The sequence below is a fragment of the Phoenix dactylifera genome, unplaced genomic scaffold, assembly GCF_009389715.1.
Source record: "Phoenix dactylifera cultivar Barhee BC4 unplaced genomic scaffold, palm_55x_up_171113_PBpolish2nd_filt_p 000605F, whole genome shotgun sequence".
NCBI classification, from domain to species: Eukaryota; Viridiplantae; Streptophyta; class Magnoliopsida; order Arecales; family Arecaceae; genus Phoenix; species Phoenix dactylifera.
Genome location: NW_024068001.1, coordinates 80,876 through 209,759, shown reverse-complemented (window position 1 = coordinate 209,759; position 128,884 = coordinate 80,876). Strand labels below are relative to the sequence as shown.

Genomic DNA, 128,884 nt, shown 5'->3' with positions numbered 1-128,884 from the left:
TACTGCACCTCGCGGGGTCTTACTATGCCCGGCGGCAAGCAGAATATAAGTCGTAGGACCGGCCGATCCTACGCCTAGGGCCGTGTCCCCCCCTAGGAAGGGACTGGGCTCCGCCCACCCAGAAGGCTACTATGTGCACAAAGGCCGATGTTCAACCCCCATCGACTATAGGTGTCCTGCAGATACTGCCAAGCCATGCATGAATGCCATAATGCACCATCCCAATACTCTACTAAAAAGGAGCATAATCAAGATTACCACTCACTCGACTCCGACCCAATCATAAACTAACATCAGGGTTGGGAGTGAGGGTCAAGGAAGTGCAATACAACTCAATATACCACTAAAAAGGCTCTACAAATCTTTGAAATAGAGGAAATGAAATCAATTTACAAAAGAAATCATTTCACAATTCGGAATCAATTTGATTACTCATCAACCCCTCGTAATTCCTCTCAATGTTCCCTCAAATGCATGTACAGAATAATCAAGCATAGAGAATCAAGATTATAGAGAAATCTACTACAATATCAATCAATATGCTCAAGTGGAATCAATTCACACTTGGCGACATTCATGAAAATGAATAAGGAATGTGCTCATGGTGCAAAGTACAAGCTCCCACTCACCTGTCAATCTGGCACAGCCCTGATACGCCTCTAGAATTTTACAGTAGGCAGCAGGGGACTTCTTCCTCTTGTTCCCTAGCTTCTTGCCTAACTGTGACATGCATTTACAATACATTTAGTTTTGTATCAAGGGCTATAATCTACGTGCCAATTATAATATAGGGAACTTTAATTGATTCAACTCCCTCGTTCCCTAAATCTTTTCTTTTCTTTCTCTTTTTCCTTTTCTATTAATTAACTCATCATTTATGTGTATTAGGGACTCCCTTGCATGAGTACAAGGTTTCTCTTAGCCTAATCTAGGCTTAATACCCTATTTTGGCATAAAATTTCTTATTTTCCCACTCGGATGAACAGTAACCCGGACCGACAGCCGGTTACTTCATCCCGGGTTTGATCCACTTTCAGGACTCCAAATTTGATGAAATTTTTACCTAACATTCTACACTCACAGAGGATTCCAAAGAGATAACATGCATCATCATCGGAGGCCGTTTGACCCCCTAAATAATTTGCCGAAGTTGGGACTTCGACACAGTTTTTCCGTAGTGCCGGAAAAATTTGTCAAAATCCGATTCTTCTTCTTTTAACCACCTCTACAACCCTTATCCGACCCCTCTAGACTATATCCACCCTTTGTATAGCCTAATGTCATCAAAAGACTAGATAGGGATGGATATTTACCTTTTTCTTTTTGGAAATCGAGGTCCTTGCGTAGAGGGGAAGGAGATCTACACTTTTCCCTTCAGCTGGAAGTGCAACCGGGATCTCCCTCCTCCTCGAATCCCCTTCCTCTTCTTCTTTCTTCCTTTCCTTCCCTCTTCTTCTTTTTTTTTTTTTTTCCTCTCTGTCGCCTGAGAACTCCTCTCCCTCTCTGTCTCAATTCCCTCTTCTCAGCCAACCCACCGCCAGACAAACCCCCATTTAAGTCAAATCAAACTTTGAAAATTCCCATTTTGCCCTTACCACTTCAACGGATCTACAGTTATGCCATTAACTTTTGATTCCTTCCAATTTTACCCCTTATATCAATTTTAAAGGACTATTCTATCCCTTTTTATATAAAAAAAAAAATTTTGGGGTTATTACATCCTCCCCTCCTTATATAAAATTCGTCCTCGAATTTAAAAGAGTAAATTACCTGATTACTCAAAGAGGTGAGGGTATTTGCTCTTCATACTTTGCTCCGACTCCCAAGTGCATTCTTCAACATTGTGCCGGTGCCATTGGACCTTTACCATACATATTTCCTTATTTCTCAGCTTCCTGATCTGAGTATCAAGAATAGCGACAGGAAGTTCTTCATAAGAAAGATCTTCTTCTACTATAACTTCCTGCACTGATAGCACATGAGATGGATCCGGCACATACTTCCGGAGCATAGATATGTGGAATACTGGATGCACATGGCTGAGGTTTGGAGGCAGTGCTAATCTGTAAGATACATTGCCAACTTTATCTAATATTTCAAAGGGGCCAATGTATCTGGGACTAAGCTTGCCCCTCTTTCCAAACCTCATTACCCCTTTCATAGGAGAGATCTTTAGGAACACGTGATCCCCCGTGCCAAACTGCACATCTCTCCTTCTGACATCTGAGTAGCTCTTCTGCCTACTGAACACTGTCCTCAACCTTTCCTGTATCATTGGCACTTTTTCTGATGTCTCTCTGATCAAATCTGGTCCTTCTAGGTGCTTCTCTCCAATCTCAGACCAGCACAAGGGAGATCTACATTTTCTCCCATAAAGTGCCTCATAAGGTGCCATACCAATAGTGGAGTGATAACTGTTATTATATGCAAACTCCACTAAAGGTAAGTATCTGTCCCAGCTACCTCTGAAATCCAGTACACACATTCTGAGCATATCCTCGAGGGTCTGAATGGTCCTCTCCGATTGCCCATCTGTTTGAGGGTGAAATGCTGTACTGAAATCAAGCTGAGTTCCTAATGCCTCATGGAGTTTCTGCCAAAATCTAGAGGTAAACTGTGAACCTCTATCTGATATAATAGAAACTGGCACTCCATGCAGAGATACTATTTTATTCACATATATTTCGGCATACTGAGCTACTGAATATGTGGTTTTCACCGGTAGAAAATGGGCTGATTTTGTCAATCTATCCACAATCACCCAGATGGAATCATATCCTTTTTGTGTTCTGGGCAGCCCGACCACAAAATCCATAGTTATCCTTTCCCATTTCCACTCGGGCAAAGGTAACTCTTGCAAAAGCCCTGTTGGCTTCTGATGTTCAAATTTCACTTGTTGACAAGTCAAACAAGAAGCCACATATTTGGCCACATCCCTTTTTAATCCGTTCCACCAATATATGCCTTTGATATCATGATACATTTTGGTGGAACCAGGATGAATGCTATAGGGAGTATTGTGTGCTTCATGCATAATCCTCTGTCTCAGATCTTCCACATTTGGCACACATAGCCTACTGCCACACCTCAACATTCCATCTACAATCTGAAACCTTTCTGACTGTCCTGATTGCACTTCTCCTTTCAGTTTCACAAGGATTGGATCTAAATCCTGTGAAACTTTGATTTCATCTATCAACCTCGGTTTCACCTAAAACTGTGCAATCAAAGGACGAACCTCCAATAACTCAAAAGATAGTCCCTGAGCAAATAAATCTGCCAGATCTCTGACTATCTCTCTCCTCTGGATGGAGATGTGAGATAAACTGCCCATTGACTTCCGGCTTAATGCATCTGCTACTACATTAGCCTTGCCCGGATGATACAGGATTTGGCAGTCATAATCCTTCAACAGCTCTATCCATCTCCTCTGTCTGAGATTCAAATCTCTTTGCTGCTGAATGTACTGGAGGCTTTTATGATCAGTATATATTTCACATTTCTCACCATATAAATAATGCCTCCATATCTTTAGTGCAAATATGACAGCAGCCATTTCCAAGTCATGAGTGGGATAGTTTACTTCATGCTTTCTTAGCTGTCTGGATGCATATGCAATCACCTTGCCATTCTGCATCAACACACATCCCAATCCCACTTTAGAAGCATCACAGTAGACTACAAATCCGCCTGTATCTGTGGGTAGAGTCAAAACTGGAGCTGATGTGAGGCAATCTTTCAGCTTCTGGAAGCTTTGTTCACAAGAATCTGTCCAAGTGAACTTAACCTGCTTCCGAGTCAGCTTTGTTAATGGGGTAGCTATTTTTGAAAAGTCCTTTACAAACTTCCTATAGTACCCAGCCAGACCCAGAAAGCTCCTGATTTCTGTTACATTTGTTGGTCTCGGCCAATCCATAACTGCCTCAATCTTCTTGGGATCCACCCTGATTCCTTCCTTACATATTATGTGTCCCAAGAATCCAACTTCTTGTAGCCAGAACTCACATTTAGTAAGTTTGGCATACAATTCATGTTCTTTCAAGGTTTGTAGTGCTATCCTCAAATGCTCTTCATGATCAGCCTGACTCTTAGAATATATGAGGATATCATCTATAAAGACTATCACAAATCTGTCAAGATAGGGTTTAAAGACCCTATTCATCAAATCCATGAATGCTGCTGGGGCATTTGTCAGCCCAAATGGAAGCACTAGAAACTCATAGTGCCCATATCTCGTTCTGAATGCAGTCTTCAATATATCTTCCTTTCTGATTTTTAACTGATGATACCCAGACTGCAGATCAATCTTCGAGAAGTACTCAGCCCCTTGTAATTGATCAAACAGGTCATCTATCCTGGGGAGTGGGTATCTATTTTTGATGGTCACTTTATTCAGCTGTCTATAATCTATACATAATCTCAGCGATCCATCCTTCTTCTTCACAAACAGAACTGGGGCACCCCATGGTGATGTACTGGGCCTAACAAACCCCTTGTCTAGCAGATCCTGCAACTGGACCTTCAACTCCCTCAGCTCTGTAGGTGCCATACGATAGGGAGCAATCGATATAGGGTTTGTACCAGGAAGAAGTTCAATACTGAACTCAATTTCTCTATCAAGTGGCAATCCTGGTAATTCTCCTGGAAATACATCAGGATACTCCCTAACAACTGGAATCTGCTGCAGATCCACAGACTCTACCTGGGTGTCCATCACATAAGCTAGATAGCTTTGACACCCCTTTCTCAGCAGCCTCTTTGCTTTTACTGCAGACACCAAATTCATTGGGATCTCACTCCTGTCCCCTTGATATGTAAATTTTCCCTTATCTAAAGGTCTGAAAATAACACTCTTTTCTTGGCAGTTAATGGTGGCACGATTGTCTGATAACCAATCCATGCCCAGTATGACATCAAAGTCTAACACTGCCAACTCAATCAAATCGACTGGGAGTGTCTTACCTTCTACCTCTACCACACAGGTAGGATACACATATCTCACTTCTATACTATCCCCTACAGGTGTGCTAATAACTAAGGGAATATGCATCAATATCTTATCCTTAGCTAACTTTTTAGCAAAATAAGGGGACACAAATGAATGGGTAGCTCCAGAATCAAATAACACTCTAGCTTTAATCTTATCAATGAGGAGCATACCTGTCACAGCTGCATTTGATGCCTATGCCTCCTGTGGATTTACCGTGAACACCCTTCCTTGCCCTCTGCCTGCTGGAGCTAATAGCTGAGATGGTCCAACACTCTGCTGTGACGTTGGTGTCTGACCTCTGCCTCTGCCTACAGGCCCCCTACTACTAGGCCTGTCCATCTGCACAGAAGGGTAGGATGTTAAAGGCACAAACTGCTGGGTGGCACCCTGCGGGCATTCTCTGACAAAATGACCCGGCTGTCCACATCTGTAGCACACTCCCTGACCCATTCTGCATCTGCCAGGGTGCTGCTTCCCACATATGCCACACATTGGCCATGATTGGAACTTAGATTCAGTTCTGGCCATAGTGACCGGAGGACGAGGTGCTAATGGTAAAGAAGCATCCTGTGACTGACCTCTTCTCCTCCACTTCCTCTTACGTGGGGCAGGTGGAGCTGAGCGTACAGACTGCTCTGTCGGGCCCTCCGGGAGACTTGCTCCTTCAGATCTACCTCGGCTGCTTTGCCCTTTCCCCTTACTCATTTTCCTCTGTTCTCTTTCAGCCCTTTCCTCTTTGTTTCTGATCTCCCACTGTTTTGCTTTATCAATCAGCCTAGACAAGGTGGGGACCTCTACTGCCAGTACTGCATTATAAAGCGGGAAAATCAGACCCCGCCTGAATCTTTCTATCCTGGCAGCTTCAGTGGGGATGATGTAAGAAGCATACTTCCCCAATCTAGTGAACTCACGAGCGTACTCAGATACGCTCATTCCGGGCATCTGCTTCAGCCTCTCAAACTGAAGAGCCCGATTCTGCCTCTCAGCCGGAGACAAAAACTCATCCATCACTGCTTGCCTGAACTCTTCCCAGGTTGGAGGATTCCTACTGTACAATCTGTCCTCCACTTGTCTCTGGTACCAGTCCCAAGCATCTTCCTTCATTGTAAGCCCTATAAGTTCTATAGCTCTTGCAACAGAACAGGGCAGTCTCCGTATCATCTTTTCAGTCTCCTCCAGAAATCTCTGAGGATCTTCACCTTCTTCCCCCTTAAACTCCGGGGTTCTGAGCCTAAGAAATTCCTGTACAGTAATCCCCTCATCATCTAGAGCCCGCCTGGCCAAACTTCTTGGCACAACTATAGGAGGTGGGATGGATACTACTGACGGGGCAGGAGATTTCCCCCGAGCAATCTGCTCCCTCAGAGCCTGATTCTCCGCCAGTAACTGTTCCATCAATGCATCTCTATTTCCTACCTCCCCTTGATCATCAACTCTCCGCCTGTCTGCAGGAGGAGATTTTTCTCTTTGGGGCTCGATATGTGTGGAACCCGCATCCAGTGCTATATCTGGCTCCATCCTCCTTCCAGGACGAGCAGATCCTCTCCTTGGAGGTATTCTTTATATGTCTCTAAAAGAGTTAAAAAGAGAGGGCAGTCGTTACACACTGAGTCATAATATATTTTACTGAATTGTAAATGACTCATAAATTAACATACAGAAAAACCTTTTGCTCCATAGTATAATCCTATACTTAATCCTGACTCACCCTATTGCTCTGACAGGACTCTTCTTAACCTTTGCTCTGATACCACCTCTGTCACGACCCCCGCCCCGTTCCCGGCGGGCCGCCGCGACGGTCCTAGGGTGCGGGTAGGCATAAGGCCACCAGCCACCGCGTAGAACCCTACTACCTATCAATCATCAATAAATCTTGAAAATTTTGGCATGATACATGCACAAAATGATCACCTTTCCTATGGTGACCTGTCAGGATTATCTCATTACATACAACAATGCTACCTGTCAGAGCAGCAATCACATAATCTGTCATATAATGAACCTGGACAATATATATCAATACATCATCTCAGGCATATAACTCATCTATATAAAAATCTGGTTCCCATTTCATCCATGGTCAAACCCATATCCACAACAGGATCTATAACTGTAACTATACACTAAATACAACAGAAGGTTTATAATACACCAAAAGGGGATAAACCTCTATCTACATTATACTATGCTACACTATGGAGCGGCACAGCTAGCAGGCAATCTCTAACCCTGCTCTTCTCTATACAATACCTGCCCTGCAATCAAAAACACAAAACTGGGGAGTGAGTATATAAATACTCAGTGAGTGGAGTAGAGAGTACTATGCACATGAGACAGAATATAATCATGGCTCGAGATGAAATCTCAAGATCAATAACAAGATGAACATGATCTCAACATAGAGAATATGGAGTAAATCATCAATATCACCACAATCAATATCAACTCATCTGAAGCATATATGGAATAATCAAGTAAACATATATGCTACTCATGAATATGCTCAACAGATCATAATGCTGGAACATACAAATCAGGTGTCAATATGCTGAAATCATCACTAGACAGCTATCGGGAGGTGGGTTTTACGCCCCAGGCGAACCAGCAACAACTCCCTACTGCCATATGCATATATCGAATATGACACCACACCAATATGTAAATCATCACTAGACAGCTGTCGGGAGGTGGGTTTTACGCCCCAGGCGAACCAGCAACAACTCCCCACTGTCACATGCATATGCAGGATAAGACACCATATCGATAATGTAAATGCTAGACAGCTATCGGGAGGTGGGTTTTACGCCCCAGGCGAACCAGCAACAACTCCCTACTGTCACATGCATATGCAGGATAAGATACCACACTGATCATGTAAATGCTGGCCAGTATCCAGAACAGAAATCCATCTCACATCTACATACTAAACGGCACCTCGCGGGAATTCTACATCCGCGGAAAGCCATACTGCACCTCGCGGGGTCTTACTATGCCCGGCGGCAAGCAGAATATAAGTCGTAGGACCGGCCGATCCTACGCCTAGGGCCGTGTCCCCCCCTAGGAAGGGACTGGGCTCCGCCCACCCAGAAGGCTACTATGTGCACAAAGGCCGATGTTCAACCCCCATCGACTATAGGTGTCCTGCAGATACTGCCAAGCCATGCATGAATGCCATAATGCACCATCCCAATACTCTACTAAAAAGGAGCATAATCAAGATTACCACTCACTCGACTCCGACCCAATCATAAACTAACATCAGGGTTGGGAGTGAGGGTCAAGGAAGTGCAATACAACTCAATATACCACTAAAAAGGCTCTACAAATCTTTGAAATAGAGGAAATAAAATCAATTTACAAAAGAAATCATTTCACAATTCGGAATCAATTTGATTACTCATCAACCCCTCGTAATTCCTCTCAATGTTCCCTCAAATGCATGTACAGAATAATCAAGCATAGAGAATCAAGATTATAGAGAAATCTACTACAATATCAATCAATATGCTCAAGTGGAATCAATTCACACTTGGCGACATTCATGAAAATGAATAAGGAATGTGCTCATGGTGCAAAGTACAAGCTCCCACTCACCTGTCAATCTGGCACAGCCCTGATACGCCTCTAGAATTTTACAGTAGGCAGCAGGGGACTTCTTCCTCTTGTTCCCTAGCTTCTTGCCCAACTGTGACATGCATTTACAATACATTTAGTTTTGTATCAAGGGCTATAATCTACGTGCCAATTATAATATAGGGAACTTTAATTGATTCAACTCCCCCGTTCCCTAAATCTTTTCTTTTCTTTCTCTTTTTCCTTTTCTATTAATTAACTCATCATTTATGTGTATTAGGGACTCCCTTGCATGAATACAAGGTTTCTCTTAGCCTAATCTAGGCTTAATACCCTATTTTGGCATAAAATTTCTTATTTTCCCACTCGGATGAACAGTAACCCGGACCGACAGCCGGTTACTTCATCCCGGGTTTGATCCACTTTCAGGACTCCAAATTTGATGAAATTTTTACCTAACATTCTACACTCACAGAGGATTCCAAAGAGATAACATGCATCATCATCGGAGGCCGTTTGACCCCCTAAATAATTTGCCGAAGTTGGGACTTCGACACAGTTTTTCCGTAGTGCCGGAAAAATTTGTCAAAATCCGATTCTTCTTCTTTTAACCACCTCTACAACCCTTATCCGACCCCTCTAGACTATATCCACCCTTTGTATAGCCTAATGTCATCAAAAGACTAGATAGGGATGGATATTTACCTTTTTCTTTTTGGAAATCGAGGTCCTTGCGTAGAGGGGAAGGAGATCTACACTTTTCCCTTCAGCTGGAAGTGCAACCGGGATCTCCCTCCTCCTCGAATCCCCTTCCTCTTCTTCTTTCTTCCTTTCCTTCCCTCTTCTTCTTTTTTTTTTTTTTCCTCTCTGTCGCCTGAGAACTCCTCTCCCTCTCTGTCTCAATTCCCTCTTCTCAGCCAACCCACCGCCAGATAAACCCCCATTTAAGTCAAATCAAACTTTAAAAATTCCCATTTTGCCCTTGCCACTTCAACGGATCTACAGTTATGCCATTAACTTTTGATTCCTTCCAATTTTACCCCTTATATCAATTTTAAAGGACTATTCTATCCCTTTTTATATAAAAAAAAAAATTTTGGGGTTATTACACTAGGTCCCCATTCAAGAAAGCAGTTTTAACATCCATTTGATGTATAACCAGCTTATGAATGGAAGCCAAGGCAACAAGAATCCTAATAGTAGTGATTCTAGCTACAGGGGCATAAACATCAAAGAAGGCAATCCCAGATTTTTGAGTAAAACCTTTGGCTACTAACCTAGCCTTATATTTGTCTACAGTTTCATCTGGCCTATGTTTCTTCTTAAAGATCCATTTACACCCTATGGATTTACTTCCTGGGGTTAGGTCTGCCAATTTCCAAGTATGGTTTTGGATTATAGATTGCATTTCATTATCTATTGCTTCTTTCCAGAAGGGGGCATCTAGAGATTTCAAGGCATCCTCTAAAGAAGTAGGATAGTCTTCTATTAGGAATGTGTAGTAGTCTTCTCCAAAGTTCTTTTCAACTCTAGTTCTTTTACTTCTTCTAGGTTCAGTTTCTTCTTCTTCTTCTCTAAATCTGGTTCTGCTAGAACTAGTCCCTAAGTTATTATTGGTATTTATTTGATCATTTATCCTTGTTTTAAAAGAAAATATACTTTCAAAGTAGATTGCATCTCTTGCTTCCATTATAGTGTTGTTATTAATTTCATTTATTTGAGAGTTAAACACTAAAAATCTATTAGCATTACTCTCAATTGCATATCCTATAAATATTGCATCTATTGTTTTGGGTCCAATTTTCTTTCTTTTATTTTCTGGAATTTTTACTTTAACTAAGCACCCCTACACTTTTAAATATTTTAAGTTAGGTTTTCTATGTTTCCAGATTTCATATGGAGTTTTATCATTATGTTTGAATGGAATTCTATTCAAGATATAAGATGCAGTTACTAGTGCTTCCCCCCAAAGATTTTCTGGTGCACCTGAACTAATTAACATAGAGTTAACCATATCCATTAAGGTTCTATTCTTTCTCTCAGCTACTCCATTAGATTGGGGTGAATAAGGAGCTGTCACTTCATGAATTATCCCATGTTCTTCACAGAACTGGGTCAGCTCAAAAGAGGTATATTCACCTCCTCTATCAGACCTTAAGATTTTAATCTTTTTATCTAGTTGGTTTTCAGCCTCTGCTTTATAGACTTTGAATTTATTTAAGACCTCATTTTTAGCTTTGATAAGATAGAGGTGACAGTATCTAGAAAGGTCATCTATGAAAGTTACAAAATATTTGTTTCCACCCCTTGAGGTTCTCCTTGAGTCACATACATCACTATGTATGAGTTCAAGGAGATCAGAATCTCTACTTACAGAGTGAAAGGGTTTTTTAGGTAATTTGGCCTCTACACATATCTCACATTTATCATTATTCTTAATTTCTGATTTTGGGATTAAATTCAAGTGCATTAATCTTTTAATTGAACTATAGTTTACATGTCCCAGCCTACTATGCCAGACAACAGGAGAGTCAATATGAAGAACAATAGAATTTTCATTCATAGATGGAATAATTACATTGAGTTTAAACAATCCATCACAAAGAAAACCTTTTCCGATGAAAGAGACACCATGGGTTACAACAACTTTATTTGATTCAAAAACAATTCGGTATCCTTGCTGCACAAGCAAGGATCCACTAACTAGATTTCTACGGATGTCTGGAACGTGGTGCACGCCTTGCAGAGTAAGGATCTTCCCAGAGGTAAGTGTCAGATCCACTCGTCCCGCTCCAAGCACACGCGCCACAGCATTATTACCCATGGTCACAGTTCCTCTACATGAGATCTGATAAGATGAAAATCAGGAGCGATCAGAACAAACATGTATACTAGCTCCGGTATCAATCCACCAGTCAAGTGCTAATTGTGTCATGTTAACTTCAGGTATGAAAGAAACAGACCTGATAGCAGTCTCAAAGGAGTTAGCCCCACAGGTCACCATGTTGGCCTGGGCACCAGAAGTGGTAGGACCCTTACTTCTAGGTTGACGAGGAGTAGTGATCTTGTAGAAGCATTGGTTGGCCATATGGTTGGTCCGACCACAGACAAAACAGCAACGAACAGATTCTCCTTTTTTCTCTTTCTTCTGGTTCTGAGAGAAGTTGGGTTTTCTGTTGTTGGGCTGAAAGGAGTTCCTATGGTTGAATGATTTCTTCTTGAAGGACTTGTTGTGGTTGGGACGAAAAAAACGATTCTGATTTTTGGATTTGGGCTTGGATTCAACATTGTTGACTTTGGGCAAAGGATTGGAGGAGTGAGATTTTTCTCTAAGGCGATGTTGTTCTTCAATCCTAATAGAATTTAGGACTTGGGTTAGAGACAGATCACCTTGGGTGTGGCTCAAAGTCTTGGCAAAGTCTGACCAGGTAGAGGGAAGTTTGTCTATAATACAGGCAACTTGGAAAGACTCATCTAAGTGGGTTCCATTTGCCTGGAGTTGAAGAATCAATGTTTCATATTCATGGATTTGATCATTCATAGATTTGGAATCAACAAATTTAAACTTGCTAAAGTTAGAAGCTTTGAATCTCTTTACCCCGGCATCATCAAGTCCATATTTATTTTCTAAGGTATCCCAGAGATCTTTGGCACTCTTAGCTATATAATAAATATCATAAAGCCTATCAGAAAGGGCTCCTAGAATTTTATGAAGACAGTGGTAGTTGGTTTCTTCTGGAGTCCTAGTGGAGGATGCATCATCAGAAGGAGCAAGGTTTGGGTTGTTGCGAGTAGAAGGTCGTGAAGCAGATGGGTTAGACCCACCAATGGCGGAGATCAAGCCTAAGGTGGTGAGCCAGAACCGCATTTGATTCTGCCACCTTCTAAAGTTTTGACCATCAAATTTTTCAGGTTTAGCACTAAGATTTTCAGATGCGTGGGAAGCCATTAGTTTGTAGCTTAACACAATTTTGACACCTGTGGAAATGAGAAGGTTTATGTCAAATTATTGCACTGATATTTAAATTGAACTTTAGATGTCTAATTGAAAAATCCAAAGAATAACAGCCAGATCAGCTCCAGATCGGTGGTGGAGCACTTGGCTCACTTAAGTACCAGCCTTTCTTAGGCACGTATGCCTTTTTGACAAGCTTTTCTTAGACACCGTTATTCAATAGATAATTTCACTAGATATCGTTCAATTTTATCCTAAGTGCAATATTAAGCTAGCTCCTATGAATTAACCAATTTCCGAATTTTCGTTTGAATGGAATCTGGAAATTACTCCGTAAGGAGTCCAAATGGAGGTATTAATAAACCTCTTGGAGGTTAAGCAATCTAATATTTTACTTGAAAAATTAAGTATTAAAGTAAAGCTAGCATAAATGTGTAACAGCTAAAATAGAACAATTTATAATTATGCAGCAAAATATTTAATAAATATTGCAATCTAAAATCTAGTGCTAACCGTACATAAACTTTCCTGGATTGTTAGCCTAGATGCACAAATATAATTAAATATTTCTAATATTCAAAAACAATAAATAAGAAGAATAAACTAGCAAATAACTAACTTGACAATATAATAATAAAATGAAGAAAGAGAGAGAAGATGGCATGTGGATCGAAGCACGCTGATGCGCTGTCCCAGGAAAGTTTATGCCCCCCACGCACGGATCTGCTGGCACAGATCTCCTAGAGATACGACGACCCAATACAGAACCACGTCTTCCCCGTCAGTGCGCCTCCAGGGAAGAAAGAAGAGCACGTTCACGCTTGCAGATAGCTCAAAAGAAACTTAGAAAAATTATGAAGAGAAGAAAAATTTTCTTTATTTCTTTTCTCCCCAATGATCCCTAGAGCCTTTTTTTATCTAGACTCTTGGAATAGGGAGAAGAGAAAATTTTGATTGTCCTTTGAAATGATCCCTAGAGCCCTTTATATAGGCTCAGACACGTCAAAAGAAGAAGATTCCCCTCCCGCAGATTGATGACGTGTCTTCTTGTGCTCCTTTGATTCTTCGGCTTATTGCATCTTGGCCGTTCATGCTTCCTTCCTTCTTCGAGGGGCCTTTCCATGTTTGCTCCTGCGCTGGATACATGACACTTGTCATGGTTTGCTTTCATTAGAAATTCTTCCATGTTTGCTCCCTTGCTTGTGCACGGATGCTTGCCACTTGGCCGTTAACCAATTTTGGTTTTCAAATTTTAAATTATTTGATTTAATTCAACAAACATTTCTCCCACAATGCAGAGAGTTGGTCTACTTTGTGATTTGTTCAATGCATTCACAAGCAAAATCTCCAGCTTCCTGCAATTGTAGCATTTCATCCTAGGCTTCTCTTTCCTATCAATGCATGTGTCTCTACTGCGCTTGGTACCAATAAACATCAAGGGCATTGCACTTTTTTTTGGCTGTTTAATAACTCTCATATGTGCCAATGAGACTATCATGCATGCTGGTCAACATGATCAAGTGTGCATGATGATCCTTCTAGTCCCAATTCAATTATGTATCTATCTCGCAATGGTATTGCAAGTAAGTGCAATCTATTAGTTAGGTATTATTCTAAGGCTCTGCTTATCAAACAAGTTTAGAATCCTAGGGTACCAATTAGCATAATTATTTTTTTGTTAAGCTTCTCTTCCATGTTCTAGTCAGCCATCACTATTTCTTATTAAAATATATTTAAGTGCACACCATAGAAGTAATTTACTTGAACCTCTGAAAACTACCCTGATTGTGATATCATTCAAGACATAAATTGAAATCTTATGAATCATCTCCATGTCAAGAATGTTATGCCAGTCGACCAAGTTTAAGTGAGCAAATCGCAATATTAAGCACAATCATCAAACGATTTGCTATATATATACACAGATTTTCTGTACTGCCCTTATGAGCCTAAACATAGCATGCAATATCATCTTAAATAATAAAATTCACAAATTTATGCAAGCCATCATCAATACAAATTAACATATTTGTTAGAAATTCAATGACAGCCCTGCATTTGTGGCGGAAAAACTTAATCTAGGTCCCTAAGGATAACCTAAGGATAAACAGTTATTACAGATTACAGGTCAGTCTGATGCCATCCACTCTAGATCCAATCAACTTAGGTTCAACTGAATCGAGCCCAAAAGGATGAGATTCAATTCAATTAAATCCAGCTAAACCATGTAAACAGTTTAGGATCAGGTCAGGTCTGATCTTAATCAAACCAAGTTGATCGAACTGACATATATAACCATAATACAACTGGTTTGGTCAAACCAGAAATAACCCGGCTTAGGCTCATTCAAAATTAAATTAATAGATTAACAGATTGAGATCAACGGGATAATGGATTTTGCAACTTAATAAAAAATTAATGTTACAAGCCCATGCCACCAAGTTGCTATTCCTAATCTAAGTTTACCGGAGATATCGACATATCTTGAAGCTGAAGCTCATCATCATCGATCTAACAAAAAGCCACAAGAGACTTCTCCTAAATCTCTACCGCTCAAAGCCAACCCTAAGGGAGAAGAAGAACAACATAGAGAATTGGAGGAGAGAGAGTGATCTCTCAGTAGCTCATAGTGTGTTTTGAGTTGCTTGTAGGGTGTGCCTATTTATAAGGTGGAATTCTATCCAATTAATATCTCAAGCACACCTACAAATGTGATTGAAACTCATCTCACTAATTTACTTGATTTGGACTTTGCTGTAGACATTGATGTTCATATTAATCCACTTGGGTCGAGTCAAACTTTGGCCCAGAGTCTCAAATAGACTAATCAAGCACTAATCTAATGTTTGGCAGCTTGGATTATGGAAGAGGCCAAGCTGATAGATGAGTTAATGGAATAAATACCTAGCAAAAAGGGAATTCAAATTTTTAGCTTCCAGTAAAGCAATCTCCTATACTACATTCATTGATCATTTGATTCCAAAAACGTAAACATTGAAAACATTTCAGCAATATATACCATGCCCAACATATATTACAATAGATCTGCTCAAATTGCAATTTAGTTACAAAAGATTTTAGACACCAACACATACAAAATTATTTATGCATTTCTTTGCTGCTTTGTATCATGTTCTATCTCTTGACTTGGTTGACTGTACCCTCGTAAGAGCTATATAATATGCCATTTAAAAAAATAAAAAGAAAAAAAGAAGAAGAGAGAGATAGCAACATAAACCAATCAATCTAAATTTAATTCAGGTGTTAATGATCAGAGATTTGGACGCAATACATTGGTAGTTAGATATCAAGAGATAGAGATAGATAGATAGAGAGAGAGAGAGAGAGGTCTGACCACCAAGATAACCTTCAGTTGACATTTGAATATGATCCCTATCTTTATTGCAAAATTCTCGTTACAATTGGAGCAGCAGCTCATCCAGCCACCACGTGATTCCTCGCATGCTACACCCGCCAAATGGACCGCTGTCTTCTTCCTCCCAAAGGCATCTTTTCAGTGAAAACTTCTATTTAAAACTAATCTACTTCACCTTCTCCTCTGTTTCTTTCCTACTGTTTTTTCCATCTACCACTTTGATTCCCAGTGATGAAGCTTCAACTTCTAAGCTTCCTCTCAGTTCACTTGCTACTACTGCTCTCAGTGCCTGCCTCCTCCTCTCCATGTCACTTCCCTGCTGTCTTTAATCTTGGGGACTCCAACTCCGACACCGGTGGGCTGTCGGCCACCTTTGGGCCATTGACTTACCCTTATGGGGAGTCTCTCTTCGGGAAGCCTGCAGGCAGATACTCGGATGGCAGACTCATTATCGACTTCATCGGTGATCATTTCTCATTTGCTTCTTAATAATCTAGTTGTTGATCAAGTAGTTGCACTAAACCATTGCAACTATTCGTCGGCTGAATGGCCTTTTTACTATTGTGTCTGGTTGTTTCAAGGAGACAGACTAGAGTTTCATCTTAGATCCATATGAGTTATGTCCTTGTCTGACAACTATTACTACTTATTGGATTAGATTTGCTCATTTGCATGCTTGTACAATTTTCAGCTGAAAGCCTTGGATTGCCTTATATCAGTGCCTATCTGGATTCCATGGGCACCAATTTTAGCCATGGTGCAAATTTTGCGACTGCGCTGTCTACAATACTTCCACAGAATATAACTCTATCTCAGGGTGGTTACAGTCCATTCTCCTTAGATGTGCAGCTGAAGCAGTTCTTGCAGTTCAAGTCCCGGTCTCAAATGATCTATAATGAAGGTAAGTCCTATTTTAAAATCACAGGGTTTATCTACTATACAGAAGAGTAGCATTTGGGTTTTACCATGTATTTTGTTATAGATTTTCTTGCAAATAAATTATATATAGGAGGAATCTACAAGGATTTGATTCCCAAAGAGGAGTACTTCTCTCGGGCGCTGTATACATTCGACATCGGTCAGAACGACCTCACTGCATTCTACTTCCTCAACGAGTCCACAGAAGAATACATTCCCAATGCTCTGAAGGAATTCTTCAGAGTGGTCAAGGTATGACAGATTATGAAGTCTAAATGCTTAATTTCTTACAAATATCAAGCTAGTGCTTACTATAGTATCAAGAAAGACATAGTTTTAATGGAGAAGCTGGGTTGGCACAGAGCATATATGAGGAGGGAGGGAGATCATTCTGGATCCACAACACTGGTCCACTAGGCTGCCTTCCCTATGTTCTGGTGCAAGGCCACCTTGCACCATCAGATTTAGACTCAGCTGGCTGTGCAATTCGTTACAATAAATTAGCCCAAGAATTCAATAGAATGCTCAATGACACAGTGGCTCAGCTCAGAAAGGATCTCCCTCTTGCAGCATTCACATTAGTGGACATGTACTCCATTAAGTACTTGCTCGTAAGTCAGGCAACAAAGCAAGGTAAGATCCCTTAACAGCTTTGGACAATGGCCATGGTGGTGGCATATCTTTGTAACTTAATTTTGTGTTAAAGATTCATTAAGTCCATCTTTATAATCAAATCATATCCATTTATCAGAGATGTTAGGATGATTACAGGGTTTGTGCTACCGTTTAGAGCTTGTTGCGGCTACGGTGGCGGCGTCTACAACTACAATTCTAATTTTCGGTGCGGAGATATGGCGAAGGTGAATGGAACTATGATACTTCTTGGGAAGTCATGTAGGAATCCCAGGAAAAGAATCAATTGGGATGGAGTTCATTACACTGAGGCTGCAAACAGATGGGTGTTTAATCAGATCTCCAGGGGGGCTTTTTCAGACCCTGCTATGCCATTGAGCATGGCATGTCACAGGAAGACACCAACAAAATGATACTTACTGATAGCACTTTGTGCCAATAAAGCTCATTGCAAACAAAAATTGGTCTCCCAATCTTTGAACTCTGGCACAAGGTAATACTCCTGGAATGTGAATGACAGCATCTTCGCATACCATCTCCGCAACTTCAACTTATGCATAGGATCTACTCATTTCTGAAATTTGAAGTCAGAAGAAATTGTTCAAATAGAAAATCATAAACTTTATATATACTGTCATTCTTCTATATCTAGTATAAAATATAAACTATATAAACCCTTGTTGAGACTTTTATATATATATATATATATATATGGTACAACAGCTGCTTACACTTTAGGGTGAGTGCAACCAGCAGAGTTGATGGAAAGAAGATGGCGTAAGGATGAAGAGGAGGCTACAAAACATGTCTAAAGAACTTTTTCTGAGTGGTAAGCAGCGAAAGAGGCGACCCAGTCTGCAACCATATTCGTCTCTTGATACACATGAGCAACCTGAAATGAGTCAATGTCTTGCTATCCTGCAGATATCCTTGAGCAGTGGGCGGTCATCTCCCCTTCACTTCTTATTCTAAATCCACTCGACCACCATCGCTGAGTCTCCTTCTAGAAAGATGTTGTTAGCCTCTATAATACACCTTGCGAAGGTTTCGAATGTATCTTCATGATGTGTCTCTCCTCCACATGCATTGCACATGTTCAAACTCTTGCGCCACAATATAACAACAGGTTGCAAATGTAACCTTCTTTACAATAAATTCAAAGCATGCAAGTATCCTTCTAGTTCTATTTTGTTGTTATTTTATTACACTGAGAGAGATGCGAGGAAATCCATCAGCTTAATTTCAAGGAGGAGGTGAGATGAATGCATCTAAGCAACATGGTTTCCAAGCAAAACAATACCTCGACATTGCTAATGGATTAGATTGCAGCAAAGTTTCCTCACAGCTCCGACTTCTTTGTTGCTAGCCTGCACCATATATCAAGAAAATGCACATATTTGAGGACTTATTGTATAGATTCTGCAAGCCATGACTCACAAGTCTCATACTTTACCATCCTTTCTTGACTCTCCATCTCCATTGGGTTCATGAGAGTTACAGCTACATCACAAACCTTAGATCATGCTAAGGCTGCCTTTGAGGCCTCTCCGGCAGAAATAAACTTGGGCCAGGCCTAGCAAATGACATTAAGAACAAACGCCTACTAAGAAATTGATTACCTAAATAAACAAAGAATAATAACCTTAGGAATTGGATTGGGTGGGGGCCGCGCGAACGCGTACCCCCGCTGCCACAAATTATGACGTCCACTCTCCCACTTGGGGAGATGGTAGACCAGCGCTCCTCCCAAGTGCAATGGAGGCCGCGGGCCCAGGCCGTGGGCCTTCCAGATCACCCATGGACCCCGTCCAGGTAAGTATGCCTCAATTAGGCCCCTCGCCACTTTTTATAGAGCACGAGTCACCCGTCTACTCCTAGCACAACCGATGTGGGACTAATATTATGATAATGAATGTGAGATCTTTATACGTAATCATAAAATCAAAGAAACTGCATCAGCTTGAGTGCTTGAGATCCTCATTTATTAACCAAGAGGAATAATAATAATGAGACACTATATTGTTTGATGAATTGAAGGAGATAAACGAATAGATAGATCTAGGTGCACAAGACAATGAAGACGAAAAAGAAAAAATGGTAGGTTTTCTAAAAAGATAATTGATTATCCCTATAAATGCTTCACCAGTTGATCTTGATCAAGTAGGAGAAGAGAACCTGTGCAAGCATATCCATGCACCATTAACGGTATGTACATAGCTTCATCTGGTTGAAAGTGCGCACATTTTTACTAGAAAAATGCTTTTATGCAATGGTCATGGGCGGGCGTAGACAAAAAAAATAGGAAAAAAAAATCTGCATAAAAAATATATGCGGCCATTTGCAGTGTTGGAGACCACTGCGACTTATCCTGTCATCCATAAAACTCATGTGCAGATGTACATATAAAATTTTTGTAGGAATATAGATCCGCATAAAAACTTATACGCGGAGATCGCCATTTTTTCTGACTTTGCTGGAGAACATTACTAATTTCATCAGCCACCATCTGAGGGCTACCATAGCCTTAGAGAACTTCAAAGGTTTGCTAACTAGGTGAACCATCAGATTTGGTGATATATGTTTCTGTGATATATGTCTGTCAAAAACCTGAAGGGTAGTTTTGAAATCTTGGTCGAGCTCAAATTTGTTTCAGGTGGATCACCAATCCCACTTTAAAGCTTGATTGACTTTCCAAAGGAGATCATCAAGTTCTCCTAATTGATGTTTGAATCCTAAACTCTAAATGATCCAACCAAGAATCTGATAGCTTTGAGCTTGATGAGGTGATCCTCAAGTTAGATTATTAAGAAAAACATATTATGAAGACAACTTTTGTGAATAGAGGACTCAAAATTCTCTTCAACGTTCTCTATGGATCAATGATGTTAATGTGTTTCTTCCAGTTGAGGATGTTGTCAAAACCATCTCACACCATTTACTTTCAGATGCAAATTAAAGAATTGCATTTGAAGATCGAAATGCATCTTAAGATGGAAAATACAATCTCAAGTCAGATTGGATGAAATCGACAGCTAGCTAGCCATGTTGCCAATCTACTTTTGAAAAAATGGATGTAAGAGGCTTTTAAAGACCAATAAGTATGTGAGACACAACTTGCATCTCAATGCTACTTGGATGACATCCACAACTGGTGGAACTACCAAACTCACTAGTCACTAGCCAACTCACATCAATCTCAAAATGGATGAACTAATGCGAGTTAGCTCTCTCTCTCAAGATGCATGACATGCTTCTCACGATTAATTGGATAGCATCTACGATCAATAAAAGTTAGCCAATTCACTAGACCGAACATCTACAAAAAACTCACTAATCTAACTAGCCAACAACACTAATATGAACATGTTGTAAAATCAATCTCAATATCACGGCAAAGATGCAAGACCGCTCGTGGCAGAGTACCATATATCTCAAAGCATAAGGTATGTATCTCAAAACTTGTCATCGGTCGGGCCAAATCAGGTCTGATGATGGCCAAACCCTAAATTTGGGTTAGCTCAATTGAGGTCAATATCATTGGTATATTCATACCATAATAACGTGTATGAACAGTATGAGCTTGTCAATTCTTGAGATCATAGGGATCCCGTTGTAATTAACATTAACATCCTGGACAACTGGGTCATTCCAACTATCTATAGAGCAACCCTATCTCGGGTGGTTCTATATACACCCCCCCTATTGCTCAGGACACCCCCCAAAAATTAAAAAAAAATTAAATACTCTCTACACCCCCCATTTGCTAAGGACACCCCTAAAAAATTAAAAATTCCTAAATTACCCGCCACCCTCCCCACCCCCTCACCTAAATTGCTCTCTACACCCCCCAAACCCCCCCCACCCCGCTCTTCCCCTCCAAAACACCTCGCCAACGCCCAAAACCCCCCGTTCCCCCTTCTCCCTCTCGTCGCCGGCATTCTCCCGATCTCCGACCACCTCGCCGGCTTCTCCCGGAACCACCTCGCCGGCTTCTCCCGAAATTTTTTTTTTCACGGTTCGTGCTCCGTTCGGCACTGTGCAGCCGAACAGATCTGTTCGGTTGAGGATTGCCGAACAGAAGGCTTCTGTTCGGCACTGTTCAGCCGAACAGAAGCCTTTTGTTCGGCGATCCAGTGCCGAACGGAGCACGAACCGTGAAAAAAAAAATTTCGAAACAAGGTGGAACACGTACCTTTGCGGCCGATTCTTCGTCCCAAATCACTAGTTGCTTGTCCATGCTTCGAATGGGGCTTAAATCTTCAAAGATCGCCTAAACGATGTAAATGGATCGAGGGGTTTAAGGGAGGTTTGAGGGGTGTTTTTTTTTTTTTCTTTTCAAAACGAAACGGAGGAGGAGGAAGGGGGGGTGTATGAGAAAATTTCAAGGGCAATATGGTAATTACACTAAAGGTTAGTTTGGGTATTTTTTTTTTGGTTTTTGGGGGGTGTCCTTAGCAATAGGGGGGGGTGTATATAGAACCACCCCTATCTCCCCATCCCCGTTCCTGTTGAAGCGGGGGAAAGGAGGAGTCTTTTTGGGGGAGATCGAGTCAAGAGAGGAGAGAAAGAGAGAGAGAGAGAGAGAGGAAGGAGGAGAGAAGTCGAGCGATGGCAAAGCCACTGGGGCCGACGGGGGAGTTCTTCCGGCGGAGGGACGAGTGGAGGAAGCACCCGATGGTCGGCAACCAGGTGCGTCACGCCCTCCCGGGCCTCGGCACCGCCCTCGTGGCCTTCGGCATCTACCTCGTCGGCGAGGCCATCTACAACCGCGTCCACCGACCCGATCCCCACTCCTCCAACCACTGAATCAAAAACCCTGGGTTTGATCTCTTCTCCCACGTATGCCCCCTTGTTTTACTTTGAAAAAAGATCGTATTTTGATCCCGTTTTGACAAATGGTAGCTAAATGTGCTTCTTTCTCGATTTGAGCTTACTTTCTGAATGTTTTGATCTTATTTTGCTTCCTTTTTTTAGATAGGTGTTTTGGATCTATTGGAAAATGTTAATCTTTTCCTTTTCTTTTTTAAATCCAGAAGTTTGATCCTTTTTTATTCATGATTGCCAGTGTTTTCTTCCTGGTAATTCCTTTAATTTAGGGTTTTCTTTGTTTGGCCCAGTTTGAAACTAGATGAATGATCTTAGCTAAACCTAATGGATAACATAATTTATCTGATGCAAATTGAGGGTTGCAAAGGGCTCGTATTGAGGTTGGATGCATCATGAGGGGTTTTTTGACCAATAGGGTGAAGGGTGTTGTTATTTTGGGCGTGAATAGGAGATCTAACAAGATTCAGAAAGGGAAAAGAGTATTGTTATTTGGTTATGGCCAAATAATTGGGGCTGTGTACTTGTGTCTGACCACCACTTATAGATTGATATGGGAATCTACTAAACGGGTTTCTGGTTTTGATAATAATAAAAGGGTTTCAATAAACGCTTATGACTGATTGCTTCTAGATGAAGAAGCATTTGGACAATTGTCTCCCAACAATTGAAAAGAAGAACTACAGTTTGAATGTTGTTATTCCCTACAATTACATTAGAAAAGGACCCGTAAAGTTTATAAACCTTCTACTTTATTTCTTAAGGACTTGTTTGGGATTGCACTTTTCTGAAGTGGAATAAATGACTTAGAATACTAGGAGAACGTTTCCAGTTACATATCCATGTTGCAAGGAACATGGATTTCTATGGGACCTCCCATCAAAGTCAAGTTCTAGCTTGCCTTCTTCTGGTGACCTATTTATAGGCCTAAGAGAAAGAAACCAGGTTCAACTATAACTCATGAATCGACTTGCTGGCATATGCAATTTTTTTGCCTCTTTATATGTATGTAGAACAAATAGATTGCTTAACTGTAAGTACAGTTTTATCAAATAAACCTCTATTTTCTGTTCTTTAGATATGCTTTTTAATTTATCTGATATTGTCTCTTCCTGTGCTAAATGTCTGCAAGAGTTCTTGTAAAACTACTAAACACCTTTAAGATAATAAAAGTGACACCAAATAATGTCCAACCTTACAATGAAGAAAGTGGTGACTCGTTGTCTTTTTGGCACTATTGCTGGATTTATCCTAATAGTTGATAGATCCACAATAGTCCAATGTAAGAGGTTGACGTGAGTGGGCTAATTTCTCCAATACTAACAAGTTCGTATTTAGACAATCTATTGCAGACAATAGATAGGGAAAGAAGAGTTAGTAGTCATTGTCTGAACAGAGTTAAGGACCCAAAATCTAATATGCTTGCCCTTACATGGAAGACCACGTATTTAAGAAGAATGATGGGATCAAATGACTTCATCTGTGCACCAGGGAGATAATTTCCATAAACCCTCCCTAAGATTTTTGATGTTTTCAAGGACTTAACAGTATACAATTTACTTCCAAATTTTGATACAACTCTTCATCCATTGATAGATCCAGATCTGTAAATCCCTTGAAAATATTCTTCTCAGCTCTGAAATCCCTTTAAGGAGTTGAAGGAAAGTAAAGATTTTTCGCATAGTAGTCTGTCAGTTTCTTTATTATGTTTTATTAGTGGCTTGTCCCTATTGGCTTTGTTTCAATGCCAAGCCTTGGTTATCATGTTACATTTAAAACCTTACTCTGATCGAGCTCCCAGCCTTATTACTTTGCAGGTAAGATGTCAATTCATGAAATAGTGCTTATTAATGTTAATCGTGCCTTCTTAAAGAAAATCTTTGCGAAATATCAAAATCCACCATCAACAGTTCAGTATTTTAATGTTTGGTGTCAAGATTGTTAGGTGCCTCTGGAAGAGTGCTATACATCTCCGCAATAAAGGGAGCCTCATTTTTGCCCAACCAATCTTTGTACTACTCAGAAAACCTACATTATGCAGAACCTACATTATGCAGAGCTACTATTTGCATATCACCTTGATATTATTAGGCCTCTGAGTCACTTCTATGCATATCCTTGCTATCTAAAGTTAAGAGGTTACTTAAGATGCTGCTTGGCATTACTTTCATTTTTTTTTCTATTTTCAAAATTAAAAAATAGAAATTTTGTTGCTGTTTTTTTTCTTTTCTTAATAAAATATAAACATGTTTTGTATAGTCAATTACCAAACATCGTGATGGTGGCGGAAGTAGTGGTAATAACAATGAAGGTATTGGAAATGTTGGTGGTGTTGGCAGCAGAGTTGGTGGCAGTATGACGAAGGTAGTGATGGTGTGGTAGAGGTGATGGTGGTGGTAGTGGCGCTGACAATGACGGTGGTGGTGGTGGTGGTTGGGGGGGGACACCAACAACGTGGTAGAGGCGACGATAATGGCAGTGGTGGTGTGTTGGAGGCAACAATAACATTGTTAATCACAGTGGTGATGGTGCCGACAATGTGGCAAAGGTGGCGACAATGTAGCGGTGGTGAGGTGATGGTGGTGTGGTAAAACATGAGTTTTTATTTTTGAAATATTGAAAGTAAAAAATTTCTTACTTTAATTTTTCTATAAATAATGACAAATAAAATAATAATAATAATAATAATAATAATAATAATACCAAACATGTTTTTCATCTCGGTTTTTGTAGTTTTATCTTAAAATTAGAAAATAAGAAATAAAAGCGATATCGATTTGGCTTTAAATGTTATTTATTGGAAATTTCTAGAAAACTAACCCTTCTTCTTATGCCTTGTATTACGAAGTTAAATGTACTTGCTCCACATCCTTTTGGTCTGTGATTCTTCAGTATTTCGTCATTCTGATGCTTTAAAGGAGTTCAATTTTCTTTTTCCTTTTTGTTACTTGAGATTCTTAATTTTTTGCAGGTGGAGGTTTGGGTGAAGAAATGCAATCCGGGACCTCTAGCCTTTATCACTTCGTCATCTTCTTATTATAGTTTGAAGGGACATGATCCTTGTCGGAGGATTCCATGTGAACCAGCTTTCATAATTCCAACCAGAGACTCATATTACTGGTTTACTTCAACTTTTGTGTGTTCAAATCTATGAAACCTAATGTGTCCGCCGCCTTTTATTCCTTCGTACACCGCTGCTAGGCTGCGAACAATTGCCATTTTATGTATGGTTGTGGTTGCAGAGGCTGAATACATAATATTGTGCACAAATAAAGCTTATGCATTATACCATTTCATGGGAACTGCTGAAGGCCTCCAACCAAACACTCAGCATCATCAGCACCACTGCCTCAGCTCCCTCTCCCCTGATATTATCCATTCCTGCTCTTGTTCTGTTATCTTCACCTGTCCTCGCAGCAAGAATTGGGATTTAATTTAATTTTGTGAGCCCAAGGGAGAAGCTCTAGGTTGGGATTTGAGAAGCTAAACTAGGTAGCGATCTGAGAAGCTGAAGTGAAAACGGATATCATCTGAAAACAAGTCCAAACTGAGCAAAGAGAGGTAATGGGTGATAGAGAAGTAAACAAGAAAGAAATCGTGGCTGAATCTGAATATGTTCGTTGGTCTCAGCCCATGTCATCAAGTTACCATTATTTTTCTCATATTACTGTCGAATGATAGTAACATCTCAAATTCAGTGGGAATCACCAAAGCAGAAGCAACTGTACTCGTATCTGTGGAACACAGCCGTGTTAAACTGTCCTTGGAGCTGTCTATCTATTGCCAATGCAAAGCCTGCTTTCTCGGCATGCTACCTTTTGTGCAACATGTTTGCACAGCCAAAGCCACCCCTCATCTAAATAGCTGGTGTTTGTGCATTAAAACAACACCCAATCTGGCTATCCGAGCAGAAAACTATATTTTGTTGGTGAGCATTAGAAACTTGCATTAAGCTCTTTTGAGCAATGAGAGTCCAATAATTATACTCGACGCTATTTGCACCATGTGGCTGTGCACCATGCGAAGCACCTTGTCTCCTTCTCATAAGCTGTTTTTTTTATTTTTGCTGAAACGGATGTATAATAGATTTTGGAGTGCTCCGCGTAGGTCCTCCTCCCTCAACCAGAGGATCTCTTCAGAATAGTTAGTCATATAAGAAGCTATCCAGTCTGCTGTCTCATTGGCCTCTCGGTACACATGCTTAGCCTGAACGGTCAACCCCCTACATTCCATAGCCTGTATGTCTCTGAGTAGCGGGTGGCTATCGCCGACACCACTCACATTCTGCTGGATCTAGCTAATAATTGTCGCCGAGTCGCCCTTCAGCATTATAGCGCATGCAGGCAAGCAATGTCGGGCATACCTCAAGCCATGCCAAATTGCCCTCAACTCTGCCTCCGGGATCGATATGTCAAAGATCTGGCAGCCGCCAGCCGCAATCATCCTGGAATTCGGATCTCTGACGATGAAGCCTGCTTCTCCTCTGCTTCCGCCATTCAGTACACATCCGTCGAAATTAATCTTGAGGAAACTCGAGGATGGGGGCTCCCAGATAAAAATCACTATGTGGCGCGCTCTAAGAGCAAAGGAGGAGCCCCATGTGTCCTGAGCTATCAAGGATCCATCCGACTAATGCGACTGAATAATCTCAGCTGTCTGTCTTTAAGCTCGCTCAATGACGATCCGCGGAGGGATACAGCTCTTGCCAAACGTCCAAGCGTACTTGGACGCAAACTCATGATTGGCTCACATATGCACTATCATGATCGAGATGTCTTTAGATTAGGGCAGGAGATGTGTCAGCCTTGCCAATCCCATGCTCCTCTCTCTCTCTCTCTCTCTCTCTCTCTCTCTCTCTCATTCCCAAAATTGCCGACCGAGTTGATAAGCCCAAATTTATGGTGCAACCAGAGTGTTGGGACGATGCTTTTGACACTGGAAGCCAAAATCCCGGGCTAGAAAGAATAATATCCTGAGTCTGGCATTTGAGTTGGCTTCATGCTAGTGTCGGGTCCAAATTTGTTTTATGTGATAATTTTGCTTGCATAAATTTATGCCGCGCGCGTTTTACCCCCCACTTTTTCCTTCTTTATATGCATTCTTTGTTGCAATTATAATTGCATATAAAATCCTCCATGTTTCTCCTGTTGCCGTCGATATCATTCATTACTTAAAAGGGCCGAACCCCAAAACTCAATTGTTGAAGTGTCCACTTAGGTCCTAACAAGAATTGTTAAGATATTAACTTAGATAAACTCATAGTAGTGAAAAGGCATATTGAAATTGAATAAAAAATATTTTGAAGTATTTTTTTTAATTATAAAGAGTCAAATAGATTGGTTAATGCATGAGGCAATGCAAATATAGTACGTTAGATTTGAGGGTATCTAAAATTTACAGCAGAATCGATCGAAGATCTTCCAATAATAATGTCCACAAGCATATCTGCATCAATATCATGCATCAGGAATTCTATATTATTCAGGCTGGATCGCTTGACATACTGTGTATGCAGATTTTAGAAATTTCTGTAAATTGACAACACTTTGTCTCCCCCAAAACTTCCTTGCAACAACATCATTTTAGGCTGAGTACCTACTATTTCCCAAACTAGCTTGTCTTTTAACATTAAGAAAAGTTGTGATAACAAAGAAGAAGCAAGCATACATCATCAAGACTTAATTTCAAAGGCCATCTAAGCTTCAGCCACTCATATGTTACACCAAAAACCAAATCTTTGCAGGAAGATCATTGGGAAAACATGGCAGCTAGCACTCTTAACCAAAATATGGTTCCAACAAATCAAAAGCTCTTTTTATGGCCAGACTTCATATGGTACTTTATGTCTAGCTAGAATTGAACAATGAGTATGCTTTGATTACAGCTTGCATCATATCTAGATTGCATGAGTTTTCACTCAAACATCTAGATCAACAAGTCATGGGAATTACTGCCATGAGGGGATGAATCTTTGTATTTTGAGAGGGGGAGGGCACAAGGAGTAATCAAAACAATTAGATGGTGTGTGTGTGTGTGTGTGTGTGTGTGTGTGTGTGTGTGTGTGAGAGAGAGAGAGAGAGAGAGAGATGTGGAAGGTTTCAATCCATAGAGGAGTTCTAGTATTGTCTATTGAAGCGAGTCTTAGATTACTGTTTGGGAACCTGATGAAGTAGCAAGTTGGCCGAGGCATTATACCTCTCTTCTTTCTTAAAAAAAAGAAAAAGATAAAAAGAGGTTTCCTTCTGAGTAATAAAGTCAAGAAACAACAATTTGAGACATATAATGTTGATGCTTATAGAGAGGCTAACAGAACTGCAAATTGGATGGTGACATATATAGCTAATCACACTGGATCCACCTCGTGGATGATTACGACCAATATTCCTTTTTGAGTTTTTGAATATTTTATTTTCTGATTCCCATGGATAATATTTATTCTAGATTATCTTAATGAATCTGATTTACCTATATATATATATATATATATATATAATGTTGGGACATTAAGAGAATAGATTATTCACTTCTTGCAAGTGTTCTACCCCTGTTTCAAACAGAGGAGATTTTGTGCTCAAGTATTTGAAGATGTTTTCCAAGTACTTTGCATGGATAATTCATGGATCGATTATATTATAATGAGTTATGGCTGGTCTTCTTCTTTTAAGCGCAGCACACGAAGAAATAATGTCTTTTTCCCTCAAAAAAAAAAAAATAATGTGTATTTTAAAGTCTTTGTAAGAAATAAACATGGTTTGTGTTTTTATTAGTGAAAAAAACAGTTTATTCTAATAAGCTGTATAAGATATCATTAGGAGTCATAGACCCGAACCCCATCTAGATTTGATTTGGACTGCTATTTGCTGGGCAAAATGGACTCATAAAACATTTTCTCTGGATATAGTCTATTAAATCTGTGCTCATTCCAAACTTAATGTGAGCTCATCATGTAATCTATTTGGAAATTGAAGAGTCTTTCTAAACCTGAGCAAGACCTAGATCGATATGATACAGACCATAAAATTTGCCTGGTATATGATGCATAACTTTTCCCTAACACTAGAGGCTTGATTAATGGTGCTATGAGGTCATATGATCTGTACTTGCGTGCCACAAATACCAAAACTACTGCTATTTTTCTTGAGGGCCCTTTAGGGGATTGATTAATGGTGATATGTAGCAATATGATTTGTTCTTGTGTGTCACAAATATCCAACCTTCTCCTAGTATTTTTTATCTCGAGGGCCATTTGTTAAGGAATAGATGGACTCAAGTAATATCAGGGCATGGGTTTGATTCACATCTTGTTGCTTTGCATTTGTGCAGCTCTGGTGCTTTCTCTTCATCATGCAAATGGGCTAGTCCTTAGGCTAAATATTAAATCATTTGTGCTCCATTGTAAAGCTGATCCTTGTAAAAATTTTAAACAAACCTAGCTCTAGCCTGGCTAATTTGCAATCTCATATCTTGAAACATATTATTGATGTTGCTAAAACTAAGTAGATGATGCTTATGATATGATAATGTGCTTGGTTATTTTATTCAGTGAAGAAAGTTGAGAATATTTGCGATATAACGTTGAAAGGGTGCCGAAAACTATGGTTTGCAGTATAATATATGGATTGTTTGCAAGTCTTGAGTGATGAAAATGATCTTTGGAATAAATGACTTCAGAAGAAAACTTGATGGCCAAGCATGGAAGAAACACAGTAAATATGTGTAGTTCTCCTAGCATGAGCCTTTGAGTCAGGCTCATATGTCAAATGATTCACATTATATAGAGCACGACATGATCTAAACTTGTTCCACTCTTGCTGAAGTGTATAAGGATTGAGATTTCACAACTGTTTCATTGGTAAGTGTATACTAGTACATATTGAGATCTTAGTTAAGGTTAGGGTTGTAAATGGATTGAGTTAACTTGTAACTCAAATTGATCTCGACTTGGTGTGAGGGCCCAGTCCATTAACCAGCCTATGGCCCAGCATGAATTTTAAAGAGAGATCAGACCCACAAAAAAAAAAGTAACAAGCTTCCCCTATTTGTCGGAAGAGGAGACCGACTCCAGCTCCTCTTCGACTCCATCGGAGGCTAGAAAACCCTAGCCTCCATATCTAGTTAAGCAAACATCATCCCTCCTTCGAGCCTGATTGTTGATCACCCAAGTTCCCGCTGATTTGAGTCTATTTTTGTTGAGATTACTTTTGGTTTTCCATTGGGGATTTTCATCAAGCTATCGTAGTTTAGGTAACGAACTCTAGATCTTATTCTCCTCCCTCTTTTAGTCCCTAGACTACCGTAGTCGGCCGATTGAAGCCAGCTAATCACCGGATTTCAAGAAGAAAGGTTTTTCTCCTATTTTTCTTCTTCCTGTCCGATAGGCCATTGCTGCCAAAGGTCGTGGCCATTGCTGTCGCCGAGGTTGTTGCTGCTGCTGTTGCCGGGAGTCGCCATCATGGGAGGTGGCTGGGTCTCTTTCTCTTGCTTTTCTCTCTCTCCTTATTTCTCTCTCTTCCTTCTTTCTCTTTTCTCTCTCTATCTTTGTGTTTTCTCTCTCTAGTTGATTCAGAAAAGTTTGAGTGGAAGGGACTGGTGGATAGTTTCGAGTTACTACATAAAAGTGAATCCTTTAGTAGTGGAGTAATAGAAGGTTTTGGGTTGTCGGTTACTTCGGATGATATATTTATGTCAATTTGGTTCTGCAGGAGGAAAATCGACGTTGAGCAGGGTTCTGCATACCCTGATTCATAGATTGCAGTGTGGATAGGTGACTGGTCTATCCGGCTTGTTGGCTTAGATGTAAGAATCCTTGTACATCTGTTTGTATGATTATAGATATTTTGTATACATATATGTATGATATGCTAATGATTAAGATAAGGAATTATTCTTTTATGATGGTTTCTATATTAAATTATATTTTGATCATGTATGTTTGTGATTGATAGTATGATGGATGAATATATGAGTATAACTGATATTTGCATAATTGGACTAAAAGATATGGTGCTCTGGACTAACCATATTATATTGATTGCTCTGTTATGGGTGAGAAACATGATTGTAGTTAGTCTAAAATGAGAAATAAAAAGAATCAATTTGTGGATGTAAACTTGATTGAATGAATAAGGACTCTAGGCTGATCTTGTTATCATTGATTACCCTATCATAGGCTGAAAATGTGGCATTATCGATTGCCCTGTTATGGGCCAGAGATGTGACACCTATTGACTGCTCCATCATGGGTAGAAAATGTTACCTAAATTTGGCCCAAAGTCAAAAAACTAACTAATCTTGGATCTAGATCGAGTTAAAAATGAATATAATGAAAAGTTGTAAGAAAACACTATTGCACATTTATGAGATGTCGTGTGATTTATCACTCTTAGGTTAGATTTCTATTGATATTTGATGTACATATGTATACTATTTATTTCAGTACTATTGATAGTCGGTTTGTGATTTCCTAATATATGTAACGATTTTTTACGATTTTCAAACTTATATTATTACTGGTCTGTAAAGCTCATATTACCCTTTTTTTTTTCCAGAGTTGTAGGATGCATGGTACTTGTTTATGGTTAGAATCACGGGTGAAAGGATAAATAGATAGAGGATCACTGAAACTAACTGAATGATTAAATTTTGTAATTATACCAATTTTATTATTTATTATGAATTGAGATCGTTATTGTTCGATGTTATTGAGCTTGTAATAAATTTTTAGGCCTTATATATATATATATTCTCTAAGATTTTTTTTCTTATGGAGTATGCGGTCGTGTTATGGGTATTGGGATTGGGCCCAACCTAATTATTTAAACTTGTAGGCTAAGCCTAGATTAGAAAGATGATTCAAGGTCTGTTTAGATGATTGGACTGAAAATTCTATTAAATTCATGAATTAAGCCAGTACAACTAATAAAACCATAAAATTACATACTGAACTAGGCTTATATTTATAAGTACGAATAGTTCAGTCTATTTAGCTTATAATTCTATGATTTTACCAGTTATACACTGATGTAATTCATAAATTCAAATTTAATAGAATTTTCAGTCTGAGGAAACAAGAGGTCATGAGGATTGCATCATTTATTTATTTATTTATTTTAATTAGATTTGCACGTTGCAGTCCAAATTTACGGTGTCTTGTAGCTCGCGAGATCGTTTATTCTTATCCGAGGTTTAACCCCACTCGCAAGTAACATCAAATATGCGGTGAGCCAACTTTTGCCCAATCGAACCCTCTCGAAGCCTCCGGCACTCTCTCTCTCTGTAACGAGCTCGAACCTTCTCGCCCTCCCGGGAACCCACTAGACCGCCACGTGTCCCGCCAGCTTCTTCTTTAAATGGCTCGTCACCTCATTCCTTCTCTCTCACAGTCGACGCGAGTTCGCAGTTTCCGTCACAGCGTTCGGATGGCGATGAGATTCTCCGTTGTGTTCGCCGTTGGTGTGGCTCTATTGCTCGCCGTCGCTTCGCCGGCGGGCGGTTCGCTGCTGCCGTTCTTGGACCGGGGCGGGAACCCGCTGTTGGAGCGGTTCCCGGACCCGTTCCGAATGCTGGAGCACGTGCCTTTTGTTCTGGACCGGGATGACGTGGCGGCTGTCTCCCACGCCCGGGTCGACTGGAAGGAGACCTCCGACGCCCATCAAATCATGATCGACGTCCCCGGTAAGACGGAGGTCCACCTGATCATATGATGTGCCAGTTTGGGGTTATTCTTTTTCCGTTCACCCCCTAGCTTACTTTGAAATTTCAGAATAGACCTTTAGAAATCGGTCCATTTGCTTGCAATTGTAATTTTAAGTATTTTTTTTTTATATATATAAGAGATATAGATGGTGGTCTCAAACTTGTGGAGCAAAAAAAAAAAGAAAAAAAAAGAAGAAGGGAAAAAAAGGGAAGGGAGATAGGAAAGGAAGCTGTGGGGGTTATTTTATGAATTTAAAATTTTTTAGAGATTGATATGTCGGAGAACTCTATAAATTAAGGCGTTTTTGTGATTTTGTTTCTCTCAGTTTTTTTTTTTTTTTTTTGATGTAAAGTGAATTAGTGAATATCACTTGACAATAGTATTTAAATAAATATTTGAGTTTTGTTGTTTGAAAGGAATAAATCTTTGTTACCAAAAGTCGTAAACATCTTATAAATAATTTGAAAATACAAAAGGTTTCACTGTACCTATTGATCAGCCTAAAACGTTCACCTTTTCAGCTTCTTGGGCGTTGGAAAAACAAAAACAGAAAATATGAGGAATTTAATTTCCAGACGGTGGATTCTAATGGTGATCATTTTATTGCAATTAAATGAATGCAGGGTTGAAGAGGGAGGAGTTAAAGATAGAGGTGGTGGAGAACCGGGTTCTGAGGGTGAGTGGCGAGAGAAAGAAAGAGGAGGAGAAGAAGGGGGAGCAATGGCACTACGTGGAGCGCTCCTACGGCAAGTTCTGGAGGCAATTCCGGTTGCCGGAGAACGCCGATGTCGACAAGGTGTCGGCGAAGCTAGAGGACGGCGTGCTGACCGTGACGCTGCCGAAGCTGGCGCCGGACCAGATCAAGGGCCCCAGGGTGGTGAGCATTGCCGGTGGCGAAGCAGAGAAGGAGAAGCTAGGAGGAGCCACTGAGGCCAAGAAGGTTGAGCTCTGAACCGAGCTCGTCAGCGACTTCTTTTGGTTCATGTTCTGCTGAGTGTCAACAATATGTTTGATACTGTGAAGATGAAAAATATTAAACGGTATCTTGTGCATGTATTTAGGATGGTCATTCCCTTGGCTGAATGTATGGGAGACTGACCGTCGTAATGTGTGGAAACGAGGAATCACTTTTGTTTTCCGTCACCTTTTGGCCAGCAACGAACGTTTCTACTAGGGGAGGTGCCAAACGTTGTTGCAATGGCGAATTTCTTTGCAGCGAACGTTTCTTCTAGGGGAGGTTCCAAACGTTGTTGCAATAACGAATATGAGTAAAGAGCATAGGATTAAATAAGAACTTAAGTGGTCCTATTAGTAGTTTAATTAGGTGAAGTGGGATAGGTGGGATGAGGACCTTCATAGGTGTTCTCCACTGCTGGGCTACAAATAGGTCCGGTCGGGTTTCGAGTGACGCCAATCCGTCTCTCGGGTCTTAATTTGGAATTTCGATCCGATTCGGTTGAAAATTTAGGTGGGTCGGATTTATGCCTACCGATTTGAATTCGAATCCAGATTTATATATTTTTATATTCAAAATTTTATTATATAATAATAAATAATATTAAGATAAGAAATGGGTTTGGTTTGGGTCGGGTTGAGATTGGGTGGATCCGATTCGATCTGAAAAATAGAATGAGTCCAAATTTAGAATCCGATTTTGTGGGTCCTAAAATTCGAATCGGGTCTTGTATGGGTTGGATCTTGTATGGGTCGGATTGGGTTATGGATTGATTTGACCCATTTGCAGCCCTATTCTGAAAGTACCCATATGTATATGATTGAGATCCATTCTACATTTTGCGATTTGCACAAAGGAAGAGTGGTTGATGATCTCTTGCGTGGAATCACTGTAAGCAATCGTAGGAGTAAAATAAACAGGTAGCTGTTGACTTAGAATTCATTTGACTTTACACAAGAATTGATTTAATGAAAAAATTCAAAGTTATAATCAATAATCATGTGCTTTTGGATGAAGATTTTCTAACCAGGCAAGGTGATTGCAGACGGTTGATGCTTCTCCGAGTTTACCCCATCTGAAATGGTATTTAATCTCATCATATATCCCGGTAGCTAGGTCACGTTACCAGGATAAGCTGTCTTAGGGATAGGGCTATCAGGCCAAGGCGAAAAAATCAAATTGTATATCGCCAAAAGCTGGTGTCTGGTTGAACTGATGAATCTCATCATCTTAATTGAGGCCGATGCTTGAAAGCACATCCCAAGTGTCAAGCCCATTTTGAAGATCCCCACCTTGCCTTCATGCAAGGTGGGTTCATCATCCTTGCCCTAGAGTATAGGAATTATATCATAGCCGCCGTGTCTTGATCCAATGGCCAGAGCTGAGCATGCGACAAACGATTGTAGAATATATAAGGATTGTCTTTTGATTCATACACATCATTTCAAACTTAGACGATGGTAGAAATAAATAATTTAATACATTTATTTTTAAAAAACTTATAATTATTAATTATAAGATTTTGTTCAAAGCAAATTCTTTCAGAAAAGAGCTAAGCAGAATGTCTAAAATCCTGAGCTTCTCATCGCTATCTACTCTACTGCATTTGTAAGAAAAATTACGCTATCTACTCTACTGCATTTGTAAGAAAAATTAAGAGAGAGGTAATAAGCTTTATGACACAGTAAATTATTAAAATTTTAAAATCATTAATTCAAAACTAAGCAATGTAAATTACAATTTTAAAATATATGGCACGCACTAATAAAATCAGCAGAGGTAAAGAAAATTTACTGTCCAAATTCAATCAAATCCAAAAAAAAATTCTGGAAAGACCCGTCGCAGGTTCCAACACATAAACCGATCCCTAGACCCGATGCTTCTCTAGGGTTGAAGGCTCTGATCAGTATAATTAACACTATTAGCCTTCAATTGAGAGAGAAACAAAGAGATTAAAGTGAAAAGAGAGAAGCTCGATTTGGGTCTGAGTTTGAGTCTGATTACGAGCTCGGTCTATGTGGTCCGGGCCGGCAATCAGGGAAAAAGTCTAGATCTAGCCGGATTGTGGATCCGATCTAAAGAGATAAGGCCATATTAGGGGATGGATGTTTTCCTCATTTTTTTTTCTCTTTCTCTCTCATTTTTTGGGCAAAATCTTAGATGGCAAAATAGGGGCTCCTCATGTGAGAAGGGAAGGAGGAAGGGTGGTTCGACAATAGCATGGTGAGCTTGCCGGGGTTCCTGGGCAGCAGATAGCCACGACGGTGGCAATGCCCGAGGGTGGCGGTTGTTTGAGAACATACCGATTGAAGAGGAAACCAAGTCTGAAGTCGGGTCACAAATCGAGGGATAGAAGCTTAACCTAAGGAAGAATAAAGAATGAGGAGAGAAGGGGAGCTCATCGGCGAGGAGCAGAAGCGGTGCATCTTGGTCGACGATAGTGGGTTTCAGCAGAAAACAAGCGGCAACAATCGGATCGGGAGAAATAGAGGAATAGAGAGGGGTTTTAAGAGAGGAAAGTGGGGTTTTGGGCGCAATGCTTCACCATGGTAGCACGATGACAACCAGAGGCGAGGAAGAAGGGTGAGAAAGTGGAGAGAAATTTTCGTAGGAGATGAAGGAGATTTAAAGGGAGGTTTCAGAAAAAGATAAGTTTGGCCTAATGGATTGTTGACCCCCTAATGGATTTTGATGAATACAAAACACTAGAGTATAATTCCATTTATCTTAACAATTTAATTGAGGAATTCATGTGTTTTATTAAGAATATTGTTAAGAAATGTCTAGGCAAGTTCCCATAATTTTTAAGAATTTATTGAAGAATTTTTGAGATGAAGAAAACAGATCAGGGATAGCCGAGACGTCTCCGGATAGTCTCAGAGACGTCTCTGGCACAAACAGGAAGAACTGGCACAGGAGACGTCCCCGGCACCTGGCGAGGCGTCTCGCAGGGTCGGAGTCGACTCTCTCAGTAGCGGAGTCGACTCTCTCAGTGGCGGCAGAAAGGCAGATTTCAAGTGATACGCGCGAGCCGTCCCCACAGTACGCGGAGTCGTCCCCGCAAGTTAAAAAGCTGAGTTTCCGAGTCGTCCCCAGTGTAGCGGAGTCGGCTCTCTCAGGGTTTTCCAGAGGATGTCTTTTTCGGAGTTAAGGCAGCGGAGACGTCCCCTGAAAGAGCGGAGTCGACTCTCTCAGAGAATTCCAGAAGACATGTTTTTCGGAGTTATAACGACGGAGTCGTCCCCAAGGCAGCGGAGTCGTCCCCATGCAAAAAGTGCAAACAAGCCGAGACGTCCCTGTAAAGCGCCGAGACGACCCTCTCAGAAAAACAGAAAAACAAGAATTCAAACCGTTCATCATCGGAGTCGTCCCCGTAAAGTGCCGAGTCGACCCCAAACAAAGTGAAAAGTAAATTTATACAGCCGAGACGTCTCGCGTTGAAGCGGAGACGTCTCCGGAGCGCCTGGGACGCGACTGACAACTTTTGCAGGTTTGGTTTGAATTTCAAATCTCTTTTACTTTATCTCTAACGGCTATATTTGCTTTTTGGGCTATAAAAGGGAGCTCCTAAGTGCTTCTCAACAACTTCTCACCAACCCAAAGCAAGATCATTCAAGAGAGAAGAAAGAAAAAGAGGTTCAAGGGAGTTAGTGCATTCAAGTGAAGAAATCGAGTGCTTTCAAGTTTTCCAACTGATTTCAAGCTCAACTACTCTCTTCCGCTCGGCATTCAAAGCTCACACTCAAGCCTACGCGATCCACATCGGAAGAATCATCATTTCCCACGCTTCCAACGGCAAAAGGATTCTTCCGGATTTTATAGTTTATCATTGTTATATTTGCTTATTTAGAGCTTTCCAATCGTTTGTAAAACTCTTTCAATATTGTGCTTGTTCCAGTCAAGGGACTTGGAACAAGGGAAAGGCGTCCCAAGCCTAGGTGAAATTGGGGGTTATAGGGTTTGTTGTTAGCCCGGTGTAAAACAACGAGTTCGGTAGTGCACTCGCAAAACTACCGGACTGTAATCTTGGATTATAGTGGAAATTCCCAAAGGTGCTTTGGGGAGTGGATGTAGGAGCAGTGGAAGCTCCGAACCACTATAAAACCTTGTGTTTGCGATTGACTGTTCTCATCCCTCTATCTTTACTTTAGTTCTTACATTTGCGTGTTTTATTTTTTAATTAGTCAAAAAGTTTTAAAACACCCAATTCACCCCCCTCTTGGGTGATCATCTCTGGGCAACATGGATGATAAAACACCAACCGCTCGTTGGTTGACAATGGTTCTGGCGCCGTTCGTACCGGCCTCGATGCCTTGGTTACTGTCACGCCCCCGCCTCTGCGAGGCACCTAGTGCCCACGTGGGAGCCACATGAGGGGGGAACACGGGGCTCTCCTGCCAGATATTGTCCGGTTCTGGGACTTCACGCAAGCGTCCTTCACCCCTTTCCGGTTTTGTTTTCCACCCAAAACGCGTCTACAGGATTTGGAGTCACCCGCCTCATATGCCCAGGCTCTGGAACGAGTCTTTCCGATGTGGAACTATTAGGCCTCGCACTAATATCACGCCCCCGCCTCTGCGAGGCACGTGAGGCACCTAGTGCCCACGTGGGGGCCACATGAGGGGGAAATACGGGGCTCTCCTGCCAGATATTGTCCGGTTCTGGGGCTTCACGCAAGCGTCCTTCATCCTCCTCGATTTTGTTTTCCTCCCAAAATGCGTCTGTAGGATTTGAAGTCACCCGCCTCATATGCCCAGGCTCTGGAACGAGTCTTTCCGATGTGGGACTATTGGGCCTCACAGTTACCATCCTATTCTTATAATAGCCAAGGAGGAACTAGCCTTGCAGTGGTTGTTAATGGCATTGATCAAGCTGCTAATTTCCTGGAGACGGCAATCAGGACCCTCTCTTTTTTATTTTTTTGTTTTCAAAGGAAAGGCAACTCATCTTTTTGATTTAAATCAGGAAGGCCTTCACACTTCAATAAATTCTAAATTTTCTTCCAACTACTTCCCCTTCACCATAATATTTCTTTATGGATGAAAAATGTAGACCCTAATTTTTAAATTTTACAGTGTCGGATCCGACCGGACCTGACAGCACTCCAACCGCAGAGACACCGTCATGTCGGCTGACAACAAATAAATTTCATCAAAAATTCTGCACGATGAGATCAAAAGATTCAAAACCATCTATCACACTCTTGAACGGCTCAGATTGAAGAAAACATGTCACCTCCTCCCCATCATGGACCTATCCAGAACATTCACGAGATTGTCTCTGCTTCTGCCACGTGTCTTTAGAACAATCCTTACGTGTGAAGCAACCAGAAGCACCCAGAAGAGAACCCATACCCTCCAGAAATCAGAAGACAACTCCAGAAATCCCTCCTCTTCCTCCTATAAAAAAAAAACCCCATCAACCCCAACCCTTCTCAATCCAAGAACAAAGCAAACATCAAACGCAGGCATTCCATCAGCTCTCTCTCTCTCTCTGTCAAACTTTTTTGTTAATAACGTTTGTAAATCTCCCAATGAGGGCTTCTAAGGTCTCGGCTCTTCTTCTTCTTCTTCTTCTGGGCCTGGTGGCTCTTCCAACGAAGGGCCTGATGCCCTACTCTCGGAGCCTTTGGGACATGATGTTGCCTAGCGATGATCCTTTCCGAATCCTGGAGCAGGCTCCCTTCACCATGCCCAAGGCCGTGGACGAACTCGCCCTCGCACGTGCCGACTGGAAGGAGACTCCCCAGGCTCACGTGATCTCTCTCGATGTTCCAGGTATCATGTACATGGTTCCTATGCCACATGCCCCGTGTCTTATCAAATCTCTTAATTAACTCAACTGTGCATGGCATCCATGTTTCCCTTAATGATCTTACTAAATTAATATCCAAAAATGCAAATATATGACTATGGTACTTTCATCATCATCATTATTTTTTTATTTTTATTTATTTACTAAAACAAATGATTCATATCTTTTTAGTAAAAATATATTTGATAATATTAAAAAATAATAAATCTTAAGGTGCTCTAGAAAATACTTCTTTTCAATCCCATAAGATGTCTCTGGAGTGGTTGGTTGGCCGTATATAAAACCACTTAGTCCGCGACTTTGTTTATCTCTCTGAAAATATGCTTGATTCGAAAGTCCACTCCATCGCTCATCATAACATAAATATTTCGGGCCAGCCATCCTGAATCATCATCACCTTCGCCATAAGTATGAATGTGAAACTTAGTGGAGTTAGACATGATCGATATAAGATGGTTGAGCTTTAAACAGTGCATTAGTTGGACATTGAAGCGTTTCTCATTTTTCTTGGATAATTTTACCTTAATTTATCTTGGAAATTACTGCAAGTGATTGCTCATTGGCATTGGTGGCATCATGACATCATGCAGGGGTAAAGAGGGAGGATATCAAGATCGAGGTAGAGGAGAACCGGGTGCTAAGGATCACCGGAGAAAGGAAGGGCGGGGAGGAGGTGGAGGGTGAGAAATGGCATAGAGCCGAGAGGACCTCCGGCAAGTTCTGGAGGCAGTTCAGGCTTCCGGCGAGCGCGGACATGGACTCCATTAAAGCTCACTTGGAGGATGGAGTGTTGACGGTGGCTGTTCCCAAGCTGGCTGGGGAGAAGAAGAGGCAGCCGAGGGTGGTGAACATTGTAGAAGAGACCAACAAGGGTGGAGACGTCAAGGCATCAAAGGCAGAAATGTAATTATAATTTGAGAATTTCCCACGTATATGTTCTTCTTATGTTTGTTCTCTCACTACTTGTATGGATTTGTGGGTCTGTTTGTTGGCTCCGTATGTGGTTTGAACTTGTTTCTTTTGCTGAAATAAAATGGCGTATTAAGTTTGGGCTTCTTTTGGTCACTGTACGAATTATTTGGTTTTTGGTTGACTGGATTAGCAGTTCTCCATTGTATCAACTTTCCATGACTATAATATGATGAAACCAAAAGTCTTTGCTGAAAGAATAAAAGAATAAAAACCAGGGGGCAGATTTCCACCATTTGTGGTACATTTTTGTTCAAAATTTCACGAATTATCATATTAATTCGATGTATTAATACTACAGTGCATATCTGTATATGTGTATGTTTTGGTGAAGAAAGGGATGCATATCCTTCTCTAGTGCCTAGCCCAAAGAATAATTTCCTTTGGTAAAGGTAAAAGAAAACTCGGTTTCATTAATTAATGTAAATGAAAAACAGACTCAAGGATTCTGTCATAAAAACAGAACTGCTTCTTCTAAACTCACAAAATTTCTTGCATTTGATCTCTTGGTTACAGATAGAGTAACTTGAATCTTCTATTCTTCTGAACGCATGGGCGACATACACAAACTTATTGGCTAATAGTTCTGCATGTATGCAAGAGAAAAGGAAAAAAAAACCCATTCAGATGTCCAGGAATGATTGGTGGTTTTACAAGGGGAAAATGGGGCTCCAATATCTTTTTTTGAGTATACTAGATGAAGAAGGGAATGCATGCTGAAAACTTGTGCCAGATAATATGGTAAACAGAATCAAAAGAAGAGAAATTCTTGGAATTAGAAAGCTCTAAGGAAGAAAATTTGGTGGTGGACTGTTAAAGTTCATGAGGCAGTTAAGGACAGAAAATAGCAATAAATGTAAGAATGTTTAATTGGAGGCAACAAAGCTAGTATTCTGGCTTAAATCTGTGGCCTGTGATTTATTATTTATAGTCTCATCAACTAAGATACTATTTGTTGGAGTTTAATTGTGAATGATAAACAATCATCTCTCAACCTAGAACTCACTCAAGGTGGTACCTAATTCCTAACCCAAGTCAATTTGGGCAAGAGAGGGGCTTACCATGGATGACAAAAGGCTAGTTGGAAGTAGAACTTCCACATTTTATTGGTTCTGAAGCTTACGTTCATGCAACTAGGGAGAAGATTATGCAACTTGAATTCCCATCAACAACAACTTAGTCTGCAGTTAAAAGCCTGAACCATAAGGTCAGCCAGGATACTCTCTATTGCAAAACAATCCTGAAGACATTTTTATATTAACTGTTGAGCTTTTTTTGTTAGCATCATAAAAGAAAGTTTGAGAAAAGAATATAAGGAGCTATAAACTTAAATATAAGATCATCACCACATCTCCCATCCCAACCATTCTGTTAGTAGTGCCTTTTTTGAAGCAACCAACTGCGTACAGCGGCTGAAAATTTAAGCAGATCAGAAGTTCTAATATAATGAGTTTGTCATTTTGTTCAGTTGTTAATGCAATGAGGTTCCAATTTTGTTTAGTTTTTATACTTCCATAAGCATCTCACGAGAAGCAGATTGATGAACTCATCACCTCTCTATCACTTGTTATATTGGAATCGGTTTAATTTTGGAGCTGCCTCGCCAATAAGCTTGGATGGTGGCCATCTTCGTGCATATGAAGGAAAAATCTTCTAGGCTTGCATCAACCTTCTAGACTCTGAATAAAGTAACTATTATCCTTGCAAAGATGGAAGTGGTCTTAGCCTCTATCGATTTTTTTCTGATTTCATTATGTTTTCTGTAGTTCGGTTTTATTGAAGGCTGAATGTTAGTGTCCCACTGTTGTCATATCTCTTTCTATTGATTATTGCAAGTTAGGCAACAAATTTTTGCTTTGGTTATACTCTTTGATGCTAGTAGCAATATATTTCATAGCAACAAGTCAAACAACCATTGCTTTCGGGTATGCTTTGTTGCCATTATCAAGGACATATGAATAGGAAGTTCAGATGCAAAAGAGAAAAATTGTTATGCATACTTGGATTCTGTCAACTTCCTGTTAGGTTATGCACCAGCAATGACTATAATGATCCCAAAATAAAGCCATTATAGTTTGTGTTAGTTCGGCATTCACGAAGTTTTCTTCCTCTTCGTAGTGCAGGTGTGAAAAGCTCATCTGTCTTATAATATTTTCTTTTCTAAATTCTTTTAATATGTCCTACAAAATTCCTTGGGGGGCTTCACTTTAATCCCTTCTAGCATAATTCCATATGGATGTTTCTGTATTTCTATGAGCTTTTTCTTTTTAATCCACTCTCTGCATTTTTTGTGCCAGTAATTCCTTTTTTTCTCAAATATTGTGTTCTCGTAGCATTTAATGCTGTAGGACTTTCAATTTCATTTGTTGTTTATTTCCCATTTCTTGCTTATTTGTTGGGAGATGTGACCATGAAGAGAGAGAGAGAGAGAGAGAGAGAGAGAGAGAGAGAGAGAGAGCCATTTCAATTTGCCAATGGAAGAGCGAGAACATGGTGAAGAAGAGAGAAGAGGTGACCATGAAGAGAGAGAGAGAGAGAGAGAGAGAGAGAGAGAGAGAGAGAGAGAGCCATTTCAATTTGCCAATGGAAGAGCGAGAACAATCAGGAAGAGAGACGAGGTGACCATGAAGAGAAGAGAGAGAGAACCATTTCAGTTTGCCAATAAAAGAGCGAGAACAATGGTGAAGAAGAGAGATGAAGTGCGTTTTTCTTCCTCTATTATAGTGTCCTTTGTAGCATTGTCCTTTAGGAAACAGGTTATGACCCAAGTCTTTTTTTTTTCTTTGACGGAAAATGACGGAAGTGAGGTACTTCCCTCAAATTTATTAATAAAGAAATTCTATACAAGAATAATTTACAAAATAGGAGGATGCTACATTGATTGTTTACAACTTTGGGAATGTTTTTTCAACAAAGGTGATAAAAGATTAGCAAGCCTGTCATGATAAATATGGTGAAGTGGTATAGGGAATTCTGGAGAACTGAGATAGAAGAAGGAGAAGAAGAAGGTTTCCTAAGAAATATTCTTGAGTTCCTCTTGTGCCAAATTTGCCAAGAAAATGCCATCAGAAACCGATCCCAACCTTTTCTCAAATCTTTGGGAAGTTTCTTCAATCTCCAAGATGTCCAAAGGCCATGCAGTTATGGGCCAAGTCACTTTCAAGTCCATACCTTCAGCAAGGGCCATATCATACACATCAGTGCTATATTTATGGATGCACGCATTATATTAAGTTGTCATTCAAATATCTAATACTATGCCTACAAATTCCTAAAAACACTTGTTATAGGTATCGGTAATTCTTAGCATCTGACTGTGGAGTAAACTGTTCTACCCACAGGAGCTGCTCTTGTCCTTTGGGTCTAAGGCAGGAGAATCCAAGCAGCTGGCTGCCCTTTGCGGCCATGGCTTTCACAAAGGAACCTACTTCCTCCTTAAGAACCAGAACATTCTGTTTAAATGGAACCCTAGACCTGTACCTCTCTCTGTACTTCTTTCTTCATTACCTTAGTGAAGTAGGTTGAGCTGCCCCCGAGTTCTCTCTTTTCTCTGAGCATGGCAGAGTCGGATTGAGCTGTTTATGCTACCCTATTTGGTCTCCATTAGTAGCATGGGGGGAAGGAAGATTGCTTGGTTACAAAAATATAAGATAACAAGAGTTGTTGTTGTTGTACGATTATTTTACTAATTACCCTAGAGAGAGAGCAATGAGATGTTAATTTTGGTCTGACATCTGAATAGTCTAACTATATGGATACTTTTTAGTATTATTTTACTCATTCTGTGAGTCCGAAGCAAGGCCCGACCGCTCCTTTTGGCTTCAAAGCTAGCTCCTGACAGGCCGATCCAGGTGGAAGACATTGTCAGGTGGAGAGTTTGGCTGGGGCAGCACATTTGTTAATAGATAATGCAGGTTTTCTAAGATGAGCTCAACAAGAATAAAATTTTTATGTAGAACAAATAGATAAAAACTTATTGGATTCTACCAATAGAAACCATGAAAGTACAGCAATCGATCCGGTCGACCAACTAATTGGATAATGCTGTACTAGCTAGTATGGCTCAAGCATTTGGTGTACTTTTTCACCATGAAGCAGCCAATAAATAGTACAAAAATCATATAATTTGGACACATACTAGCACTGAAATTACATGCAGTAGAATGTTGAATTTAGTACTGAATTTTTCTTTCAAAAAAAAAAAAAATCAAAATGCATCTTACTCAGTGAACCTAACTCGGTCGTTTTCGGTTCATGACAGCCCATTAGGTTGTGCAAACTCAAGGTCCATTGTCCACATCTGCAGATGCCAATCGGAGGTGGTGATGTGATCACCAAGATTTGCAGACGTACCATACGTTTATAAACTAAGAAAGAGCTAAAAGAAAGAGACTTCTGCTGCTGGAGGACGCCATTGGTGAGGCATCTTGGTGACAGTAAATGCCCAAGAGAGTGAAGTGAAGCATGTATTGATGACTATATGGTCTGTTTCCACTAGATCTAAAAATCATGGCAAGTCTGACTAACTGATGTACCAAAGTATCATGGACAAGGGACGCATGGTGGAAGCAATGAACAGTGGAAAGAGAAAGCAAACAAACTCGTGCCGAAGAGGAGGTTGAAAGGTGTGCAAGTATCAAGTGTGATTCCCTGATCTTTCTCGCAAAATGTCGTCGGTCAGCCTTGAGCTCTAGATGACCATTTCATATTCTTACAAAAAATTTTGAGCTATAGGAGCTTAGAAATGAAGATATCTGGAGTAATGAGATGAAGGTTGAGATGGTGGGAGCAATTTGGATGTGTGAGCCATTAACACAGAGCCAAACCAAGAAGGAGAGGACATGTCGAGTAAATGATTAGAACTCCTATGCCATTTAACTTCAGCTTTTGGCATTCTGCATTTGTTCATGTGGTTTTTTACATTGGCTTTTGTCCTTTGTCCCATTGGGAGGTGGCAGGTAAAACTTTGTTTTGTAGATGTAAATGAGTTTTAATTCAATCTGCTAAGAAGGCAAATCAGATCTTCGTTCGCTATATAATATCATCACCAGAAGCTTGTTCGAGCATTATGCAACCAATATTGGGCTTGTGATATGGAGAACTGATCTTCTTGTGGAAGTTAAAGCTATGAGCATGAATTGCTTAGTCTAGAGAGTTAAATGAAGAAAAGTTTCATCCTTCACTACTCTTGTAATTCCCTATGTAATAATGTAAGTGTGCTATACTCCTTCCCATTGTGGGGCACTTGTGCTCTGTTCAGGGGCGGCCCAATACATCTGGGGGCCCAAGGCGAATTCAGTAAATGGGGCCTCTTTTTTTTAAATAATAATTTTTTTAATAAATATAAAATACTTAAAAAAATGTTATGGAAATAGATTGCTGTCAAGTACACTATTTCAACAAAAATGCATGAATCTAATAAAGGTCGACAAAAAGCCTCTTCAGTTTAATATAATTCTTGAATGAAAATATTAAAAAAAAATACTTAAAAAAAAAAAAGGCCATGGAACTGTTCTTGGCAATACTGTTTACCATGTGAAGCGAGAGCAGAATAGGAAAAAGGCCATCCCATGGCGCTTCACGGTCAAAAAATTTATCCAAGAGAAAGTAGGGTCATTATGGAAAATTCACTCCATCTAATTAATAAAAGTCCCATCCCACCATCTTCCCTTCAAGTGAGTACCCAAGCAGCCCCTGCAACATCACGGAACAGCAGCCATTCAACCCCCCCTCCCTCCTTCTCTTTCTCTACCCTCCTTTTCTTTTGCTAAAGACCATCTCCCCCTTCAAGTGAGCACCGAAGCTGCAACTGCAACATCACGGCACAGCAGCCATTCAACCCCCTCCCTCCTTTTCTCTCTCTACCACCCAAGAGGGGAGAAGAAACCGAGAGGAGAAAATTAAAAGAATCTCCACCCTCCAAGAAGTCCATCTCCAATCCCCCTATCTTTCTTCCTGATGGCCCAGCTGGATCAGGACTAATGTGAGGGAAGGAAAACCAAGACCAAAACCAAAAAAGAGAAGGGATGAAAGATAAGAGTGGCTTCAGGTGTGTATGAAGCCAACCAAATCCCTCCTCTCTCTCTCTCTCTCTCTCTCTCTCTCCACCCAAAACAAAACTACTGTCCCCAACTTCCCCGATTGCCCTCTGCAGGCCAGGAAACCCTCCACCTCCCTTCCATCAAGGGGGAAGACTCGTAGCCAGCTTCTGCTCCCGGAGGCCTTCCCTTGGCCCGGGGCCTTAGGCGACCGCCTCAGTCGCCTAGGGCTCGGGCCGGCCCTGGCTCTGTTAAGTCCATGGACAGCCTAAGGCCATTTCTAGTAGACTGTCTTCTCTACTCTTGTAATTCCCCATGTAACCTTTTACCACCCACTTCTCCTCTGTAAATTGCTTTGTAATATTGTCTCAATAAAGCATGGGGGAAGTTACTCACTTCCTCCATATTTCATTCATTCAAAAAAAAAAAAAAAGTTTCATCCTTCCCTGTATTATGCGGAAAGAAGATCGAGAGGCACAGTGATCTCTTTTAGGTCACTGTACAAAGTTCTAATGTTAAATGAAAGCTAACAAGATCTTTCATAACTTGCAGTGGTGGTAGGTAAGCCTGCAACTAGGTGACAATGTTAGAAATCTCACAAGATCCATAAAAAAAAAAAATGATGAAGACCATCATCTAAATCCCAAGAACCATCATGTTGGATCACCAAGAATCAATAATTGATAAGCGGAAGCGTACCTGAATCCATAACAATCCTATCTCTGTAGAGTCGTGTGGTTGTTCTTCTAGATCAACACGTTCTCATGGAGAATCCCCCTTTTTTTTTTTTTAGCTTCTCCCTGTTCTCTATCTGATGATGGGATGTCAGAATAGAATCATGCATACGTGTGATCCAGGGACCATAACCCCCATTAAGATAACCTTTAGTATACCACCATTAAGATAACCTTTGGTATACCACCATTAAGATAACCTTTGGTATACCACCATTAAGATAACCTTTGGTATACCACCATTAAGATAACCTTTGGTATACCACCATTAAGATAACCTTTGGTATTCCTATGATTACCTTTTGGTATTCCTATTTCAGCCCATCATAGAAAATAAGAATAACCCTTAAGTCTCTACACATTAAAGGCCCACACCCTATCAGATACATTAAAGCCTAAATAGTCCATACCTTAGTAGATCACTTTTAAATGGGTTTAACCTTATATGACAGTCTGCAATGCATAATTATTCACATATAAGCCCAACGTTGGATTAAGGATCCAACAATCTCCCACTTGGACTATATGTGTAACCTTATAATTATGCATTGTAAAAATAACCGTACGAGCTCAACTTTGCTGTCATTACCGAAATGTATCTATAACCAATCCGGTCCATCAATCATACCAACATAGGATCAAAGCGGCCTTTGTTACAACTGTCGTAACTCGACCCATCAATGGTCACGTATGCCAATACAACTGAATGACATGGATTATGATGTGGTTGTGTAGCATGGAAATTTCATGTAATGTGATCTTAACATGCCTATTTCCAACTGGTCCGTCTTAACTTTAGTGAGATCAAACCATACCAAAATCAGAGTGTGAATAAACCAAAACTTTATTTCTGCAGAAAATATTTACAGACTGTAATGACTGAAAAATAAGTCTTTGTTAGAGCAACATCTATAATTACAAACTCTCACTAAAACCAAATATCCTGAAATGATATGACACCCATACGAGCAGTGTGCTCATGAAACACTTTAGGTGGCAATCCCTTAGTAAGCGGATCTGCAACCATGGAGTTTGTACCGATGTGCTCTATAGACAACTGTCCACTCTGAACTCTTTCCTTGACAACTAGGAACTTGATGTCAATATGCTTCGACTTCGTCGAGCTCCTGTTGTTATTGGAATATAGCACTGCTGACTTATTGTCACAAAATAACTTGAGTGGTCTTTCAATATCGTCCACTATGTGCAGCCCCGTGACAAAATTCCGCAGCCATATTCCGTGATTGGACGCCTCATAACACGCTATGAACTCTGCCGCCATGGTAGAGGAGGCTATAAGAGACTGTTTAGCACTCTTCCAGGAGACAGCACCTCCAGCTAGCAGATATATATAGCCCGATGTAGATTTCAAACTATCTTGGCATCCAGCAAAATCAGAGTCAGTATACCCAACGATCTCAAGCTGATCTGACCTCCGATACATGAGCATGTAGTCTTTTGTTCTCTGTAAGTACCGCATGACTCGTTTGGCTGCTTTCCAATGGTCTACTCCTGGATTGCTTAAATACCTTCCTAACATCCCAGTAACGTACGCAATATCCGGACGCGTACAAACCTGAGCATACATCAGACTTCCTATTGCTGACGCATAAGGAATCTTCTGCATTTCCTTTTTCTCAAAATCATTCTTAGGGCACTGATTGAGACTAAACTTATCTCCCTTAGCCACAGGGGTATCTCCTGGTTTACAATCCTGCATGCCATATCTCTTGAGAACCCTTTCGATATAGCCCTTTTGTGATAATCCTAGAATACCTCGGGAGCGATCCCGGTGTATCTGTATACCTAATACAAAAGAGGCGTCACCAAGATCTTTCATCTCAAAATTCTTAGCTAGAAATCTCTTGGTTTCGTGCAATAAGCCTATATCGTTGCTGGCAAGCAAAATGTCATCAACATATAAAACCAGAAAAATATACTTACTCCCACAGAACTTATGGTATATGCAATCATCGACCAAATTCATCTCAAAACCAAAGAAGATGATCACTTGATGAAACTTGAAATACCATTGTCTAGATGCTTGTTTGAGCCCATAGATGGATTTCTTAAGTTTGCAGACCATATTCTTTGGGTCTCTTGACACAAAGTTTTCTGGCTGCACCATATAGATCGTCTCATCAATATTACCATTGAGAAACGCTGTCTTCACATCCATCTGATGTAACTCAAGATTGAAATGCGCCACTAATGCCATTATAATCCTAAAAGAGTCTTTCGAAGAAACTGGAGAGAAAGTCTCTTTATAGTCGATGCCTTTTTTCTGTGTAAAACCTTTTGCGACAAGACGAGCCTTGAACCTCTCCACATCGCCTTTCGAATCCCTCTTGGTCTTAAATATCCATTTGCAACCAATGGGTTTCGCACCTTCAGGCAATGGGACAAGTTCCCACACGTCATTGTCCTTCATGGACTTTATCTCCTCATTCATGGCATCTATCCACTTTTGAGAGTTAGAACTCTCCATGGCTTGATGGAAGTTGATCGGATCATCTTCCATCACTCCAATATCTACCTCATATTCTTGGAGAAATACAATGTAATCATCTGGCACTGCACTTCTCCTTTCTCTAGTGGATCTCCTTAATGGCATAGGATCTTGAGGTGGTAGAGTTTGTTCTTCTGGAACAATTTCTTGAATGGAGGGTTCTCCGACATTGTCTTGATCTATTGCATCTTGAACAAGGTCAGGAATAGAATCCTGAACAATGCCAATAGCATCTGTGGGAATATCAATATATTCCTCTTCAAAGACAAAGTCCCTAACTGTATCTCCCCCCGCAAACTCGACATCCTCAAAGAACCGGGCATTTCCTGACTCGAAAATCGACTTAGTCGTGGGATCATAAAACTTGTACCCCCTGGATCTTTCAGAGTATCCAATAAAATAGCAACTCACCGTCCTTGAGTCCAGTTTCTTTTCATTAGGCCTATAAGGCCTTGCCTCAGCTGGACATCCCCAAATGTGCAAGTGCTTTAAACTAGGCTTCTTGCCTGTCCAAAGTTCATAAGGGGTTTTGGCAGTTGCTTTAGTTGGAACCCTGTTAAGAATATATGCTGCAGTCTTAAGTGCTTCTCCCCAGAGTGAATCTGGTAAGGTAGAATGACAAATCATACTCCTCACCATGTCTTTAAGCGTCCTGTTTCGTCTTTCAGCAACACCATTCATAGTGGGCGAACCCGGCATAGTGTACTGCGGGACGATACCGCATTCCTCTAGGAACTTAGCAAAAGGTCCTGGACGTTGTTCACCTGAACCGTCATATCTGCCATAGTACTCACCACCACGGTCAGATCTGACGCTTTTAATCCTTTTGCTTAGTTGGTTCTCAACTTCAGCCTTATAATTTTTGAACATATCCAGCGACTGTGCCTTTTCGTAAATGAGATAAATGTAGCCATATCTAGAAAAATCGTCTATGAACGTTATAAAATATTGTTGACCATTCCAAGCAATCGTAGGGAATGGCCCACAAATATCCGTATGTATAAGTTCTAAGACGTCCAAAGTCCTGTTGGCTACAAATCTCCTTTTATTGGTTTGTTTTCCCTTTATACAGTTAACACAAACATCAAAATCTGTAAAATCTAAGGGGTCCAGAATGTCATCTGACACAAGTCTCTCTATTCTCCTTCTGGAGATATGACCTAATCTCTTGTGCCATAACGCAGCTGAATTCTCATCGGTTAATTTTCTCTTTATACCTCGTGTACTTAATTGCAGGGATTCACTAAATGAGGTAATTGTATCAATTAAATAAAGATTATCGTAGCTTGACAAAGAACCAGATCCAACCAATTTTGAATCATGAAACAAACTGAATTTTCCATTTCCAAATGAACAAGAATAACCAAATTTGTCCAAAACAGAAACAGAAATCAAATTCCGTCTAAAAGACGGTACAACAAAAGTTTCATTAAGATCCAAATAAAATCCAGTCTTTAACAATAATCTAAATTTCCCTATTGCCTCAACTCGAACTGTCTTGCCATCGCCCACATAGATGTATCTTTCACCATCACTTGGCTCTCGGCAACTCAGGCAACCCTGCATAGACACACTGATGTGAGTGGTTGCACCAGAATCTATCCACCATGTGTGTCTAGGTACCGAAGTTAAATTAACCTCAGAACAAACCAAATTAAGAAGCATACCTTTCTTAGCACGCCATGCGTGATAGTTGGTGCAATGCTTCTTCTGATGCCCTTCAGCTCCACAGAAGAAACAACTAGTACCTGCCGGCTGATCCGATTTCTTTTGTTGTTTCTTCTGAGATGCTGTATCTGCAGCTTCCTTACCCTTCTTTCTTTTCTGTCCCTTGTTCTTGTCCTTAGAGGTTGAGGCCAGGTGAGCACTTTCTACCTTATCTTGCTTCAGCCTTTCCTCTTCCTGAACACAGTGTGAGATGAGCTCATTCAGAGACCAAGTCTCTTTCTGACAGTTGTAGCTCACCTTAAACTGATTAAACTGTGTCGGAAGGGATATCAAAACCAGATGCACCAGCAAGTGCTCAGAGAGTTCAAGCTTAAGTGCTTTCAGCTTGGAAGCAAGATGAGACATCTCCATGATGTACTCCCTGATATTGCCTTTCCCCTTATACCTCATTGAAATTAGACTTGTCAAGAGCGTACCTATTTCAGCCTTTTCGTTCTTGACAAATCTCTTTTCAATGTCTGCAAGGAACTCCTTAGCCGTAGTAATTGTTTCAGATATTGTGCCCCTGAATGCTTCAGGAATGGCTTTCTTCATGATCATCATACACATGCGATTTGATCTCTCCCACCTTTCTTTCTCCCTCTTGTCATCAGAGGTACTCTTATCTGTAAGAGATGGTGGAGAATCAGCCCTTAACGCAAGGTCAATATCCATGACTCCAAGAACTATCAAGAGGTTCTCTTGCCAAGACTTGAAGTTAGTGCCATTCAGCATAGGAATAGAATTGATGCTAGCAGTAATATTAGCAGGAGTGAAAGCTGAACAGAGAATAACAAACAAACAAAACAAGCTCACATAAGTCTCAAAACAAAAATAAAAATAAATAAATAAATAAATTCAAATAAAGGTAAACCCCATCTCAAGGTATCGGTCACTCTATTAATATTTCGTCTTTGGACAACAATATTAACTTGTAAGTGATACCTTGGCGCAGTAATTAAACACTGATATAAGAGCATGTCAAACAATAAATCTTCCTTTGGGCTGATTCATTGTTCACATGTAATAGAAAACCGAATTATTATCACGTGTTTATTACCACAAGTGCACATATAAATTTGTCAAATATCAACCTTCCTTTGGGCCGGTCAATATTTACATAGGTTACATGCACACAACCGTTTATATTTCAAAACAAATTAATTTCCGCAAGAGAGGTCACTTTGGCGACATGTTGCTTCAATTAATTTGTCCCAAAATACATATAACTTTACCAATATTTGAATTTAAAAATTGCACCAAAAATTCCCACAATTTGGTCTGCGGTCTCGGCCTGAACCGGAGTCGGCTCGGGGTAACCTGGAGTCGACTCGAGTTCGGCACGAACAGATTTTCACGGGAACCTTTCAGATTTTCACATTCATAACCCCACCCACGGGAACACAAGGGCCCGTGCAGAACAAAACAAGAATCCCGAGGGGTTTTAGAGATCAAAAACACGAGAATTTGCGATCCAAAAACCATCAAAAATTGTTCTTTTGAAAAAACAATACCAAAAGATAATCATAGATCGAAAATATATTCGATCCTCAATGATTCAACATGAAAGGGCTCTGATACCAATTGTTAGAAATCTCACAAGATCCATAAAAAAAAAAAATGATGAAGACCATCATCTAAATCCCAAGAACCATCATGTTGGATCACCAAGAATCAATAATTGATAAGCGGAAGCGTACCTGAATCCATAACAATCCTATCTCTGTAGAGTCGTGTGGTTGTTCTTCTAGATCAACACGTTCTCATGGAGAATCCCCTTTTTTTTTTTTTTAGCTTCTCCCTGTTCTCTATCTGATGATGGGATGTCAGAATAGAATCATGCATACGTGTGATCCAGGGACCATAACCCCCATTAAGATAACCTTTAGTATACCACCATTAAGATAACCTTTGGTATACCACCATTAAGATAACCTTTGGTATACCACCATTAAGATAACCTTTGGTATACCACCATTAAGATAACCTTTGGTATACCACCATTAAGATAACCTTTGGTATTCCTATGATTACCTTTTGGTATTCCTATTTCAGCCCATCATAGAAAATAAGAATAACCCTTAAGTCTCTACACATTAAAGGCCCACACCCTATCAGATACATTAAAGCCTAAATAGTCCATACCTTAGTAGATCACTTTTAAATGGGTTTAACCTTATATGACAGTCTGCAATGCATAATTATTCACATATAAGCCCAACGTTGGATTAAGGATCCAACAGACAACACTTCACTATCCATAATATTACCCTCAAAAACTCCATCAAACACCAGACAAGATCTAAGAAGATCATGCTACTGTATGAATATCATGTTGCTGTATAGCATCACATTTTTTTTGGTTTTTCTTCGCAGCTCAATCATGATTTAGAAGGAATAATAAAAGCCCAAGTTATTCCAAGAAGAAAACCAAGTTGGACCAAACCCACTGATTACTTATTCAAGATTTCTGACATGAATAAATACTTATTCAAGACCTTGTTTCCACTTCATATTAAAAGCAAAGCTCCTACGAAGGCTGTTTGATTGTCCATGAACTTTTGAAACAGGTAACCATGTAAAAAAGAGAGAAGTTCTCTGATAAACTCATTTTTTTCGAGGTGCTGCGCAGCTGTAGAAAGAAATAATAGCAGAAGGGAGGAAAGGGAGAGAATAAGGGAGAAGAGGAGGGTTGGGAGAGAGAGAGAGGAGAGGAGAGGAAGGAGAGAAAGGAAAAAAAAAAAAAAATCTGATTAGAGAATCAAACTGGCCTGCGTTGTTATAAAAAATTAAGAAGAGAAAAAAGATTTCGGGTTCGGACCCGGTTGTGGATCCGGGGTGGCGCACGCGCCCAATGGGGCCTACAACGGAGACCTCGATAAAAGAGACCCAGGGGACTGTAGGGATGGCGGCAGTGGTGGGCCCAGCAATGGAGAGGGCATACGCAGGCAGTCGCAAGACCTGGGTCCGCTTTCCGGGTCCAGGGGATGGCGACTTGACGCGCGTCGGAGCGGGGCCCGCAACGCATCGGATTCAATAAAGATTTTGTCGCGTAGCGGGTAAGGCCTCCCGGTCGGGATGTCGGTCAGAGGGAGGAGCCGTTTGCATGCGCCGCCTCGGATCACTCCCCGAGCAACCCCACCACCCCATGGGACCCACCCCAAACCCCCCACCTTCCCTTCTCTCTCTCCCTCTCTCTCTCTTGGTTTTGTAATGCTAATAATGCAGGATTCCTAATTAGTTTTATCAGGATTAGCATTATTTAGTCTTTTGGACTTGGTTTTATCACGGTTAGTGAGATGGGTGAAATAAATTTAGAGCAAAAATAGAGGGATAAATGGGAGCAAATCCATATTAATATTTTGCATAAAAGTGACATCAACTTTTTCGATACAGATTGTTAACCTTCTTCTAATTTTTTGTTTTGCATTATTCACAACATCAAATAAGTTTTATTCTAAACCTTGTCCTTAATATTGGTTTAAAATATGGGCTTTTTATTGTAGCAACTCATGTTCTTATTTAGAAAGCTAGTTAGAAGATGTTATTTAGATTTTTTGGTCTTATAAAAATATTTAATAGATATGCAGCATATAGCCAATATGAGACTAGACATATGGTAGTAAGGGTCCTTACGTATTTCTTTCGTTTAAGCTCTGACATTCTCGCTAGGCGAAGGGTTTGAATCTATTCAAATCCATAAGTACTACAAATTAAGCCACACACACTACGATCAGCTCGTGGTCAGCCCAAAATGGAACTATATTATACCGTCTCATAGTCTACATGAGCTATGGACTAAGTATGTTTTGATACCATTCGTAATAATTCAAAAAAAAAAACTAGTTGAAAAGTATTATTTAGATTTTTTGATCCTATATAAGATCAAAGATTTATTTAGTATATAGCATGCGGTTACTCACATCTATAGTGTTAAGGAAAAAAAAGATACTAAACCTCGAAGCGCGTATATCATAGCTCAATGGAAAGGTCAAACTATATAGATTGTTCATACAATTTCAAGTTAGTGTTTTGATGTTGCATGCAAAGTAGATTGCATGTGCTAATCTTCTATTTTTCAATAGGATGTAGGCACCATGAGTTCATCATTTTAAGGACTAGAACAAAGTCCTAATTAAATGTCCTTCTAGTAATGGAGGATCAATTTGGATCTTATAAAAATATACACACATATGCATGTGCCTACTAAGATTCTTTGAATTTAATATGGGGATATGTGATTTGTTTTTCTTTTTGCTAAAGCGGATAGATTATACCTGACGAGTACTGATGCACCCAATAAAATCAAAAAACAAAATACCTCAGAGTGTCAGGGGCAGCTCTCATCTCCAGCCCATAGGGTACTACCGAAGTGACTGGCTACATAAGCAGCCACTCAGTCCGCAGCCCCATTAGCTTCATGGAAAACATGCTTGGCCTGAAAGGCCTCTCCATCCCTCACCATTGCCCAGATATCTCGGAGCAAAGGGTGGACACACCCATTACCTCTAGGGCTCCCCCAAATCCAATTGATGATCGTGGTCGAGTCCCCCTCTAGGACAATAGAATTGACTTGTAAAACACATCGGGCATGACGAAGACCTCCCACGCGGCCTACAGCTCCACATCTGGAGCCGATATATCGAAGAGTTGACTGTCTCCTGCAGTCACGATCCTAACAGATGGATCCCAAATAATAAAGCCCGTGCCGGCGCCTCTCTTACCTTCAAGCATACTCTTTGCAGCTTAAAAAGCATTGTCCTCCTGTCAATGTCCTGCCAGGGCTCAACACTCCTCTCAAGGCTCCCAGTAAAAGCGCATAAAGCTTAAACCAAAACGGGACCAAATGTGGTTTTAACCCCACCATACCAATCCCTTCATGGTCTTTTTTTTTTTTTCCCACTTGTGGGACTAAAAGCATGGCTGAGCAACTGCAGTAACGTGCTTTATTAGTTTTTTGTTCTGAATTCCAAGTTTAAGAATGAAACTACTATGTATATATAGTTAGAAATTCAAACAGAATGGTCCCAGCCATAGGGAGTAAAGCAAGGATTGGGGGCCAACACGGCCAAGGGGCAGGGCCATTGGGTCCTTGCCCTAACTGTCAGGTAAATCAAGTGACCAATTTATATTAAAATATATTTAAAAATTTAAAATATAAAATTTGATGGCATGTAAGAGCATATGTATAACTATTGATAAGTTTTCTACTTTAATATATACTACTATACTTAAATACACATGAAACTGCATTATATAAAATATAAGTAAATTTATTGATATTTTTAATTACTTTAAACAGTAAGGAATTCAAAATATCTAAAATAAAAATAATTGATTTATCTTGATGAAAAAATTGATTAGTGAAATGTCACATTTTGTTTGGAATAATTTTAATTAATGAAATAGAGATGTATCTATATAAGTATAATGAAGTATTGTAAAAGTCAACTTTAAAATGTATCTCATTGGTCGAGAGGCTTCAGGAGTTTATGTCTCAAAGTAGCTCTTCTAGCATTCCAAAATTACTATCCTTCGCTGCATATGGTAAAAGTAAATTGGCCATTATTCTCTTGCTCTATGCCTGATGGAAGAGAAATTATTTTCTGCACTGCATGCAACACACAACCATGCATGCTATGTATCACAGCCGCTTGTTCATGCAATAATGCTTCAAAATGCCTACTTGATAAGTGGGGCTCATAGAAAAGACCGGCTGTGATTGGTTGAGTACATGGGTGACATGGTGCATGCAGTGTGGGGAATAATTTTTTCTCATGTCATCAGTTCATTTAGGAAAGGGAGGGGTCACACATTTGTCTGTCCCTTAGCAAACTACCTTGCCTCAACTTCCCTACCTTTTTTTTTTTTATTTTGCCCCTTTGGACCGGACAAACAGAGGAACAGGAAAATAGAAAGATAAAAAGAAAAAAAAATCTTGTGTGTTTCCTCCATCAAAGCATGAGATAAGAAGATGTTGGGGATTGCACCAATGGGCCCCCAGCAGGGTTCGATCTCCGAAGTCTATTTCCGAGTCTTCCTTATCATAATTCACATGCAGCATCGTTTGATTTTGCCATGCGTCATGATCACATAAATAAAATTTGAATTGTTAATTTGGTGAAGAATATTCATGGAGGAAAGCACAAATACTAACCTGACATGACCATGTTTGGGTTAAGAAGTTTCGTAAGTTGGATCAGGTATGGGCCAATTTCTTCGACCGGATGTTAAATAAATTAGACACCCGTAAAAGCTTCGACCTAACTCGAGTCATGAGCATAAAGTTAAAATTAGATCGAATTAGATTTGGTCCGGTTGGGTTCTGTCCATTGATTAAGGTTTTTGGTAGTAGTTGATCTAGTTTTCGATAAATTGTTTAGTTTACCTTGGAATCGAGTTGTCTAGAATCATAAGAGGCAAGCCGGGTCAGGTTTCATCAGAGATTAGTTCATTAATAATAAACTATAGCTTAGTTTCGGTCCAAGGATAAAGATTTGCATGCATGCAGCCATTTTTGATCATTTGATTCATATATAAGTTTCTAGGGCCATAATTCCCATATAAAATACCAGTTCGCATATGAAATATTGGTCGGAGCAATTTATTGTCGAGCTTGGTCTATTTGGACAACAAGATTTGAACCGAATTCACTAAATCAAATGCATGTCTACAACTTGACAGCAATTCATTGGTGGCCCTTATCTTCTTCAATAGTGGGCAATGCAAATTTTCTTGAGGTCTTCCTCTCATCCAACAGTTTCATAAAAAGAAGTTTTTGATTGCTCCTTTGAATCTTATTCCTTTGGAAGGATATAGTGGCTTTGCCGCCCCAAGACAAAATTTTAAAAGTGAGGGGAATTTCCCAACGGCTAGCCTCTCCTCTTTTGCTCTTCTAACTTTACGAGCCTAGCAAGAATACTAGTGGCTTATATTCTTGTAGCTAGAGGGTCCCATGACCATGGGAATTATGTAAATGAAAAGGACATCAGCATCTGGTATCATTGTTATAGAAGAAAATAACTTACTGTGATCCTTCAGAGCAATGGGCTTCCATCCTGTCCTAGTTGGTGTATTCCCTATTGCTGTTCTCTCTCTCTCTCTCTCTCTTTTTTTTTTTTTTTTTTGGCCTATTGCTTCTACTTGTAGCTATTATTTATTTGCATTTTCAGATAAACTCTCTTCACCATCTAGATTATGAACAATGATTACTCTTCAGAAGATGCTTCAAACCTTCCACCTTTGGGAATATCTTTGCTCCAAAAAGGCGTTCGAAGGTCATCGGCAGATTTGGAATTTCTTATCTAGCTTGGTTCCTCCGCAAAGCTGGTAGTGCTGAATATTCGTGCGACAAATTTGAGGATTGCTTTGTAACTTTTTCGTCATTGGAGACTTTGGGATCCAACTAATCCTCCTTACTTCTTTCATTCATTGTGAATTTTTTCATTTTAATTAGTAAAATGAGCGAAGTACGTTACTTCCTCCACATTCACTCAAAAAACAAAAAGAAAAAAAAATATAACCAATGAGCTGAGCTAAAATACATGGATCTTAGCTACTTTTTAACTTAACAAACATATTTTTGCAGCATTTGTTTTATGCTTGTCCAACATATCTAGATATAGATGCACTTCTACTTAATTTTTGGGTGGCTCCCACCAATTTTATTTGGGTTGCAAGATTTGAAAGTAACCAAGTTGTGAATTGGTAATATGACACTCCTGAGCTATGCACCACTAAAATAGTTTATAGTGAAAATTCCTACCTCACCCCCCTTCAACGATAGAAACAAGATGCTAATTAACATGATGGGGTTGGTGTAGACTTTGCACTTCTTAACTGAATTAGGCTTCTCTAAAATATTACCTCTGGTCAAGATTTATAAAGCTCTATTGTAGCTTCAAGCTTTGCCTCAGGATTATGCTGCTGAATGTTGATTTTAAGGAAATTTTTGTTTTAGGTTGCAACAGTACGTACTCATTGTTCCTCAATGGTCATCAGTGTTCATTGTACCAGCTTGACGTGAACCATGGCTTTTTTCTCACAGAAATCATCTGCAGGATACCCATTGTAAAGCTTAATCCGTAGCTTGCATCTTTTCCTAGCATTCTGGTGTTAGTTTTCAGAGGACATTTGTCCTGGTGGCAATGATGACCATTATTCACTTTGGGGTGGTCAATGGATATTTTACCAGCTTTTCTATTAAAAAAACAATTTTTAATATTTTTTCCTTTCAAGATTTTAGATAAGAGTATTAAAGCTTCCATCCGTCACCTATTATGATATATACATATATAATAGCAGATGAAAAAAAATAGCAACATCATTTTCACTTATACTTTTGTAAACTAAAATATTAGTTTTATTTAAATTTAATTTATGTATTAAATTTATCTTTCAAAAGTGACTGTTTGGTGTAAAATATAATATCTTCTTTTCAAGAAAAAATAATATAGTTAGTTTTCTGCTATTATTTATTAGTTTTGTCATAATAATATTATAATAGCCATTATAACGATTACTGTATAAATATTAAAATTTCAAAATACTATGTTTAAAATAACTAGCAGCTGTTGTAATGGACAGCAATAGTTTTAGTAAGGAGCCTTTAAACCTTGCCTCTTGTATATCCTATTTTCTCCACATTTTCTTTTCATTCTATTATAGCCTACTTCACTCATGAAATCGATGCAACATTTTAAATTTTTTGAAGTTTTTGGTGCTTAATAAACATAAATTCTCTTCAAGGAATCCTTCCACTTAAAACCTCTTTCAAGATAAAGTCTGTTTGTTGCCGATTACAAATCATTCGTTACCTAAAATCTAAACAAACATCCAACAGTACTGTGGCTTTCTAAATTAATAGCTCTTGTAAATCGTAAATTGTGCAGTTAATCCAGTGGTTGAATCCCTCCTCCAAACAGAGGAGGTTCCATTTTGAAAAACTTGCATGGCATTCCAACAACCAAGTCCACTGCATTGAACAATAGATTTGCTCAATGAAGGCATAAGCTGCCATGGTCTATGACTCTCATTTTGCCAAGAAAAGACACCACTTATTTGAATGGCTTTGGGCAGGAAGAAATGTCTGAGTGACAGCCATGGGAGAGCTCTCATGTGGTTTGGTTTCTTCCTTGTACCAATTGGAATGGATTTGAAGTAAAGATACAAACTCAATGCTTGACCAAGCTACATGATCAATTGAAAATGGTCCACAATAATTTCCACTTGGATCCATTTATAATCAAATTTGACCTGCGAAAGAGTTTGAATAAAATTTTAAATTGAGTGATATCATTATTCTGAAAACCAAGTTCTTATATAGAAGATAGGAATGCTAAACGTTCATCTACTTTGTTGCACCATGAGAGGGATGCTGAACCCAACGTTAGATGACATTCTAGTGGAACAGTGCCCACAAATGATGGCAAGACCACCCACTGTGCAACATGTAACTTTTTTTGCGACCATTCCTGTAGCTCCAATTGCCTGTACATCGTCTCTAGTTTCGTGCTCTACTTTGGGATTGCATTCATATCATGGAAGGGTAGATAAGAGTCGATAAGCAACTCTGAGAGGTGGGACCCTGGGACTTTATTTTCCTTGCAGTGAGAAACACTGCCCCCTTGAGGCATTCCATGGGGTCCTCAACGCTCTACTCTTTCTCGCACTTCAAAGAAGGGGCATCGAAGTCCTCCCCATCTTATCTAATTGGCCATTTGAATGGTTCCAAGTACCGAGAGCGCCCTTGGAAACCACTTTGGAACAGTATCTCAATTGATGATGGAAATTCTACGTATTTTTTTTGGTGTAGACTGACGCCAACTCGTTCCCATACCAAAGAAAAATCGACAGCCACATCTTTGGATTCCATTACAGGCAGCTATTTATATTATATTATTATTATTATTATATATATATATATATAGAGAGAGAGAGAGAGAGAGAGAGGGAGGAGAGAGAGATTCTTTAATAGGGTGACCTAATTAGCTTCGAACTTGGTAGCATTTTATTTATAGTTAATTTTATAGAACAATTTTCTTTGAGAGAAATATTTTGTGAAATGTGTGATAGCAATTTTTGATATTTTTCAATTGCAACTAGCGAGCAAGAATAAAATGTTCAAATTTCGAGAGTGCTAACTGGAGCTAGGTTGATAAAGTTGTTGAATGAATGTTGATAGTAGTGTTTTGGGTTTGAAATTTTTTCTTACCTATAAATTTTATTTCTTACATCTATATGTATATTCAAAGCTTTAAATTGGCTTGGTTATATTTTTGCTTTTATACTGGCAATGTTATATATTTATGAGTTAATAAGAGAACGTCTAAAAATATATACTATACAATTAGCAAGTCTTATTGCTTATAATATTTTGAAATTTTTATTTTTTGAACGAACCATCTAACATATATCCAATAAGTGAATCATATATCAATTTATCGATTTAATAAAGTTGTTATTTCTAAGCTAGAATATGCATCACGGCATATATAAGCGTATATATGTATGATCATGGCATGGGACCTCCGAAAAATTAGGTCTACAGGCTTAAACTTTTCGGCAATCCCATCTATTCACCAAAATTGTCATCAAAGATTATAATAGTCATAACATAAAAATTTTAAAACTTCTTATTAAAATAACAATCTGTAAGTGATACCATATAACTCCTAGTAACAAGAAATAAAAGCATTGAAACAGGCCTAACCTACATTGCTAATAAGCTCAGTGGGTATTTCAAAATGGAGGTAGGTGAGGCAAAGAAATACTATTGTCCATCCTAGATAAATGGCCAAAAATCATTATACATTGTCATCTCTCATGGAGACCAACTTCTTAAAAAATGATTGTTTATTTTAATACGTACTTGCGTGCTGCGAAAAGTATGAAAGACGTTTGGAGAGTGACTGATCAGAAGACCCAGCCAAGCTCCGTCACGTAGGAGGGATTACTGTTGGTGTTTGTCATGACTTTGAAGAAGATTCTTATGGAGTGGACGTATGTCCCTTCTTTCTTAACCTCTTCTCATCCTTTGCAGGTTATAATATATTCTCTGCTCCCTCCATGACTTAAATGACTTTGTTGTCAGAATGATTTCTCTTTCATATGTCTGGAAGTTGTACATCTTTGTATGAGTGAGAGAGCTTATTGTGAAAGCAGAAAGGGTGTTCCTGCTTATTTAGGTTCTTGGCTTTGTGGCAGACTAGACTAGCATGGAGTGGTGAAAGAAATCAAATGACGTCCAAGCAGGATGGGACTAGAATCCTTTTTGTACTACTTTCTATCTCTCAGTTAATCTATTTCTAGTTGTAAGTGTGGTTTTATGGCGTCACCCTGTCGTCTTTACAAGCTAGATACTTCTTCTCTTCTACAGTTCTACCTCATCCCACCAGTTGAACCTCCAAACAGATCCATGCAAAGCCTGCAGACATTGTAAATAAGAGAAAACTAGCAAATACTTGAAACCAAATTAGTTAAAAAGGGATTTACCCTCATATCTGTTTTGAGCATCTGATGCAGGTTATAAACTACTTAATGTTTAATTTATTGTTTAGAAAAAAATTAAGTTATGATATATAGCTTGTGTTTTTAGATTTGAACCTAGTTTATAGTCATTTAAATATGTTAAAACTATTAAACTAATATTTTTGTGAATGTCACATACCAAACATTAGCAAAGCAAACAATTTTCCAGCTTGCATTTTGCCTTTGCATAGTTCAGTTTTCAAGATAGTTGAATGAGGTATATGAAGGTTTTAAAGGTGTAGATGAACACAATAGAATAGTCAGTAATGTGTCTTGTTATCTAAAAATGAATATACTTAATGTTTGTTATTCATTGTGTGTGTGCATGCGCTTGTGTTTTATCTTTTATCCTCTTTTTTTTCATCTGTCTATGTGCCTAAGCATGTGTGCAAAAATGTGTTCTACAAACTACTGCATTTTTTTTTTTTTTGAGAATTAGGATACTAAGAAATTGGGATAAGGGCGGGGTCGTACCTAAGTCTATGTTATTCTTTTTTGATGTAAAGGGAGGCAAAAGGAGCCACCCGGAGGTTATTGTTATTCAACATCTAATAACTTCACTTATTCAACCACTTGTCCTCTTCATATCAATTGGATATTTGATGTTTCTTTGGCCTAATGGGAATTTTTCTTTTTGTCTAATACTTTGATGCCACTACTATAGGTTCTCTATTAAGCAAATTAAAATTAGCCTCATAGATAGATGTGCAGGCACAAAGAAAAAGTAAAAAGAAAATTAAGAATTTTAAGAGGATACATTGCCTCAAGCTATCTATTCCTATAGTTCAAAAGCTGTCATGCTTTTCATATCAAGTAGCATGTATTGCTTGGCTTTTTTGTACTACAAATTCACAAACTCAAGTTTGCTTCATTATGCCGGAAGATCGCTTACATCTTTTGGAATTTTGGAATTCACATCTATACAGAGGTAGCAAGGATTGGGCACCACACTCAATTGCATTGGCATTGCTGGAACTCTGCAAGCAGATTTCGTGTACATTTTGGTGCATTGCATGGTACAAAGTAGACTTTGAATGATACTGCTGCAGCTCACAAAGTCTAGTGAGAATTATGAGAAGAAATGTGCAGAACAATTGAGCCTTTCAGGAGCATATGCCATAAGCACCAAGTGCTTGGAAGATTAAATTCCAAGAAAACTGAGCATGCTTGATTCATGTCAAAGGATAAGGAGGAGGTAAAGAGGAATACATGAGTGTGGAGTGGGCTAGAATCATAGCATGGCAGAACCTTTTCCTGCTGCAAGCTTGTGAGGAAACATGGGAAAGAAACTTGCATATTTTTTTTATATCTTAGGACGAGTTACACAAAGTCTGTCTTGTTGTCTAGAAAGATATGTGGAAGCTAATCTGAAGATTAAGATTAACAGTTTCACAATTCTGAGGTGCAAGTGATCTCAAAATTGACTTATATGCTTATTGTAAGTGTGTTCATGTATATCATGTTGCATACCTTCTCATGGTGAAACTATTGGGATCTAGGAGATGCATTGCCGATACCAAACTTAGTGGTGCATGTGAACTGCATGCGATCGAATTGAAGGTTGGGCTCTAAGTTGAAGAACCATCATGGCAAGATTATTAAAGTTGTGGCTCATATATATATGTTTGGGAGGCAAATATTGAGTCTTTTAGCTTGGAAGAGGGTGTTGGTGCTGTAGCATAAAGGTAAGGCGAAAAGATCACCAATTGAAGTGCTCCATGAGCCTCCATGACAGGCGCATCTCCATCTTGAGTGATCAACAACAATGAGCAAAGGGGATGAGTGTGATTCGACGTGGCTCTTTGCCTGTGCTTTTCAAAATGGGCATTACTGGCATCAACATTCTTATAATTTATGCTAATTTGGAGAAGATTAAAAGAAAAAAAATAAAAATAAAAATTACAGTATGTTGGACCGGATGGAAAGAGAGTTAGTATTTTCCTGCTGAATAAAAAGACCAGCTAAAGCATGGCATCTCTTCAAAGATCGAAACTACTTGGGAAATGTTGAAGTACAACATGCTCATCCGGAACCCGGAATGAAGGATAGCATGTGTGAGGACTCGTATGGATGTGTGTTTAGTGCCACATCGGTTATTTGTTAGGTAGATCTTGGGTACTTATATAGGATCAAGAAATCCAAATAATATCTTCCGACTCTGAGATCTTGGGTGGATTAGTAAGTAGAAGTATAGAGGTTTCAGTAGGCAAGAAGGATTAATGGGTTCTGATATCATGTTAAGATCACAAGTCCTTAATCTATCCGATGTGAGAGTATTATTTGGTCAAAGGAAAGCTAATACTTTTATCTTGTATGATTTAAACGATATATTTAATACCTCTTAAATTGTGTATGCCTAATATACACACAAAAAAGAAAAAAAAAGGAAAAATAGAAGGTAGAAATTGAGGTGATTTGACTATCATTTTACGTTTAACTTCTCCTATCGACTAAAAATTTCTATTCCTAATTCTTGATTTAAATGAGAGGGTTTCTTTAAAAATTCCCATCATGAGACCACATTAGCCCTCGGTTATCCACATTACCGTCACATCCGAGGGTCGTGGGACCCCATAGGAGGTTCCAACATGAGTTTAGGTGGTTTTCCAAGTTGTATTTTGTTATCGAACCGCTATATTAGAAGATCGAATGTGGGGAAGGTGACTGGAGCTCATGAATGCTTCTTTAAGGTCAAGTCACAAACCATCCATACAAAAGCTTTTGAAGGTTGAAAACACTTAGGGCTCGTTTGGTTCGCAAGAAAACGAGGAGGAAAAGTGTGGTCAACGGGAAAGTAATGAAATGCCTCTTATTTGGTTGGAGTTTTCAAAGGAGAGAGATGGAAAAGTTGTATTCCCATGGGAATATGATTCCCACATTTCATGGGAAAGTCTTTCCCATGAGAAACATGGGAAAGTTACTTTCCCATGAGGTGGGAATCACTCCTTTTTTATTTTTTCCCAAAAAGACCCTTCAGCATTAAAGAAGTATTAAAGACCTAATTTTTATTAAGGGCATAATAGGAATTATACATAACTTTCCTAGGAAAGTGGATGGTCAACCAAACATAAGCACTTTGGAAATTAGTCACTTTCCCATGGTTAACCAAACATGTCAAAAGTACTTTCCTAGGTATCCTCTTCCTAGGAATCTGATTCCCAGGAATCATATTCCTAGGAGGGAAAATACTTCCCGCGAACCAAACGAGCCCTTAGGTCATAAGAATATTTTAGTTCCACTAAACGGAACGGATTTTTCATATATATATATATATATATATATATATATATATATATTATTGATAGGGGGCAGAATGGATCGTCCTGCTCAGGATGGGACCGCCTCATTCCAGCCAAGTAGACCTCGGCGCCGACCAGGCGGGACCTCAGTTCCGCTAAGATCCGATCCGATCTCGAATCTCACCGAAGGCTAAGCCGACCTCGGCCAGATCTCTCCACTGCTATGATCTGCAGCAACCTCCTTTTGAGTCTACAGCGACAACCAGTCCCGGCCAAGTTCGAGGCGCCCTATACGACGACGTGCCCCTGCCTAAGCTCGAGGCGGCCTATACGACGACGCGTCCCGGCCCGAGCTCGGGCACTCTTTTAAGCAGACCTCAAAGTTAAGGAGGCTAGGCCAATCTTAGAGCCCATCAAGCCGGCCTCATTAAACATATTGTGGCCCCCAAGTCGGCCCGACTTCAATGCCTACTGAGCCGACCTCACCGAATATTTGTCGTGGCCCCCCATGACGGCCCAATCTCAGCACCCAGCCCAGCAGGGAAGGTCGATCTCGGCTCCAGTCAAAGGTCGAGCTAATCTCGCCCAGTGCGCACCGTGGCCATGCACTGCGGCAACCTCACCGCGCCATGCTTCGCTTGATGGCCACGCCGAGATACGTTGACAAAGGACTACACCTTGCTACTCCAACCATGCCTGCTAACAAGAGCCATACCTGCGGCACATACCAGCACCATACCGCGCGCAGAGATAACTCAAACCATGTGCCTCAAGCAAACCGTGGCCGCGCGCCACCTGGCCAGCACCATCTCCTCTCATGATGAGGACAGACCACACCTCCACCACCTGGGCACCTCCGTGGGACGCCTAAAATTTTTTTTTGGCCAATATAAACTTCACGCTAACTTAAACATCAGAGAATCCTCACTGGAAACACCGGTGAGGCTTTGTTCAGGTACGCCGGCGCACGGGAGGTGGCGTCCTTTCTCTGTCTCGACCGACAGCTCCTCCGACATGGTCACTCTCGGGCCAAATATGAACCACAACATATATATATATATATATATATATATATATATATATATATATATATATATATATATATATATATATATATATATATATTACAACCCATTTATATATATATATATATATATATATATATATATATATATATATATATATATAAATGGGGCTACAACATCATCATCGTACGGCATCCAAAAGAAATCCCATAGGAATTAAGGATTAATCTTAGTTTAACTCCATATGCACATCCCTTTAGCCTCAAAACAACTCCAAATCACATTACTAAATTGCTCAGTGAGTCCTAAAGAGAAGGAAAAGGCTTCTCAAAGCTTGCTGTTTTCCATTTCCACCCTTCCAAGCAACCTCACTCCTTGCCTTGTGCACATACTTCAATAAATATAAATTCCAGTGTTTGAGAAAGATACTTTAGCTTATATTAGTTGGTGTGCTCAAGTCACTCCTTCCTAGTAAGGACAATGTCCTTAGGCCAATTGTCCCAAGAGACACTCAAACAGTGCATGCATCATTATGACACTACGAGACCAAGGTCATTTGTACTGTTCCTTAATTGATGTGCTTGAGCCAAAAGCTAGGGCAAAATGATTCTTGCCCTTTGGTTTGACTACGATTTTATAATTAGCTCTTGTTTCTTCTTTTTGGTTGCCATTCTTGCTTTTTCTACTAACAATTAGTTGTCATACTTAATCGTTTACACCGATGATCTATGCCCATTTTATACATATTTACCTTGTTTTATACATGCTACATACAAGGATGCTCGGAAATTTCTGTGCAAACTCTTAATTTGCTGTCCACATTGCAATCCCTTTTAACCTATTTTCACATCTTCTGTAATCTTCAAATACACAGACAACTTTATGAAAGATTTGCAAATTAGACTTTCAGCATGGCGGCCTTCAACATGGGATAAGAGAACATTCTATATTGTTTATGTACACAAGCCTAGAGACTTATTGGACTTGGCCAATTCCTATCTTATACTAGAATTTTAGATCTTCTAGTTAAGGAACAAATCCATTCAAGACAAAGTGGCAATAACCTTCAAAGCCTATGTGCCTTAAATGTAGTCACAAGTTTGGTAAGGAAGTGGGGAGAGTCCACCAAACATTCAAATTCAAATACCTAACAGATAAAAACATTAATAAGATGGACCATGCAAGAAATTGGTATAATTATATATAAGTTCATGTGAACCAATCATGAGAGGAGTAGAACAACAAACAATAGCAAAGCAACCACCATCAGTAGCAACATATAGCATCATTTCATTGTAATTCATAAGTTTCTATGCATATGTCATGAAGGAATGCTCTAGAATAATAAATTTACGATCAGACGAAAATTCTTGACCGATTCAATTGCTTTAGAATTATTTGGACCGCCAATTGCACGATTAAAGAATATGGAATAATAATGTTTCCTCATGTCTCCACTAAGTTGATCAGATATCTGATTATTGGTCAAATTGGAAGGTCATTAACCTAGTTTGAAAACATAATTGTATTTGTTTGGAGGTATTGTCACATAAGTGGAATTACATTTCCATCTGATAGTTTGTAATTGCACGGGATGATTTTGGCCTCCGAGGCGAAAAAAATGCCCTCCAATTGAGACGAGCGGCGGGAGAAAGAGCTAGACATGTTCAGTCAAATGGACGGTTCGATATCTCCGACAAGTATATAAGACCCCTGTCCAAGGTCATATTGCTATGTAGCGGTCCCAGGTGCAGCCTTGGATTGGCTTCCACCCTTCATGTCCATTAAAGGGTTAGCAACATTGGCAGGACCATCTGATTGTGGTCCATCAATACCATGGGATTGTACACCTGAACAGCCCTGGATGTCTGTCTACAAACGAGCCAAGCTTCTCATCTTTTCATATACATCTAGGGCTTGATTTGTTAAGTGGCTCCAAGAGCTCATTTTAATTAGAAAACAAGCCATGCTCAAGCAACAGTTTAAAGCTTGATCATAGAAGCATGAGTCCGGATTCGAGACCGAGCCCTAATTCTCGACTTTGTCGGGGCATTGAAATGTAATGTCCTTGGTCTGCATGCAACTCAAGAACTTATGATTCACGAGAGTGATGCGTCATATGAAATATACATTTGTAGATTTTGGTGAATAAACCGTACTCGAAATGAGAGAATGCCTAACTTGGTAAAACTAAACTGGTCCATTAGTCCTTAGTCTGTAAATTATGATTCATTCTTTTCTCATGAAGCGAAAAACTTATATTTATTGATTATAAAAACTAATGCTACACAAATTTTCTTTTAAAACTTATAGAATGTTTGCCACTTAATTGGTGTGAATCAGCTAGATATGCAAGATACAACAATGATTCCTCCTTCTTCTTTTTTTTGCTCATATACATATAGTATCATGTTTAACAGCCTTAGAAGAAATTTGGCATGCGTTTGAAAATAAATTAAGAAAACAGAGTTGCATTGGGTTCCACTAGTTACTGAATCCTTTTTTTTTTGTATGTGTGTATATTTGTATGCGTGTGGGAGAGTAAGTGAGTGAAAGAGAGAGAGAGGGAGAGGTGGAAAATTAACAAGAAGCTAATGCAAGAGAAGTGAATGGAAAGGGAAAGAAATTAGGAGTTAAGAGAGGTTGATGCTTTTATTGGGATGTGTGGATGGATAGGGAGAAGAGAGGGGATAAGATATCCCACCCCATGCAACGAGAAGAGATAAGAGTGGAACTCGGCTGGGTTGGGCTCTCAGCCTTGTCACTGGTTGGGATGGGGATGTATTTGGCTAAGAAAGAAGTCTTTGACATGCGTGCTATGCCATCACAATCCCATTTAATTTGCTGGTCCAACTGCCCCACTTCTCTCTCGCAGTCAGTCCCTCAAATGAATTCCCCACCGCATGCTTTCCTACCCTAATCTCTACCTCTCTCTCTCACTCACTCACCCACACAGACACACACACACAGAGGCACATCTTCTTAAATGGCATTTAATTTGTAAAGCCACAAAAGCTTGTGATTTATTAAATGGTCAGGAAAACTTTGCCTTGATCCTAGGGGCTGCTAATTGATAGAATAGCTCAGATCAATGAGTTCAGTTGCTGTTAAAAGATCCACAGGAGAATAGAAAGTTTGACCCTTTAGGAGATGTGGCCCATAAGTACTTGTCTCATGCATTGGCATGTCACCATTTTTTTTAAAAATCTGATCCAATTTTATTCCCCTTCTCCCTTTGTTAAACAATTGATTAGACAGTTAGAAACAAGATAATTAAGTTTTTTATATACAACTCTATGGTTAAATCAGCCTCATAATTGGCATTCCTCTAAGAAAACCCAACCAACCAAAGTTAAGCATTTGTTAGTGTCTGGTACTTAGGATGTTTTTTAAGTTGAAGAAAAACAATAACAGTTCTCTTTCCAAAGAAATTTTTTAAAGATGAAAAAATAAAAAGATGGTCTGGCCACTTCAATAATGATGATAATTGCTCGTATTGTTTATAACATTAGTTCGGTCGAACAAAAAAAAGAAAAACAAAGAACGAAAAATCCATGCAAATATTTTCTGAAATTAGTTTTTTGAGCAGAGGTTCTAAAATTAATTAAGCTTGTTATAGTTAAAAGAAACAAGGGGGCAGAAAAACCAAGGAAAAGGGTCTTCGAATAAGGCTAAGTAGAATAAAGAAGTAGATAGTGAAGAATAAAGTGACATCGGTGTAAAAGATATGAAGCAAAAAAGGAAAAGAGACTAATTTTTAAAAAAGTAGATGTATAAATAGGGATTGATGAAGCAAGGTTGTTCTATGACAAAATTCCATATAAAAGTGTTCATGTCCTCTTCTTTCTCAAAACATATTCCAGGATCTCCACGTATCTTGTTCTAAAGAACAAAAGATGTCATGGTAAAGAACATTCCTTCAGAACTAGGAGACATCTAGATGATATAAAGCCAAGGAACAATGCATCTTGAGAACATTTTATGCCCATCTAGCATGTTGTGCCCTTTATCCATTAGCAAACTGGTGCGGGTCTCGGCTATCCCTATCTTATCTTTCAACAATGAAGAGTTTGACATGATTACATGCTCTTTTTTTTTTTTTTTTGTTCAATCCTTCATGCTAATTTGGTAGGGTTCCAAGAAATTAAAAGTAGGACATGGAAGCCAATTAACATCTATTTTAATCTCATGCATGGTTGGTAATAAGCCACCAAAATCATGCGACCAATCATAAGATGTATGAAATAAGATTTAAATGGCTCGAATCACGCAACAACGAATGGTTAGACTTTGGGTTGTGCTAAATGAAGGCAGGAAAATCTCGAACCTAAACTAATGTCTGAAATGGGAAGCACTTGTGAAGCCCCTTGGAAGACTTTCTTCTATCTTCCCTCAACTCATGAAGTATTTGAAACCTCAGTCATCCACTAGTAATTAACTTGTGAGGTGCAATAATCTTCATCTCCTAAGGATTCACTATAAAATGATGCACTGAAATTAATCTAAACATAAAATAAGGGCAAAGAAGTCAATTTGTAGGACATTATAGTATATTAAGATCAGTTTAAATAAAAATAAAAAAAAGTTGTATTTAATCTCATCATAAGTAAAGAAAAAAAAATCAAAAAGCTTGTATTTAGTTTCTTCATGAGTGGATTATGATCCAACACCAGAGCATCTTCACCATCCCTGTCCCACTGTCCTGGCCAAACTGTTTAAAAGCTTAGAGCTCTAGAGAAATGGAAGGAAACCTTGCAGCTTATGAGGTTTTTTTACGTAGTTTTGACTGTGAGCAGTTGGTCCGCTCGACAATAACACAAAGCTCTGCCCTTTTATTGTCCTGAGAGGGTATTTTGGTAGTTGAGTTTAATTTTTCCCTTTTCAAATTCATGTGTGGGGACAATAGCTCTGTTTCTCCCTCTCTCTGTGCCTCTCCCTCTGACACTACAGTCCCCTCTCTCTCTCTCTCTCTCCCCATCCATGGCGTAAGCTTGATTCCTGATAGTGCAAGCAAAGCAAACACCCCACACTTCATTTTTTTTTTTTTTTTAAATCACAATCCCCTAAAACTCTCTCTCTTTTGTCCTTTGAGAATTCTCCTTTTCTCTCTCTATTTCGTTCCAACCTTTGTGCTCCCTCACTACTACTATAAGCCTCTTGTTTAGTGTTCCCGAACCACAACCCTTCCACCAAAATACCTTCATTTCCTCTCTCTCTCTCTCTCTCTCTCACCCACACACACACACATTTCCTGCGGCCCTTGGTGACCTTCTTTGTTTATTGCCTCACCTCAGCCTCTAAGTTCTTCTTATTGGCTTCATCTTGCCTTGGAATTCAGTGTTGGAGAATTCATTACGCATCACCTGTAAGTCATTGATGGAATACAATGGTTTCCTTCTGGTAATCTCCAAAGCAATCTCTTCATATGCTCTGCGCCTAAAGAGTTTACCTCTGGTTTACCTTTGCAACCAGTTACCATAGCTTGTTTCTATCTCCAGAGTTTAATAGAGAGAGAGAGGAAGGGGGCAAGGTGGGTTTGTTTTGTCTTAGTTTCTCCAACATTCTGCATTGTTGCATAACCCCAGCCATCACCTGGAATTCCCCTGCTTCTGTTATCATGGTGTACTTTGAGAAAATGAAATGAGCATTTGAGGAGCTTAGGCACTGTTCGAGTTATTGTTGTTTTCTACATGGGTGAAAATGCTAAGCCCCCCACACCCACACAAGAGACTACTTAAGTTAGGTGGCTTTGGTTCTTAGGCTCAGGATCTTGCTGCTCCCTCAAAAGAAAAGGTCAGGAACTGGTCCACAATTAACAAAGATTTCTTCTCATTCCAATTCCAGAGTGTCTTTCTTATTCTTTCACTTAATAGAGTTCTTGCAAGCAAAGGCCAGTGCTCTTTTTATTCAGTAGCTAATTTTCTTATCCATCTTCCTCCACTGCTGGGTCTCTAAGGTTGGGAAAGAGTTTGGAGAAGAAGCGGGGTACCTAGATAAGGTTCTCTGGAGTCTCAGAGCTTCCAATTTTTCAGTGTTTTTCTGCCAAAACAAAAGAAAATGGGCAAGTGGGTTCATTATTAGTTCACTTAGAGTCCCAAGAATCTCAGACCCAAGCCACAGCTGATTATTATTATTATTATTATTATTATCTTTGTTATTTGAGTGGTCTAATTCTTTCCTGTCCTTAACCTTTTCCTTTTGGTGTCCAGGACAAAAAAAAAAAAAAAGAGAGTAGCAAAAGATAAGAATTAGCACACAGATAGAGAGAAAGAATGGATCTTTCTGGCCATGAAGGAGAAATCCCAATCCCAATAACCAGCGCATATGTTGGTGGCCATGGGCACACCATCATCCATGACACCCCTCCCCTCCACCACCACCCTTCCAATGGACCTCCCCCTCCCCCTCCCCTGCCCACAGCTACATCAGAGGACCACCAGCACCACCCTACCAACCCCTACAGCTCTAAGAAAGGAGTGGTGCTGAAGTACAGGGAGTGCCTCAAGAACCATGCAGCCTCCATTGGTGGTAATGCCACTGATGGCTGTGGTGAGTTCATGCCAAGCGGTGAGGAGGGCACCCTGGAGGCCTTGAAGTGTTCTGCCTGCAACTGCCACAGGAACTTCCACAGGAAAGAGGTAGAAGGGGAGTCCTCCTCCTGCGACTGCTTCCACCACCTTAAGGGAAGAAAGGTGCTTGGCCAGAAGGGGCTCTTGATCTCAGGACCAGAGGCATTTGGCTATGCTCCTGCCGGCAACAGTCTCATTCCAAGGGCATCACCACACCATATGATCATGCCCCTGGGAGCCCTGCAGACCTCTGAATCTGATGATATGGAAGGGTTCGGTGGTGGGGCCATGGTGAGGCCTCCCATGGTGAAGAAGAGGTTCAGGACCAAGTTCACACCAGAGCAGAAGGAGAAGATGCTGAGCTTTGCTGAGAAGGTCGGGTGGAGGCTCCAGAAGCAGGAGGAGAGTGTGGTGCAGCAGTTCTGCCAAGAGATTGGGGTGAAGAGGAGGGTCCTCAAGGTGTGGATGCACAACAACAAGCATAACTTGGCTAAGAAGAGCCCCCCTCTCCAGCTTGAATGACTGCTGGTTCCACTCCCTCTCTTAGTTCCTCTCGGTCTTAATCTGATGGTTTTCTATGGCCAATGCTGATTCTAGAGGTGGATTTAGATAGTAGCATGTTTTGACTGTCGTTTCTTTCTTACTCTTTGGAATTTCATCTCTCTTGTTAGTTCTCGATTGTTAAGGTGATGTAGCTTAGGCAGTTTGGTAGACATCAACCATGCTCTCTCTCTCTCTCTTTTCTTCTTCTAATGGCTAAAAACCTTAAGACTTTGATCATTTGGATGTGAACTGCGCATAATGCTTTCATGGATTTTCCACAGCAGATGAGGAAGAAACCCCTTGATGAACTGCTTCTTGTTTTAGTCATATTATTTTCTTTTTAAGTAACGTTCCTCTTAATCCATTAAAAGATAAACTGCAATTTCATGACGAGCATGGGTGTCTCTTAGCTTCTTTCTTCTCATAACTGGAATTTGGATGGCTGTGCCTCTCTTTGTGCCAGCAAGAAATTTTTGTGAAGTGTTGATTTTTGTGCTGTCTTATATTATTAGCATCAATTCCTTCTGCATATCTTTCTATTATGTTTATGACAAGTATTGTTGGGATCATTCCAATAATTTCTCCTTTTAAATGCTACATAAATGAACGGCCAAATGCAGGCAGTTTTCTACATTTTATAGAGAACAAGCAAAAGATCATCAAGACATTGAACAGCAAATGCACCCCAAACCACCCCCCAAAACAAAAATAGGAAGGAAAAAAAAAAAAGATATAGCTTAATGCTCGAGAGAAGAAGATTCAGCGGTCAATTACATTGAACTTGGCTATATAATTTTATACACAACACAAGGCCTCGGTCTCCTTGTTTCTTCCAATGTTTAAATGATATATGAGCACTTTCAAATCCTATACACATGGAGGAATGTAAAGGACCCAACTTCTTAGGGACTACTTTGAAAAAAGAGTAGGGAAATGGAAGTAGTCATTGGCAAGACATAACAAAATCTCGGGAATGTTACAGCAGTATAGATATGGAAGACCTACTGAAACTCCTCTCATCTCAAAAAGATGGAGAAACTTAAAACAGGTTTCAAGTTTCATGACAAGGAAGCAAGAAAGCTAGTATTATATATATATATATAATATACTCTCCCTCCCTCTCTCTCTCTCTCTCTCTCTCTCGGCAAGGAAGCAACAAAACTGGTTAATATGGCATCCTTATCGAGGTGATTAGGAGACAATGATACAAAATTAAGATCAGAAAGCTATAGTTAACTGCAAGCCTGATGTCCCCATTAAATTTCCCTGCCTTGTCCTCCCTCAGAAAGGTTGGGATTTATTTATCAAGAAGATTTGGTATGCATGCAGATGAAGGAAAAATGAGAAGGAGATGTAGGTGAAGAGCAGGCTCTACAAAAGGATATAAATGATCGATGGTTACGAGCAATAATTCTACCTACCGGCCATGTCTTTCCGAGCAACTAAGGTAGCCATGTTTGTTCCTCAAAGTGCCTTCAATTCCTATCAAGGTGGGAAGAGACTCATGACTGAATTTTAGTAAAAGCATGTGAGATGTGATTGCTGTGAAGGCAAGCCTGCAGTCCTGCATGTTCTGCCATATGAGGCCTGTAGCTGTTGGCTAGGGAAAGTAAGCAACCAAGAGGCCAACCACCAAGCAATACTTGCTTATTGAGACTACAAAGCAGAAATATCAAACACTAAGTTCTAATAAGCAAGCTTTAATGCTTTCTTTGTAATTCTAACGGATGCATTTGTCGGTAACTACGATCAATAAGGTCATCCAATCACCTTAGCAGGCCAATAGTTTTCGCAGATCATCTAGTATACTCCTTCTAAGCTAGTTCCTAACATTAACAAATTAGCAGAAAGCTTTAATGAGAAAGCTTTAATGCTTTCTTTGTAGTTCTAATGGATGCGACTAAGACTTGATGACATTCTTTTTGTCGGTAACTAAGGTCGATAAGGTCATCCAACCACCTTGGCAGGCTAATAGTTTTGGCAGATCATCTGATACTCCTAAGTTAGTTCTTAACATTAACAAATTAAGAGAATTTCTGGCCATGGAACTAATGGCGCAGTTCACTAACATCAGATGGCAGTTTTTGTTGTCAATCAAGCCCTCCCTCAGCTCATGCAACTCTCTCAGATTGCAAGTAATCACTTAATTATATGCAGACCAATTCGTTCCCTTAGCTAGTGTTCTCCTCCCTTGATCTCGGAATGGACAGTCGCAGTTTGGACTGGCTCGCCAGCAAGTACAGGGGCCCATGGCCTTGGTGAGGTGTATGAGAAACCCTGGCCATCCATTTAATGTCATTTATAACAAAGGTTGGAGACATTAATAGATGCCACAGTGCCCAATTCGAAACCAGAATGCTTTCCACAACTGCGCTCTAATTTGAAATCTATGTATAGCTTAGGTGTGACTAGGGCTTGAATCTCGCACTTGCATCATTTGGTTGGCAAGGAAAGTTTTTTTTTTCTTATTGGATTGTTTTTTTCTGAGAAATTGATGCCTGAGTATATAATGCTTGAAAAATTATTTTTTCATGTTTGGTTGATCATAAAAAAGTGGCATATTTCAGAATGGCTTATATTTAGCTGAGCATCTACTTTTTTGAAAAAGTTATGTAAAATACCTAATATGTTTTTAATAAAAGAAAGGATCTTACCTATTCTATCTAAAAGGTTATGGATATTTTTGAAAAAAAAATACACCAATTCTCGGCTTGTGGAAAAGTGACTTTTCCATGCTATGTATGAATTTCTTTTTTTATAAAATATGAGAATCTTATTTCTACAGAAAAGCTACTTTTCCATCTATCTCTTTTGAAAACTCTAACCAAATATAAGGTATTTCTCTGTTTTTCGATTGACCACACTTCCTCCTTCCTCCTTCCTCCTCCCACAAATCAAACGAGTCCTAAGGATAAAGGATATAAAATGTTGTCTTAAATTTGAGTGTTCGGTGAACTCATAATGTACAATTAAGCACTCAACCATTTAAACTGGTTGATGCACCCCACGTACTAGAGTTTGGTGTCATTTCCTGTCTAGAGTTTGGTGTCATTTCCTGTCTAGAAAGCAATTGAGCATTTGTCTCTATATCAAATAGAGTAATGACAGAAATAAAAAATAAATAAAAAAAACAAAAATAAAAATGAATAGATGTGGGAGGGTTTTGTAATATGCTTTTGTTTGCTTGGTTCGTTCTCTTTTTTTTTTTTTTTTTGCTTTGAAAAAAAGGAAAGGAGGGAGGAAGGGACAAGCCCACCCCCGCGTAGCAGCCCCCACTGGACCCCCACCCCGTCAAGAGAATGTTCGATGCGGGCAGAAATGATTCGTTCTCTTTCACTAGAAGGTTGGCAGCATTTTTATGCTAATTGAAAGTTGTGGCAATAATATCATTTCAGATCTTTTCCAGGACCGATGGTTGATAAGGAGTTACTATTATGTGGATTGCACCTCTGAAGTTGTTGTATGGTAGGGATAATTCGCATTTTACAGAGGAGACATTTGTTACTCTTTGTTGCAATTTTTTTCCCCTCATAGCAGATGCACCTATGTCGAATACAAATTGATGTCATGAACAAAGAATTTAGTTTTGCAGGAAAGAATCCAAATATTTTAAAAGGAAGCTTAAATAAGCTGATTCCTTATCATATTCTTTACCATCTTTTACCATTAGATTTCTACATGTGAAACAATAGTTTATGGGGCTATGAGACATATGTCTTATATCATCTTAGAAGAAACTAAAGTTTTATAGCTATATTAACTCTATAACATGCTTCTTTTATATGTTTAATAATGCCAAAGATTGGCATAACCAATGGAAAAAAATAATATGAAGTGCATTGCCACTGTTTGCACTAGTTGATTACTCATCATTCATACGCATGAACTTAAAGAGTCTAGAGGTTGAGGGTAACCATTCATACCCATAACCATGACTTCTGAACATTGCCTCCTACCTCTAAGCCACTGACAAGAGGTTGGGGGTTGAATTCTGAAGGCCATGTTAAAGAGTGGTTATGTGAGCTATGGTTTGGTTTACCTGGGGGCCCTGGGCTTCCTCTAAATCAGCATGTGATGTTTGATGTTTCTATCAAAAATTAGAAAGTTTTTGTATTCCTTTTTGCAAAGCTTCACATCCCTGCCTTTTTGTGTGTGTGTGTGTGTGTGTGTGTGTGTGTGAGTGTTTGTTTCCAAGCATATGCAAATTGAAAGCTCTGGAGAAAAAGGTTACTGTAGAGTTGCCATCGCAACAGACAATGTCAGCAAAGGACACCCATCGGACGTCAGATGTAGGGCCTGCATCTCATGTCATGATGGAGACCGCTGCATCACCCCTAACAAGGTGGTAGACACCAATGCATCATCATCTCATTTAGTGATTAAGGCAAGCTTAAGTTAGGCACAAGTGCACCTAATAGCAGCTCTAATATATCGGCATGTTACATCATCGATCCAAACCGGACAATAAAGAATGCATTATTTCAGGCCAAGCACGTGTACAGAGAAGCTAACAGGCCACAAATTGGGTAACCTCATATATGGCTTATCACTCTAGAGCAGGTCGGAGAGAAAAAGCTGACTAGAGCGCTTCAGGATTTACTGTTTTTCGACTTTTTTGTATATGTCCATTTGAATCATCAGTTTTAGGGCGAAAAAAAACATTATTGTCTTAGGGTTATTCATAGTCTTAGGGATTATAGGTAAACAATAAACACTTAATGATGTTTCCATGATCTTTTTGCTTGTTTATACCAGGCTGCATTTGATTGCCCTAATATCTTATGGTAACTAGGTGGCTGGTGGAACTGATGCTCTTAGTTGAGGTGGGAAAAGAAAATATATGTACCGTACCTAAATAGTTTGATCTACTGCCCCAGAGTATTAAACAATGTTTATGTGCTATTTTTTATATCACAAATTTTTTATATGAAATGACTCTTTAAATCCTCTAAGGGTAATGGATTTATTTGCAAATCAATCAATGCTTCCTGAATTTATATAAATTATTTACAAATAGAACCAATTATTGCTGTGTTTTGCTGTCTCTGTCGCCTTCAAGCTCGCATTTCACGTGCTACTAGCTCTATGTATACAATAATTGTACACCTTGTTCCATTTATACATTATATCTATTTCTTTTAGATTCGTCCGCGAATTGTCGAAGACTTTTCACAATCCAAATCTAGTTTGGTCTCTCGCCAAGTTATCCGTAATCCGACATACCGACACTACAAATATGGCATTCAAACATAGTTGCCAGGCTAGAAATTCAGAAGTGGTTTGAAAACTAAAGGTGGAAACAACACTGTGCATTTCAGCATACAAATACACACAATTTTTAGTGAATTATCACAATTTACTTGTTCGCACTTCATTGCGAGATGAACTTAATTACCGCTGATATCCATCGAAATCTATGATTAATTGAACCGAAGGTCTCCTTGTTCAATTTTTCCTATCTTTTATTCTCTCAATTTTTTCCAGAACACTTATTGCCTCTTTGCTAGATTATCACTTTATGTGATTACCTTCATACAACAAGGGTTCATTCAAGATGGTTTACAGACTTTTTATGTTCTCAAATCCTCTTTCTGGTGGTTAACTTTGTTTGTTTCCAACATAAAAACTGTATTCTGGTGCTTCAACCTTTGATCATTTCTGGCAGAAAGTGGTAAGAAATAAAGAGCTGTGGGTATGGACAAACAAAAAGGCAGGCAGTGAGACCTCGAACAAGATTGGGGAATAAAGTGTGATATCCTGACAGCCATCTTGTTCAATCATCTCGTTGCAGCAGCACCAGGCCATGGCAGCACGCATTCACCACACCACAAAAATCCACAGTAAATGCTTCATGGTAATGGTTGGCCTCTGCCGGGCTTAGGTGAGGGGTCTCTTCACGAGAGGATACAGGTGGCATTAAAGCTGACTCCACCTATAAACAGTACTGGTACTGTAACAAGTGGCAGGTTGATGAAGGAAGAAGGAAAAACTGCACTTGGTGGAATCCTGGCTAGAGAGGAAAAGATAAAGCCATTGTCCTAGCACGTAAGAATAAGATAAACCTGTGCCAATTTTTTTTGCAGAAACTCAAACTGAGATCCACCAATAGCCAATTCCTGGAATTTAAGCAGCTAACTCTAGGACTGCAAGGAACTCAGAAGTTCGAAATTTGAACAGCACCTAGTGTAATAAATAGTTAGTAACAGTGAAACTTTATAAGGCTAACAAAGAGGGACTTGTTCCTTGTATGTGGTATCCATCCTCGGTTTGTGTCATGTCCGTATTGATTATGGAATGCTATGTTTCTCAGCCGGAAAATCTAGTGTCATTTACCCAAAGCATGAGAAGCTGCAACAAGGATCTAAAAAGAGGGCCGCATGAGAAAAGGTGAAAGGCTAGGCTTAGAATAAAACTGGCCTTCAGGAACTTCAAAAAATTTTCCAGCAAAAATGTTATGATATCTTAAACTATTGGATAAGCACAATGTCTTTTTATTATTTTAGGATCTAGATATACTCCGACTTTGCTTTAATCACTACATTAAAAAAAAAAACTACTTTTCTAAAATAGAAAGGTTCTTTAAATTGCAACATAAAGCAAATTCAACTTTTCCTCATTCATGTCTCTTCTATCATATCCTGCCATGTCCTGTGACAGTCCTCAATTTTTGTTTTCTAGATTCGCAAAATTGGAACAATTTTTTTAACTTTCTCCTCCCTCTGCCACCTTCTCAGTCTTTAAGATCTCATCAAGGGCCCGTGTGGATGTTAAAACAAATTACCGCAGTAATAGTATATGCTTATGCAGACAGAAGAAAAAACTATATGAAGAAGAGGAAGTTGAGGAGGTTAAGGAGGCGCTCAGACTGTGTAGTTTTAACAGATCTCTTATTTTGGGACAATTAATACGTTTCTTAAGATGATTTAATTCGTCCCGGGGAAAAAAGGGACTTGTTGTGCCCGAGCTGTGATTTTCCAGAATGCTTCTCCTCCAATGTTGTCTGTAAAACTGGAAACCCATTACCCATTTTCCAGAATCCAAACAGGGCACCTAAATGGTCTCATTAGCTAAGTTATCTTACTGTATTCCATCTTTATCCGTGCTTCAGTAGTTCAGTGTTTTGTCTTAAAGCTCTGATTCCTTTTCTTTTCATCCATCTGAAGTTGATCTACTTCTACCTGATTGGAAAACCTCCTCATTTTCCTTAGCCCCTGCATATGATCATCATTATTCAACAATTCTTTGAAAGCCCTCCATCTTTCCATCCTACTATCACAGTACAATTTATTTGCTGGTTATGCATTTCCTTTACTCTTTATCTGCAATCAATAGATAAATGCACCTTTTGGAGCTTTACTTCTTAAATGAACTAAAGATCCTTGCACAGATTGAGATTTCATATTTGCATGCCTTCCTAGCCTCTGAAAGAGGACTATCAACTCACCAATATTTGTGCACAAATGAAAAAGTTAAGATTATAAAACGGCTACAGATCAAATGAATCACCCGGTGCTTTGCAGATTAAACAGGAACAGTTCATATCATAATAGCAATAGGAAAGTCTACAAACAAAAAGAAAAAAAAAAAGAGAAGATATCAAACCTGTTATCACCTGTTGTTGATTACTGATCACCATAGTAAAATAGATGACTTACAAATCAAGTTACACAAAGGTATATACACTGATGTGATAACTTCGGTAAAGTCAGGAAAGATCTATCCCCTTTCTTCAACTACCATAGCACAAACCATTCCACTTAATGACTTGCACCTAAAAAGGCTTCCATTAGAAACTCAGTGTTCCTGAGTATTCAACACAGTACTACTACAAAATCTTGTGGAGGAAAAAAGGTATAACTAAAAAGGCTGGAAGGTAACGGCTCAGAAAATTTGTGTTCACTATAGGGAGTTTGCCAAGCTACGAATGAATCAACTTATATGTTCATAATGACAATAGATTCCAAGAGCAGTTAGCTTCCAAGCTGAACACAGATGAATTTCTTGCCATTTGCTGATTGGAAAGATCCACAGCTAAGAATACAATTTGGGGTTAGGGTATCTAGATACAGTGTGACGGAAGATAATATCTGGAGTAGCCATGGCTGTCATCTCAGTTAAAGAGCTAGTTTCAAGCATAGAGTGCCAGTTCCACTCTCAATTGTAGTATTTAAACCATGAGATGTCCCAGGGAAAGAAATAAAACTGCTCGATTTTTATGAAGCATTACTCTTCTTTTAGCCCACATAGCCGAGCTCTCCCATGATTACGCAATGATTCTGTCATAATCCATCCCTATAACAAATATAATCCACATTGTGAAATAGGTTAGAAATGTTTTCAGACAACTGAGCCCCGTGATTGAAATAGAAATAAGAGGAAAGTTAAAGATTAATAAATGTTTTATTGTGGTATCCAGAGCCACAAATGGGCCTTGCAGTTGATTGGGATTGGTCCGCCAGCAGTAGCAATACAAGTACTTATCAGCATTTGACCTGATCTCCCATCCACGTTCCCCATTCATGGCTATACCCAAGTCCATCTAACTGGTAATTAGAGAGATATTATGCAACTGCCTCACAACCAGATCCAGCAAAAAGGATGAAATCAGAAGCAAACTTTTAAATAGTTAAACATATTCCCGTTATTAGATAATGGAAGTTCATTTATGGGAACCCCTTTTTCCTTTATGAAACAGCTGAATGGGTAGCAGTTGTCAAACCATTGACAAATTATTACAAGCAACAACTTACCTACTAAATTGAAAGAAGTTCTCTATTGAACAACTATAGAGCCTCAAAGTTCACATAGGTTAGTTGATTAACCGTGTACAACAATGTGAAAAAAATGTAGATAGAACAAAATGCTTAAGCTAGAAACAAGTCAAAATACTTTATTTTATTCCAGTAAAAAAAAAAAGGTTGCCAAAGTCAACTTTGTCAATAGGAAAGCAACATACTTAAAAGCCAATTTATACACAATAACATTTAAAAATTGGTTAGTCTCAAGTAACAAAGGGTGCAAATTCAGTATCAGAAATGCATTTTGTCAAAAAGAATACCTTCAAAGCTCTCCATGTCATGTATGGCACATAAGAAGGGGTAGCACTACCAGGAAAGCCTTCAGGCACCACCTAGGATCTTTAAAATCCTGCACCAAAAGATACATTAATGATGCAACAAAGGTTAGACTCCGTAGATTTCATTTTTTTCCCTTTAAAAAAGAAAACAATTTTTTTCCAGAATCCATCTATAGGAAGTATTGCTAGCTGCAAATACTTCTTCTTACATAAACTATAAAACATACCAACAGACTGCAGTGACAAAAATCCAAGAATTTATGGAACACCTAAATGAAGGCATTAGATGCTTGCTAAACTTGAATTGTATATCAATTTTGTTTGTTTTCAAAGCTTTAGTAGCAAGAGCATTCTTTGAATCATATATAACAAGAGTGAAAACATGTAACACCAAATTGATGTCATTTGATGTTCATGAATAATGTCATGAACAGCCAACATGGGTTTGTTGTCACAACCTAGGACTTCTCCCAACAAGGCTAGTTAGAAGGTATTTTTTGGGTTTCATAGTCCTATATAAGTACCCAAGATCTCTTCGGCAAAAAACCAATGTGGGACTAAACAGACGCCCACACGGGTCCTCACATACTCATCCTATTCAAGCCCTGACGTCCTCGTTAGGCTAAGGGTTCAAATCCATTCAAATCTAATCACAACTACCATGATCGGCTCGTGGTCAGCCTCTATGAGCCCATGTTGCAGTGTTTCCTAATTCATATAGGCTATGGGCCGAGTTCGCTCTAATACTATTTGTTACAACCCAGTACCTCAATTAAAAAAGCTAGCCGAAAGATATTTTTTAGGCTCCTTAGTCATGTATAAGTACCCAAAATCTTCTCAGCGAATAACAGATATGGGACTAAACACACACCCGCACGGATCCTTACAATGTTCATGAATAATGCCATGTAAAAGCCAACATGGATTCTGTTGAAGGGTTCCATGCTGTTTTACCCACTCCTACCTTCTCTTTTTATATTTGAATTATACTTAATAAAGACAAGGCACAAGTATAGCTTAACCCAACCACTTAACAAGTTCTCTTCTCTTAGTGAGTTCTATATTTTACCCACTTTCTACCTTGTTTTCATTTTTTAATAGGTCATCTACAAAAAGGCACAAGGTACAACTAAATTCAACCACTTAAACAACTACCCCTAATGAACATCCTCCAGCTCCATTAGCTTTTCCTCATTAATCTCGACCTAACATCTCCCTTTGCTTTCCAAATTTCATCCAACATTAAACTCAATTTCAAGTTCAATTATTCAGACATACTTCGTGAAACTTATACTTTGATTTTAACTAGTATTTATCAACAACTCCAAGGTTTCATCTTAGGCCACCTTTTCAATCTTCCTTCCTCAATGTTCCACACTTAAATTCAGCACAGGTTCCAACAACTCATGAATGCGGCATTATTGTTCTCAATATATCAATCGAAGCCAAGCATTCTCTCAGATCTTTTCTCCTCAACAATTTAAATACCACAATTCTCTAGCAAAGCTCCCTCAACACATTTTATTAGCAAACATAGTTTTCCAAAGGAACGATATCAGTAATATGTCATGCAGGAATAGCCATGAACATGATATTTTTTGACTTGAACCTGCCCATAACCACCAGCTTATGGCATTCATTATCCACTCAACTAAAATAAAAGAAGCAAATCTGCACTAACCTTGAATTGTATAATCAAGAATCAGCTCACTGTAAATTCTTTAATTTGTAGTCAGCATTAACTTTACAGGATAAAAGGTTCATAAGCAAAGCAGCCAGTATTAAGAATCCCGATCAAGCAAGGTTGGCAACACATGATCATTGACCCAGGAACTTAAAAAGTAAACAAAAATCATTTACCACGATCATGTTGATCACTAAAAAGTGTAATCACACGCTAATAAATGGCTTTTCTAGGATGTTTACAAAAAAAATTATGTGAACATATGTCTCATAGAAGCCTCAATGTCAGTTTAATGTGAGCTCCAAATAACTTTTGGCTGAGGGGCTTAGTCAGCTGAATCTTGATGGTGGCATAGATAGCAATAACAGTAGCATTTATGTTCGGTGAAGGGAATACAGTGAGATCAACAATAACACAAGTCAAATTATGTTCTGTTCTACTAAGAGTAGCATATAGCCAAAAAGTGGACATTTCAAAAGGCCAAGCACCACTCCTTTCGCACCACTACTAAAATCCACCATTTCACAACGGTTCCGGACATAAACACAGTGTTCGTAGGGCTTACTAATGGGACAAAAAAAAAACACACTGAACTGGCAGAAACAGGTCCTTAGCTGAAGCAGGAAACCCTTCAGATCAGAAAGAATTAATGATGCAAACAAAGGTCTGAAAAAACAAATGAGAGAAAGCCAATATGGTCAGCTGGAACTTGAAAGCATGAACTTTGCATCTTCTTCGGTAACCAAAACATCATCGACAATTTAGTCTACCTTGCTTTGTTGTTTTCCTTTTCATATGTTTATAATCACCCAGCTCAGAGTTCCAAATATGACAAAAACAATTTTATTCTCAAATTCTAACCCCCATTGCCCCACTTCAAGGGAAATCATTCTTTTAACAAAAAGCTCATAACCATTATCCATGATATCTTTAGCTTTTCTTATCTTTCACTTTCAAATACCCTGACATTTCAGCACAGGGAAGAATACTCAATATATGACTGCTTGTTCAACTATATATAAGCCGAGTGATAAAGAGAACAAACTATTGACACTTCATGAGCTAAAATATACCAAAGAATTCTATCCTTGTTTCAGGTTATCTTGTCAAAAAAAATGAAGAAGGAGATATGAGGTTCCAAATCCTGCTCTTCTTTAAAATACCTTACAACCGGTGTTAATATAGCTATTTTCATCATAAAGAAGATTTTGACAAGCTCTTCAAAGTTTCTTATGATCCTTTTGATAGCAATCTTTTTGAATGTTGTACAAACCCAGTCTAAAGACTCATATCTAGCTGAATTTCCTCTGAAAAATTGATGCTCATGTATATCAATTTTCTGAATCGAGAAGGACATGTCTGCATAATTATTATACACATAAAGGGAAAATATTATGGCATTTATTTAATCCTATTTAGAGAATTTAGGATAATTGAAAACTTCTTCCCCTGTTCTACAATAAAAATAATCTATTCCATTGCTACAGCTTTCCCAATTTATTGTCCCTTTCCTTCTATTTACAGATTTCTTAAATTCTGTTTTCAGATCGATCAAACGTTCAACAACCTCAGTCAAATTAATTCCAAATCTTAATTCGCCAAATATGAGAAGTAGAAAATGAAGCAACAGGCAACTACTTATCAAAGAAGACCAATCATAACGAATCAATGATTTGCAACATTTTTCCTAAAGTCAAAATAAAAAGAAGACTCACATAAATTAAAGATCTATATTCTCTGCAGTACAGCAACATTTTGCGATACTAAATGTTAGATTTACTTAGAATTTCTACACATATTGCACAAATTACTTAGCCCTCTCACTGAAAGCAGCAATGCTGCAGACAAACAGACTGAATTAGTAAGCACTTTCCCCTGAACAGACTATAATACCAAGATAAAACAGAAGATAACAAGAATTTGTATAAAATGAAAAATATTTAAAAATATGAAACTATATGAATTAAAAGGAACGAAGGAACAATAAGCCAAGCCCAGTAGAAAGAAAGAGAGTGATAAGCAAATAGACATTGAAAAGCCTACGTCCACTGGAGCTTCTGGGGTCTGCAACGAGACGGCCTACAACGCCGAGCCCCTCCGGAGCTTTCAGGAACCCTCCAAATCGACGACGTAGTTCCACCGCCGACCATCGATCTCCTCGCAGCAGAGCACCCTCGACGGCGGGCCCGAGCCTCAGCACCGGCAGCGAGAGGCGCGGAGGCGACGGAGACGGCGCCGGCGGCCAAGCGCATGGCGTCCCGGACGAACGAGGGCCTACCGGCCGGCGCCAGCGAGGGTTAGGGATTGGGATGGCCTCGAGTAGCGCTTTGTCGGAATCGAAGCCGACGGCGGTGAGGGGAGGTCCTCGGGCTTGCCGTGAGGGAAGATGCGGGCCTTTTATTTTACCTCGTTTCTCTGGCGCTCATCCGGGGAAAGGTAGAAGCCAAATCCCTCAAGCCCAGCTACTCATTAAACCCATCAGTTTAGTCACTTAAAATTTTTTTAAAAAAATCGCATATGAGAAGGTGATCCATCAATCTCCTTCCTCATCAATCCATCTCTTCCATTCGTTATTTTTTCTTTTCTTTCTCAAATCTCTTTCTTCATATCTAAATCTCTCTCTTTTTTTTAATCAAAGAAGCTTATAGTATGTACCGAAACTAACGAATGTATATCACCTGGCCATATAATGGTGAACGCCATATTTTAAAAATTATGTATCAATTTACATAGATATATATATTAGGATGTTGGATTACTATTTTGCTAAGTATGTATCATCTGGCAATGTAATATGTATTGATGAATTTCATATTTTGAAAATTATATATTGATTTATTTAAAGGTATGTAATGGGATGCTACATGACTATTTTTCTAGATATATATCGTCTCACCATATCCTATGTATTGGCGAATATTATATTCTAAAAATTGTATATCAATTTAATTAGAAGTGTATACTAGGTCGTTACCAGCAGTATATCAAAAAAGCTTACAATATGTATATGAAAGCCGATGAGTGTGTACCACCTAACTATATGGTGTGTACTGATGAACAATATGTTCTGAAAATTGTATATTGATTTATCTGGAGGTGTATATTGAGATGCTGGATTACTATTGCTATATGTATATCATCTGACCATGTACTATATACATGTGAACACCATATTTTAAAAATTATGTATCAATTTACATAAATATTTGTATTGGGTCATTGGATGAATATTCTACTAGGTGTATATCTCTTAACCATGTAATATGTATTAGTAATTTTTAAGATCCGTATATATTTCATCTAAATACAAGATTTTTGAGAACTGTTAGGATATTCTTACAAAATGGAATTGAAAATTTCATAGAAATTAGACCTGTTTGTCAATCTAGCTCATATTTTTTTAAGAGCCTATCCAAATCCTGCATGAATCCTAGACTTTAGGCTATAGGAAGAAAAAAAAAAGGTCTATGTAGATCTTTTTCTCTTCCTATAGAATTTGAGTTAAGTAGAGTATGGTTGATGTAAGGTCATGTTTAAATCAACCGCACATTTTATAAATTTTATAGAATTTCTAGCTAAATTCTATAAAAAATAATACTTTAAGTGGTTTAAAAATCTTGAAATTGCAAGCGCCCATACATTCACTGCATATTTCACTGGCTCAATGCAGCAATCTTCATGGTGAGGATGGATATAAAACATAGCTGATAGGTGGTGGTTCCAATCACCAACTTTTTTCGTAACTACTTGATCTCTCTTGAATTTTTCTAACATGGTTAGTGAGTTAACTGGCGTTTTTGTACCTAACCAGAGCGAGCGTGGACTCGCGACATTCGGAGGGGCAAACGGAGCCAACGAATTTTCTCGCATGAACTTTCCGGTACGAATCTCCAATCCCGCACAAAAACCATCTCTACGGACACACCGATTGAACGGCCATGATTCACCCCAGCACACCCTTGCAAGCCCCATCCCTCCAGATGCCGTCCCCAAGAAGCTTTATCCACGCACCGCAATAAAACCAGAAGGATCGCACCAAAGTTAATTCCCTCCTTGGATGTCTTCTTGATTCCCTCCGCGCTCTCTCTCTATCTCTCTCTGGCGGTGTCATGTCGGGGCTTCTTCACCCATGGAAGAAGCTGAGAGAGCCCGCGACGCGCGCCGCCCGGCATGCCGCCGCCCCCGCCGCCGCCGCGGCCCAGGGCCGCCCGATATGCACCCGCTCCGGCGCCCCCGTCCCGCATCGCCGCCACCCCGGCTTCCCGCACCGGCAGGAGCGCCACAAGTGGGCCGGCGGTGCCGACGAGCTCCACACCGGCCGCATCCGGGACGAGGCCAACTACCCCTGCTGCACCAAGCACATGGAGGTCCTCTTCTCCAACCGCTCCCCGCCCTCCATTGCCGGCGCCGGTGACCGTGGCGGCTGCCAGGCCGTCAACATCTGCCCCAGCTGCAAGACCGCCTACTACTTCCGCCCCCACAAGCTCGTCTCCCTCCAGGGCAAGTTCGTCGAGATCGAGGGTGTCCGCGGCCCCGACCTCGAGTGGGAGAGGGACGCCGGCGTCGGGGAGGACGAGAGGCAGGGGAATCGCCTAAAGACCTCGTTCTGGGAGGCGCTGAGGTCGTGGTACGACGGGGAGCCGCCTGAGAACTGGCCGCCCATGCCAGGACCGCCGGAGAGTAATGGATTGGCGGTGCACACGCCGCCAGGCCCACCATTCCCGCCGGATTTGAACGTGGTGAGGGTGGCCAGGCCCGGCGGGGGCGGGGGAGGAGCGGGGACTGGTGATGGAAGTGGATTCGCGGGGGAGGACGGGTGGGGCGGGGCGAATTTGGGGAAGGAGTTGCCGACGCCCAAAGAGATCTGCAAGGGGCTCGATAAGTACGTGGTTGGGCAAGATAACGCTAAAAAGGTACTTTTTTTTAAATCACTTTCTTGGCAAATTATTCGAACTTAAGGTTCTTGGATATAGAAGATATAACAGAATTTCTATATAAGAAATCGATTCTTTTGTTAATATACAATTCTTTAAATGTGAGTTTAATATGACAAAGTCTAAAATTTTTGGAAGATACTGGAGAGCACTCTGATCAACGATTTATTTCTAATTATAAATGTGTCGATTTACTGAAATTCTTTCACTGCTTTGTTTGATCTATACCTTTGAGCGGCATTCTTTTACAAAAAAACAATAGGCTATATGTGAGTCCAGTGGGAAAAATGTGAGCTGCGTTGCAACAATCACACTCAAAAAGTGATGCTTCTTGAAACCCAAAACATGTCGTAACATTAAGTCTGCACTCTTGACATAATTAGAGAACTTGTAAACATTAAGTCTGCAAAGTGCAAGCTCTGTTAAGGTTAAGCATGAAGATCTTCATGACGTGGCTTTTCCTATCCAATTTTCACATAAGATGTAACACAGAAAATAAAATCCATGCCTTCATTCCATTCCTGCCAGGTAAAGGGTGATTCCATGTTATTCTGCTAGTTTCACATGAAATTGCAATGAAGTGAAAGAAGGCGAGCAAATTAATCCTAATACTCTCTCAAAAAGACATGCTCACTGCAAATTATGCTTTGCTGGAAAGACTGCCACAAGTTACAGTCCACCCTGTATGAGCTACTTTGGTGGAGGATGGTCTATCATCCAAAAGTGAATGTTCCTTCTTTTGGGCATACTCCTACCTTCCAAGCTGAGTTAAAGGGATGTAATAGAGAAAATATTTCAGATCTGGTCCTCATCTCTCCACCCAAAATGTCTACCAAATAACCTCATTCTTCACCCTACAACACCACCCAAGTTCTTCAACTTGATCTTTTTATATCCAACTGTTCATCCATATTCCATGCTCCAGTTCTTGAGTACCCAAAAATAAGGTGCAGTCCTTCAAATAGATCAAAAGTAGAATGGATCAGAAGAAGATAATAGAAGGAAAATATGGGATGAAGAATTAAGACTTGGCCATGAAGATATTGTGAAGAATCCATCGTCTTGTCATCTTTTAGACTCCTAGAATAAAGATTGATAGCCTTTATTATTTTTATAATGTTGTCTTTTCAATTTTAGTTTCCTCCTAAAAACAAGATTCATACTTTCTTTCACTCATCCTTGCTCCCTTGGGGATGTGTTTTGAAAAACTTTTTAATTCCAAAGTCACTTAAAATAGCCTTAATATGATGTTTCCATTATATCGTAGGAGGGTCTTTTATTGAATTACCTAGTATAGCCTGAAAACAGATTGATTCTTGCAAGGGGATGTGCTGACAATCCTTTAACTGGTAGGTAGGAGTAAAATAAGTCCCAAGGTAACTATGAATTTGGACAGCTCTCTTGATGCCTTGCTAACAGTGATTAGTGAGTATTGCAGGAAATAGTTGAGCTCCATGAATTAAATAGGCTAGTGAAGAATAAATTCATACTTCATGATGATTGTAGATGGCAGGTTGTCAGTTCATGTTATATGTATTCTTCTATACATTTACTGTTGTTTTTCTGGCACCTGGTCCTTTGCTTGAGTCTACTTTCTTCTTCGATCAACCTTATCTGTTACCAATTGAGTGATCAAAGATAATTCTCCATAATATCTGGTTATATCTCTCAAGATACCAAGTCTCATGATTGATTTATTTATTCTTTTTATCAGATACCATGTTTATCTGGTTAAACCAATAATGAGAATTTATTTATCTGAATAATAATTGTCTTATTTGTTTATCATGCTTTTAATTATTTCTAGAATTTTTGTTTTATGATTTTCTTTTCAGTAATCCACTTAAAAATTGCAGGTGCTATCTGTGGCTGTGTACAACCACTATAAAAGAATCTACCATGCATCTTTACAGAAAGTGTATGTTTCCATATGACCTTTATATCTATTTAAGTTTTCTGCTATAATGCTATGGCTTATGTTGATCTTGTCTTGTTATATATTGTTTCTTTAAGTTTAAGCATATCTAGATTGTTGACTTGCATTTATAAGCATCGAAAACTTGCTTGTTCTTGTGATGGTCTTCTGATGGCTTATGCTGAGCTGAATTTACTGAAAATACACAGATCTGGAGCTGATTCAGGGAATTTTGAGACTGAAAATGATGATGATAATGTAGAGTTAGAGAAAAGCAATGTGCTCTTGATGGGCCTTACTGGCTCAGGTATAATGTCTGCCTTTTTATTTGTTACATTTTTATCATGTGATGGTTTTGCTGAACATGCTGGCACTTGTTATGTCCTATCTATCACCATGAGAACTGAAAAGGAATTATCTACTGGATTTTATTGATTGATGGTCTGACCTACATATAAATTTTTGTGTTGTCTGTAAGGACAGGAAAGACATTACTTGCAAAAACATTAGCTCGCTTTGTGAATGTGCCGTTTGTTATTGCAGATGCAACAACACTGACACAGGTAAGTGCACTAATGTTCTTTAAGTTCCATGTTGAAACAAAAAAATATATATTTTTTTCTTAGTATATCCTATGATTCAAGTATCTTTCCTGTTGCGATTTCCTAGCTTTTCAGATTTAATACTTCTTTTTTCTTACAGCATATATTTATGATTTTCTTATGTTTTTTTTTATCCTCTTATTGTTTTAAATTACCTTATAAATGGTTCCTCTATTTAAAACTCTCATATTTCGCATGAAGCTGGGAGAAAAATCAGGAAAATTCCATAAATGGAAAATTCTAGTTTTGTCTGCCCCATATAAGTTAGCTTGTGTTGGTATGCTTTCTTGCTTTTATGCACGTATCTTGGTACATGCATCATAAGAAAATTCCATAAATGGGAAGAAAACATCTGATGATATTTTTAGGAATTAGAGTCATGACCAGTTTATATAGTGGTATGAGTAATTCATCTTGATCTATTGAGATCCTCATGGAGTAGATCCTTTAAGAGGAAGAGTGAAATTTTTGTGTCATATCTGCTATCTGCTCAGTATTTGTTTTAATTGCAATCATGGGCAATTGGGCGTTACTTTTGGGTAAACAATTTACATTCTAGCTTATACATGTTTACTTTTTCTTTAAAAATGATGCTTTTGCAAAGATGCAATGAAAGCATAGCAAAGAGAAAAATGCTTCTGGTTAAGGTTTGCTTAACATCTAAGTTAGATCATATTCTATATTTTGGTCTTAACGATTCTTTGAGAGGATACTTCAGCTCAAGTTGTCTTTGATTTTTTTTTTTGAACCCCAGTTGCACTAAGTATTACATCGATTAAATATTCCATACAGGTCTATATAAATCAAGTAACCTCAATGCTAGCTACAAAATTTGGCGAGTTTTCAATAAAGTTTACTACTTCTCCCTTGGTGGAACATTTGAGAAGGTATTGCGAGCTCATGTATGTTTTTCAATTAGATGTTAGGTCAGGCGTGTTCTGTAAGATTAACGTAAATAGGGCTTATGACAATGTTAGATGCATTTGGAAGCACGCAGTCATATATTTTATTAGGTTTCGAGTCTTCAGAAATATATCAATGGTTGGTTGGATTCTTTTTCTCTCTAGTCTTTGATCTTAGACCTGCCTAGACTAGGTGATTTACTTTCCACCCTGTAATCCCAGCGTGTAGGGTGCTTATCATGAAGATATTTGAATGTGAATTATGGAGCATCTGATTGTATGATGTTCTTCCTTTTTTTTTTTGTAGTGGGAGAAATCATTTTGTCTTTTATGAAGATTAGGCTCCATATGTTCTATGAAGGTACTCTATTGATAAAGAACAATTTAATTTTCATTTATTTGATCAATTGATTGCAGAGCTTGTTAGCTAGTTTTGTGCCATATACCTTGCAGTAATCTCTTATTGTTTTTTGGAGAGCATCAGTAGGCCCCTGGCACTGATACAGAAAAGTGCGAAAACAAGTTAGTTAGGGACCTTCCCAGGTTTTTAAGGTGGGCATTCTTTATGTACTAGGTCAGTGAGAGGCCCTGGTCATTGATAGGTTTTGTAAAGAAAAACAGCAAAACAGGCTATTTAGGGACAGAATCTTCTCCCTTGCTAGGTCTCAAAGGTGAGAAGACTTTTTTACTTGCCTACGAAACTTATGCCCTAAGTTAACCTGTTGGCTGCAAGGGAGAAGATTTTCTGTCTTTTTCCTTTCTGTTTTTTTAATTTTTTGGGTGGTGTTGAAAAAATGGAGAAGAGGAAGTTGACAATTGTCAACCATAATCTTAACCATCAAACGTTGTGCCAATAATTTTGTGTCACTCTTATGAATCTTAAGTTACCAAGTATTCCTATCTATGCTACCTCTAGTGTTAGTTCAAACCTTTTCATATCCATTTTCACAACTTCCATCCATGTTACTTGAGGTCTTCCCTTTCTCTTCATAAGTCATTCAGCAAAAGGTATAGTTAACAAAGATTAAGGACTGGTGGTAATTGTAATTTGTAAAACAAAATAATAAAGCATAAAAAAGGTAACCGAATAGGAGAAAAGCAAAAAAGCAAAAGAATAGGAGAATTAAAAAAAAAATTTACTTGGCCCAAGTTGTATGTGTGCTTTTGTTTGCGTTATTGCATGTGTCTTTATGTTGCATGTGAATTGCGAAATATTATAAGTATTTAAGTTATAGGAATAAGAAGATTCATACAACCTTATCTGACTATTTGACCAATGCTGAAGTCTTTAACAGCTAAATAATTGAGGAATATTGCTGAATAGCTGCTTATCAGATTACATGCTTTATTTGTACAAGAGATAGCTAAGCAATTTCTACTTGGTAGATAATGATATGATGCACATTTCAGAATTACATCACAGTTAACTTATCTGCATGTCTTTATATTTGCTTTTTGTATTTCAGTGCTGAAAACTGAATGGACAAATATTTGTACAGGCAGGCTATGTTGGAGAGGATGTTGAATCAATGTTATACAAGTTGCTTACGGTATGATTTTGAATTTTCCCTGTTTAGATGTTTTATATTGCTTGTTGGTGATCCGACCTTATTACCTTAGTGTCCATGATATTAAAGAGAATTGAATGCATACTATGATAACTATAATCTTATTTGCCATTGCATTCTATGGTAACTATAATCTGAATTGCGGCATTATTTGTATTTCTTTGCAAGAATACTGTCATTAGTTTTTGACATTTAGCATGAATCATTCTATCGGAGATATTGAGAAATTCACACTACTCCATGGACATATTAGGATTTTCCTGTTAATGGTTTCAAAAAATATGTTTAGTTGTATGCCCTACTTAAAAAAGTCAACTGGTCAATTAATTATGCAATTAAAGTAATATAACATAATGAGGATACCCATTTAAGAAATGCAGTCATTAATTAGGTCCTCAATAGGACATTTTCAATTTCCTTCCTTCCTAATGTTTTTTTTTCTGTTTCTAAGGTACCTTTCCTATGATACCTATGAACAGTACTAGGACACTATTGAGCTTGCTGATGCAATTCAAATGACTGCTACAGTAATAGTTTGCTTGGCTGGTCCATTGGTGCTCAGTTATTACTTTCCGATGACTGAAGTTGTTTAATTATTTATATGCATTATGTGTCTTGATTTGCTGGGGCTGGGCTTTTTCCTCAATAAATTGGCTATATGAAGGCCATGCTGAAGGTGTAAGGATATTGCTGAAAGATATATGACATTACCAAAGAAAATAATGATCCCAAGTGCATAAATATTTGTGAACTAGTACTTGAAAAATTTTGAATCTTCATTATCATGCCTCTGTTTATAATGTAAGTATCTTGTATTATACAATATGTTGCCATTTTGTCTTTAACTGCTTGCTGTCTTTCTTGTGTATTGCACCTTAAAACCTTTTCCCTTGGAATATGTCCTAGTCTCCCTTTGTAAAACAAGCTAGCCCTGGTTCTCTCATGCAGTGTATCTGTTGACACCAATCTTCTTTTGTCTCCCATTTCTTATTTAAGAAGTACTCTCTCATTTCCTCTTTTTTTACCTAATGAGTTCATTCATCTTAAATATACCAACAAACTACATCCAATCTAACCTATATTTGTTTTCATTTGTTCTTTCTTGTTGTTTACTAAATCCCCAACCAATTGCGACTCCATAAAATACCTGCAATTATCATGTATGCTTTGATAGATCTTTTCGTCGTTCTTGTGCCCACCATGCAGATCTGAGCATCTACCTTTCTAGACCACCTTTGGTCTTTGTTGGAGATAATGCTGGCTATTTTAACTGGCCTCCTTCATTTTATCCTATATTTCAGCAATTTTCGAACTTCCTATAGTTTCATTTGTAATTTTTCTAAGTACACAGAATGAGTGTGAGCAACCTTAACATTCTCATATATGCTGTGCTTATCTTATATATCTAAACTATTTCTTTCTGAACATTTTAGGCCATCTAACATTATGTACCTTAATAATGAAAGTTTGAATGTCACTCTCAAAGTAAGCATTTTAGGCCATCCTGAAAGTTTGATGCTTTAATGCCCATTTTACTTGTGGTCTATTGGAAAAGCCAGTCCTTGGGGACATCGGATGCACCCGATCTCGCGTGTGAAGATGCAGGATGGTATATAGGGTGTTGTTTCATGAAAAAAATGGTATGCCCTCCTATGATCATTTTTGAACCTTTGGTCTTGGATGTGGCGGATCTTGTTCCCAAACCTTATCTAAACCTACTCGAAGTGGCCAAGTTGGTCTACAACTGTTTTGATGAGCTCTGAAATCAAGGTTTGCTATCTCAATACTGGGCCTTATACTGGTACCATCTTATTACAGTGTCAATACGTGGTTCGGTAGGGTACTGCTCAATATATGATACAGCATACCGGTTTAGTACCGGTACAATACGCTCAGTATGGTACAAGACCGATTGATACGGCACATCTTGTCTAAAATCATCAATTATTGGGATTATAATTGCTTCTCCTGCTTTTCTTGTAGGCTTGTAAAAAATTGACACTCTCCACCGCTGCCATGACTCTAAAGTAATACAAATTGAGGTCAAGTAGTTGACTTCTAGACTTCAATTTCTAGAAGAAGTATGATCATCATTCTTGGGAGTATTATCATGGTGAAAAGCTCGAGTGAAAATTGGATGCCAAATATTCTTGACTTCTCCTAACAATTTCAAAGATATCGGGAACCATGAATTTATTTCATTTCTATGTGATTATTGAAGAAAATGCTGAATCCTTATACTGCTGTGTTCCATTTATTTTGCAAATGCACCTCAAACATTCCGACTTACAATTTTTTTTTTGTTTTTTTTTAAAATGTGTTAGGTTGCTGAGTTCAACGTGCAAGCAGCTCAACAGGGAATGGTATACATTGATGAAGTTGATAAAATAACTAAGAAGGTATTAACGTTGATTAAGTTATTGATTAAATATGGCTTCATTTACATTTCGTTGACAGGCTTTATAAATGGTTAACTTTGCAGGCTGAGAGCCTAAATATTAGTAGAGATGTATCTGGTGAAGGTGTTCAGCAGGCATTATTGAAAATGCTAGAAGGAACTGTAAGTCATCTATCATGCCTTAGTATTACTACTTTTAGTTTCATATGTATTTATCACTAATTAGATTGTACATCATGTGAATGTGCATAGCATTCAAGACCCTTGGCACCATCTTTAGGAGCTCTGTGGTATTCCACTTCCTATCCATAAGACATACAGCAAAAGTCTAGCAATCATCAAAAAGCATAAGAACAAATAATTTCCTCTTTTTCATATATGCATGATACTATTCCCATAATTTCCAAAAGAATAGAAGTGCATATTTCATATGTTTTGTGTGATATTATAAGGTTATTATGAATTCATCACAGGTCCATTTATGTAGTGCCCATTTGGTTCAACTGATTGTTGTATTTATACCAATGATCATAAATAACAAATGGTCTAAATATTTGGGTTTAAATATTTGTGGATTAAATAGAAATATTGTTAGCAGTTAATGAGAAATCGACAAAAAAATTTAGACTCACCGTATTTTGTTTAGATTGCTAGATCGATCAATATAAGTGCACAATTGGAACAATACTAGTAGGCAGGTAACATTTAAAGTAAGGTTTGCAATCTTGGTGTCAAACAACATACCATTACCATTTTAGTATAGTGTTGGTACACCGAGTTGGGTTGGTTCAGCTTAACAACATGTAGTATGCCCCCCTACCGAGTATCATTTTCGTATCAATGCAGGATAGTATGCATTGGTACTATGAAGCTTGATTTAAAGTATATGAAGAAGACTCTACAATGATGGTTAAGTATATTTGACTGGTGGAAATATATAGATGATATGATTTTAGAAGAGAAGTGTTGGTAAACGACGAGGGTGAGTCCTGGCGCAACAGTAAAGTTGCTCCATTGTAACCTAGAGATCACTTGTTCGAGACATGGAAACATCCTCTCCGCGCATGGGGGCAAGACTAGGTACATTTGACCCTCACTAGACTCCACGATGGTAGGAGCCTCATGCAATGGGCTGCCCTTAATGTTGGTAAAGACAAATATGATTAGATAACCTACTTTCCCTTGATGTAGCTCTACAGTCATAAGTGTATGTGTGCTGATAAGTATCTTGGTTCTGAGGGTAAGACATTAAGCTTAGAACCACAAAAAAATTTTATCCCTTTGTGCTGACTAATTATGGTGGTGATGCTCCTGAACATACGATCTTGGATATCTGTTTCTTCTGATGACTGAGTTCTGTAAGACGATTCATTATACACTGAAAACATGCATTGCATGTGCCAGTAAACATGATTTTTTTTATTTTGTGTTTCTATAAATCATTAGAGACTCAAGTCCCTGAAGTTCCATAGCAGGGATGGGGAGTTGCACAGATGCTTCAGGTTGAATGAGAATAAAGAGATTCGTTAGAATATATATTAGAAATGTCACTTTTCTGCAGATTGAAACAAACATTTTAAAGTATGTCATTTTTATTGTAATTGTTTCACATTGTATGAAACTTCTGAGTTTTAAGAACCAAAATGTGTATGTACTGCTTATACATAAATATTAGTTTGAATTTGGATAAAATAGTTTTTTTTATTTTGAGATATGGATTCCAAAGCTGGCCGTAAGAAAAATGTCATAATCATTTTCACTTTAAGACTAAATATGATTATGTCAGTGTGTTTTATAATACCTCATTTTCGTGATTGTCCAAGTTTACAATAACAATGATTATGAAAAGTAGGGCAGGATTTGTGAGTAGTAGATTATTGATAGCACGAAACATGTATGTGGCCCTAGAACAGATGCTGCCCTTTGAAGCACTCAAAAATTTGCAACAAGTTAGAGAGATATATGGATATGATCTTTTCCAACAATCCCAGGATAGATGTCTTCATTCATCTGCTCTCAAGAACTTACTACGTTCATGATTGATTCTTTTTGCTTTTGATTCCATTATCTGACTTGCATTAAAATATAATAATGCTATCTGTCTAGTATTGATTCTTGGCAGAGATATCCTCAAACTGTTTTGGCCGCATGATAATTGGTGGATCAATCCCCTGTCCTTTATCATTTGAACTATAGAGAGAAAACTTGGTTTGCCTCTGCTGTATTCTGAAACGTTCTTCCAGATGCCTGATATTTATCAGATCATATAATTATTATTTCAGCTTCCTGATGATCTCTCATTTCATTAACATGTTTCATGAATTGTAGGTCCTTGAACTTGAGCAGAACTTTTCCAAAGACAGCTTGAGACTTCCAATATTGCTAATTTGTTGAATAAATTTGTGGAATCCTTCTTTTGCATTAGTGTTTTCATATTGCTGTAAATGAATGCTTTTTTTTAATCTAATCATTATGGAGGTTTAATGGTGCGAGCTGAATTATGTGGTACTCTTGTTTTGGTTTCAATAAGAACTGAAATTCAAATATCTTTTTGTGCAGATAGTCAATGTTCCAGAGAAGGGAGCTCGGAAGCACCCTCGTGGTGACAATATACAGGTATTGCAGACATGATTTTTCTTTAGAATATGCACAAGTTTTTACTATCCCAACTTTTTTCTTATTTCTTAATGTTGAACTATTATTTCTGCATGTTTTTGTCACTTAAAGTCAAGGCAATTCTGGTTATGGTCCTGTCGTTTCTAAAGTAATATGCTTGTCTTGCTTCATCTTTTGGATTTCGATTATGTATGCTTGTGATATTGTATGATCTCAAAACTGTAATGACTAACTGTCACGACCCCCGCCCCGTTCCGGCGGGCCGCTGCGACGGTCCTAGGGTGCGGATAGGCATAAGGCCACCAGCCACCACGTAGAAGCCTACTACCTATCAATCATCAATAAATCTTGAAAATTTTGGCATGATACATGCACAAAATGATCACCTTTCCTATATTGACCTGTCAGGATTATATCAATACATACAACAACTCTACCTGTCAGAGCAGCAATCACATAATCTATCACATAATAAACCTGGACAATATATAGCAATACATTATCACGGGCACACAACTGATCTGCACACACACATATATATACCTGCTTCCCAATCCTTTCATGGTCAACCCATATCCACAACAGGATCTATGACTATAACTATACACTATATACAACTGGAGGTTTATATTACTCCAAAATGTATAAACCTCTATCTACATTATACTATGGAGCGGCACAGATAGCAGGCAATCTCTAACCTTGCTCCTCTCTATACAACATCTGTCCTGCAACAAAAATATCAAACTGGGGAGTGAGTATATGAATACTCAATGAGTGGAGTAGAGAGTACTATGCATATGAGACAATATAATCATGGCTCGAGATGAAATCTCAAGAGCATATGAATGGTGATCAATAGCAAGATGAACTTGAACTCAACATAAAGAATATGGAGTAAATCATCAATATCACCATAATCAATATCAACTCATCCGAAATACATATGGAATAATCAAGTAAACATATATGCTACTCATGAATATGCTCAACAGATCATAATGTTGGAACATATAAATCGGGTGTCAATATGCGAAGTCATCACTAGACAGCTGTCGGGAGGTGGGTCTTATGCCCCAGGCGAACCACAACAATTTCCTACTGTCACATGCATATGCAGGATAAGACACCACATTGATCATGTAAATGCTGGCCAGTATCCAGAACATAAATCCATAGAAACATCTTACATCTGTATACTAAACGGCACCTCGCGGGAATTCTACATCCGCGGAAAGCCATACTGCACCTCGCGGGGTCTTACTATGCCCGACGGTAAGCAGAATATAAGTCGTAGGACCGGCCGATCCTACGCCTAGGGCCGTGTCCCTCCTAGGAAGGGACTGGGCTCCGCCCACCCAGAAGGCTACTATGTGCACACAGCCCGATGTCTAACCCCATCGACTATAGGTGTCCTGTAGATACTGCCAAGCCATGCATAAATGTCATAATGCACTCTCCCAATACTCTACTAAAAAGGAGTATAATCAAGACTACCACTCACTCGACCACGATCCAATTACTAACATCAGGGTTAGGAGTGAGGGATCAAGGGAGTACAATGCAACTCAATATACCACTGAAAAGACTCTACAAGTCTTTGAAATAGAGAAAACAAAATCAATTTACAAAAGAAGTCATTTCACAATTTGGAACCAATTTAACTACTCATCTAACCCTTGTAATTCCTCTCAATGTTCCCTCAAATACATGTACAAAATAATCAAGCATGGAGAAACAAGATTATAGAGGAATCTACTACAATATCAATCAATATGCACAAGTGGAATCAAGTCACACTTGGCAACATTCATGAAAATGAATAAGGAATGTGCTCATGGTGCAAAGTACAAACTCCCACTCACCTGTCAATCTGGCACAGCCCTGATACACCTCCAAAAATCTACAGTAGGCAGTACGGGACTTCCTCCTCTTGTTCTCTAGCTTCTTGCCCAACTGATACATGCATTTACAATACATTTAGTATTGTATTAAGGGCCATAATCTACGTGCCAATCATAAATATAGGAAACTTTAATTGATTCAACTCCCCCCTTTTCTAAATCCTTTTCTTTTCCCCTTTTTCCTATCAATTAATCTTCCCCTTATATGTATTATGATGCAAAAGCATCACACACACACCTTTGGCCACTGCTATAGGGTCAAGGTGCGAGAAAGAGTCAAAATTCTCTTTCACTAAAAATTTCACTGAAGCGTGAGTCGACCCCAACCTCATGAGTCGACCCCGACCACAGAGCCGCAAAACTTCATTTTCTGGACTCTCAGAGAGTCGACCCGCAACCTCGTGAGTCGACCCCTCTGAGGCATGAGTCGACCCCAATCTGCGCCGAGTCGACTCCAGTTGACCCCGAGTCGACTCCGGCACGTTTTGAGACGACTCCCATCATTTTGCTCACTTTCTTCATCTCGGATGAACAGTAACCTGGACTGACAGCGGGTTACTTCATCCCGATTTTGATCCACTTTCCAACTCCAAATTTTATGAAATTTTTACCTAACATTCTACACTCATGGAGGATTCCAAGAAGGTAAGATGCATTGCTATCGGAGGTCGATTGACCCCCGAAACAATTCGCCGAAGTTGGGATTTCGACACAGTTGTTCCGTAGCCTCGGAAAAACTTGTCGAAATCCGATTTTCTCTCTTTTAACCACTTCTAACACTTCTATCTAACCTCTCTAAACCAAATCCACCATTTGTATAGCCTAATTTCATTAGAAGACTAGGTAGAGATGGGTATTTACCTTTTTCTCTTCTGAAACTTGGGTCCTTGCGTAGAGGGGAAGGAGACCTACGCTTTTCTCTTCAGCTGGCAGCGCAACCGGGGCTCCTTTCCACCTCAAATCCCCTTCCTCTTTCTTCTTCTTCTTCTTCTTTTCTTTCTTTCTTTTCCTTTCTGTTTGATTCCACCGCCTGAGACTCCCCTTCTCCTTCTCTGTTTCATTCCACGGACGCAGCACCAAACCCCCTAATTAAGTCACATCAAGCACTATTCACCCTTTGTTTAATATTATTAAATTTCCATTTTGCCTCTAACACTTCAACATATCTACTGTTATGCCATTAACTTTTGATTCCTTCTAATTTTACCCTTGTCACTTCAACGCATCTATAACTATACCATTATCTTTTGATTCCTTCCAATTTTATACCTTATATCAATTGACTATTCTATCCCTTTTTATATATATATAAATTTTTTTTTTTGGGGTTATTACACTAACCCATCACAGTATATCAACTTATGAGTCTCATATTTACGGAGTAACCATGGCCTATGAACCTTTTCTTTTTTACTTTCTCCGACATGCTGTGTTTGAGGCCATTGCACAGCTAGATTACTCTAGTCAGAAAGTTTTATGCTGCTGGAGTTAAAGTCATCCAAGTTCCCTCTACCTTGATGCCTATTGTATTTTAAAAAAGTAGATGGAGCATGCAAAATTGTTTCATACACTAAGACACAAGACATAGCACAGACATATTTCCATTTCATTCTACTAATCTATTGTCATGATATCTATATACGATTTGGAAATTTGGCGCAAAAAAGGAAACTGCACCTGAGAAGTTTGAAGTAAACCATGAAATAAAACAATACTGCAGTTTCGAGATTCCTTATCGAAGGCGCTAATTTAGAATTTCCTCTTCATGAATCTCTTAATGGTCTCCTTTTAACATCTCCTGTATATTCATTCATCTGGTTAAATTGCATATAAATCATCCATAAAGGTTAAACAAATTAAATAAATAAACTCCTTACTGTAAACATATTTCAAAATATAAAACCTTTTCAAGTATTTTTGTTGCAAATTTGAAGCACGTGTAAACTTTGTCGTTGGAGAATAATATGCCGTTGTTTCCTTGCTACTTGATTGTGACATGTATTATGGTTTACACAGCATTGGCGAAAGGAATATTCATGGTTCAGGCTGACTGTTCTAGAAGGTTAACTGTACTCTTCCAACTAATGAGAATAAAATCATTACTTTGTGAAATTGCAACATAGCAACTATCATAGACATAATCAAGGGATAAATAATTAGGGTACAAATTTCACTTAACTTTCTGCTGCAGCATGCTTGTTCATTTAGTAAATAGATAAGAAATTGACCAGGGTGTCACCATTTGAATCCTTTTCTAGTATAAGTTTTCTTTGGGTATTCTGTAGGTCTACATTGACATTTACTTTCTATTGGCTACTCCATGTAAGTTTGATCTAGTATGTAACATAAAGTTACTTTGTAACAGAACTTTTATATTTATGGACTTACAATAGTTTTAGCAATTTTATTTCTTTTATCATAGTTTCACACGAGTTTGATATGCAGATAGACACAAAAGATATTCTTTTTATATGTGGCGGTGCTTTTGTTGATTTGGAAAAGACAATTTCTGAAAGGTAATAATGTCGAATATTTGTAATAATCTTCCTCAAATAGTTATTGCTGAACATGCTGTTTGTGGGTGACTGACTTTTTGGTCTGGAACAGACGACAAGATTCTTCTATAGGTTTTGGAGCACCAATACGTGCAAACATGAGAGCTAGTGGGTTAACAAATGCTGCAGTGACGTCATCCTTGTTGGAATCAGTAAGGATCCAAAAATTAAAAGGCCATGACTGGAAATCGATTGATGTCCTTTGTATCATTGACAACATAATAAATTTACCTTGCACAAGGACGTGGACTTCTTTCCTTACAAATGACACAATTAACATGATATGCACATTATTTTCACAGGTTGAAAGTAGTGATTTTATAGCATATGGCCTCATTCCGGAATTTGTTGGACGCTTTCCAGTACTGGTTAGTTTGTCAGCACTGAGCGAGGACCAACTTGTTCAGGTATTACCTAGTCTGGATTTTCTCTCTTTTGTTCTTTCATGAGATTTGTTTCAATCTTCTCAACTATGTATCATGTTAATTTAGTAATTTGCCGACTTAATATTTATCCCTTAATTTGGTGGGTGGGTCAAGTTTGTTTGGCTGTTGCATTAACAGAAGGTTGGGTGAATGAAACTATTGTACCTGTCTTTTTATTTATAGAATTTATTTTGATTCTCGGGAGGCTTAATTTAACTTGAATTTTAAAATTATTTAGCTCAAACTTTTAATGTCTTTGAATGCAACAATCATGTTACTTGGTGGAAGCTCTTCTTTTAAATTAGTGCTTGATTTTTCCAAAATTTAATGAAGTGACATGGCTAACTTTAGGTCTTGATGGAGCCAAAGAATGCTATTGGTAAACAATTCAAGAAATTATTTCGCATGAACAACGTGAGTGTCCCTGTTCTACTGATATCATTTGGTGCCTTTATTTGACAAAAACTGTTTATTTTTGTGCCTTAATGTGGGTGCCTCTTCCAGGTGACGCTACATTTCACAGACACTGCACTAAGGCTGATTGCTAAAAAAGCATTGGCCAAGAATACTGGTGCACGAGGTTTAAGAGCAATATTGGAAAATATTCTTACAGATGCCATGTATGAGGTATGTTTCTTGACTTTTGGCAGATTTTTGTCTCCTTTGCTTATAATCAACATAAACAAAATGATCCAGAAAATAGAGATCTGATTGAGCGGTGTACAATGTATTCCAGTATCTGACTTAGTAGGATCTCACCTCACATGATTAACGCATGTTAACTATTGCCCTTTTAGTTATGAATTTTTAATAACTTTAAATTCTGGGTTCACTTGGTTTCAGATTCCAGATGTAAAGACAGGCGATGAGCAAATAGATGCAGTAGTGGTGGATGAAGAGGCTGTTGGCTCTGTTGACAGACCAGGTAGTGGAGCTAAAATTCTTCATGGCGATGGAGCTTTGGAACAGTACCTTAAAGAAAACAAGATAAAGGATCGGGTGGTACGTACGTGTTACTCCATGAATCTTACTAAATTCTATTTTTCTGCAAAACATATAGATTGATAGCTGGAACAAAATGAATGCAGAAAAGGGTTTTGACTTCTTCTAAGCCACATCATATGCTCTGAATTCCTGTTAAATTTCTTTACTCCAAACATTGCACATCTGAAGCTTTTGCTTAACAGAAGCTGCACCGTTTCTACCGCACATTTTTTTGATAAGATTCTACTACACTATTTACTTGGGTGAATTTGAACTTCCAGTTGAATTGTCAACCAGCTGTTCCACTTATACATACAGCAATTGCTGTTTGGCACAAATGAAGGCCTAAAATTTACCAATTTCTGGGTGGATACCCACTTAAGTGCAGACGTTTCACATCTGGCTGTTATTTGTGTGGAACGGCTGATCGAATTCCACATGTTAATCATTTGTCTGTTGGGGAACAATAAAAAACAAAGAATTCGAATACTTAATGCACAAGTCTAATTGATGAATTCTGCAGGCAATGGTTGATGGGTCAGAGGGTGAACTGGAAGGGGGATCTGAACTCTCATCTAGAGCCATGAGCATGTAATATCTAGCAGACTACATTTATTGTAAAATCTCCATTTTTATTGATGTAATTATAATCCTTGTATATGAAGTTTATTTTTTAATTAGAAATACTTCATGCTAATTTAAGCATCAGGACATTGTCCAAGTCATCATATTTCTGGCATATCGTACTGTGCATGGCAGATAAGAGAATTATAGTGCCCTATTCTTCCATTCTTTGTTGTCAAACTAGAGATCGTAAGACAATGTAGGTGAAGTTTAATTATGTGATCTACTTCTCGGAAAAGTTTAATTATGTGATCTGGAGCCATAGAGGAGCATGCTATCCTCAATTTTTTTTTCAGTAACCAAGTTTCTTTCGATATATGGCATATGATAACTCTGGTTTTTTAGTTCTCTGTGGACATGGACGCGAGACATTTCTGTTATAATTCATTTGTGATTTGTCCATCAATGAAACCAGGATTGCATTCTTGTGTTTGCATACTGTAATCATACATTAATTCAAAAAAGAAGTCCGAAATTTAAAAACTTTTTTCTTTTCTGTGAGAGGTTAGAAGTGGTGATATTCTATTCCGCTTTCAAAAGCCATTACATTCGCAAGTTTTGTGGCACAAGATGTGCAATGAGTTTCAAAATGTCACGATTAGAAGTACCTGAAGCAGTTACAGCAAGGATATGAGAGCAATAAAATTAAGAATGAGTTGTCTTTGTCCTTTCATCATGCTAAAATTAATGAGTAAAACCACAGATAGATAGATAGAGAGAGAGAGAGAGAGCCGATTCATAACACGATAATAGACATGGCTGCCAAATGAACAACCATCCTGCTCAGAATAAAGTCGCTGGCATGGACAGCTGACAGGAGCAGAACGAAGGATAAGGCGAACAACCTCATGATAAAGAACTAGTCTCTTTAATACCATCACTATTAATTATATCAGTTAACAGGGTACTGCAAAGCATTGGCATCTCAAAACATTGAGACACCCATCCCATTTTACAGAGAGATCAATGTTGGTCCATGAAAAAGTTCGGTAGTTCATCATTTCCAGTTCCTAATCGAAATTGTAGTGCTTATCCACAGCCACTGAGACATCCCAGGTACACTTCATGCCTTTGGGGAACTCCACCAGATCACCCGGCCCAATCTCCACGAACTCATCACCATGCCCATCGGGGTATACTTTCACCTTTCCTTCCAGCAGATAGCACGTCTCCTTTGCGGTGTATGTCCATGGGAATTTACTAGGAGCACATCCCCACCTACATACATAAAGCACGCAAAAATGGCATCATGAAGACATCCCCACAGCAGCTATGAAGCAAGCCCATCTTTCTACTGACATGCATTTTAGCATAAATATGTGCAAGAATCAAATCCCATATATTAGATAAATCTTTAATAGTTATATAGAATAAAAAAAATTAGATAATATTTTCTATTAGTTCTAAGTCATTAATACAAGAGTACTATATGATCATAAATTTCAGTGCGCCGACCCCTTCTGTGCCAGATCAGAGAAGCAGAAGGGCCAACTACCGAATCCTACGATGTACCAATGTAAGTCTCAATTCCTACGTGTCATACATGTTATCAAAGGTGGAGCAAGGGTTTCCAAGCTGTGTCCCATCCTAAACGGTATGCAAAGGTATGCTTGGTTTATAGACTCGACCCAAGTTTGAGTTTATACGGACTGAGAATCCAAAGGTATGAATGATTCATAGACTCGATCTAAGGTGAAATCTAGGCTCGATCCATTCTCAAAGATCTTTTGTGTACATGTGCCCAATATAACAACCTGCCAATCTCGAGAGGTGCCAAAAGAGGGCCTAGAAATTGGAACTAGAAATAGATGATCTTGTTATCTTGATATTGAACTTTTTTTTAAAAAAAAAAAATCATGGACACAAAACTTTTTTCTTTTTCCATTTTTTCAGATTTAAAAGTGCGCTAAATAAAATTCCCACAATTATCGACACTGAAAATGAAGAGTAAAAAAAAAAATCCCGCAAAAGAGAAAAGAGGTGGAAAGAAGGGGGTTTTGATGATTACTTGGGCCATTGGCGGACGCCAAGCTCGGCGAGCTTGGACTCAGGAGGGTTCCTCTCGATCTTGATCCCCAGCTTCTCCGTCGCCATCGTCTCGGCTCTGATCCTGAAACCCGATGCCCTCCTGTTCCGTGCTCGCGCTGGTATTTGAAGGGAAGACAGAGAAGAAGAAGAAGAAGGGAAGGAGGCTCCGAAGAGAAGTGAGCAAGAAATTGGAGTTCGATTGGTTATCATAGGGCTCGCCATCGGCGACTTTCCAGAAAGGTAGAGCAAAGTCTCTCTCCTCTTTTTTTATTTCTTTCTTTCTTTAATAAAATTGAGCATGTTTCAATTTTCTTCGTAATTTCTTCTTGCTATTTCGGAACCATTCATTTGTTATCCTAAGTGTACGATCAGGTGTAGATCTGTATCATGCAAGGACAACGGAATGGTACCGGATGCCGTACCAATTGGCACCTAATCCGATTCACTACCAGCCGGTAGCCAAAAATACTGCAGCGCGCACTTTAGCCAAATGCCGCAGCGTGCTGTGTGGCAAATCTAATCGGACTTGGTGCAAACCGGCCGAATCGGACGAAACCGGTCTGGTTCCGTCCGATTCACTCTTCTACCGGCTAGCTTTGGCCCCATAAGAGCTGGAACCGTTTTATATACCCGAACCGACGCGGTCAGAAACCGGATCGACTCTATTCAGCTTGAACTGTGCGATATGGCCCGGTTCGTCATTTCTTGGAATCATGTCAATCCAATATCTGACCGACAACATTGAGAAAACTGGTGACAGAGCTTGAAAGAAAACATTTTCATGAGAAATTTAAATTTTGATCATCAAATATATTTCAAATGTGACTATCTTTTAAAATTAAAGGTAAATTATATCGACTTAATAATTTAAAAAAATTATATTCACCATATGAAATTTATTTTTATCCAATACTTTAATGTATAACTTAACATAACATTAATTAAACTGTTAATCTTAAATGAACCTAAATATTATTATATAATTTTTTTCAAAAAATGACCAAAATAATTTTAAGTGACATAACAACCATCCCACGGTATAAAAAAAAAAGTACATCCTCATCTCCATTTTAAAAAATAAGTAAATTATAAAAAACCTCTTGAGTTTACATTTATTATACTTAGACCTACTAGTTTGTAAAACCTACACTTATACCTAGTTAAATTAATGATATTAGCGAATCCGTTTACTTCATATGAAATATCAAAATTGCTCCTGCATGATGAGTAAATTACAAAAAATCCCTAAGATTAGGGATAAATTATACTTACATCCAATAGTTTGAAAAATCTACATTTATCCCCCCGAGGTTTGTTTTTATCTAACACTTTAACTCATAACATTAATAAAATGTTAGCCAAATCAGTAACTTAAATGGGACTAAATGGATCATCAGAAAAAAATAAAAAAATGGCCAAACTAGCCTTAAGTAATATAACATCCACTCAAGAAGGAGAATAGTTGAGAGGCGCTATGGGTCTGAGCTTGATCTTAATGAATTATCAAAAAAGAGCCATGTGCTAAGAGAAAAAAAGTCTAGATTTCTCAAGCAAGTGGATGCTCTTAAAATTTTCTGTTGTAGGAAATTAACATCAAGAGTTTTGTCGCTTGAGCCAGCCTATTCATGGTCTAAGCCAGGCTATGGAACCGTAACTGATGCACTCTCAAAAAAATAAATTCTTACACATGTACTGATTTGGATCTTTTTGATGATAGGCTGTCAGAGCTATTATAGCTCCATATATAGATATAGGAATCCTCATTCACAACGATAATGTTAAGGAATAATGTATATAGTATTGGACAAGTAAAACTCAAACTTAGTAAATAATACATATGCATCCTTGATCTCTATAAAGTGGTGGGTGGGGAAGGAAGAACAAAATCTGATCAGGAAGGACGGAGGCTGGTTGGGAATGATGCTCATCATCGGATGTTGGTTGGGGAAAAAAGCTTGTTGTCGGAAGGGATGCTCGTGGTGGGGTGATGAAGTGGGAAAGAACCTCGAGCCATTTAATCTCGAAAAGAAGAAGACTCTTGAAGATGCAATACTTCGAAGAGTTTCGAGAGTCGGAAAAGTGAAAGAAGAGCCTTATTTCTTATAAATGTAATTTTGACTTTTTACTTCAGATAAACAGTTTCACAAATGCTGTCAATTTAAATAGGTGTAAGTATAGGTTTTTACAAAATCTTGTGTGTAAGTGTAATAAATATAAACCTTAGAAAGATTTTTGTAAAGTTATTTTGGTTATTTTTAACTTTTTTATTTTTTTGGCGTGGCATTTGGGTCCTATTAAAAGTTAACGGTTTGACTAACATTCTATTGAGTTATGCGTTGAAGTATTAGATAAAAATAAACCTCAAGGGAGTAAGTATAGGTTTTTTATATTATTGAGTATAAGTATAATTTACCCCTAATCTCAAGATGGTTTTTGTAATTTACTCAAAAAAATTTCAACTTTTCATATGAGATAAATGCTTTTACTAATACTGTTAATTTAATTATGAGTAAATATATATTTTATAACTATTGGGTGTAAGTATAATATATGTAAACTTCAAAAAAAATGTTTATAATTTATTTAAAAAAACATCTGGTTCAAAGTCATATCATATAAAATTATATATGATGACCGGAACATGGGATATTAATTATTCAATACTCAGATAATATTCCAAGAACTCTCTAAATGAAGACATCAATGAAAAAGAATCTACGTAGTTTGTGGCTTTCAAGAGTTGCTGGCACATTTTCTTCAACTATATGGGTTGAAGGAATAGGGATTACTTCAATAATCAGGACAACATTGTGGCAATTGGTAAGCTGCAGTTCAGCTTTCTTTGGTTGTGGCCATCCTCTTTCCCCGTTTCCCTGTCACTTTTCACTCCACCCAAACCGAAGGAGTACCTGTGGCCAGCATTGTTCCATGTCAGCACCATCATCTGCCACATCATCCAAATGAACCCAACCATATCCTCACAATAGATTACGCAAGCTGAAGTCCCGACCAATCACAGCCTTGGAATCTAACTCCCAAGCGGTCCCACCACATCGACCATTTCAACCATTTAAGTCCCTCTCACCACCCTCCCCTCCCCGCCACACACCGCGCCCTCCTCGACGGCCACCAGTCCACCGTCTTCTTCCGGCCGGGATTCTTCAGCCAAGAGACCATGGCATCCATTGCAGCAGCGACCGCTCCGGCCTCGTTGGGAGTGTCGGAGATTCTCGGCACACCACTGAACTCCAAGGCCGCAGCCCGCACGGCTCCGGCGCCATCGAGCGCTGGGTCTTCTAAGATTGTTTCGCTCTTCTCCAAGAAGAAGGCCGCCGCTCCCCCTCCGAGGACAAAGCCTGCTTCCATCTCTCCGGCCAACGAGGAGCTCGCCAAGTGGTATGGTGAGTGACTCTCATCTTTCCTTCTCTCATGATTGGTTTTGAGTTCAGTCTGTGTTTGAATTCATAATTTTTTTAACTGCTTGGTGAAATTATACTTTGAGATATTGAATTGGTGACTAAGTATATATGGTGCATGCGGTAATGGGCGACAGGTCCTGACAGAAGAATCTTCTTGCCGGAAGGCTTGTTGGATCGCTCAGAGGTTCCAGAGTACCTCACCGGAGAAGTACCCGGAGAGTAAGTTATTGACAAACCACTACTATGTATGTGTAGAGGCTGCATGCTTGCACAAGGACCTGATTGCCTAATTTTTGGCTTACAACTTAATTCATCACATTTAAATGAAGAATCTTTTGGTTTCTCAATGAATTGAGCAATGTTGGAGCCTTATTAATGGTGTAAAGATTCATATTGCTCAGACATTTGATTTCGATATCCGATTTGCATCTATTACTATTTCTCAATGTTTATTTGTAAGGAATATGAAGTTCCTCTCTCTTTATCTCTCTCGTATGAAAAAACTTAAAACTATTGCAAGGATATCTGTGTAATGTGGCTGAAACTATAGATTATGGATCCTAATGTTGTAATGGTCAAGTTATGCCTGCTATTAGTGGACCGATAGGGATCTGCCAGATATATCCCCTCCCTCTGTTGGATTTGTAGTCGTAGCTATCAAGCCTTGTTCCAACTATTTCGGATCAACCATCTCGAACAAGGAAAAAGGGAAAAAAAATAAAAATAAAAGAAAGAAGAATGAAGGGACAAGGTCAATGCACTTGATATGTTACATATTTTGAATCTGATGCTTTGTTTATTATGTAGACTGCACACAAGAAATTGGATTTTCTCAAGTCATGAACAATCTAGCATTGATAAGTTGAAATTGCTTTGGATGAAGAAATATAAGCGAAAAACAGAATGATTATCAGTTTCCAGCAAACAATGATAAAGACAGTGAAAGATGGAGATTGCTATTTCTCGTTAGACGTTTATAAAGCTATAGATTATTCTTGCAATAACAAAAAACTTCTAAAACTCGAAACAAAACCAACAAATATTAAAATGGCTTTCATCTGATCCACAAAAAATAAAAGGAAGAAATGCTTTCTAGTTGAATGAATAAAGTGAGATATCATAAATCATCTCTTATATCCAGCAATTGTTGATGTCTTGCCGAAAAAAAATTACTTGTAGTTGGTTTTGTTGTGATGTTCTGTATAACCCAAGCTTATTGACCAAAAAGTATTTTATACGAATTCTTTTGGAAATATGGAAAGCTGTATTTTTCTCTGTGCCATAAGAATACACATGATTTTAGTAGAAGAAATTTTCCATTTAAGGTAGCACATCTGCTTCCTAATCTCCTTAGAAACTCATCAGCTCACCTGCTTCCTAGGTATTTTCTTACTAAATTTTTTTGGAAAAACCTACTTCCCTGTATCCACAACTGATCCCCTTCCAGTTACGAAGCACAGCATCATTGCTTTTGTACATTTTAGTGCTCTAAATTAATTGAGTTACTAAGCTCTTTGAAGAAAATAGTTTGATGTAGAACGTACATAATTTCTTTTTTTTTTGAAGGTTATATAATTTCAGAAATCGAGACAGTAGAAGCAATGCTGCATATGTGCCTTTGTTAGAATTGAGTAATGTTTTCGAGTATCAAAGTAAAGGGCTGTTAACATATACTATATTGCCCTAATATTTGAAGAGACATGAAGTTCAAGACCAACGTATTAAGAAAATACCATGATATGTTCAATTTAGTGCTGAAAACTACTCACTGAGGCTTTCCATGTTGAAATTATAAATCACATGGTAACGGGTTTTGTGCCATTTTCTCCTTGCAGTTATGGCTATGATCCTTTTGGGCTGAGCAAGAACCCAGAAAATTTCAGCAAGTAGGTGAACTATCTTGCAAATTATCTATTTTCCAGTATTTTTTTTCACAGAGATAGTATGTAGGCATTTCCTTCCTTCTGAGATCTCCACAATTTAGCTTTCTTTCTTTCAACAACTCATTTAGCAGAAAACTAGCAAAATTCTCCAACTTTCTTGTGGCATCTAGGCATTTTGGTTCTATCTTGTAGCATTTGGGCAATTTGGCTTTTTTTTTTATTGGGGCTAGCCTTTGCAAGACTCAAGTGGAGTGCTTAAACTTGGTAACCCACCCTCTTTCTGCTTGTACACTTACAACTTCATACTATTATGCAGATACCAAGCTTATGAGCTCATTCATGCAAGGTGGGCCATGCTCGGTTCCGCAGGCTTCATTATCCCTGAGGCTTGCAACAAATTTGGTGCTAATTGTGGCCCCGAGGCTGTTTGGTTCAAGGTACACAAGCTATTCATTTTGATTTCAGGCAATCCAAATTTATATCGGTAGATTGCTCTTTTTTCATTAAGATACTAGAATCCTCTGTTTTTGGTTTTAGAAAATACATAATATTGGCCAACATTCCCTCAATCTTTCTGAACAGTGAGGCTGCAAGTTTGTTTATAGTGCATATCTGGGTTTTTTTTTTCTCATTCTTTGACATGATTCACTTGCTTAAGTCATAATATTTGCATAGTCATCATTATCCAGTTAGTATTTACATACTGGTCTGCAGACTGGTGCTCTTCTCCTAGATGGAAACACATTAAATTACTTTGGAAAGAACATTCCAATCAACCTTGTTTTTGCTGTCATTGCTGAGGTTGTCCTTGTCGGAGGTGCTGAATATTACCGAATCACCAATGAACTGGTAAGAGAAATTTCATCTTTCAGTGTGAAAATTTTTGTTATTACTCTCATATATTACTCTCTGACCAAATATTTTACAGCAATTGCTAGCTTTGACTTGCATACAGTAAGTTACCAAACACCTCTATCACATTATAACTACTAACACAAGCACCACAACTTCTAATAACAAATTAAGCACTCTTCACTGTTAGGCTCCTCTTCTAGCTGCTGTGTCCACTGGTAGTAACATTAGTAAGCCCATGGAATGGCATTAACAATGATTTGGGACCTATAAATTAGTTTTGTTAGTTGTCAGAAAATTTCAATGAGACCAAATTGATCATTTGTTTTTCGGTTGTTCTGTAGAATTTCGAGGACAAGCTCCATCCAGGAGGTCCATTTGATCCTTTGGGGTTGGCAAGTGATCCTGACCAAGCAGCATTGCTTAAAGTAAAGGAGATCAAGAACGGGCGGCTGGCTATGTTCGCAATGCTCGGCTTCTTCCTCCAGGCCTACGTGACTGGTGAAGGTCCTGTGGAGAATCTCACCAAACACCTGAGTGATCCATTTGGAAACAATTTGCTTACCGTGATCGCCGGGTCAGCTGAAAGAGCTCCAACCCTTTAACTTTTTCCTTGCCTCCTTGCCACCTTCGAATTCAATGCTATCTAAGTTTGTGAGATCATTCAGGCCTCTGTAAAATGTCTGTGTACTATGCCTGTTTTCATGAGACTTTTGCAAGCAATTGAGATTGATATCTCATTCTGGATGACCAAGCTTTTGGAGGAGATGTGATGAATTTTGTGAGACTTTCTTTCTAATTGCCTTCGCAATGGTGGCAAGCTTGCTCACATGTCCAGGGTTGGACCAACCCAGTTCCAACACTGGCCAGTCCATTAATTTGAAAGCTGTTGGAATCCATACACCTCATAATTTAAATTTTTTGAGAAACAGGAATCACACTTTCATTTGAATTCATATGCTTCAAGAAACCCGGAATTGGGAGAGGAGCAGCTCTTGCTAATTTATCTCACTTTTCCTTTCTCTGCTTAGCAATTCTCATCATGTATAGGGCGATTAGGTGCCCCAATGTGCCCCTTTTGGGTCAAATGTACTGCTTTCTCTTGTTTGCCTATGAAAAACATTCCAAATGGATTGAAACAAGCATAGAGATGAAATACACAAAATTCCATGGTCAAAGAGGGCTAGAATTCTGATTTCCATATGCTGTTTTTTTCCTTTCATTTTTTTTTAAACAGTTTAAGTTATCAAAAGAGCAAAGGCTTGAACTGATTTTATCCCCTTTTTTTTTATAATTCTTGCTCTTTGAAAATGGGAATCTGAAAAATATATCACCAAAGAAAGTATCCTCTCCTCCAACTCCCTCTAAAGAAATCTACAAACCCAATGGCCACTCAGAACAATGGACCACAAAATTCCTGGATTTAGTAGCAAGAAATTTCATATGTGACCTGTATAAATTGAATTCAAGTGTTCATAAATATCACATGTATTTAGTTACAATGCACATAAAAAGAAAGATGGACAAGAATTATAATGCATTACAATCCTTTTTCAAGGAGGGGGTTGTGGTTGGTTTAGGATAGTGAAGCGCTACAATATATATATTTTTTCTTTGAACTTGCTATGAAGACCTAGGGGCACCAGAGCCCCAGGTCTCCTCTATATAAATGATTCCCCCCCTATGGACCTCCATCGGCGATTATCGAGCTCCCTTCTCTCTCTTTTCTCCCACTGAGTTCGCAACTGCCAGTCATTGTGCTTGCCAAAAATTAGGGCTATCGGACGCCACCGGAGCCAAGGTAACACTGTGATATTCTCTCCCTTTCTTTGTTCTTCTTCCCATGACCTGGAACACGACCGTAAAATTGGCCAAAAGTCGATCGAAACTCAGACCACCTAATTTTTCCTATTTTTGGCTAAAGTTTTCCTTCTATTCTGACCACCGGCACCACCGTTTCTTGATGTCGCGGCCTTGGTTAAGTCGTCCAAAATTCCTACCTACATCTCTGGTGGGAGTCAGACTCCCTACTATCGGCGAGCGGCCTAAAACATGACAATGATCGAGCCAAGTGTACCCTTGTTCGACCCTATTTGGGCTGATTTCAGCTAGCCAGCTGCCACCGCCGGCCGCTCTCCACTACCTCTCATTAGTGCTTGCTGCATCCTTGCTTGACCACAACTATGGCGGCCACCAGCCCTCCTCTCTTTCTCCCCTGTCTACCAAGAAAGAAAGAAAGAAAGAAAGAAAGAAAGGAAGAAAGAAAGAAAGAAGAAGAGAAGAAGGTGTGGAGGGAGAGAGCCCATACTTCTCTTTCTCTCTCTTTTTTCTCTCTTATCTACCTATCTCTCTCTCTAAACGGAGCCCATAAATCCTAAGATCCCATCTACCTATTCTACGTAATTGAGTTGACCCCTACAAAGAGTCCTGATCAGTCTTAGAACCTAGATAGCCTATTGGATCAATGACCCTGGCCTTGTTAAGTATCCCTGGAGCCCATTGATGATGAACCTTGTCGAACGACCTTGATCCTGATTGAGTTTGTGCCTTATCGAACGACCTTGACCCTGATTGAGTTTGTGCCCTATAACTCATTGTTCGGGTTGCCCAGGCCTGACTCACTTGGAACTGTCGAATGCTATCATCCAGCTAATTTTCTTTGTTTCTTATTATTTTAATTTTATATAAGTAATTGAATAGAAATTAATTTTATTTTTAATATTTTAAATAGGTTTAGTAGATTAGCCCAGCGAAGTTTGATTATCTAAGACGGAAGAGGTAAGTGCATCTTACACTCCTTATAATTTTTTAAATAATCATACTTTTGTGCATAAAATTTGTTTGTGGAAGTATCATGCTTTTCTTAAAATTACGGATCAACATATGTTTTCCGAAAATCAAGCATTATTATGAAAAATAGTTCTATGAATATTTTAATAAAAATAATTTTATTATGAAAGATGAATCTGATCATACCATTTAGTATTTTTTTATCTATTTATGTGTATGTTTAAGAAAAAGATATAAGTATTCGAAATGCTCTCAGATAGCTGAGTATGATCCATAAAACTGAGAAAATCAACATCTAGAGCAAGCATCCATATGAACACATGCCCTACCAGCGGGTAAAGCATCCATACGAACACAGGCCCTGCCAGCGGGTATAAAGTTGGCATATGAAACAAGAATCTTTGTCGATTATGAACACGTGCTTTGATACGGGTCTAAAGTGACTGTAGCATGAATATCCGTGAGCAATATTTTGAACTATGATATGGCTCAATGGCAAAGGAATGATTTATGAATTTATTTGCAAAATAAACTTAGAACCATATTTTTGAAATATGAATGATTTATGCATGCATGATTGAATTTATGACTTGTTTTAATATACTATACTATGAAATGCTTTAATTTGTAATATTTGTTATTTTTCTTAAATAATGCATTGACGTGAAAAAACTTATGCTTAATTCAGTAAGGTAGAGTAAGATTTACTTACCGAATCTCTATTTTTATTTTTTTCTCTTCAGACAAATAGGGTCGATGGGAACAAAAGATGGTGCAGGCTTGGAGTTCGCGCTAGCAAGCTCGATAATTTTGTAGAAAAATTTTAGTATTTTAAATTGACTATGAATTTATAGTTAATAATTTTTTGAATATTGAGGATTATAGGTTTGGTATTTATGTTTGAATTTAGATGTTTTGAACTAGTATTAATTTTATTTAATGGATGGTAAAATTGGACTTTTATTTATTATATTTTGTTTGAGATGAATTTGCAAGTTAAATGAAATATTTGGCTTTGTAATTATTGTGGGTTGTACCCCTCAGTAGCATGGTCGTATTATGTTCCAAGTTTGGGGCATGCATGACAACATGGTCCTCCTATTCTTTCTCAACAAAGGCCAGGCTAAGGGACTTGCAGATTAAGAAAGCGATGACAATGAATGCTCGCTTTCCACCCTCAGTGCTCAACCATGTAATTCAGCAAGTCATCAATTGGTAGCCTGGTGACACAAAATTTGGTGCAGGTAAGCTCAACGTTACATGGCACATTAGCCAGCCTTAGGCACATATTTCGATATATTTCTTTTTTCCTTTGAGAACAATGGCAAGCATACCACTCACCTAATAACAGTAAGCGTATACAATGGTTGACAGGAATTGGAAAGTGAGAATGGCTATCAAATTCCCATCCAGCCTATTCTCACAAGTCTTTTGTTTTCTAGAGTACAAAGAGGGGGTGAAACCCCAAAAAGAAATCAAATTCCAGGTTAGGAATAAAGAAAAATATCAGGAAGACAATTTAGGAGCTGGGTTAGAAGTCAATTCCAATTCCCCACCGATACCATCCATGAAGAATTTACATTTACTGAAACTAAGAACTCCAGCTCAGTGGCCACAGAATGTCAGAATAACCCCATGCATGAAGCTGCATGAAGTGACACTGGTGACTGTGATAATCACCTAACAATCACTGATTCCTTGCTGTAAACCTAAATTTCCACACCTAATCATTTGGTGCACATGGTTTTCGCTCGACCTTTTCATCGATCTGCGCCGACCCCCGAATCATAACCAATATATGATCACACATGCTTGATGAAAAATGGACGCCATGGAATTGATGGAAGAGTGCATCTCAATCAAGCAGGCTGTGCTCCATGAATTTCCAGAAGTCCACTGCACATGTTATGCCCCAAGCTAGCTGTGACAGCTTCGTCTCGAACAATTCCCACTCTAATCTAAAATTCCAGCCAATTTTATAAGAAGATGAGCTCTAATTCAGGGAAGACAAGATCTATACCATAGGATAAGAGCTTCTTCGATCCTAATCTTTCATTAGGAGAGTGCGAATTATTCTTAGGCCAATGTCTGAATTCTTTGCTCAAAGAATTTGCATATCTTCAACCACATGGATGGTGGAGATTAATGGTCCAAATATATATTCTTTTCGTAAAATAAAATCCAGATATACTGGTGATACCTTTGTTCTCACTACTCCTATCTGTATACCAGTTGAGTGTAATGGCAGCTAAGAGTAGAATTAATGCACTGAAAGAAGTGGTGCAGAAATTACCAAACAGCTATACACTTGTAAGGATATCATTAGGCAAACTGGTTGGCCTCAAGACAAAGCTAAACTGATGTTGGAGGGAGACCTTGCTATATGTAATTAATTGCTAGTAGTTATCAAATGAAGCCTTACAAAAGTTGCTAAGTGGGCTCTTTAGACGTCCTTGCATCTCATGCAAGGTATCCCAGGATAAGCAAACAAGGGAATATCATTTCTAGTTGGATTATAGTTTCCTAATCTCATCTTTAGCTGCTTCTGTTGCATGCCAAAGTACTCCAGGATATTCACGCATGTTTCATATATATCTTGGCTTGCGCAGTGTAATTGTTATTCTTCAAGGAAAAAAATGGGACAGATTAAAAGTCTAAAATTTGCTACAATGATTCCATTATGTAGCATATATAAACCACATCCATTAGAAAGTGACTCGAATCACAAGGAGGGTGGGATCTCCAGTCTCATATGCCAGCCTATAGTTTTTGTAATTACATCATTTAGCACTCTACAAACATAATTTAATTGAAATCTAGCTGATGCTTGACATGCTATCCTTGCGAAGCATACCTGCAGATTATGAGACCCTAATTCTCTCCAATTCAGGTTCGTATTTGAGTGCATGTAAGTCCAAACTCAAGGGTGGTTGATAGAACATGACAGGTTTTGAGTTGGAGAGGATCCAAACTTGATGAGACATTAGCTCCTTTAAAAAATTAACAAGATGATAATGATATACGGTAGCGACAATAATGATGGTCATTTGTAACAACTCAGGGTCTCATGCGATAGTAGTGACAGTGATGATGACCATAAAATTTACATCGTCATTCGTCCAATTTTGATGAGAGAAATGAGATTATGAAGCATGCCTTTGAGAACGCTATGGAAATGGGGAGTTCACATATTATGGATTTGCGTAAAATTTATGGACAAAATAAGAATCACCAAAAATGGAGAAATTTATGTATAGCATGCACTATGTTTTTAAGATAGCATAACCACCTATTGATTTGTTTCGAATTTGAAGAAGCTCAACCTCTACTGGCCTGCCACGTGTTACAAGAAAATTAGTACTTTATACCACAATCTTACTGCATATTGCCCTGACCTATGAATCATACTGATTCAGTGAATCATGCCATGGTGGTTATAGCAATTTTTTTTTATACCATGCAATGGTTGGGTATATTAGCGTTATTTCATTCATAAACTACTAAAGGTCCAACTGAGACAATCACATAACTCCTTTATTCTTCTTTTCAACGTTCCTATGCTAAGCTCCAGGGATAAGAGCGCTGAAGTCTAAACTATACTTGCTTTGGGATCAATCAACCTCATAATTGAATTACTATTCTATTCCTCGGGATCGTTAACAGATTAGAATAAAAAGCAGCTAGTAGAATAACCCCGAATTCCCTCAAGTCTCATTCCCTCGACTTGTCTTCTACGTTACTTACTCTATCCCAACCCGGCGGCGTAGCTGCCGGCGTCAACTTTTTGACACCCGTGACATAATATAACTGCACCGGCGCCACCAACGTCCAAGACTTTGTTCTAAGGTTTCTGGGGGGCTTGGCCGGAGAATGGCGTCGTCGTCGTCATCGTCAAACTCCGGAGTTCCACCGGGGTTCCGGTTCCACCCAACCGAGGAGGAGCTCCTCCTCTACTATCTACAGAAGAAGGTCTCATCTGAGAAGTTCGATTTGGAGGTGATTAGGGAGATTGATTTCAATAAGATAGAGCCATGGGATTTGCAAGGTAATATTGAAAGTCTAGGTTTATCTATAAAAAGTGGGCTTTATTTAAGCATTATATGGAGTAATAAATGAATTGTGATTTAGGAGCTCATCTAGTTAATGGTTTTTGGTGATTGAAGCTTGTTAGCTGCAGTGGCGAAATGATGTAAACTTTGTTTTCTTCGGAAGATAAAGATGACATAAATTTTCAGCCACTGAATATTGATGCTCTCCCCACATAATGGTTTAAATTGCATCACATAATATCTTATGTTTATTAGGAAGCATGTATTGATTCGAATATTATTTCAGGTATTTTGTTTGTATATTGTAAATTTTGAAGATATATTTCAGCACAAAGTATTTACAGCAAAACAATTTTTCTTCTGTTTAAGTTGAAGAAAATTCTGATCTGAACCAGGTGTGGTTAAATTAAGATAAATTACGACCGTTGTGAAGCGCCACCTTATCCCGTTATGCTTCGGTAGGTAGAATGGAATTCGGTGCATGAAGAGATGTGTTATAATTTCTCTGTTTTTAGATATTTAATGCGATTTTTCTCAAAGTATGTATGCAGTATGTTTTTTTGAGGGAAGTATGTGATATGTTTATACCATGATAATTTATTTTTTTTGCTAAACCGAATGAATTATACCGTTCTAGTACGAACACATTAAAAAAAAATTTTTAAAAAATAGCAAATTATGGAGAGCTCTGAGCAACTTTCTTTTTCCAACCCATAGGGCATCTTCGGAGTGATTAGCCACATACAAGGCCACCCAGTCCGCGACTCCATTTGCTCTAAATACATACTTGGCATGATAAATTTTCATACATGAAGTTGTCAATCTTCTATTTCTACTAATTCTCTTCTATATCTTTTTATTTTCTTTTTTTTCCTGTAGTTTCTACATCAGGGTTTAAATTGCAGGTCATATGTTTTATCGTCTACTCCTTATCACATACAGGCAATCCTTATTTATGGAAAGATCTGCCTTACACTAATTTTTTTCTTTCATTTGATGTCATCTTGCATTCACTATTATCGACCATTAAAGTTTGTTATGAAATTGGAGTCTTGTTTATCTACGTTAAAATATATCATCCCTTGATATATCATTTTTTGCCAGCAGAGATCTATTGAATTAATTAGAATTAGTAAATAAAAGATAAAAGAGAGATATTCATTGTTACTTTGTTTGATAGATGAATGTTATAGTACTTCTTGTACCTTTTGACCTCTTCCAAGTAATGGACTTACAGGATTCTGGCCCACCCCAGTCCCCTTGGATATGTCTTTCCCGGTGAAAAATAGAAGTCTCAGTAGTGATGTTTTGTATATTTGTATTTCTTTGGGAAAAAAAAAAAAATCTAATTATACACTTGATTCTCTAGGAAATTAAAGGGCAATAAAAAAGAAATATGGCGTTACTATTTCCTATTCTTAAGGGTCATTCTCCTTTAAATATCTAATGTTTTGGGTGAATGTTAAGATAGAACTGGCTAAATGTATTTACAAAATATTTTTAGATCATAGCATACTGAAGGAGAAACTTTTGTTGAGTCTATAATAAACCCTAGAGAGCCAAAAAGGAACATTTTTCTTGATCATAGCTTGCGGGCCAGACTAATTTGCTTATTATTGTAAGATACCGGTTTGAATCTAATCGATCTATTCTATTATATATATCTTCTATAACTCTAAAAAAAGAAAGCAATTAAGTGTTTTAGATATTAGATGTACTGAGAATTAGAATTTGTGAAGAAATCTTGTATTCTGAAAGTTCCAAATTTTTATGGTAAACTTTTGCATTTTTTTTCTATCCATGAATGAAAGTTAATAGATAGAATCATACAAATATTATGTACTTTGTTTTTTTTTTATTTTTCTTTTTTTCTGATTTGCCTTCTTGTTTTGTTATCCTTTTTTTTTTACCTACCGCAACAAGTTTAGACATGTACGCACACGTGGAATGCTAGCATGAACAATGTTGCGTCTAAGAAAAATTACTAAAAGAGATCACAAAATTGTTCTAAATGAATGCAACTTCTCACATGCTCTCAATTTCCTGGCTTAGAGAGATGTAGAATTGGATCCACACTCGAAAACGAATGGTATTTCTTCAACCACAAGGATCGCAAGTACCCCACCGGCTCGAGGACCAACCGCGCCACCAACGCCGGCTTTTGGAAGACCACCGGCCGGGACAAGTGCATCAGAACCAGCTACAAGAAGATCGGCATGCGCAAGACCCTCGTGTTCTACCGCGGCCGCGCCCCCCATGGCCAAAAGACTCATTGGATCATGCATGAATACCGCCTTGAAGAAGACTCCGGTGCCACCGCCGGCAGCAGCAGCAGCAATGCCGTAAGCCCCTCCTCTCCGATTCTCTTTGGACTTCACTAAAATTTTTTCAATAACTTATATTTGGTTGAGCATATATTTTTCTAAAAAAATATATAAAATATATATTATCCGAAAAATATCTAAATTCTCAATAAGTGAGAATTAGACTTTTTCATGCGCCATATATAATTTTTTTTAGAAAAAGTGAAACGTAGAAATCTTATTCTCAAATATGAGATATTTTCCTACTCTTCCCGTGAAACCAAACAAGCCTTTGTTGTTTTATCCATACACACACCATAGATGTCATGCTAATATACATGATTGTCTTCTAACAGGAGGGAGGCTGGGTGGTGTGCCGGGTGTTCAAGAAGAAGTGCTTCTTTAAGCCTGGGACCGAGAGCAGAGCAAGCCAAGGCTCGGAGAACTACATGATGACCACAGCCAGCCATGGCCAGCTTTGGCCATTAAGCTCTCAATGCATCCATCCACACCCAGCCTCTAACCATTACTATTCTCAGTTGCCCCTGCAATCCTACTCTCATGCCCAGGTGCAGGACCTGCTGAGCAACCACAGGCCGACGGGCTGCAACTTCTCCGTGCTCCCCGGCGAGTCCTCGGCGATGGTCAGGCCTTACGAAGGAGAGCTCCAGGCCGGGGCCGTGCAGCCTGTGGGGGAGGGGATCAGGGATCAGAGCCTGAATGATTGGGCAGTGATCGGCGGCGTTGATAGGAGGTTTGGAAGCGTCGGAGGTGCCGCTGTGCAGCAGATGAATCAGGTTTCCGGCCAACACGGTGGTGAGATGGATTTGTGGGGATATGGCAAGTAAATTCAGATTCTTAAATATAACGGGAATTTAACACCATGTTCTTTCTTTGATCGGACTTTAATACAACACATATTCATACAAGATTTGCACATATAAATTGTTTCTTGTCGTGGTCCTTATATACTCCCTCTATTCAAGTCTTGATGTCCTCGTCTATAAAGACTATGAGCTAAGTTTGCTCTGATACCATGTCACAATCGAAGACCTCGCTCAAAAAAACTAGCCAAAGTTTTTGGATTTCTTAGTCTTATATAGGTATTCAAGATCCCTTTGGAGAATGAAGGATATGGAACTAAACACACACCCATACAGGCCTTCAAAGTAACTACATATATATTAGAGAATAAGCGTCCATGTATAGCTACTAGGGATCAGAAATTAAATTTTTTTTTAAAACTTGGAGTAAGAATTAAAGTTAGCCTACAAAGATTACAAAATTATTGTTTGTTGTAATATGGACCAAATGTTACTGGCGAGCGAGAGAGCATCAGCTTGAGGGAACTGCCGGTACATGGTGGGTTTTCCATCCTTTTGATTTGAAGGGAGGTGGAAGGTGTGACTGTTGTTAATTTTAATATGATCTATTGGGTTAATAACTTAACATGATAGAGACAATAATTAGATTTACCACTCCAGTTACAAGAGTTGGGATAGATTTTTGTTGTGATACCTGTAAATATGTGGCTGATCTGAACTATCTGTCAGGTATTGGTCCAAAGATAAATCCATTCAATTGTTAAGTTTGGATTAAGTCTATTAAAAGTTTTTCCATCTAGAATCCAACTTGACTCAGTCATAATATACATTAAGTATGCTATATTTTTGATTTCCTTGAATCCCATCCAACATGAATTGAGTTTGAAACGTAGTTTTGCTCTATAATCACTGCTATTTGTTTATCGCGAGATGGCCATGATGAAGCTGGGCTAGTGTATTGCATGGGGCACCATACCATCATACCAAGTATAGAATAGTGAAATGAAGTAGATGGATCGGCTGATTGCAGCTGGAGGATGGCGTATTTTTGATAAGTTTATCTTAGTGGCGGAGCTGCGTGCGGCGTGGAAGGGCCTCGTTCAGGCCAGAGTGCATCTAGGTGCTGGACGGGTCCTTTTTGAGGGTAATTCGGCTACAGTGGTCGACTGGATTCGGAACGGACGTACCAGGACAGACTTGCACCCTCTAGTTTATGATATTTGTTATCTTGTGGGCAGTTTGACTTATTCCGAGTCCCACATATTTTTCGGAAGGCGAATAGTGCGGCGGACTGGGTCGCCTCCTTTGCAGCACATCATTCTAGATCGTCGCATGAGATGTCCTGGAGCATGTGTTGGTGGCATTTAAGTGTATTTTGTCTTCTGATTATTCTGGACGTACTCACGGCATGTAGTGAGATGCCGGTTCGCCTAAAAAAAAAAAAAAGTAGATGGATCTACCATCCCCTTTGCTAAAAAAAAATCTTTAGTGCTGCGATAGATACTAGATTAAAATCACAACATATCTAATAATGCGAAATAGAGATAAAGGAGTAGTGACATATAAAAATGATTTAAGTAAATTGGTACCAGAAATCTTAATTTGCTTGACCCAAATCTAGCTAATTTAACTTGATCACTTTCCTGTCCTTTGCCCTTGATGGTTGCAGCTTGGGCCTGCACATGACACGGTCTGATGGGAGCTAGATCAAACCCAATCATTTCAGCACAGGCTCAAGCTAGCCCCATGTCAATTTTTGGCCCGGATTAAATCCTGCCATACATATATCATCACACCGGATGGACATGATTCTTTGCAAAGACCAAAGTGCATGCATTTCATTGCTTGATGAAGTCTTGTGCTGGAATGAATCCCCCAAATCCCTCAAAAATCTCCGACAAATCCATGCCCCAGATCCTCACAAATCCCGACCTCCGCGCCGACGCCAACCTCCTTTTCGGCTTCATCTCTTGCTGCTCCCAGACCCAACCCACGCCTCCTCCCCAAACTCCACCAACTCTCTTTATGGAACCACCTCTTCTGATCCTCCGCCCAGTCCTCCACCTCCCCCTCCCCTCTCTCCCCAACGCCTCCGATGCCGCTGCAGCCCTCCATTGCCAAATCATCAAACTCGCCCACGCTCCCGATCGGTTCTTGCTCGCTGGTTATTCGAATTTATGCTCTAAGACAGGCTGCTTGAATGCTGCAGAGCAACTGTTTGTAGAAATGCCTGAGAGAGATGTTATTGCCAATAGTTGCAATTGTCAGACCCGTGCAGGCATGTGTTTAGTCCAATTATTCGCTCAATAGATATTGGGTACTTATACAGAATCAAGGAACCCAAATAATATCTTTCAGCTAGCCATTTTAGGTGAGATACTGGATTGTTACAAATAGTATTGAACTCGGCCCATGGATTAGGGAACACTGCACGAGCTAATCGTTGTGTTTATAATTTAATTTTGAATGAATTTGAATTCTTAGCCCGACGAAGAGAACAGAAAGAGTATGTCGAGACCCGTGCTCAGTTTCTTGCTATAGCAAGCAGTATGATATTTGTGCTGCATGTGAATATTTCACGGGCATCCAGTTGGGGCAGCTGGAGATGGAATGCAAGTTGTTCGATAGGATGGGGTTGGCGAAGAAGTCGGTGATGTGGCATATGATGATCTCAGGCTACTTCATCATAGGGAGTTCAGTATGGTGGTTTTGATGATGCAAGTAGAGAAGAAGAGGCCTGCTGTGACCACCATGTTGAGCTTGTTGTCTGCTTGTGCTTATCTACTAGAGTTAGATCCTAATGATGGTGCTAATTATGTATTTCTGTCAAATTTATATGCATCGTCAAAGCACTGGGATCATGTGGAGAGATGTTAGGCAGATTATGATTGAAAGAGGTGTGCGAAAAGTACATGGATGTAGTTCTATCTAGGTGAATAACATGTTCATGAGTTTGTGGTTGGTGATACCTTGTACCTGCAGTTTGAACAGATAAATGCTTTTCTGGTTGAGCTTGAAATGGAATTGAGGAAGTCTGGGTATCAGCCTAGTGCAGATTCTGCACTTTACGAAATAGAGGATGAGGAGAAGGAGAATGTGGTTTTGTATCACACTGAGAATATTGCAATTGCTTTCGGGCTTATGACTACAAGGGGAAAGAACCCGATTTGAGTGGTGAACAACCTTAGAGTGTATAGCGATTGCCATGAAACAATGAAATTTATAGCTAAGTTACTTCAGAGGGAGATAATTGTTGGGCCGATTGGAACCAGTTCGACAATTTCAGGGACAGAACCTGTTCTTGCAAGTATTACTGGTGAAGATAGAAGCAGATGATGTGTCCTGATTCAAGCTTCGTTGAAGTTATGTATGTTCATTCATTTTCAGTTGACTTCAATTTGTAATTTTGTAGTTTGAGCCCTTTTTTTAATGACTGACCAACAACAGAAAAAAAACTCCACTCATATTTTTTGTAACTGGACTGTTACTAATGCTAAAAATTTGTGAGAGCTATATCCATATTTATAGCTAATAAGCTTTCCACCAATCTGCTCTTAGTTTTTACTGCTTGCGAACAAAATGCATAGTAACTTTCCTTTGTTTGTCACTCAGGATAACTTAACAGTTTTTTGTTGTCACTATTAATTTACATGATCATTTTTGTGTGTGTGTCTGTGGGGTAGGGTGTAGGGTAGAAGAAGGCCGACAGGGGGTTAAACTCTCCACCAGATACGACTAACCCCTGAAACCCTAGTGAAGCCAGGGTTTGGACCTATGTCTCTAGCACAGACACAGAGATTTACCAACTCAGTAACTTGGCACCTTCGGACCATAAATATATGTTTGATTCTGCTATTTTTCCTGAATCAGTGATATTAATGCGCCAATATGGGCAATCTTGATACTACCAAAAGTTTTTCCACAAGTCAAACAGTCATTTGTTTGGTGGCTTG

General features: G+C 38.9%; 9 protein-coding genes, 2 long non-coding RNA genes and 1 other non-coding gene across 14 annotated transcripts; 8 read left to right on the top strand and 4 right to left on the bottom strand.

Annotated features, from left to right (window-relative positions):
- Positions 1-15,099: 15,099 nt before the first annotated feature.
- On the top strand, positions 15,100-18,629 carry LOC120106685 (GDSL esterase/lipase ACHE-like). Its single transcript, XM_039119721.1, has 5 exons — positions 15,100-16,357; positions 16,586-16,795; positions 16,904-17,064; positions 17,175-17,445; positions 17,584-18,629. Exons 1-5 carry the CDS (start codon positions 16,126-16,128, stop codon positions 17,856-17,858), a joined length of 1,149 nt encoding a protein of 382 aa, XP_038975649.1. The 5' UTR covers positions 15,100-16,125; the 3' UTR covers positions 17,859-18,629.
- On the bottom strand, positions 17,871-19,261 carry LOC120106686. The gene is made up of 3 exons (XR_005508763.1): positions 18,899-19,261; positions 18,177-18,812; positions 17,871-18,019 (listed from the first exon to the last, which is right to left on the bottom strand). It is a non-coding gene; the product is annotated as an uncharacterized LOC120106686 (long non-coding RNA).
- On the bottom strand, positions 19,105-19,265 carry LOC113462372. Its single transcript, XR_003384630.1, has one exon. It is a non-coding gene; the product is annotated as a U1 spliceosomal RNA (small nuclear RNA).
- Positions 19,266-21,948: 2,683 nt separating this feature from the next.
- On the top strand, positions 21,949-25,571 carry LOC103701613 (NADH dehydrogenase [ubiquinone] 1 beta subcomplex subunit 3-B). 2 transcript variants are annotated; one of them, XM_008783750.4, is made up of 2 exons: positions 21,949-22,284; positions 25,241-25,571. In XM_008783750.4, the coding sequence occupies exon 1, from the start codon at positions 22,054-22,056 to the stop codon at positions 22,249-22,251; it is 198 nt and encodes a 65-aa protein (XP_008781972.1). In that variant the 5' UTR covers positions 21,949-22,053; the 3' UTR covers positions 22,252-22,284; positions 25,241-25,571. The 2 variants fall into 2 exon arrangements, with proteins under 2 accessions (XP_008781972.1, XP_008781970.1); XM_008783748.4 differs by having other exon boundaries at positions 21,951-22,265; positions 25,241-25,569.
- A 7,068-nt stretch (positions 25,572-32,639) lies between these two features.
- LOC120106684 (22.0 kDa class IV heat shock protein-like) lies at positions 32,640-34,108 on the top strand. Its single transcript, XM_039119719.1, has 2 exons — positions 32,640-32,943; positions 33,589-34,108. The coding sequence occupies exons 1-2, from the start codon at positions 32,688-32,690 to the stop codon at positions 33,915-33,917; spliced, it is 585 nt and encodes a 194-aa protein (XP_038975647.1). The 5' UTR covers positions 32,640-32,687; the 3' UTR covers positions 33,918-34,108.
- Positions 34,109-39,305: 5,197 nt separating this feature from the next.
- LOC103701615 (22.0 kDa class IV heat shock protein-like) lies at positions 39,306-40,804 on the top strand. Its single transcript, XM_008783752.4, has 2 exons — positions 39,306-39,697; positions 40,325-40,804. Exons 1-2 carry the CDS (start codon positions 39,454-39,456, stop codon positions 40,639-40,641), a joined length of 561 nt encoding a protein of 186 aa, XP_008781974.1. The 5' UTR covers positions 39,306-39,453; the 3' UTR covers positions 40,642-40,804.
- A 32,293-nt stretch (positions 40,805-73,097) lies between these two features.
- LOC103701711 (zinc-finger homeodomain protein 4-like) lies at positions 73,098-74,989 on the top strand. The gene has a single exon (XM_039119718.1). The coding sequence runs from the start codon at positions 73,757-73,759 to the stop codon at positions 74,573-74,575; it is 819 nt and encodes a 272-aa protein (XP_038975646.1). The 5' UTR covers positions 73,098-73,756; the 3' UTR covers positions 74,576-74,989.
- Positions 74,990-82,087: 7,098 nt separating this feature from the next.
- LOC120106683 lies at positions 82,088-87,821 on the bottom strand. The gene is made up of 3 exons (XR_005508762.1): positions 87,400-87,821; positions 83,655-83,743; positions 82,088-82,888 (listed from the first exon to the last, which is right to left on the bottom strand). It is a non-coding gene; the product is annotated as an uncharacterized LOC120106683 (long non-coding RNA).
- A 1,573-nt stretch (positions 87,822-89,394) lies between these two features.
- LOC120106682 (CLP protease regulatory subunit CLPX1, mitochondrial-like) lies at positions 89,395-107,000 on the top strand. The gene is made up of 15 exons (XM_039119717.1): positions 89,395-90,269; positions 92,147-92,208; positions 92,415-92,512; positions 92,689-92,768; positions 95,209-95,259; positions 97,602-97,676; positions 97,760-97,837; positions 100,235-100,291; positions 104,641-104,711; positions 104,803-104,902; positions 105,053-105,157; positions 105,527-105,589; positions 105,680-105,802; positions 106,019-106,177; positions 106,683-107,000. Exons 1-15 carry the CDS (start codon positions 89,466-89,468, stop codon positions 106,752-106,754), a joined length of 1,998 nt encoding a protein of 665 aa, XP_038975645.1. The 5' UTR covers positions 89,395-89,465; the 3' UTR covers positions 106,755-107,000.
- A 632-nt stretch (positions 107,001-107,632) lies between these two features.
- LOC120106681 lies at positions 107,633-109,092 on the bottom strand. The gene is made up of 2 exons (XM_039119716.1): positions 108,792-109,092; positions 107,633-108,001 (listed from the first exon to the last, which is right to left on the bottom strand). The coding sequence occupies exons 1-2, from the start codon at positions 109,031-109,033 to the stop codon at positions 107,794-107,796; spliced, it is 450 nt and encodes a 149-aa protein (XP_038975644.1). The 5' UTR covers positions 109,034-109,092; the 3' UTR covers positions 107,633-107,793.
- A 2,815-nt stretch (positions 109,093-111,907) lies between these two features.
- On the top strand, positions 111,908-115,719 carry LOC120106680 (chlorophyll a-b binding protein CP26, chloroplastic-like). 2 transcript variants are annotated; one of them, XM_039119714.1, is made up of 6 exons: positions 111,913-112,212; positions 112,365-112,449; positions 114,066-114,116; positions 114,430-114,550; positions 114,828-114,962; positions 115,310-115,719. In XM_039119714.1, the coding sequence occupies exons 1-6, from the start codon at positions 111,987-111,989 to the stop codon at positions 115,568-115,570; spliced, it is 879 nt and encodes a 292-aa protein (XP_038975642.1). In that variant the 5' UTR covers positions 111,913-111,986; the 3' UTR covers positions 115,571-115,719. The 2 variants fall into 2 exon arrangements, with proteins under 2 accessions (XP_038975643.1, XP_038975642.1); XM_039119715.1 differs by lacking the exon at positions 114,828-114,962 and having other exon boundaries at positions 111,908-112,212.
- Positions 115,720-121,603: 5,884 nt separating this feature from the next.
- LOC103701712 (protein BEARSKIN1-like) lies at positions 121,604-125,036 on the top strand. The gene is made up of 3 exons (XM_026802424.2): positions 121,604-121,800; positions 123,857-124,146; positions 124,464-125,036. Exons 1-3 carry the CDS (start codon positions 121,626-121,628, stop codon positions 124,953-124,955), a joined length of 957 nt encoding a protein of 318 aa, XP_026658225.2. The 5' UTR covers positions 121,604-121,625; the 3' UTR covers positions 124,956-125,036.
- Positions 125,037-128,884: the final 3,848 nt, after the last annotated feature.

What these genes read in the sequence shown, in the direction of transcription:
- LOC120106685 (XM_039119721.1), top strand. Translation starts at nt 16,126, where the DNA reads ATGAAGCTTCAACTTCTAAGCTTCCTCTCAGTTCACTTGCTACTACTG. An exon ending in AATTCTTCAGAGTGGTCAAG is followed by an intron (nt 17,065 to 17,174) that starts GTATGACAGATT and finishes GGGTTGGCACAG; the next exon opens with AGCATATATGAGGAGGGAGG. An exon ending in AAGTCAGGCAACAAAGCAAG is followed by an intron (nt 17,446 to 17,583) that starts GTAAGATCCCTT and finishes GGATGATTACAG; the next exon opens with GGTTTGTGCTACCGTTTAGA.
- LOC103701613 (XM_008783750.4), top strand. Translation starts at nt 22,054, where the DNA reads ATGGCAAAGCCACTGGGGCCGACGGGGGAGTTCTTCCGGCGGAGGGAC.
- LOC120106684 (XM_039119719.1), top strand. Translation starts at nt 32,688, where the DNA reads ATGGCGATGAGATTCTCCGTTGTGTTCGCCGTTGGTGTGGCTCTATTG. An exon ending in AATCATGATCGACGTCCCCG is followed by an intron (nt 32,944 to 33,588) that starts GTAAGACGGAGG and finishes AAATGAATGCAG; the next exon opens with GGTTGAAGAGGGAGGAGTTA.
- LOC103701615 (XM_008783752.4), top strand. Translation starts at nt 39,454, where the DNA reads ATGAGGGCTTCTAAGGTCTCGGCTCTTCTTCTTCTTCTTCTTCTGGGC. An exon ending in GATCTCTCTCGATGTTCCAG is followed by an intron (nt 39,698 to 40,324) that starts GTATCATGTACA and finishes GACATCATGCAG; the next exon opens with GGGTAAAGAGGGAGGATATC.
- LOC103701711 (XM_039119718.1), top strand. Translation starts at nt 73,757, where the DNA reads ATGGATCTTTCTGGCCATGAAGGAGAAATCCCAATCCCAATAACCAGC.
- LOC120106682 (XM_039119717.1), top strand. Translation starts at nt 89,466, where the DNA reads ATGTCGGGGCTTCTTCACCCATGGAAGAAGCTGAGAGAGCCCGCGACG. An exon ending in CATGCATCTTTACAGAAAGT is followed by an intron (nt 92,209 to 92,414) that starts GTATGTTTCCAT and finishes GAAAATACACAG; the next exon opens with ATCTGGAGCTGATTCAGGGA. An exon ending in TGAAAATGCTAGAAGGAACT is followed by an intron (nt 97,838 to 100,234) that starts GTAAGTCATCTA and finishes CTTTTTGTGCAG; the next exon opens with ATAGTCAATGTTCCAGAGAA.
- LOC120106681 (XM_039119716.1), bottom strand. Translation starts at nt 109,033, where the DNA reads ATGGCGAGCCCTATGATAACCAATCGAACTCCAATTTCTTGCTCACTT. An exon ending in GGCGTCCGCCAATGGCCCAA is followed by an intron (nt 108,002 to 108,791) that starts GTAATCATCAAA and finishes TTATGTATGTAG; the next exon opens with GTGGGGATGTGCTCCTAGTA.
- LOC120106680 (XM_039119714.1), top strand. Translation starts at nt 111,987, where the DNA reads ATGGCATCCATTGCAGCAGCGACCGCTCCGGCCTCGTTGGGAGTGTCG. An exon ending in ACCGGAGAAGTACCCGGAGA is followed by an intron (nt 112,450 to 114,065) that starts GTAAGTTATTGA and finishes TTCTCCTTGCAG; the next exon opens with TTATGGCTATGATCCTTTTG. An exon ending in ACCGAATCACCAATGAACTG is followed by an intron (nt 114,963 to 115,309) that starts GTAAGAGAAATT and finishes GTTGTTCTGTAG; the next exon opens with AATTTCGAGGACAAGCTCCA.
- LOC103701712 (XM_026802424.2), top strand. Translation starts at nt 121,626, where the DNA reads ATGGCGTCGTCGTCGTCATCGTCAAACTCCGGAGTTCCACCGGGGTTC. An exon ending in AGAGCCATGGGATTTGCAAG is followed by an intron (nt 121,801 to 123,856) that starts GTAATATTGAAA and finishes TTCCTGGCTTAG; the next exon opens with AGAGATGTAGAATTGGATCC. An exon ending in GCAGCAGCAGCAGCAATGCC is followed by an intron (nt 124,147 to 124,463) that starts GTAAGCCCCTCC and finishes GTCTTCTAACAG; the next exon opens with GAGGGAGGCTGGGTGGTGTG.